Source organism: Ochotona princeps, chromosome X (genome assembly GCF_030435755.1).
Source record: "Ochotona princeps isolate mOchPri1 chromosome X, mOchPri1.hap1, whole genome shotgun sequence".
NCBI classification, from domain to species: Eukaryota; Metazoa; Chordata; class Mammalia; order Lagomorpha; family Ochotonidae; genus Ochotona; species Ochotona princeps.
The window spans coordinates 103,503,033-103,644,648 of record NC_080865.1 but is presented as its reverse complement, the minus strand read 5'-3'; the positions used below and the strand labels follow the sequence as shown (position 1 = coordinate 103,644,648).

Here is a 141,616-nt window from a genome sequence, read left to right as displayed (position 1 = left end):
TTATACAAAAGAATTCCAGAGTTGGACACAGTATACTGCTTCTGGAAGCCTCGGGAAAGGCATTCTAGAGAAGACACCAATATTGGATTTGGAACGTGGTCCACTAGGTAGATAGTCCAAGCAGAAGGAATATGTTAAACAGCATGGAAAAATATTGCTGGAGCCTGAGCTAGGGAGAGGATGACGGAGTGACAAACCTGCAGAAGTACACAGGAAGCAGACCATGATTCCAAACTAAGGGACTTTTAAAAAGATGATTGACTGTATTTAATTATTTTGAATGCCAGAGTGACAGGGACACGAGAAAGAGGATGGGTGGAGAGAGAAAATGATTATCTTCCATTCATTCTTCAAATATCTGTAAGAGTCAGAGGTGGGCCCGGCTGAAGCCAGGAGCCAGGAACTCCATCCAGGTCTTGATGTGGGTGGTAGGGACTCAAGTACTTGGGCCAACATGTGCTGCCTTCCTGATGCAGCTTCCAGCTAGAACCCACATTGGAATCAGAGCAGGTGGGACTAGAACAAGCACTCCAACATGGCATGCTGCCATCACAGGCAGTGGCTTTATCCATGTGCCACACACCTACCCTTTCTATTTGGTTTTGTATGTGCTAAATGTATAAATAACTTAATATCATTATTAGAATTATTCTTTTGGCATTTATAATTCTTAGCTATTGTTTCTTTGAATGTGAAACTTTAATCAAGTGGTTGAGATGTTACTATGCGATGTTGATAGTGTTAATTAAAAGAATCTCAACTGAACTTGAGCTGTGGTTATGCAACAAGGTGGAGGAATCCACCATGGTGGGAGGGTTTGGGGAGGGGTGGGAGAACCCAAGTATCTATGTAACTGTGTCACATAATACAATGTAATTAATGAAGTTAAATAATAAATAATTTTTAAAAAAAGAATATCTAAAAGCTTTATAAATGTTTGAAATATCACTCAAAGGCTGATTTCTAAAACAAACAAATAAATAATATTTATTTTGCCTAAAAAAGTAAAGAGTCACCAAGAATATACCAAAATTTTTCTTATTTTTTTCTTATTTTTTTTGTCCACTGGTTCACACAGGATGGGACTGGACCATAATGAAGCCAGGAACCAGGAGCTTCGCCCAGGTTTTCCACATGACAGCAGGGCCTCAAAGATTTAGGCCATCTTTTCTGCTCTCCCAGATGCATCTTTAGGGACTTGGATCAGAAGTCGAGCTGCCAGGGCTTGAACAGGCACCTATATGGGATGCCAGCTCTGCTGGCTGTGGTTTAACTTGCTATGTTACAGTGCCAGCCCCATAATTTTCTATTTTATTTGGTTGTTGGTGTTCTTGGTTTTGGTTTCTTTTTTCAGTAAAATAGTGTGACTAAATACTCAGTTTGGAATATCACTTTGTGTCAATGAACTGTATAAAGGGGACTGTGCAGACCTGGTTAGAGACACACCAGAAAATGAAAGATCTCTTGGTGAAAATGAAATATAATAAAAGATTAGACAAGAAAGTGACACAGGGTTAAAGGCAATGTATTAAAGAGGGTTGTCGGATAGAATGTATTTGGTATTGCTATTAGAGAACACAGTACGAGGAAGAATGACGGCCAGATTTTTCTTCTTAGAAACTGAGATGGGTGGTGTTGTAATTGACTGGAAACACAAGAGGAGTTGCAAGTTTGGGGTAGCTAGGGTAGAGAGTTGTGTTTGAACACAAAGAGTTTGAGAAGTATACATACAGTTGGATAAATGTGTCTGAAATTCTTAGGATATTTCAGGACTAGGAATATATAATTGGTAGTTATCAATGTGTGAGGAATATTAAAACCATGTGATCACATAAAAATAACCAAGGAGGAAAGTATATGTTGATTCTTTAACAAAAAATAAAGGATGATAACTAAGGGGCCAGTAAAAATAGCCTGAGCCTAAGATGAATGGCCGGAGAGAGAAGTAGGAGCAGGAGAGTAAGAGATTAAGGGAGACAGAAGGGAGGAGAGCAAGAATGAGAACAGGTGCAAAATACATAAAATTCATGCAAAACTTGGAAAAAAACAAATGAGGATCAGCTTTGTAGCACATAGAGGTAATCTGACTGTGATGCCAGCATCTCACAATCAGAACATTGATTCAAGCCCTGGCTGCTCCGCTTCTGATCCAGCCCCAGTCGTGGCAGCCAGCCAGAGAGTGAATCAGCAGATACTCAATCTCTGATTTTCTCACTGACCCTGTTAAATGAATAAATAAATAAAATGATCTTTTCAAAAACTCATCAAAAATGACTTCTTATTCTGGTTGTCTTATAACAATCTAGAATAGCAAATACAAACTTTGCATGATGAACAACAGTAGGAGCACAGAGGAATACATAGCTGGGGAGGGAACGTGATGAGTTCCATTTTGGACACATTGATTCCAACACATAACCAGGACATACTAGACATACCGGACATACAAGCCAGATGCAACACTGAAACAATCTCAAGATAAACGTCTGAGTTGGAAGTAAGTACCGGAAATCATCTGTACAAAGATAATAGTTGAACTGATATTTCTATTCATGATAATATCAGATGTGAACAGGCAAAGATACATAAATGGCCAGTACACACATGAAGAAAACCTCAATGTTATCAATCACTGGAGAAATGCAAATAAAAACAATGATACATTACTTATTACCCTCCTATGCAGATAGATGGAATATAAAATGGTAACAGCCATTTGGGAACAGTTGGACAATTTCTCAGTGTGAAACAGTTAAGTTACCATGACTCAGCAATTCCATTGCTAGATGCCTACACAAGAGAAACAACATATTTTCTAATAAAACCTTTTACATAAAATGATCATAACATAATTGTTTAAAATAACCAAAAGGAGACAGTTCAAGTGTCTATGAAGTAATGGGTGGATAAACAAATCGTGATGTATGTATAAATGGGTGTATAAGTTACAAAAAATTGGACTTGATTTTTTAAAAAAATTTTCATGAAAAGTACTATAAAAATCCTAGGTTTCCAAAAACATTTTTGAAATGCATATAGAAGAAAGGACTTGACTCTAAAACATACAAACAACATTTAAATGTCAATAGTAAAAACAAATACAATTTAAAATGGAAATAATCAGACCCGGCACGATAGCATAATGGTTAAAATCCTCACCTTGCACGTGCCAGGATCCCATATGGTCGCTGGTTCTAATCCCTGCGGCCCCACTTTTAATCCAACTCCCTGCTTGTGGCCTGGGAAGGAGGTCGAGGACAGCCCAAGGCCTTGGGACCCTGCATCCGTGTGGGAGACCTGGAGGAGCTCCTGGCTCCTGGCTTCGGTTTGGTGCATCTCAGGCCATTGCAGTAACTTGGGGAGTGAACCATCACACGGAAGATCTTCCTCTCTGTCTCTTCTCCTCTCTGTATATCCACCTTTCCAATAAAAATAAAATAAATCTTTAAAAAATGGAAAACATCTAAATACACAATGAACTGAAATATACAAATGGCAAATGAGCATATAAAAAGTTGATGAAAACCACAGTTCAATGAAACAAAAAGTTTTAGTGTTCTAGAACGCAGAAACAGTTCAAAATCATGCCTAAATACTAGAAGTGCTAGTAGGTAGGAGTTGGTAGCCTGAAACATAAGATAATGGAAAAGCTAACATGTTAATAAAAAAATTTTAATGAAAAAGCTTTAAGAAAAGTATTGGGGAGATTATGAGGACTAAACCTATTAGAATATACTGCTGAACAAATTAAAACATAAAATGTTAAAATATTTATTAACCTATTTAATGAACAATAAACCTATTCTCTGTAAACATGCATTTTTTCAAAAATAACTGGTTTCTGAAACAAAAAGTTAGCAAGAATGACATTTCCTTAGATTTTTGTAAATATTTTTATTCCTAGTTTAATAAGCTGAACAAATCCTATTATCTCATTCTACATTCACGCTTTTTCAGTATGTTGTTTTCTTTGAAATACAAGAAGAAAGTCAACCTCACATAGGTAAGTATTTCAAAAGGGAGAGTATTTTAATAGTCTTTACATATCATTGTGGATATTTTTTCTTAGCATGTCACCAAAACTTCAAGCTATTAAATATTATTATACTATTCAATCTGAAATAGTATCAAGAAAATTTGGAATTTTGTTACATAGACACTAAGCATATATCATAGGGGATTACAAATTAAAACAATGGACTACCACTACATACTGATTAGAATGGCAAAAAAAAAAAAGCTAACATAAAACACTGAAGAAAATGTGAAGTAACAAAAATATTTACTGGGCCTGGCGGCGTGGCCTAGCGGCTAAAATCCTCGCCTTGAACGCCCCGGGATCCCATATGGGCGCCGGTTCTAATCCCAGCAGCTCCACTTCCCATTCAGCTCCCTGCTTGTGGCCTGGGAAAGCAGTTGAGGACGGCCCAAAGCCTGCACCCGTGTGGGAGACCTGGAGGAGGTTCCAGGCTCCTGGCTTCAGATCAGCATAGCATCGGCCGTTGTGGCTCACTTGGGGAGTGAATCATCGGACAGAAGATCTTCCTCTCTGTCTTTCCTCCTCTGTGTATATCTGGCTGTAATAAAATAAATCTTTAAAAAAAATATTTACTGATGGTAACAACAAATATGACAGTTAATTTGGAAGACAATTTGGTCACTTCTTTCAAAATGCAACAGTTTAACTATATGATCCAGAATTATGGTAATTATTACTCATTGAAGTCAGCTGAAAACATGCATTTGTAGAAAAGTAGGCACACTTGGGTCTGGCATAATGGCTTAGCAGCTAAAGCCCTCGATCTTGAAGGTGCCAGGATCCCATATGGACGCCGGTTCTAATCCCAGCAGCCCCGCTTCCCATCCAGTTCCCTGCTTGTGGCCTGGGAGAGCGGTCGAAGATGGTCCAAAGCCTTGGGACCCTGCACCCAGGTGGGAGATCTGGGGGAAATTCCTGGCTCCTGGCTTCAAATCAGCGCAGCACCGGCCATTGCGGTCACTTGGGGAGTGAAACAACAGACAGAAGATCTTCTTTGTTTCTCTCCTCCTCTCTGTATATCTGACTATGCAGTAAAATAATAAATCTTTAAAAAAAAGCAGGCACACAAATTTGTATAGCAAAAGTGAATAGCAAATCAAGATGGTGGAATAGGGTAAGGACACGTTTAAATGGATGGAGAACCATTTAATCAGGCTAAAGCAGAGAGGACACATTCCAGGAAACAGGTGAGGAGAGGCCGACGGCAAAATGACACCTGGAGACTGACAGATACGGGAAAGCAGAGGACACAATGGTGTGGTGTTGCAGTGACCAGCAATCCCAGCGGCAGTCAATGAGTGGCAATCTGAGCTCCACCAGCAGCCAGGTGGGAAGGGGAGTTTCCTGGGAGCTCAGGAGGTGAACCCAGACAAAAAATTGCTTGTCCTGCTAGTTTGATTTGACCAAGAGCAGAGAGAACAGCTGACCCCAAGCAGGTGGTGCAGGAACAGAGTGGACTTCACAACCCAGACCCCCACCAGTGCCACATCGGATGCCAATTTGTGCAGGGAGACAGAGGTTGTGGGACAAAACTGCACATGCACTAAGCTTGGAGCGAACTCATTTCTGGCCCAGTGCATTGCAACGACATGGCATCCTACAGGTTCCACCCAAAATGAGTCCAGGTAGCCCCCAGACCTAATGGCCAGCAGATCCAGAACTCCACCAGCAGCACATCAGGTGATATTTTGCATAGTGTGGCAAAAGCTTTGTGCATGTGCTGAGCTCAGTGCAGTACACTGCTCCCACAAGGAAAATAATACTAACTTTGGCATCCTACGGGTCAAAATAGGTCCCAGTGGCTCTCAGAGCTAATGGCCAGCAGGTTCCAGCAAGGGCAACACAACTAAGAACCTGGTGTCTCCCTAATCTTGGGAACTGATAGAACCAGAATGGGAAAAAGGTTGTACAAACAGTGCAACCTCAGTATGGGATTACAGTGTTGAGCCAGGAGCTGGGGCTATGGAGACCATGGTGGAAGCCTAACACAAGAGCCCAGACCGGAAATTCACTGGAAAGAGTGGCACAAGTGACTGCAAAGAACCAGGTACCAAAAACAACCCATAAACTTGAACTGCAGACCTCGTGGGTGACACAGCTTAGAATCCTGCCCTAGGAGAAGAATCTGCTAACCAGAAGTACAATGACCAAGAGCAAGAGACAGAGACACATGAATATTACTGAAGACTCCCCTGCAAAAGAGCAAAAGCCTTTGCTAATATCAGAGTTAACTGAGGAAGACATTGAGAAAACAGGTGATACAGAATTCAAAACACTTGTTATAAAGCTTCTTATCAACAATGAGAAGCACATACAAGAGTACAAGGAATTGTTTTTAAAGATTTATTTTATTTTTATTGCAAAGTCAGAAACACAGACAGGAGGAGAGACAGAGAGGAATATCTTCCATCCACTGATTCATTCCCCCAGTGGCTGCAATGGCCAGAGCTGTGCAGATCTGAAGCCAGGAGCCAGGAGCTTCCTCCAGGTCTCCCACTTGGGTGCAGGGTCCCAAGGCTTTGGGCCATCCTCGACTGCTTTCCCAGGCCACAAGCAGGGAGCTGGATGGAAAGTGGGGCCACACGGATTAGAACCGGTGTCCATATAGGATCCCCGCGTGTTCAAGGCAAGGACTTTAACCACTAGGCCACTGTGCCGAGCCCAGGATTACAAGAAATTTAAGCAGTATGTCACACAGGAAATAGCAACACAGAAACAAAATCAAGCCGAATTATTGGAAATGAAGGATACAACAGAACAAAATAAAAATTCACTGGAAAGTCTCAATAATAGAATGAAAGAGGCAGAAAAAAGAATCTCAGAATTGGAAGATATTTCCTGTCACCATGAGGAAACAATCAAAAGGCTGAAAGCAGAGATGGGTCAAGTTAAAAAACAAAGTATTTATGAATTGAAAGACATTATGAAGAGACCAAATATAAGAGTTATGGGAGTTCAAGAAGGCACAGGAAGAGACACTGGGTTTACAAATGTATTTAATGAAATAATAAAGGGAAACTTCCCTAATCTAGAGAAAGAATTGGGAAACAAAATTCAGGAGGGGTACAGAACTCCCAACAGGGTTGACCAAAAGTAGTCTTCACCATGACACATGATTACCAAGCTCTCTTCAATCGAATATAAGGGAAAGATCCTTAAATGTGCATGTGAAAAAAAATCAATTCACATATAGAGGAACAGCAATTAAATTCACAGGAGACCTCTCACAGGAAACTACAGGCCAAAAGAGAATGGAGTGACTTATTCCAGATTCTAAAAGAAAAAAATTGTCAGCCCAGGATAACGCACCCAGCAAAGCTTTCTTTTGTCTTTGAAAATGAAATACAATTCTTCCACAGTAAAAAGTTAAAAGAATTTACCTCTTCCAAACCTGCCCTACAAATGATACTTCAAGATGTTCTCTTGACAGAGAAAAGGAATAGCACCCACCAAAACCAAAGGCAAATGTGAAGAACATCCCAGTAAAATAATAGCAGAAGACTAAATCAATGAACCAACCCATTGCTAAAATGACAGGACTGATCTACCACCTATTCATATTAAGCTTGAATGTAAATGGCTTAGACTCATCAACCAAAGAGCATAGATGAGTAGGCTGGGTCAAAAAACAAAACCCATGTATTTGTTGCCTACAGGAGACACATCTCACCAACAAAGATCAATGGAAACTGTATCTCACGGATTTTGATGTTTTTGTTTTTAGTTTCATTTCTTCAAAACACTTTTTTCTCATTGAATTCTTCACGGATTCATAGGTCATATAATAGCGTCATTGTCCTCAGGAAGGTTCTTGATTTTTTTTCTCATTTCCTTCAATGACACATTAGTCATTTAGTAGCATGTTATTTAACTTCACAGTGCTGTGAATTTCTATTTTTCTTCCTGTTGTTGATTTTGTTATGTGGCTCTTCATTTAAGGGGATGTATAGTAACTGTGTAATGGAGACTATCATATCCGATATGAGTAAGGATACAATACATTATGCATATCTACTTCCAGCTCAAACATGGACTCCCAATGAAACTGTCAAATATATCTTGATACTGTGATGCTGGACTCTCTGCCATTGCCCATACCCACAATGATGGACATATGACTGTTTATCAAGAACTATACTATTGTAACAATATAGGGGAATCAGTGAGGGAAGTTTGGGAAGGGGGATAAGGGAAATCCCAGAGGCTGTAGAACTATATCATAAAATAATAATGATAAAATGAAAACAAGTGAGTAAATAAATAAACTGTGGTACATCCATAGAATGAAGCAGCATTGTGTGCAAGGAAAGAAAGAAAGAAAGAAAGAAAGAAAGAAAGAAAGAAAGAAAGAAAGAAAGAAAGAAAGACTGCCAAGCCACATATCTGAAGGAAGCTTTTATGTATATTACTTAGAGAAAACACTATCTGAAAAAAAAATTAAAGACTGCATGATTCAAATTACAGAATAGTTTTTGGAAAGCAAAACTAGAGACGACAACAACAACAAAACTGAGTGCTTCTTAGACTGCAGAGAGAAAGAAGGGAAAGTCCTTGTGCAGCACCTAGTCACCAAAACTCCTTCATATTATATTGCAATGGTGGTCATACCAAATTAGCATGTTGAAACGGAAACATCCATATAACACACCAGTGAAATGTTGTGGAGTAGTGAATTAAGCCAATACTTGGGATGCATTCATTCCATACTGGAATGCCTCAGATTGAATGCCATCTCCATTTTTTTTAATTATTTATTATTTAACTTCAGTAATTACATTGTATTATGTGACACAGTTACATAGATACTTGGGTTCTCCCACCCCTCCCCAAACCCTCCCACCATGGTGGATTCCTCCACCTTGTTGCATAACCACAGTTCAAGTTCAGTTGAGATTCCCCCATTGCAAGCGTATACCAAACATAGAGTCCAGCATCTTATTGTCCAGTCAAGTTCAACGGCTTCTTAGGTATACCCTCTCTGGTCTGAAGACAGAGCCAGCAGAGTATCATCCCAGTCAATTGAAAGCTCCAACCATCTCCACTTTTTAATCTTCATTCTTGCTAATAAACACTCTAGGATACAGTAGATGATAACTCAAGCGCTTGACTCCTTGATACCCACCCGAAAGAGCACAGTTCCGAGCTCCTGATGTCACCCTTGCCCGCCAACCTGTCCAGGTTAGCATGTGGGAAGTGAAGGAGCAGATAGGAGCTCTCCTGCCTTCTTGCCCTTGCTCACACCCTACAAATAAATTTTAAAAATAAAGTTTAAAAACAGCAAATCATGACTCAATCTATGAAGTTTGAGTAATGTGTTAATATTAGTTATTTATTTGTAACAGATGTATCAAATCTGTAAAAATTATGGTCAGGAGTGACAGGGAGGGAAACGTGTTGGGGTGGAAACTTTCTACTACTTGCTCAAAAGTGTTCTAAAAACAAAGACATTTTAAAAAGAGGGAATGGGACCCAGCACAATAGCCTAGTGGCTAAATCCTCACCTTACATCCTCTGTGATCCTATGTGGGTGCCAGTTTGTGTCCCATCAGCTCCCTGCTTGTGGCCTGGGAAAGCAGTCCAGGATGGTCCAAAGCCTTGGGACCCTGCACCCATGTGGGAGACCTGGAAGAAGCTCCTGGCTCCTGGCTTCAAAGTTCAGCTCAGCTCTGGCCATTGCAGCCACCTGGGGGAATGAACCAAGCAGGTGGAAGATCTTTCTCTCTGTCACTCCTTCTCTTTGTATATTTGACTTCCCAATAAAAATACAATAAAATAAACCATTTAAACATGCTGCAACATGATGGCTGAACTCTGCAACTACTGTAAAATAAACCAAACACAAAAAAGCCCACACATTGTATGATTCCATTTACAGTAAAGGTGCAGAGCAGGCAAGTTTGCGGAGACAGGAAGTAGACTAATTTTTGTCTAGAATAAGGGGAAATGAGGAGCAGTGGAGAGTCATTGCTAATGAGTGAGAGGTTTCTTTTGAGGGTTTTGAAAGGTTCTAAAACGTATTAATTGTAGAGTCTGTGAATACACTGAAAGTCACTTTAAATGAATGACTTGTGTAACATTATATTTTAATAAAGCTATAAAATGCTAATGAATTTTAAAACCTCAATATAATGAACAATCACACAGAAAAAAATAGCAAACTGGAACCACAAAACAACAGAAAGTATGATGAAAATCAGCCTAATTAAAATTACCTTTCTCCAGTGATTGTTAAAGAACCTAGACAGTTGTTCCTATGTTTTAAAGAACAATTGATTTCCAGGATCTAAAGGTAGATTCCTGTATAAAGAAAAAAAACCCATTCATTTTGTAAAACTAAGATCATGCTGACCACAAAAACTGATGAACACACACACATGAATACACTGTGAAAGAAAACTGAAGGGGCCTGGCGCAGTAGCCTAGTGGCTAAAGTCCTGGCCTTGCATGCCCAGGATCCCATATGGGTGCCAATTCGTGTCCGGCTCATTTCACTTCCCATCCAGCTCCCTGCTTGTGGCCTGGGAAAGCAGTTGAGGACGGCCCACAGCCTTGGGACCCTGCACCCGCATGGGACACCCAGAAGAATCTCCTGGCTCCTGGCTTTGGATTGGCTCAGCTCCTGCCTTTGCGACCACTTGGTAAGTCTACCAGTAGATGGAAGATCTTTTTCTCTGTCTCTCCTTCACTTTGTAAATCTGACTTTCCAATAAAAATAAATAAATCTTTGAAAAAAAGGAAAGAAAACTGACTAATGTCACAAGCAAGGATTCAAAATCCTAAATGAAATGCTAGCAAACCAAATCTAGGAGCAAGAGGGTGCAGTTCAACACGAGGAACTCTAGCTGAAGAAGAAAATCTACACAGATGACAAGGGTAATGCTGTGACGCTTGTCAGTCAAAAATAAAAGCCAATACAAAACCATAAAATTTGGCAAAAGGAAAAATAAAAATGTTCAGTTTCACTAGTAATTAGATAAATGTATAAATGTACATTTAAATGAGACATCAATTCTATGTAATTAATTAAATTAGCAAAATGATCAATGGTATCAAGGACTCAGAGGACAAAAATTAATTCCTATATTCCACTCCAAAAAAAAAAAAAGAGAGAGTTGGGATAGGCCGTTTATGATAGCCATTAAAGTCTGAAGTTGCACATACAGAACCATTCATTACTCCACTAGAATTTTATTCAAAGTAAAGAATATAACAACTTTTGCAAAAACTTAGCCACAGAATACTCTCTTTTGCATTGCTTACAGCAGTTTAAAAAAATAGGCCAGAACCTAAAGAGCCCCAGTTCTCCAGGGGGAAACCAGCAATGCCCATGCGTCCTGGCGACGCCTGGCCTGAGCCCTTGAGGTCATTCAGGAAGTAAGGAAGATTTCCCTCTCTCAATATCTCTCTCTCTCTCTGACTCTCTGCTTTCATGTAACTATGCTTTTCAAATAAATAAATCTCCCCCCAACTCCCACCCCCCCACAGATTTTTCCCCACGTTGCTGCAGTAGTATAGTCCTTCATAAGGAGTCATGATTCCATCAGTCTGTTATTTACGTGTGCCCTGACATTGCTGGTACAAAATCTTTTTTTTAAAAAAGAAAAGAATAGAATCTAAATATCCAACAGTAAAGGATTGATGGAATAAATTGTGGTATGGTAATACAATGCAATGTCTGCAACCAGTGAAGGTGCAACAGTGGACTTTAAAAGGATGTTCAGAATACATTTAGTAAAAAAAAGAAAACTTACAAAAGAGCATGTAGAATGGAAAACTATATGGTTATACGAAAATGTTAATATTGGTAACCTCTGAATAAGAACATGGGTAACTTTCCAGCTCTCTTTGGTATAGCTTTCTTTTCTACATGTTGTATTAATTTGCTAAGGAGAATACAATACACAGTGTGTTTTAATGTTTATACTCTTCAACTAAGAAGCCTCACCACCAGAAATTCATCTAGAGATGAACACGGTGTCACAGCAAAAGAGAAGCCAACTTCTTGTCTAGCAACAGCAATTGTAAAGCACAATATAAATGTATTTCAAATAGTTTCTGGGACTATATGATTAACAGATAAGTTTGTTTTAGTGCATAAATACTGAGATCCAATATAATATTTTCCTTTTTATAATATTTTTTCATAACATTCATTTTCTATGAACTTTTTGAAGATTCCTCATTTATCTATAGGATGAAATTGTAGACCACTGTTAACATTCATGAGGTAGGACATAATCAAATAATAAAACCAGAAACTAATTTTTAAAGCTATGTAGAAATGGAGGGGAATATATAAAAATTAAATTAACTATGGTTCTAGTCAAAACTTAGGACTCTATGTGATTTATTTTCCCACTTTTGTCTTTTGCATATTTTCAACAAAATCCAGGAAAAAGCAAAGTGCATTTCAGGAGCAAGGATAGAAAAAAGGTAGGGAAACATAACGCTTTTTCTCTGTTGCTATTATGCTGTGAGACATTTATGAGAGAACACATTTATGAGAGCACACATTTGTAGCCCATAACTCAATTCAATAATCAGCCCTGTTAGAGTAGGACAGCCATAGATTAAAGCAAATGAGAAAAGGGAAAATGCAGTAACATGTTATCTGTGAAATTTTCAAAAGCATAAACATATAAATTTGTAAGAGTGATTCATTCTTGTTGGTAGGGACATAGGTGATGGTTATGCTCATGGATGTGATTTTCCAGTGTCTTTATTTTCAAAAAAATAACAAATACAAGCAAATGACAGAGATATAAACCTTCGCTCCTCAGTGTTTCAGCGGTGCAGGTACACTTGATCCTTTGTCCCTACCATCATGGGAGAACTAATCAGTTCCTAGGGTGGGAGGGAGTCTTCACGGCCACTGGTTTCCTTCCCCCAGGTACTGGTTATCAGGCACTGTCAGTGAAATAGCTCAACAATGCTGGTCTCACCATTCAGTATATGCCAGGTAGCCCCTCACCTTGTGCCAACAGGGCGGGGAGACAAAATCATGAATCCCCAAACTGTCAACACCTCCAATCACGCAGCATACCCAATCAGAAGCACGTCCTTACACATCATGGCCCTCTCTCCAAATTTTTATGCATTTGGCACTCTGATAGTAAGCTGTGAGTTTCTGGTTTAGCTCAGATCTTGCCTCTCGGTGCTTGCCAAAGTGCCTGGGCTAAAATAGGCATTCAGTGAACATTTATGAGGCTTTGGGGAGGTAGAAATGGGGAGGCTTTTGGGGAGGTGTGAAACAGCATTTGGGTACCTGCCTTGGAAGTGCAAGGTCATGCATAGTGGCAACCCAGACATGTTTCGTCGTGGCAAAACACAACCCACCCGTGCTTGGCTATTTCTTCATGTGCTCATTGCTAGGTGTGGTAGTTTTATGGGTAAGAGTGTCACCTAGTGGTCATTGGACTGCATGAGCAGTGAAGAAAGCAAGTCAAAGAAAAAAACTGAGTTCAAACAGCTCTTTGAAATTAGACATGCACGCACCCCCACCCCCCAACACACACATGCATGTTATCACAGTAATTAGAATGGTGAATATCAAATAAGCAGGCTATATGAGATGACATAAATAAAGTAAAAATGGAGTCATTATTCAAACTTACCTATACCGAAATAGGTTTTCTTTGTTCCAAGGAATGCATCCCATGTCATTGTTATGGAATCACAACTGAATTCGAGGATTAAGGTTCCAGGGAATTACTATTCTATGACAATCCCATAAATATAAAGTGACCTGCAACCTCACATCTATTACAACACAATTCACACTAGCAAAAGACATGAAAACAACCCCGAAGCTTGTCAAAGAGGAATGAATAAACTGTGGTACATCTACTCCATGAAATACTACTCTGACATTAAAAATGAAATTTCACTATTTGCAACTGGAGACCATTATACTCAGTGAAATAAGCCAATCCCAAAAGGATAAATATATGATCTCTCTGATATAACGCAACATTCATGCAAAATGCAGCTTAAATAGATATATAGGTAAACATGCATTATACACATATTTTCTTTTTTAAAAAATATTTATTTCATTGCAAAGCCAGATATACAGAGAGGAGAGACAGAGAGGAAGATCTTCCGTCCAATAATTCACTCCCAAAGTGACCGCAATGGCCAGTGCTGCGCCGATCCAAAGTCAGGAGCCGGGAGCTTCTCCCAGGTCTCCCACGTGGGTGCAGGGTCCCAAGGCTTTGGGCCGTCCTCGACTGCTCTCCCAGGCCACAAGCAGGGAGCTGGATGGGAAGTGGGGCTGCTGGGATTAGAACCGGTGTCCATATGAGATCCTGGCACGTGCGAGGGGAGGACTTAAACCACGACGCCATCACGCAGACTTACACACTTGGAAGTGAAGATACATTGCAATACGCATCTCTACTCCTGAACAAAAGGAGGACTGCCCCATGAAACTCTCAAACATACCTTCACAGTATGATACTAGATTTTACCATTGTTTATACCTACAATGCCATGATACACTTAAATAGCAGAATGTTAGACTTATAACTGTTGCAAAGGACTATACTAGTGTAATCATATGGGGGAAATAGTGGTGGTCGGAGGAATGAGGACGAAGAAAAAGGAGGTATAAGGAGGAATCCCTATACATGTAAAACTGCATAATGGAACATATTTTTTAAAAAATGGTTCCATTAAAGCAATTATGTGGTATTAATTTTTTTATTTGAAAGCAGATAACAGAGTGGATATGGAGAGTGAAGACAGCAGGTAACAAGAGAGGGAAAGTGACCAGTGTTGTGGCAAGTAAAGCTGTTGCTTTCAGCACTGACATCTCATATGGTTGCCAGTTCAAGACCCAGGTGCTCTACTTCCAATCCAGTTCCCTGTTAGTCTGCCTGGAAATTTTATATAATATGACCTAAGTACTTATACCCCTGAACCCACATGGGAGAACCAGAAAAAGCTCCTAGATCCTGATTTTGGATCATTCTGGTTTTGGCCGTTGTAGCTATTTGGAGAAGGAATCAGTAGATTGGAAGATCACTCTTTCTGTCTCCCTCTCTCTTTCTCTCTAGCTCTGCCTTTCAAATAAATAAATAGAATCTTTTAAAAATACACTCTATAAGAAGGGGAGGGAGGGTAGGAACAAAAGAGAGACAGAGAACCGGAATGAACGAGATTATCTCAAGATCTTCTCTCTACTGATTCACTCCCTACTAGACCTCAACATCCAGCACTGCAGCAGGCTCAGGTCATGAACTCTATCCTGACTTCCCTCGTGAGTGGCTGGGCCCCAGGTATTTAGGCCATCTTCCACTACTTTCTCAGACATGAACAGGAAGCTGGATTGGAAGTAGAGCAGCCGGACTCAAAGCAGCACTGCAATATGTCATGTCAATATCACAAGCAGTGTTAACAACTTATGTTTCTAAGCTCCAAAGACATAACAGGTGAGAATTTGCCAAAATTAAACAAACCAAAAAAAAAAAAAAAAACAACCACAAATACAAGAAAGTTCCAAGTCCCCAATAAACCACCTATAGATGTATTCAAATTGCTAGAAATATAGCCTAAAATCTTTAAAGCAACCAGAGAAAAAAATGAAGATTATATATAATAATACATTAGATTTATCATCATGAATCATGCAATTCATACTTCTACACTTGGAAAAAATATCTTAATAAGAAGCTCCTGGCTCCGAGCTTCAGACTGGTGCATATCTAGGCATGGTAGCCATTGAAGGGGCGAACGAGCACATGAAAGAACTTTCTCTCCATCTCTCTCTCTCTCTGTCTCTAATTCTGACTTTCAAGTAAAAACAAGTAATTCTTTAAAGATAAAATGTTTGCATTATATTCAAAATAAAAAGTATTTGCTAAACTTACACATGTATATCTGATATTATCAATTATGCCTCTAAACACAAAGAAATTTTACAATGGGACCATATGATATTCATGACATAAATACAATAATTTTTAAGAAGTTTTTATTTTTCCTGGAAAGTATTTTTATTGAAACGTTTGGACTTCTTCTTCTCTGTCTCACCTCCTATCTCTTTGTTTCTGAGACTGAATTTCCAAATAAACTATATGATCAAAACTGGGAAATACACAAGTTCTTGATGTTTCCTTCATATCCCAGGTCAGTTTCCACATTTGTATAACTGAAAACTTTTCTGTCCATAAACACATTCATCCTACACAATTTTTCTAACGTATGTTAAAATCTGAGTATCTGAAAGTAAACAACTCAAAATCAAAGGCTATAACAGGTAAGCCAAAGCTCTGATCAGACTTTTTTGGTTGTCAACATGCTGTCTCAGGCAAGCTACTTCACTGTTCCCTGGGATCTGCTTAGAAATGTAGACTCTCAGGCCCACTTCAAGATTTCTGATTCAGAAGCTGCATTTGGCAGGATCACTGAGAGATCAGAATGTGCACTGATTTTTTTAGGACCATGGACACTGGCCATCAGTTTCCAAACTTTAATTAGTGACAACGCACTATGGGCCTCTGCGAGAAATAGTCCGGTGAGGGGATGGGAAGCAGAGCGGGGTGGGAGCAAGCCTGCTCCGGCAGAGCAGCAGCCTGCCTGATACGTGTGGCAAGTGAAATTCTGAACCAAAGACATTCCACGGGCACAAAAAGTTTCACAATCATGTCCTAAGATCAACTTATTTTCTGGGTGACAAAACCAAGATCTTCCAAAAAGCACATGGGACTTTGCCAAGATCACATCACAGGCCTCGGGCAATGCTGGAAATACTTGAAATTTCCAAACCACGGGCTACAAGAAAAACCTTCAGCTAATATTACTAAAGCGTCTACAAATGGCAAAGTGGAAGCAAAGCTTAAGAATGTTAAGTGCTAGCAGAAGACAACACAAAGTCCACGCGTGTGCACTGGCAACAGAACTAGGAGATGAGCAGAACTTGTATCACTTGGTACAAAAGAGATGAGGACACAGAGAAATGAGAGAAATACAGATGAAAGCACACAGGAAGAGGAAGAACTGATCCTGAAACCGGGCCCACCAGAATCCAAATCCCAGACCTTGAACTTCACCCCATCCAACCTCATGCTAACAGCCATCTAGCCAGCCCTTCTCCATCTGGCCCACTGTATGAGCTATACAAATGTTCTTGAATGCAAATAAGCTCCCTACCAGTGCCAAGTTCGTTGGCATATTTTCATGGCAACACTTATTAGGAACCTGTATTTGTTTTACTATTCGTTGTGTGTGTGTGACATCTTCTGAAACATGCCTTGGAAAAATTAGAAATACGGAGAGTCTTGGACTTTAAACCTTGCCAGCAGGCCCGAGGTCACCGAAGGTGAGGTGATGATGTTCTTCCATGCAAGAACCACAAAAGACAAACTGGTAAGGAACGTCTGCTTTCTTATGCACAAGTTCCAAGTTGTAAAGGTGCAGCAGTCCCCCACCTCCCTACCCAATGCCACTGATTGGCTAAAGGGCATGTCTATTCCTCTTGACCTTCCAGTCATGTCAGAGGTCACGTTCCACACGTTTCCCAACCTCGTTGTGGGGCCTGTAGGGCTCTGATCCCAACGCCCTGCTTTCTCCTTCTTTCCTCCCCACAACAGTTCTCCAGACTCACAGACCTGACATCACAGCTCCAACATCAGCCTTCAGTCAGGAACAGGAAGTGGGAAGCTCCCCACAGGCCAGAAGAGCGAGGTCACCTTTGGGTTAGTCCCAAGGCAAAGAGCCAGAGTTCAGCGGGGGGGGGGGGGACGGGGGGGGGGGGTTCAAGAGCCCCTGGCAAACAGGGGCTACACAAGGCTGCATCTTGTCAGCTGCTGCCCTCGGGGTCCACACGCTCCCGCCCCAGCAGAGGGACACAAAGGCCTGCCAAGCCACAGGCCCCACTGCTCAGCCCTCAGGGCTGTTTGCTCAGGAAGAGGCCCAGGCAGCTCTCCCGGGGAGCCCCTGAGGTGCAGCAAGACAGTTGCCATGGGAGCCTTCAGGACTTGGACCCAAGGCACATTCTGGTCTCTTCTTCCTCCATCTGGCTCTACAAATAGCTGTGCTTCAGCCAGGAACTGTGTCTCAGCTCCCTCCTGGGCAGCTGGTCCACCATTCCTCAGCAAACGAAATCCCTTTGAATAGACACAGCTTGAAGGGCTCTCTCCTATGTGAAGCCTTCCCAGAGTTAGCAGTCTGCTGTTCATACTGACCCAACCACTCCTGCCTCACTTCAGGCCTCACAGCCCAAAGGCCTGCCCACAGGTGCTGTTGTACTGGATTTTGAGATCCCCAGAAAATCATCCAGTCTGATGTGGGTGCTAATGCACAAGGGCTTTTTATTCAAACTAACCTAGGTTGCCCAGCCAGCGCCCCCAGCCCAGCAGGGCTGAGGCAGGGAGGGACAGCTGCAGCAGGAACAGCAGGGCAGAAAAACAGCGAGGTTGAACAGCACAGGATTCTTATACACTTCAGGCCAATTCCACATAATTATACAGTCATGATTGGTCAGTTTCTCTGTTAACTTTTTAAAAGGGAACAAGTTGACAGGCTTCTATTGGTGGGTTTGAAGCAAGCAACTTTCAAAAAGTACAAACTGATGGGCTCTAGGGCGGTGGGCGGCTTATCTAACAAGCACACTGGGGTCCTTCCTGAGGAGCGCTCTGCCTGCCAGGCATCCTGCCGGGTGTCACATAGACTGTCAGGCCTGGACTTCGCATAGCCTCCACTTAGGTTCTCCGGTGCTCCCACTCCCAGTAAGCCCGCGAGACCCGGAGTAGGGACCGCATCCCTTCAACGGGCTCTTGCAGGAGCAGTCTGCCGACTTCAGTCCACTTTGCGCCATGAAGCCTCCAGATTCAGGTCTGCCCTGTCCCATCCCTCCACTGAGGGACCACGAGATATTGTTAGCAAACTCCCTGCAGGCTCATCCACTTCACAGCCTAGGCAGCTGTGCAACACCCCAAAACACGACTTGGGAACCAGCTGCCGGGCTGGGCACAGTTCTGCCCCTGTGAGGGAAGCAGCTAGGTCCTTCCCTGTGCTGTTGGGCACACACCCACTCCCCAGGAGCTCCCTTCCGGGTGTTAACTCACCTAGTCAGCCAGTGTGACCTGCGTGGCCTACTGCAGGCCAAGCACCAAAAGGACCAACAGATCTGTGCCCCACCGGGTCCCTCTAGTGGGCAATTCTCGCTCTACACCTCCTTGTCGGGTAAGTCCAGAGTACCAGGTCAGGCCCAACCTGCTTCGCAAGCCTAGAAGCTTTGCCAGCCAAGAAACATCCTTCCTGTGCCAACAAGGCTTGGCCTCTCCGGACTGCTTCCTGGAGGACGCAATCGGAGGCAGCTGGCTGCAGAGAGGGCCAGGGCAGCAGGCGGCAAGAAGGGCCCTAGCGTAGGAGCATCACACTGCATCTGCTTCTCCAGCAATGAGCATCCCTGCCAGGGCAAAGGCCTGTGCTCACAGCCCCAAGCACAGCTGGCAGCAGACCTGTGCTGTGGGCCCCGGTGAGGGATCCTGAGGGGCCTCCACGGCCAGGCAAGACGAGAATGGAAAGGGTTCAAAAGCTGAGCAAAGCGGGCCTGTGGGGCTCAGGGAGCCAAGGGGAGGCAAGATGAGCCCTGGAGCACTCTGCTCCCGACAGCACCCAGCACATCATCAAGAATGCAGTGGAGAGAGGGCGCTGGCACCATTTGGAAGCTCAGTGCAGGCTGGGAGGGCACTCCTCTGCACGTCAGGGCTGACCACAGGACAGCCTGTCACGGGACGGGACTAGGCCCGCCAAGAGCAAGGCCTGCTGGCTTGTGGCCTCCACCTCCCCCGTGGCAGCGGCAGCAGAGGTCAGGGGCAGCACCGAGCCCAGGCGGACTGAGCAGCCAGAAGCAGGGGGCTAGGAAGATTACCTGGCCCCCAGCGGGGAGTGATGGGCTCCCCTAGGTGCACGGCCACACCGCTACAGTCCCCTCGGACAAGCAGAGAGCAAGCGTGAGAGAGCGAGTCACGAGCCCTGGTCCAGTGTCTGTCGCTCTACCAGCCCCTAGAGCTGGGACACTTGACCAGAGCGCTGGCGGGGGCCCCAGGGGGAAGGGGGACGCCGTGCCTTGGGCAAGGAGACTGCCGCACCAACGGTCAGAGCACGGGAATAGGGTAGCTCTGGTCTCCTAACTACGGGCTGCCAGCCTGTCCTCTAGCCCTCAGCTAAGCCGGGTAAGCAGAAGCACTGCCGCGATGCTCATGTGGCCAGGGCACCGGGCTCAGAGTCCTTCCTCCAGCGGTATGGCCCCTGGCTCCTGGGGCACAAAGACTGCACAACACCTGAACGCTCTGGCTTAGGGAGGAAGAAAGAAAACCCCAGCCCATTAGAAATTACTACAAAGCACTGTACTCCAACAAATCAGAAGATCACCAAGAAATGGAAAAGTTCTTAGACTTCTACCACCTGCCAAAACTTAGCCCAGAGGCAACAAACGACCTGAACAAACCCATAACTGAAGTAGAGATTGAATCAGTGATTAAAGACCTCCCAACAAAGAAAAGCCCAGGCCCAGATGGCTTCACTCCAGAATTCTACAAAACATTCCGAACAGAACTGACCCCAATCCTCTACAAACTCTTCAAAACAATAGAAGAAGAGGCAACCCTTCCAAACTCATTCTATGAAGCCAACATTACCTTAATCCCAAAACCAGACAGAGAACTAACAGAGAAGGAAAACTACAGACCTATCTCTTTGATGAACATTGATGCTAAGATTCTCAACAAAATCCTAGCCAACAGAATTCAAAAACACATCAGACAGATCGTTCATCCAGATCAAGTAGGATTCATCCCTGGAATGCAGGGATGGTTCAACATTCGAAAATCCATAAATGTGATACACCACATCCAAAAACTGAAAAACAAGAATCACATGATAGTATCAATAGATGCAGAAAAAGCTTTCGACAAAATCCAACACCACTTCCTACTAAAAACCCTAACCAAGGTAGGCATAGATGGAAAAATCCACAACATAATTAAAGCCATATATGAAAAACCCAACGCCAGCATCATACTGAATGAAAAAAAACTGGAACCCTTCCCACTGAGATCTGGAACAAGACAGGGATGTCCACTTTCTCCACTACTATTCAACATAGTCCTAGAGGTACTCGCTGAGGCCATAAGACAAGAAAAAGAAATCAGAGGAATCCAAATGGGAAACGAAGAAGTCAAACTCTCACTATACGCAGATGATATGATTCTTTATGTAGAAGAGCCAAGAGACTCAATACAGAGACTGCTAGAACTTGTACGAGAGTTTGGTAGAGTGGCAGGGTACAAAATTAATGAACAAAAATCAACAGCCATAGTGTATGCGAACAGCCCCAAGATGGAAAAAGACTTAACCAGCAAGATACCATTCAAAATAACAGAGAAAAGTATGAAATATCTGGGAATAAATCTAACCAAAAATGTAGGAGACTTATTTGAAGAAAACTACAAACTACTTAAAAAAGAAATTGAACAAGACCTCAAAAGATGGAGTAACATCCCATGCTCCTGGATAGGTAAAATCAATATCATTAAAATGTCTATACTGCCAAAAGCAATATATACATTCAACGCAATCCCAATCAAATTGCCCAAAACATTCTTCATGGAACTGGAAACAATGATCCAAAGGTTCATCTGGAAGCACAAAAAACCACGGATAGCTAGAACCATCCTGAAGAACAGAAAGTTAGCAGGGGGAATCACAGTTCCGGACCTCTGGACATACTATAGGGCAGTGGTTATCAAAACAGCGTGGTACTGGCACAAAGATAGAGAGGAAGATCAATGGAGCAGAATAGAAACACCAGAAGGAAACCCACACAGATACAGCCAAATAATCTTTGACAAAAAGACAAACGACAATCCAGGCAAATGGGAAGGTCTGTTCAATAAATGCTGTTGGGACAACTGGTTGATAGCCTGCAGAAACAAAAAAATAGATCCACATCTCTCACCATACACTAAGATCAGATCTAAATGGATAACAGATCTAAACCTAAATCCAGATACCTTCAAACTTTTGGAAGAAAATGTTGGAAACACACTGGAACACTTAGGGGTAGGCCCTCACTTCCTAAAAAAGACTCCAAATGCAGTAGAAATCGAGACCAAAATAAACAATTGGGACCTCATCAAACTAAGAAGCTTCTGTACAGCTAGAGAAACAATCAACAAAGTAAAAAGGCAACCCACAGAATGGGAGAAGATCTTCGCACACGACATAGGTGATAGAGGGCTGATCTCCAGAATATACAAAGAGCTACAAAACAACCAAAATGTCAAAACAAACAAGCCACTCAAGAAATGGGCACGGGAAATGGGCAAACACTTCACAAAGGAACAAACCCAAATGGCAAATAAACATATGAAAAAATGCTCAAGTTCCCTGGCAATAAGGGAAATCCAAATTAAAACATCAATGAGGTACCACCTAACACCAGTAAGACTGGCCCACATGAATAAAAGCACCAACAACACTTGTTGGCGAGGTTGTGGGGAAAGGGAACCCTACTCCACTGCTGGTGGGGCTGCAGGCTGGTACAGCCTCTATGGAAATCAGTATGGAGAATATTCAAACAACTCAAATTCAACATACCGTATGATCCAGCAATAGCACTCCTAGGAATATATCCAGAACACTTGTTTTATGAGAAACCAACATGTACTCCTATGCTCATAGCAGCACAATCAGTAATTGCAAAAACATGGAAACAACCAAAATGCCCATCAACAGAGGATTGGATAAGAAAGCTATGGTTCATCTACTCCATGGAATACTACTCAGCTATTAAAAAAAACAAAATGCAGTTCTTTGTGGCCAAATGGGCCAAACTGGAAACCATAATGCTAAGGGAAATGAGCCAATCCCAAAAGGTTAAATACCACATGTTTGCCTTAATTTAAGATGATATGATGTTATGTATAACATGTTATGTTTTGAATGTTATATGTTGTGTATAAACTAAGATTGAAGTATAGGTGAGGTGGTCACAGAAGGTGACTGGGAACTCGCATTTACTTTTAACATGTTGGTTACTCATTACTATGTCAATTAATTCCATAATGATGTAAATTTTTGCTGATGGTATGTTGGAGCTTTCAATTGACTGGGATGATGCTCTGCTGGCTCTGTCTTCAGACCAGAGAGGGTATACCTAAGAAGCCGTTGGACTTGACTGGACAATAAGATGCTGGACTCTATGTTTGGTATACGCTTGCAATGGGGGAATCTCAACTGAACTTGAGCTGTGGTTATGCAACAAGGTGGAGGAATCCACCATGGTGGGAGGGTTTGGGGAGGGGTGGGGAGAACCCAAGTATCTATGTAATTGTGTCACATAATACAATGTAATTACTGAAGTTAAATAATAAATATATATAAAAAAAAAAAAAAAAGAAAACCCCAGCCCAGTCTACAGATTGCTCAAGGCTCCGCCGCACCCTGCCTTCACACAGCTCCACCAGCTCCTCTTCCCAAGGGCTACGAGCCGCTCAGCTTGCTCAAGACTTCCACAGCCCGGCCTTCAAGTCCTTCTACTCCACCCCGCTCCTCCTGTAGGACCAGCTTCCCTTGCCCCGCTCGTCCCACTCCCCCCGGGCTTCCTGCAGCTTGGCCCTTGCGCCTGCTTACACAGCTCTTGCGCACCCAGCTTCGCCCCAAAATCTTGGCCACAGCTCCACCTAAGCACCTCTTCTACCTCGCCGCTCCCATGGCCACCCTTCTCAGTGCCGTTCCGGCTACCCTCTGCCCCAGGGCAGCTTCTGCTGCTTTCCAATCTCTGCGCAGGTGCTACCGCGAAACCGCCCCTCCATCTCCACCCCCTTTCTCTCCATCACACCAGCTCTACCTCAGCTCCTCCGCCAGTGTAAAAGCCACAGCCAGCGAACAGCCCCTCTTCCCGCACTTTCTTAGAGCCCCTCCCCTCGTCCAGCCACAGCCTCAGGCTGCACTCCTACCCAGGCGGTTGTTACAGGTCGGGCTTACACCTCCCATCTTAACAGCTCCACCTCCGAAAGTGCTGCCCCCAATGCTCCCACAGGACATACCCTTATTAAGGCTCCCAGGCCTCTATGGCAGTCACAGGATCACCACCAGCGCCACCTCAGGCCCCGCCCCCACGCCCTCAAAGCCACGCCCCCTCTCAGTCCCCGCCTCAGTCCTCGCCCCACGTCCTCACAGCCACGCCTATCTCAGGCCCGGGTTCTGACCACTCACCCACAGAACACAGCCACACCCCTTATCAGGCCCCGCCTCAGACACAGCCCCACAGAACACAACCAGGACCCTTATCAGGCCCCGCCTCAGACCCCCCAACAGGTCTTCGGAGCCACGCCCCTTCCAGGCCCCGCCCCCACTTTTCCCATAGGACACACCCCCTAGTACAGCTCCCGAGCCCCTAAGGCAGCCACGGGCACACCACCAGCCCCGCCTCAGTCCCCGCCCCTCACGTCCGCAAAACAACGCCCCTTCCAGGCCCTGCCTCTGAACCCCGCCCCTCAGAACGCAGCTACGCCCCAGCCCTGCCACGCCCAGGCCTCAGACCCCGCCTGGCACGTCCTTTCAATCCCGCCTCACACCCTGCCCCTCACGTCCTCACAGTGACGCCCCCTCTCAGGCCCTTCATCTCACCCCACCCGACATAACAGTCACGCCCCGGCCATGCAACTATCAGGCCTGAGACACCGCCCAGCACGTTTATTCAGCTCGCCTCAGATCCCGCCCTTCACGTCCCTTCACTCCCGCCTCAGTCCTCGCCCCTCACGCCTTGACAGCCCCGCCCCTTCTCAGGCCTGCCTCTGACCCCGCCCTGTACGTCGCTTCAGCCGGGCCCCTTTCCCCAGCCTTCCCTAACACATCGCCCAACACGTCGTCTCAGTCCCGCCCCCAATCCAAGCCAGACCTCACACCTCGCCCAGTACGTCGCTTCAACCACGACCCCTCAGCTCCGCCTCAGGCCCCGCCATGCACGCGCTCTAAACACCGTCTCAGACCCCGCCCCTCACGTCCTTTCAGCCCGCTTTTGCACAGCCACGTAAAACACCCCGCCCCATATGCCACAGCAGGCCCGCCTCAGGCCACGCCCACAGGCCTTCTCACAAAAACCCCGCCCCGGATGCGCGCTCTCAGCCCCCGCCCCTCCCGAGCCCCGCCTCGGACCCCGCCCACTCCGGTCCTTCCCTGCCACCACGCCCCCGCGCCGGAGGCCGCTCACAGCCAACCAGGGCAGCTCCGCCTCCTCTCCCACATTCTCTCCCACGGCCCCGCCTGCACAACGCTGACTGGCTCCCCCTCTTCCCGCCCCTTCCGCTTCCGGCCCCGTTTCCTTCCCCTCCCCTCCGCGGGCCTCAGGGTTCCAACCCCCGTCCTACCCCGGCTGCTCCCCGGGAGCCCGCCTCGCCATCCCAGAGTCAGTGGTGCCCCATGCCAGCGTGCACCAGTGCGTGACCGCGTACGAGCGTCTCTACTGGATTACATGATTGTGACTGACCCGTCGAATACGTGCCTAGTGCGTACATAGGTGCGTGGGTGTGTGCACTGTGTGCCTTGTACGTAGGTGGGTGCCTGGTATGTAGGTACGTGCTGTGGGCACCGCGTGCCTAGTGTGTGCATAGGTGAGTGTGGGCACCGCGTGCCTAGTAAGTACGTAGGTGGGTGTGGGCACCATGTGCCATGTACATAGGTAACTGGGCGTGGGTACTGCATGCCTTGTACGTAGGTGGGTGCCTGGTACATAGGTACGTGCTGTGGGCACCGCGTGCCTAGTGTGTGCATAGGTGAGTGTGGGCACCGCGTGCCCAGTAAGTACGTAGGTGGGTGTGGACACCGCGTGCCTAGTGATTAGGTATGTGGGTGTGGGCACTACGTGACATCTGCGTGTGTGCTTACATAGTCTTCCTTCAAAGTGACCATTGAAAGCCGGATCGAAGCCATGGTTACAGTTCCCGCTGTAGCGGGCCATGGTGCCCGCAGCTCTGGCCGCGCCGTGGACAGGAATGGCCATGGAGCCCTGGCTCCGGCCGGCCACCCCCTTCCCTGGCTGTGGCCCGTCCCTCGTTGAACAGAAGCCGGTTGTCCAGGGCCTGGCTGGCAGCCTTGCTGAGAACTGCCCTTGCATGTCCGCAGATGTGCCCGCTAGTGCTTCCACTCCGGGGACCATTAGGTCAGTGTGCCCAGACACAGCCAAAGGCAGCCTGACATGTCATGCCAGCACTTGTGTGTCTGCCTTCTGCAGACCGCCCCTCTGGGCTGGGGTGCTCTGGAAGCCATCTTGCCTGTGCCCTCCTGCCAGCCAGCCTCCCCTCCCTGGCAGCTTCAAAGCATGTCCCTGGGGTGTGGCAAGCGAGTAGACTGCTGCACACGCCCCAGCCCGAACTTGGCCCCGAGGCCATGAGGGGCCACACTTGGTGGCCTGTGTGCTGTGGGACCCGCGGCTGCTGGGCCCTGCCTACACTTACACGCAGGGGCCTGGGCTCCCTGACCTCTGCCCTGCAGCGCTGTGGGCGAGGGGGGCGGGGACAGGAGCATCTTCCTCCTCTTAGATCCGGCTTCCTCTTGCTGCCTGGCGCTGTACGTGGTCCTTGCCTCAGACAGGCTCCCGCCGCCGTGATAGCAGGAGCCGCGTGTGCCCCATATGCTGGCCGCCCACTGTTGTTGGCCTGCGGCCTGTGCTGGGACAAGCCCTTCCCGTGCCATTAGGCCACGGTGCTGTCTTGTGCGCGGAGACCTTTTCCCTCGTCCGTTGTGTTGGTGCAGGGCTCCCGAGGCAGGCAGAAGGATGCCCCCTGCTCAGGCCAAAAGCGGGTGCTGCGTGCAGTGCCAGGCAGCAGGAGCTGGAGCGCCCTGTTGCCTCCAAGGGTGCCTCGGTTCTGGGCGCCTGCACCACACCTGTGCAGGTCACGTGGGATTGTGGTGACGTGCCTGGGAAGCTGAGGGGCTGGGCAGACCCACGTCCTTGTTGCATCTCTGAGTACAAGTAGAAATGGCTGGACCACGGTTTCTGTACTCAGGCCCCCTCAGAAGTAACTCCGAGTCCAGGGCTGGGGTGACTCTGTCACCCAGCAGCAGCAGCAGCACCCTGGTCAGGGCTGACAGGTGTGTGAGAGCCTCCCTTGGTGAGTGCAGTATACCCTGGTGAGGCTTTGTGCGAGGCCGTGGGTGGCGCAGGGCAGCGTCTTCGATGCGCTCGCTCTGAGAGGCAGCCTCTGCACCACGGCCTCAGGGAATGTCAGGGCCGATGCCATTGCTCGTGGCAGAAAACGGAAAGCAGCGTGCGAGTCTCCCCGTGTCTGTGGAGCAGTGGCTCGCCCGGCTCTGAGATGAACAGCGGTGCTACAGCACAGAGGCAGTGAGGATGGAGGCAGGGGAAGGTGTTCCGATCCAGAGTGCTCACGGTGCGGGTCGTGGGAGGAGGGCGCTCTGCCCCGTGACGTGCTCAGGCAGTGTCCCATAGCTGAGGGTGGGTGTGCAACGCCGCGCTGGGTCAACGGCAGCACGCTGCTGTGCCACACAGCTCGGGGGGCCCTGAAGTCGGAGAACACGGTGTTACTGGCGGGGTCCTTGTCTCCCGAGGGCCGTGAGGATGTGTCCTATTGCTGCTGCCGCCTGCTGCTGCCTGCTGCTGCCTGCCTGGGACTCGATGGTGCTCCTTGCCGTGAGGAAGCCTCTCTGGTCTGCCTTCCTCTTCTCACGCTGTCCTCCCTGGGAATGTGGCTAGCTGTCTCTGCATGTCCCGGTTGCATTGGGTGTTGACCCGTGTCCTTCCGACATGGTGACCTCTGAGAAGGCCCCGTCTTTCCACGCATTCTCAGTGCTCAGGTTAGCCCTTCAAAGTGGGCATTTTCTGAGTATGCAGTGGGACTTACCACGGCCCACGAAGGCCTTGGGCTGGGGGTGGAGTTGGCGTGTGCCCTGGGTGGATGTGAGGCATGTGGCTGCAGAGCGGTGGGGTGCGGGCGACAGGAATGCAGGAAGCGGCCCGGGCAGCAGACCCTGAAGGATTGCCCCAGGGAGAAATGGCAGGCTCTTGCGCTCCGTGCAGGAGGGCCTTAGTGGCGGGCCCCAGTTGTCCCCGTTCCAAGGCCATCCACCACGGCATGGACAGGCGAGGCAGAGGGCACCAGCCAAGGCCCTGAGAACGCTGCCCAGGTGATGGGGGCAGGCAGCGAATGGTGACCATGGAGGCTTGTGGAAAGGGGTGAGGTCCAGAGAAGGTTTGAGGCAGCGCCATGTGCCGTGGGGACTGGAAGGAAGGGGAGGGTGGGTGGCCTATAGGTGTGGAGCAGCAGCCCCAGGTAGATGGTGACGCCACTTAGGTGGAGGCAGGTCATCTCGGGGTAGCCCCAGATAGGGTCCCAAGTCTGGGCTGTGACCTGGCCTGGTAAGGCTGGGACTGAGAAGGAGCGGCCTGTGTCTGGGGAGGCAGAGCAGGTCAGCAGGAAGCCTGGCCGGGAGCTGGTCAGGAGAGTGGAGCGCCACGTCGGGACTGCAGAACTGATGGTGGTCGGTCGTGGGTGCCTGTTGGGAACTGTTGGTTGGTGAGGAGCAAGAGGAGTTAGCGGGAGCCCATGACCGCCCCGTGCGCGGCTGCCTGCTGTGCCGCGGCTCAGAGAAAGGCGCCTGGGCTCAGAGAAGCATGTGTCCTCCTGCAACGAGGAGTGTGCAGGCTTCGTTCTCTGGAAGCAGAGTTTCCTGGCAGGAGTCAGAAGCAGCAATACAGAGTGCGCACAGCAGCGGGACTGGGCCTGGAGTGAGCTGCACGGGCAGGGGCAGGGTTTGGGCATCCCGGCTGGGCCTGAGGAGCCCGGGGAAGGGGGATGGGGGTCAGCGGGGCCTGCAGGCCTGCCTGCAGGAAAGCGGTGAAGCCCGGGTAGCTTCCCTCCCGACCGCGCCTGGTCTTCTGAGGGCGGGCCCATTTGCTCAAAGCTCCAGGACACGAACACTGGTAAGCTCCTGTCCTCGCTGAGACGACAGGGAGGCTCAAGCCGGAGTGGAGGAAGATGGCTCCCGGGTGGGGTGGAGCGCTGGGGAGGGGGCTGCTGGCCCAGTGAAGAAGATGGTGATGATGAGAGTTGCCACCTTGGGTGAGTGTCTGATCAGAGGCCAGGTCCTGCCTGGGGGCTCTCAGTGCCTGGTCTCCGTCCTCCCAGCCACGTGCAAACCGAGGCTGCCAGCGATCTGGTGCTCGGGCTGAGGTTTGGGCTTCCAGCTCGTGGTTCCCTGTCCCTGAGGACTGCTGCTGCCTTTGCTGCACGGTACTGCCTGCTGCTCAGAGCGAGCTGATGCCGTGCCAAGGGACGCGCGGAAGCAGCAAGGACCAAGGTGTGGCAGTGTGAAAGCAGGGCCCAGGTGGCTGTGCTGTCACTCCTCAGCCCCGAGGGGCCTGGGAGCAGATCCTGCTGTGCAAGGCAAGGGTTGAACTGCAGGATCACAGGCCCGGGGCTGGCTCTAGCAGAGGCACACTCACTGGGGGCCCCTCCTCTCGCTCACTATTCCTTTCTCAGCTGCACCCGTGGGGCAGGTCCTTGAGGGCTGGTGGGATCAGGAGGCCCACCTGGTGGCAGCCATCGGAGATGTGTGCTGAGCTGGGCTCCCAAGGCTTTGTCCTCAGCAGCCCTGGGGGTGGGGGGGAGCCGAGCAGAACCAGGCCGACCTTGTGGTGGGGCAGCGGTGCCTGGGAGCTGAGCGCATTGGCAAGGGTGGGGGGCGGGAAGAGAAGCAGAACCCAGCATGGCGCCTCTGCGGGGAGAGGCGGTGGCTGCAGTGCCTGCCCCCGTTGGCTGTGCAGCCCCAACCCTCACGCAACCAAGGGGGCCTGCCTTCCTCTGCGGTCCCTTGAGCTTGGTGACCCCAGTTGTAGCATTCACCACGCGCCATCATTGCTGGACCTTTCCTGTGCTGCCCTGTTCCCCAAGCTCCCCAGAGGCCCCGTCTGGTGGAGCTGCGTGAGCCCAGGCTCTTGTTCCGTGCCTGCACGATGCGGGCCCTCCGTGAGTAAGTGATGGCCAGTGGAAGGCGGCAAGCCGTGAGGTCAGTGCGGCTTGGTGACCACGTCTCAGGGGAGGCGTGGAGGAACGGTCAGGCTCCCTGGCTGCGAAAATGGAGGGCTGGCATGTGATTCTGTGTTTCCGCAGGCCCCCCACCCCCAGGGCCCTGGGAGCTGGCGAGAGATGAAGTTTGGCTGCCTCTCCTTCCGACAGCCTTATGCGGGCTTTGTGTTAAACGGAGTCAAGACTGTGGAGACGCGGTGGCGTCCTCTGCTTAGCGGCCACCGGAACCGTACCATCGCCGTCCACATCGCCCACCGGGACTGGGAAGACGTGGCCTGGCAGGAACTGCTGGTGGAAAGACTCGGGATGACTCCCGCCCAGATCCAGGCCTTGCTTCAGGAAGGAGAGAGGTTCGGCCGGGGAGTGGTAGCCGGTGAGTGAACAGGTACCTGAGCTTGGCAGTGGCTTTCCTGGGAACCAGTGGGTGTGTTTGTGCGGTGTGCTGAAGCAGCATGCCTTGGGACAGGTAGCCGGGGGCCTCATTTTCCCATCGGAGTCTGACGGGCTGCCTTAGGTTCGTGTCCGCATGTGGCATCTTTGTGTGCGTGTGCACGCAGGTGTGCGTGGGAGCAAGTGCAGTGCAGTCCAGAGCATGTCTGGTGCCCTCCCGGGGCAGGCTTCCTGCCTGGCCTCACGGGCCTGCCCCACCTCCAGGGCCATCAGTGTCCCGGGCGCGTCCCCTCGCCTCTCAGTGCGAGAGGCCTCCTCTCTTGCAACGCCTGTCTCCTATCACCTGCCACCTGCTTGGGCTTCCTGTTGCCTGTTGGCACCCTATCAGCAGTGGCGCTGGGACCCATGCTTCGCTTTTGCAGCCCCAACGAGGGCCGCCTTTTTTTCGGGAGCCTTCTGTCTGCCTCGCCCAGGGCTCCCCGAGCCCTTGTGAGAATGTCATGCGTGCTCAGTGACAAGGAGCCTGCTCACGCATGCCCCTCGCTGACGTCAGCTTGGTCAGCAGCACTGCACAGCTCCCACAGCCCCGTGGTTACACAGTAGGCCCTGTGCAGGGAAGGCAGCGTCAGCGGTGCGTCTCTCTCTCTGCACAGGGCTCGTTGACATTGGGGAGACATGGCAGTGCCCCGAGGACTTGGCTCCTCAGGAGGTTGTGGAACTGGAAAGCCAGGCTCTCCTGACCAACCTCCAGCAGAAGTACCTGACAGCCATCTCCAACCCCAGGTGGCTGCTGCGGCCCGTCCCTTGGCCAGGAGGGAAGGATGTGTTCCAGGTGGACCTCCCGGAGCACCTGATCCCTCCGGGACACAAGGCGTGATGAGCGTGCAGCCCTCAGGGGAGCGTCACTGACGGGGCAGCTCAGCAGCCTGGTACGGGTTCCTAGCAGTAAGATCAAGTCAGAGTTGCCACTGCGGAAGACTGCTACACGAGGTGCAGTTCGTATCCATGGACTGCTTTACTCCCGTGCAGCAGAGGGGCTGGGCTTGTCTGAGCTCACTGGCCTTGTGTCAACGGTAAGGAAAGGCTTCTAGGAAATGTCTTGGCTCGATGCTGATTGCGGTCCTGCTGATGCGCCACTCAAATAAACGCGCTGAAGATGACTGTGCAGTGTTTGCAGCTGCTCCGTGTGTTTCCCCTCTCTTTGTTCAGCACGTGTCTGAACAGCATCCAGGGCATGTTGTCGGGTGTCTGGGAGCGGGCACTGAACGTGTGCCTGAGACTGCCCAGCCATTAGTGATTACGTGTGCGGGGTAAAGCTAAGTCAGACACAGAGCTGCTGTCCCTCTGGGGCGCCCTCGCTCTGCTCGGAACGTGATCTGCAATCGGGAAGCTCGTGTGTCACACGTGTCACATGACCAGCTGCTGGCTGCTCAAGCGAAGGCTCCTAAATACACATGTGCTAGAGGGAGGTTCACGCTCTGTCTTTTGAAAGATTTATTCATTTTTATTGGAAAGGTAGATTTGCAGAGAGGAGGAGAGAGGAGAGACAAGAGATCTGTTCACTGGTTCACGCCCCGAGTGGCTGCAGTGGCCGAGCAGAGCTGAGCCAGTCCGAATCCAGAAGCCAGGAGCCTCCCCTGGGTCTCCCACGCGGGTGCAGGGTCTCAAGGCTTTGGGCCACCCTCAACTGCCTTCCCAGGCCACAAGCAGGGAACTGGATGGGAATTGGAGCAGGCAGGACATGAACTGGCGCCCAAATGGAATTCCGGCACATGCAAGGAGAGGCTTTAGCCACGAGTCTACCACGTTGGGCCGCGAGATTCACTTTCAGAAGTGATGGGGTGGTATTCATTTGATAGCAAGCCTCTCTTTCCCCAGTGTTTCCTTAGCAGTGTTTCTAAGGGGTTGTTCTCTGTGAGAGCTCTGCCCCCTTCCCTGGGCACTGAATGGACTGGCAGACAGTGGGGGCATTCCTCTTTGCAGGGCCCCTGGGTGCTGGATAGCGACGCTCAGAGATCTGAAACTTGCTGGCAACACTGAGGGCCCCGAGCAGAACATCTCGTTGCGAGATCCGTGAATAGTGTCAGCTGATACCCCCGATGCCAGAAGGCAGGCCCTTCTGTCTCCTGACCAACAGCAAGTCCCAGCACACTGGATCTCTTTGGGCTTCTCTCAGCACTTCCTAGCAAGATCACTTGCCAAGTATGTGGAAAGCCTGTTGCTTTAAGAGAGAGAGAGAGAGAGAGAGAGAGAGAGAACAACAGGGACCACAGCACCATGTTAGAATTTTCTGCTTCCTCGGGCCCCTGCCAGTGAGTTGGTATACTCTAGTCCGTGGTTTGCAGTGACTTGACATAAAGGTTCATGTGTTGGAAGTGGGGTTCCCTAGGGTGGCAGTACTAGGCAGTGGTGTCCCTTCTTCTGTCTGCTGGTCCACTCCCCAAATGGCTGTTAACAGCAGGCACATGGCTTTTAATTGATTGGGATGATACCCTGCCGGCTCTAGCTTCAGACCAGAGATGGTCTCACCAAGAAACCATTGAACTTACCAGGACAGTAAGATGCTGGACTTTATGCTTGGTAAATACCTCATGAAAGAATGTCAACTGAATTTGAACTATGGAAATGCAACAAGGTGGAGCAATCCGCCTCGGGGGGAGGGTTTGGGGAGGGGCGGGGGGAATCCCAGTGTGTAAAAAAAAATGTATCACATAATGCAATGTAATTAATTTTAAAAAAAAGGAAATGCAATAAAAACGTATGTTTAAAAAAAAAAAAAACAGGCACACACCAGGCTGAAGCCAGGAGCTTCTTCCAGGTCTCCAACATGGGAGCAGAGGCCTAAGGTGGTAGCCTAACCTGCTGTGCCACAATGCCAGGCCCAATGGTGGAGCTTTCATAGGTGGAACCTAGGAGGAGGTCCTTAGATCCTGGGCATGTGTCTCCCCACGCCCACCTGTCCTCGAAGGGAGCGGTGGAACCCAGTCTCTGGCTTCCTGCTTTGCGGTGTGACCTCATACTCCTGCAGGAGTCCCCACCGTGACAGCACAGCAGCTGCCGTCAGCCCTGCCCCCAGCCCGCCAAGGCCCAGTGGGCAGGGGCCCTCGCTCCTGAGCTTCCAGCCTGCAAAGCTGAGTACACTAAGCCTCTGTATGAAGTCAGCTTGCGGCGGGTATCTCAGTGTAGTAAGGAAAAACGATTCCGTACCGTGTGAGCAGTTAGCAAGAACACGGACCGGGATTCTCATTTATATTGTTTTTTCGAATCTCATGAGTATTTATATTTTATTAGGACTGCAGACAGGTGGTTGTTGGGAAATGATCTCTATTAATCACTCCTAAATTGATCGCCATTAAGCACTGCTGTGCGAGTTCACAGAGGTGGATCGTCCCTGACCCGCTCGCAGATGACACGCCTATCATCAGCGGAAGCCTCCTGCTCTGGGGGCTCATTGGAAGTCATGGTGTTGAGGGCAGCTACGAGGGTGGAGTAACAGGTGTTGTACAACGAAATCATGGAGTCGTAATCGGGATAGGCTGCGGGGCTGCTGGCTGCTTCCCCAGCGCCGTGCGTTGCGGTGGGACTCAGAGGTGTGTGCACGACATTGGAAGCAGTGGCCTCGCCACTAGGGCCACGTGGCTCCTGAGCGGTGTAGATTCTCAGGGGTCGCACTGTGAGATTACTCATGGACCAGATGCCACAGAACATGAGTGAATGGCTGGCACTGGGTCTCTGGACACTGGTCGCTTCCTCCTGGGCCCTCCTTTCCGCTTCTTCGTCCTCTCTGTTGGGGTGCATGTGGGGGGAGCGCCTGGTAGCTAGCTCCTTACTCTTCGCACTTGATCCGCACAAGGCTTGCCGGCTGAAGCGCCGCTGGTCTCCTTTGCTTTGGATATTCATGAGAAGGGCAGGCTTGTCTCTCTGGAAATTCTTATTGCGATATGTCTGAAACAAAATGGAAGATGTTAGTCCTGCTGGGATAAAATTTGTTTCTGGGAAGTGTTGGGATGCCAGGCAGCACCAGCGCACGGAAGACAAACAGTTGCTAGGTTAAGGCGGTGGTGCATCTACTGGACATTTGCTGGCCTCTGGGAGCTTCCCCGCCTGCGGAGCCTCTCCCAGCGGACTGTGAGTTCCCGTCAGAATCGGCCTACTTTCACGTTTAGACTTTGACCTTTCAGTAAATAAGGTCTCGCATCTGAAGAGGCAGTGCTAGGGAATTGAACACATACAGTGTAGCGCTGACCTGGTGCGCTACAAAGATGTCTGAGTGACAGGACGTGGGAAAGAGCAATGCTTTCTACCTTACCAGCATGCCCCTGTTCTCTGGACCATGAGCAGTGTTCCTTGGGCGTATTTTGCTGAAGCCATAGAGGCTCAGCTGACGAATGAAGGCCTTCAGGCTGTCCGTTTCAAAAATCCTGTCTTCCTCTTCCTGAAGAAGGACTTCCCTCTGGAAAAGGTCATCCTCGATGACCACGGCGTCCCCGTCTTTGTTCCAGCACACAGACTCAAATGCTGGATCCTCTACCACAATCCAGAGCTTCCTGGGGAAGGACAGCCCCAAAGGGATCCCGCTGCCTTCCATGCTGATTGCCAGTTGTTCTTGGGAGCCTGAAGCCTGCAGGCTGGGAGCGGGAGCCTGGCTCATGGCCTCCTCGCCAACCTGGACCAGAGGCTACCTTGAATCCGCGCTTGGAACGGGTGAAGAATCAGACAGCACCTCGATAAGTGGCCCTTCGTTGGCAGAGGGTGTCAGGTTGTCCTCAGACTCTTCTAGATTGCCACCCCTAGCCGTGGAGCTAAACCAGCCTTGGGGACATTGTGCACCCAAAGCTGTTGTCACTCCGCTGGCGAGTCGAAAATGGCTTTGGTCTCAAGTGTGCTGCCCGGAATATTCTGTGCACGAGGTTCTAAAGTATGAGTGGTCGGCCAAGCAGCCGCTGAAGCCTCATCTTTGTCTTGTGATGTCACAGGGAGGTGCACAGCCAGCTGCTGAGGGTGGGTGGAGGAAGGGGATAGGAGGACGGCTGCTTGACTTCCCTCTTTTCTCAAAATGTGCAGGCTTACACTTTCAGTTCCCAGAAAAGCCTCCTGTCTACCGACAGGTACATCCTTCTGCCAGTTCTGGCCCTGGACGAGTGCAGAGACTGTGATCCACCCCTGTGGCGCTCGCACTCTTGAAGATGGCGGAGGCTGTCACTGACCTCTCTGATTTGCTCAGCAGCCGGTGCTCAGTTCACTCTCATTTTGGCATCACCAAGACTGAGTCGGGTGACTGTGGCTGCCCACAGTGGTCCCTGCCAGGCGGGTTGGTCGAGACCTTCTTGACACCTCCCCCCACCACGTTCTATTTGGTACTTTCAGGCTACTGATGGATGGATCTGCTCAAGTTGCCAACTCCCTACACCTACCCTGCTTTCTCTTGGGTATCCTCCAACTCACCAGCGTTCTGTTGGTGGCTTGCAAGTACTGATGGATAGACCTGCTCAGACTGGCAAGCTCTCTCGCTCTGCCAATTTCTGCCAGGTAGCCTTTTCCCTCATGCCCCCCACCCACCAGATTTCTGCTTTGCTGTCTTCCAACTACTGATGGGCTAGATCTGCTCAGATTGGGCCTCTGCATGCACCCCCTCCAGCCACGCCCAGCTTTTCTGCGTTGGTATCTTCCAGCTATTGATGGATCTGTTCAAATTACCAACTCCCTACTCCTACCCTGCTTTCTCCTGGGTATCTCTCCCCACCTTTTGGCTGCGCTATCTTCCAGCTGCTGAGGAATGGGTCTGCTCAGAATGCCAAATTGCTGCTCTGCTCCCACATTTCTGCTTTGCTGTCTTCCAACTGCTGATGGCTAGGTCTGCTCAGATGGGCCCGTGTACAGATATGTGTCTTGTTGCCGCTCATGCAAGTTGTCGCAGAGGAAGACTGCGCCCGGCCACATTGGGAACACTCTTGGTGCGCCTCAGAGGTGCTCATGATGTCACTCACAGCTATGTTGTGTGGCTCAGTGACCACATCCTCAGCTGTGCCTGGGCGTGTGACAGTAAGCTCGTCTGGCCCTCAGATGTCTGTTTGCAGATCACAGAAAGATAACCTTTAGTTCCCGTTTCTTCCCCGTGGATGCTATTTTCACTGCCAAGACATGCCCATCTTTGAGGCCTGCTCTGCACAGACACTGTCTGGGGGCAAGTTCCTGCTTGTTTAGGCATGATGATAGTATTCCATGTAGCAAATGTATTTGCGTTTGGAAATCACACTCCGTGTGTGAGGGGAGGTGTGGAAGCAAGTCATTTTCCACCATGGATGATATGATACAACGGGTTTCGGTGGCAGGTAACATTTAGCGATTGTACACAGCTGTGTCCTGGGGCTGGTGCACGCTAATCCTCTGCTGGGGTCCGTGCAGTACGTGTGAATAACATGAAGGTGTGAAGAGAACAGCTCCCCTGCTTGGCAGGGCCGGGGGGAGCTTCCAGCTGTTTGGCAGGGCCTGGCGGATTTCTCTCTGATCAGCTTGACACAGTTTCACCCCCTTTCCCATGGACACTCAATCACCCCACTAAGAATTTTGTAGGGCCCGGCGGTGTGGCCTAGCGGCTAAAGTCCTCGCCTTGAATGCCCCGGGATCCCATATGGGCGCTGGTTCTAATCCCGGCAGCTCCACTTCCCATCCAGCTCCCTGCTTGTGGCCTGGGAAAGCAGTCGAGGACGGCCCAATGCACTGGGACCCTGCACCCGTGTGGGAGACCTGGAAGAGGTTCCTGGTTCCCGGCTTCGGATTGGCTCAGCACCAGCCCATTGCGGCTCACTTGGGGAGTGAAACATCGGATGGAAGATCTTCCCCTCTGTCTCTCCTCCTCTTTGTATATCCGGCTTTCCAATAATAATAAAAATCTTAAAAAAAAAAAAAAGAATTTTGTAATCTATTGAGTCATTGTTTGCCCCTGTGTGATGGCTTTTGCAACCAACGTGAGCTTGAGAGTTAATGTTATTGGTACTGTCTTGGTGAGTGGGCCTTTAACTGCGTGCGCACAGAAGTAGAATTAAACCCGTGCCATTTCTGGACACCTTATTGTGTGCCTACCCATTGCCCTGAAATCTGGCCCAGACATACAACATGCCTTCTGGGAGATGGCTTCATAAGAATTTTACAAAATAATGGAAATGATGAGAGTATGGGCTAAAACTGCTATGACAAAAAAATACAGCTACTGGGACCCTAAAAGCTATCCTGTTACTGGGACCCTAAAGGCTATCCTGTTATTGCTACTGTGACCCTAAAGGCCGTCCTGCTGTGACAAAGAACATAGCTACTATGACCCTAAAGGCTATCCTGCTATGGCAAAAAATATAGTTACTGTGACCTTAAAGGTTAGCCCGTCCTTGCAACTCTTTAAAACATAGAAAATGTAGTTGTTTTAGCTGCTTTCATCATTTTTTTTAACTAGAGGAAATATAGGGCGATTTTACTAACATCATAAAAATATACTTTTGATTGTTGTTTGATCGTTTATAAGATTATAGAGCCTGCAGTTGTAGAGGGATTTAATGTTTGAAACTTTCTGTCTTAGATATTTATGTTTTTTCTCTTTTGATGTATTTCTCCCATTAAGTGATGGATAAGTTGTAGAATAAGAATTGCAGTAGGAGTGTATTACTGAATAAGATGTGTTGTCTACTGAAAAATTCTTGGCTGCAACGTCAGAATGGATAATGCCCTGTCTTAAGGTGAAACAATTTGTAGAATTATCTTTGGAAACATTCACTTGTCCATTGTAGAGTTGAAACTTAAATGGAGTAAACATGGCTCATTGCTAATTGCAATTCTTTCCTCCCGTATAACTCTTGCTTTACTTGTTTAGTTAACAAACTGTGAGCTTGCAGGCCTAATGGCCTTTAGTGCCAATGGCCCCTAATCCCCATAAACCAAGACCCCAGACTTACTGACCCATACATAATTCAAGGTAAGGGTCTGGTTGTCACAGGTGTGCCAAGGATAGAACCCAGACTTGAGGAGAGCAGGTGGGGGCTGGCAAGCCGAGATAAGCAAGGAATGTGGAATCCTGCCTCACTCACCTCTCCAGCTGTTGTAAATTGTGCCCCCGTTGAAGCTGTGTCAAACTGTCCCTAAAGAAAACTCTGTAATTGTACTGCTTGGGGCCGCACTCTGCGGTCGAGTGGATGCAACACCATGACGTCAAAAGTCTGTGCCAGAGCTTGTGACTTCTTCTGTATAAATAAAGCGGATAGCTTTCTCGCGTTGTCCACAATGATCTTGGAATTGTAGTGGTCCGTTTCTCTTCTTTCTACGCCTATTTCACACACCCTTCTCGAGCTCCGAACTCAGCTGGCGCTGGACTCCAGCAATCCTCCACCTGTGATGCTGACATCTCACATGGGCACTGGTTCTACTTCTGGCTGATCCACTTCCGATCCAGCTCCCTGCCGATGGCCTGGGAAAGCAGCAGAAGGTGGCTCAAGGCCTTGGCACCTGCACCCCCGTGGAGATCTGGAAGAAGCTCCTAGCTGCCAGCTTAGGACCAGCCCAGCTCTGGCCATGGCGGCCATTTGGGGAGTGAACCAACAGCTGGTGTATCTCTCGGTTACTCACTCACTCGCTCGCTCTCAGCAATTCAAGTAAAATAAATACATCATTTAAAACAAAAGACAAAGAAAAAGATAACTATGTGCCCAGCTCGGTAGTCAAGTGGCTAAAGCGCTTGCTCTCAGCCTTTCATTCAGTCCCTCAGATGCCTACAGCTCTCAGGGCTGGGCCAGACCAAAGCTAGAAAGTGGGGCGCTCAACTGAAGTCTCCTCCACATGTGACAGGGACCCAAGCACTTGAAGCATGACGTGCTGCCTGCCAGGGAACACGTGACCTGCATCCTCTTGGGATGCCCAAAGTATGGTTCACTCTGGTTTCCAGGGGAACCACAAGTGCCCTTGGGGGACGTGCATCCTGTGAGTGCCCTGGCATCACACTCCTGCCTCTGGAAACCCTGGAAGGTTTTCAGGTCAGCTGTCACTGGCCAGAGTTATGTGCTGTCTGGAATCATGCCCCTGCCCAAGTCGGAAGACATTCACACCTCACCTCGGCACACTAGCCTAGTGGCTAAAGTCCTAACCTTACATACATCCAGAACCCATATGGGTGCCAGTTCGTGTCCCGCCCATTTCACTTCCCATCCAGCTCCCTGCTTGTGGCCTGGGAAAGCAGTCAAGGACAGCCCAAAGCCTTGGGACCCTGTACCCACGTAGCAGACCCGGAAGAAGCTCCTGGCTCCTGGCTTCGTATTGGCTCAGCTCCGGCTGTTGCAGCCACGTGGGGAGTGAACCAGCGGGCAGAACATCTTTCTCTCTGTCTATCTGCCTTGCCAGTAAAAGTGAATAAACCTTAAAAGGAGAAGGAAGTCACTTGGTTTTCTATGATAGACATTAATGCTTAGCGAGGTTTGTGGTAATGACTGGAGTCGAGGGCCCATGATAACAGACCCGGGCTGCAGCTTAGCCAGGTCCTGCGGGCATCATTTTGCTGTACAGACTCCTTGACCAAATGAGCTGCACCCTCAGAAGCACATTTGCACAGCAGGCTCATTCCTGGCCTTAGGCGAATCTGCCATCAGTTGGGCCTTGGCCTGTGTCTGAGGACATGTGTTTGAGAATAGATGCCAGCATTCTTAGAGCTGACAAGGGTGATGTATTACGGCTCAAGTGTGTTTTCTTTAATTCATTTATTTTTTTAAATGATCTTACTTAGTTGTTTAGAGTACAAAGGGTCAAGGGCCACAGGAAAGTGGGTAATACCATTGTTTCCACACTAATATCATTGTTTTCCCTGTATCTGGGGCCAGGGGAGAAACAAAGGGAAAAGCCCCACCCAGCCTCCCACCCATCCCAGGTCCCCAATGGGGCACGCTCCGAGGGTCCTACTCAAGCAGTTTGGATAGTTCAACAGGTCTGAATTGCTGCCAATCTCGCCGTTCCAATCGTGATGAAACCTATTCAGAATCCACTGGCTGACATAGTCTGTATTATGTCTCAAGTGTTGTACAAACAATACCCGATGCTGGCTTTCCTCCTGGGAGTCTGGATTTTGGGTCCCTGCCATGCAGAGCTGCCTACATGACCCGCCACTAGTGACAGTCCTGGGCCCCTCCATGCCTGGCAGTTGTCCAGACGTTGTGGGGGAATTGGGCGTATGCTGTGTGCTCCTCCTGGACGTGTGTCTCGTTTCCCCGGCCTTCCCCCCATGCGTCTCTCCCCTTGGCTGAGGGCACACAGTGTCCTGCTGCTGCAGTGAGCCCACCATGAGTGTGGCTGCGTGCACTGTGAGCCCGGTGAGTTCTCCTGGGAACTAGCAGCAGTGATTCAGTGGTTTGCAGGTCTCTTACTCCGTCTTGGTGAGGCTGACACACCCGTCCAGGCCATCTGTCTTCCACTGCACGTTGTTGCATGTCAGGATGCTGCTGAGACGGATCCCGATGGGTGAGCTCTCACGAGAGCTTCCTGAGTCCTGGAGACTGCTCTGGGGCAGCCACCTCAACCCTCACCTCTTCCCTTTGAGACGGGTCATGCTAGCCCCCTCCCTGGCCATTTTCTGAAGGAGTCTGAGCTGTCTCTTCAGCTCTTCTCTAAACCTCTCACTGTCCTCACATGCACAGTTTGTTTTTCTCACAAAAGCAAACGGTGGAGGCCTGGGGAAGGAAACTCAAGGTTGGAGTAAGATGAGCACGGGGGTGCCCTTGCTGCAGCCTTGTGCCCTCCCCTGTCTTCCTGCTGTCTGAGACGACCAAGTTGAAAGTAACACGTGAGGTGTGGGCAGAAAGTTCTGTGATGAAGAGCCAAGAGATAGGAGGGGGTACAGGCTGCAGGCTACAGGGGGTGGGGAAAGAAACTTTTTATCCTGGCTGTGCCTCCAGGCCGGCTCCAGTCCTTACTCTAACCCGTGCTTGTAGCAGCGGCCACAGCTACACGGGCATCTCAAATCCCCAGGGAGGGGAATTTACTCTCTGACAAGAACGCTGGTCCAAAAAGCGCCAGGGCACTGGCAGGGGGGCGTGCAAAGAGAGCACCTGTCTGTGCAGGTCACGGCCAGGGGCCCACGCAAACAGGAAGACTTCTTTGTACGACTGTAGAACACTTGCTGCCATGCCGTTAGCACGGCCCCTGCGAAGCAGCCTGGGGGTGCGCCGGGAAGGACTGTGCGTCTCAGACCTGGCGGAAGAAGTCTACGGAAACGCAGGACAGCAGGGGAGAGCAAGCAGAGGGACATCTCAGCTCTGACACCTGTAGCTCCTGCGAAGAGTAATCACCGCCTGACTCCCGGGCAGGTAAAAAGAAAATCCCATATTAAAGGCCTGTACTCCTCAAGTCCAGTCTCAATATACAATCTCTGGCTGGTAAGTACAATACGATACGTACCTACAATAGAATGGTGTTCAGCCTCAAAAGGGAAGGAAATTGTGACACAGGCTGCAACAGTTACCAGTGATTAGAACATTTTGCTGGTATAATCAATCAACCACAAACGGACTGCACAATTCCTCTTAAAAAAATGAAATGCTTGGGTTGACAAATGCACAGATAGAAAATCGAGTGATAGCACTAGTTACCTGGGCATTGGGGGGAGAGAGAAGGGCAGGTTACTGTTGGATTTAGTGGAGGTTTTTAATATTGTTTCCTATGATACAGTGTTCAGGCATAAGGGTTCATCTCTCCCTCTTCCCTTCCTCTCTCCCCATCTCTCCCTCACAGCATTCGTCCTTGTGTTTCCACGGCAATATAGTCCCTCAGCACACGAGCTTCACTTTCTGATATTTGCGTGTCATGAAAATGGTAAGCATAGGAGAAAGTAGAAAATCTGCTATTGTAACATAAAGGCGTATCTGTAAGTTTCATTGAGAGTCCTACTTTTATTCATGAGTGGAGAATGCACACCATCTGGCACCTTCCTTCCCTAATCTCCCTTGTACCGTCCTTTGTGGACCTGCCGTGTTGTGTGAGAGAGAACATCAGTGCCTAGTGAAGTAAGCCAGTCCCAGAGCAACCTAGTGTCTTGGTTTTGGCAGAGGGAAAGAGCTCCTGATATGAATGGTGGTTATAATTGCATACAAGTGTGAACGTCCTTAATACCACGAAGCTGTACTCTTCCGCTCTCCCAAAACCAAAGCATGCAGAAGATGGAATATTCCAGAAGCAAGGGGCAGTTAGAAAAGTTCTAACTGTGGAGTTTGGCGTTGTGTCACAGTGTATTATGCCCACGATTGTGATGCTGACATCCCATTGTGGGAGTGCCTGGCTCAAGTCCCAGCTGTTCTGCTTCTACTGTAGCTCCTGCTGAAGTGCCTGGGGGAAAGGAGCCAAAGATGGCCCAAGGATTTGGACCCCTGCCACCCACAGGAGAGACCAGGATGCAGTTCTCAGCTCCAGACGTCAGCCTCAAATGCTGCATGTATTTGGGAAGTGAGCCAGAGGATGGAAGACTTGTCTGTGTGTGGCTCTCCCACATACGCGCGCAGACACGCCACTCTTTCTCATACTTATTCATGTGAAAGGAGTGACAGACAGGGAGGCATCTTCCATCCTGTTTTGCTCCCCAAATTATCACACCGGCGTGGTCTGGGTCAGGCAGAACCCAGAACCCAGGAACTCCATCCTAGTCTCCCACACGGGTGCTAGGGTCCCTGGTGCTCGGGCCATTTTCTGTTGCCTTTCCAGGCACAGTAGCAGGGACCTGGAGGGAAGTCAAGTAGCCATGATTAGAATGCTGACACTCCAATATGGAATGCTGGCTTCACAAGCAGCAGATTAACCTGCAGCACAGCACTATCCCCCCATACACACACACACACACACACACACACTGCAGCACAGCACTATCCCCCAATACACACACACACACACACACACTGATGCAGCACAGCACTATCCCCCCAATACACACACACACACACACACTGATGCAGCACAGCACTATCCCCCCAACACACACACACACACACACACACACACACTGCAGCACAGCACTATCCCCCAATACACACACACACACACACACACTGCAGCACAGCACTATCCCCCAACACACACACACACACACACTGCAGCACAGCACTATCCCCCAATACACACACACACACACACTGCAGCACAGCACTATCCCCCAATACACACACTGCAGCACAGCACTATCCCCCAATACACACACACACACACACACACACACTGCAGCACAGCACTATCCCCCAATACACACACTGCAGCACAGCACTATCCCCCAATACACACACACACACACACACACACTGCAGCACAGCACTATCCCCCAACACACACACACACACACACTGCAGCACAGCACTATCCCACCATCACACACACACTGCAGCACAGCACAGCACTATCCCACCAACACACACACACTGCAGCACAGCACTATCCCCCAATACACACACACACACACACACTGCAGCACAGCACTATCCCCCCAATACACACACACACACACACACACACACACTGCAGCACAGCACTATCCCCCAACACACACACACACACACACACACTGCAGCACAGCACTATCCCCCAATACACACACACACACACACACACACACACACACTGCAGCACAGCACTATCCCCCAACACACACACACACACACTGCAGCACAGCACTATCCCCCCAACACACACACACACACACACACACACACACACACACTGATGCAGCACAGCACTATCCCACCAACACACCCCCAGCAGCACAGCACTACCCCCCAACACACACACTGCAGCACACACACTGCAGCACAGCACTATCCCCCAATACACACACACACACACACACACTGCAGCACAACACTATCCCCCAATACACACACACACACACTGCAGCACAGCACTATCCCCCAATACACACACACACACACACACACACACACACACTGCAGCACAGCACTATCCCCCAACACACACACACACACACACACAGTGCAGCACAGCATTGTCCCCCAACACACACACTTTTCCTTTTTTGTCTCATTTTCATGTCTGGAGAGACCAGGCAGCTCGAGGTTTTGGGGAGTTGAATATTCTACTTCTGTCAGATGAATCAGTGTCTGCCGCACACCGAGCAGGGATCCCACGCGGTCATGTTCGCAGGCAGTGTCCTTGACTTCCCAGCTGGCTGGGACAGAAGTGGATGAGGCCTGGTAGGCAGATGCGAGGGCAGGGCTCCTTCCTGGGTATTGGTGCATGTGCCATATCCGCAAGAGGGCCATATCCGCAAGCCCCACATCTGAAGCCCTTCTGTAGCTTTACACGCGCTCTCCTACAGCCCAGTGTCCTGCTGGGCCCTGGCCTGTGCTGCAGAGGAAAAGATGAGCAGACCGCGCTGGGAGAGGCTGAGAGCGCTGCGTCCAGAATGAGTCTCTCCATGGCTTCCCCACAGTTCTCAGCCGCGCAACCTGAGGCAGTCAGTAACTGGTTGAGAGCTGCCCCCTCTCAGGCGCCTGAGGGCCACAGCTCAGGTCAGCATGGGGACAAGGCTTTGGAACCAGAGGCGGTTTGGTTTAAATTCCACTCCTGCGGCTTTAAGGACATTCCTGCACTTCACTTCCCTGCACCTCAGTTTCTTCATCTGCATATCAGGCATAAAATGACACAAGTGCAGAGCTTTGGGGTGACCTGAGACCAGCTGTCAACTGCACGTAAGATGTGTGACCTGAATCTGCACGTGTGTAGTGTCGTGACACACGTTTGCACTGATGGTTGCAGGATTTCTTCCCCGACAACCGGATCTCGTGGAAGGTTCCGCTCAGATCGAAAGACTGTGCCAACCTGGTGGAACGGGTTCACACTGCACTGCCAACCATGCAGCACAGAGTGGGAGAGGGAGGTGCATGGGATCAGAATAACAAAGGAGAGAGACACAGAAGTGGGCAGGCAGAGGGAAGCCTCCTCTGACTTGACAGGAGGACCAAGCCTACAAGCCCTGCACCAGCTTTTATTACACCACGTAGGGCGTCAAGGTACAGAAACTGATGGGGCACGAACATTAATGGCCATGCCCTTTTTGCACGTAAACCAGCTAATACTCCATCAGAAAGCAACAGTGTGAGCCCAGGAGCAGTACGATTGTCTCCAGGATTTCTCTGCAGCATCCAGCTCTGTGCCGTTCCCAATGCTAGCTCTGTGAGACTTGTACACGTGCCAAGGCTGTGGGTAACCTCAACATTGTGAGGAGTGTCTCCTATCAGAAGAAGCAGTCATGAACTGCTGTTCCCCTGAATCTCTAACCTGATGTACGCCTGGTCTGCCTGGGCACCTGTGTCAGTGCCGTCACTCACACCAAAAGCAAGTACTTTTCTGTCATTCTGAGGTAGTGCAAGTGGGGTTCAAGACTTTCTCCTCGAATTGGAGCTGCAAGAAACGGTTTTTCATGTCGGGGTGTGTCCCAGTGACCAAGCCCCAATGATGGCCGCCTCCACCATCATCATGACTGGGATGAGGGTCTGACCCTGAAAATGACCTCTGACCACTGGGTAGGTATTCACTAATCAGAAGCTCATGTAAATGCCACTGTGAAAATTGTCGTTCCTCATCATCTATAACTACCCTCACTACTATCCTCAGAGCCACTTGATTCTGGACACAGCACGCACACCTTCTCGTTGGCAAAGCTAAAGGACGTCGGCAACTCCCAGGGAAGCACGACCAGGTGTCTGAGATGGTAGTTCACGCTGAGCTCTGGCCGTGTTAGGGTGAGGCTCTCAGAAAGGACAGAGTGTGAGCCTTGGGAGATGAGGGACTTGTGCTGGCAGCAGGGCTGCTCTGCTCTGCTCTGCGTCACAAGGAAGACATGCGACCCTGCAGCCTCCACAGGGGCCAGGCAGCAGAGCAGGACTCGGCAGCAGGCCAGGTTCCAGGGTTGGATGGAGGCATTTGGAGACATAATGGAACGGGCTCTGCACTACTGCAAGGTGCTGCAGTCCAACAGAACTAGCACTCAGCCAACCTCCGAAGTGCATTTCACTCTCACAGTCACCTTCTAGTGGCCACTTGAGTGTGCTGCCCCGTCGCCCAACCTCAGGATGCTGTTTCCTTTCTTCATCAGAGACACGCTGGGCCATGCTGACAGTAGACATGGAAAGTCAGAGTCGGCCATGGCCTGAGGGTGAAGAGGGTGAAGCCCAGATAATTCAAGAACCAGGGCTCCTCTCAGCTCGCTCACACCCCAGCCAGGAGTCCTGAGCTGTTCCCAGGCCCTGCGTGGTGGGTCACATCTGTTCTGGGTAGTCAGTCGCTCCAAGGAGGGTTACCCTGTGCCTAAAGCACCAGTCACAGTGCCTGGGGAGTACCGGCACACTTGCATGACAGGCAGGTGGCTGTTACTGTGTTATCCTGGAGCCCCAGGCCTGGCCCCTCTGAGCTGCTGCTGTTGCTCTCCTGTTCTCCAGGAGATAGCAGAGAACACTCTGCCAAGTGTGCATGGAAAGCTCAGCCAAACAAAGACTCCTCATGACTTACACCAGGTACAGATTCCCCTAGAGGACACCCTGCAGTTTCCGCACGCGGAGGAGCATGGTGGGACTAAAGCAGCGAGATGTGGAGGCCAGGACCAGCTCCGTCCCACCCTCCCAACTGCTCCTCCACCAACATCACTATTTCATGGGATGATCAGCACAATGTGGTTCTGGCTAACATTGGCCAATGATCCCGAAGATGAGCTACCCACCATGTCTTTCTAATAGTTAGCACCTGCCTTTGCAGCCTGGCACAGTAGCACTGCCACTGTCCTCTGACCTCACTCTCCGGGAGATCCTCCCCTCTCTCTCAGGAGTGCCCTGCACCTGAGGGCCTTTGGTCATCTGATTCTGGCTCTGTGTTCCACTGCACTGGGACAAGCGTCCAAGACACATTCTGCAAGACGCATGCTGCAGGTGGATGTTCCTCTGCCGTAGCCAACACGCAGAAACACCTGCACAGACAAGTATTCGACTCACAGCTTTTCTCAAGCCAAACCCACACTGCCTGAGGCTCTGACCTCCTGCCCCCACCCAGCTGCACCGTGGCGAGCTCCCGCAGAAGGGGTGCGGAGGCACAGACCCCACAAAGGGTCCACTCCGCGTCCTCATGCTCCCCTGGTGGCCCACCTGCTCGGCCTCCCTTCCCTGGCTCTGTGGGTCTCCCAACAACTCAGCGTCTTCCTCCTACCATGGCTGGCGCTGGACTCTACCCTTGTCTGGGAGGGTGTGTGTGGCTGTCCCACAACTCCACTCCCGGTACAAGGCCTTCTGCAGAGCACTTGTCCGATGCGTGTCTCAACTTCAGAACGTTTTCAATACGCATCTCTAGCCTACTTTATTTGTTTAGATTTCATCAGTTGTCTAAGATAACACTTTCTAATTCTGGAGGCAGAAGAAAGAGGATAAGGGAAATCAGCAGCCAACCTCTTTTTCATCTATTTTATTAGCTGCATCGCTGCTAACTTTCTTTGCCTTTTCCCAAGAAAGAGCTCTTGCACTGCTGTCATTTGCTCCTCCGACTTCAACATAAGATACACTCCCCAGTTTGTGGCTAACGTGACAAAACTCTTCCCACTGAAAGTGCATAGCAGCAATAGATGTGTGACAACTGGGACTTCCCCAACCCCCAAGATGTGATGAACATATTTACAAGCTGATCGTCAGGAGCCATGTTTTTAAAACTACAAAGATCCTCTTGTTGTACATCAATGAAACAAAACAAGACCACACAAACGCTACAGTGCATGCCCTCAACCCACCCTGGCCTTGTCGCACTCTGACCGCTGACCAGAGTCCTTAAGGAAGAATGGAACCGGATTTCCAAAGGGTGGGAAAAGTGGCTGGCAGTGAGCCTGGCTCAGGCTGCATCTCCTAGTCGGGCCCTCTGGTTCTCCTCTCTCAAAGCCTCTAGATACAGAGATGCATAGGATTCGGGCTCCACAGAATAATACGTGGCCAGGTACTGCAGGACTCTCATCTTGGTGGTTTCAGCATGGGTCCTGGGACCCCACAGGAACTCATAGCGAGCAGGATCACTGCAGGGCACCTGTCGGTACTCAATGTACCTTTCCCGCACCCACTCTTCAGTGAGGAGCCGCCGGGGCTCCCCGTAGATGTAGTGCTCCCTACCATCATATACTTCTAACGCACTCAGTGCTTCCCACAGCTCCTCCTCAGAGACACGGTTGCCGTTCGAGAAGATCAGGCCCAGGACCATGATCAGGAAGCTAGTCTTGGGCATGCTCCTGTCATGATCCTGCATCCCATTGTAGGTGAGGCCCAGGGCGGTTTCGAGCACATAGCAGTGACGAATGGGGTCGACTTGCTTTACATGTATGCCCAGGGCCACCTGGATGCACTCAGACACCTTCCTGAACATGAAAGGGAAGTACGCTTCGTACTGTTGGGTCACATGAGACAGCATCTCTGCCTTGGTGATCGGCTCCTTCAACCGATATTTCAGGAGGAGGAGCTGCAGCAACTCAGCCATCTTTATATCTAGTGCGTTCTCATGCTGGGCCCTAAGGTCTGCTGCATCCTGGCAGGCCTCTGCACCACCCCGGGATTCACGCCTTGCAGTGGCGGCACTGCCAGTGCCAGAGGAGGTGCTTGGATGGCTCTGAGCACGAATCGGGGGCCCAGCAGCAGACACTTCCCTTTGGGTAGGCAAGGCCAGGGTAGAGGAGGCGGCGGCAGTGGACTCGGGTTCCTGAGACACAGGAAGCCTCACCCACGCCCTGCCAGGCACCCCTCCTGGAGCCTGCAGTTCTCCCTCCATCCTGCAGAGCCGACTCTTCTGACGGTGAGGCATCATGGCTATCTTGGGGACAGCTGGCAGACAGGTGAGTGACAGCTGGGCGATGCGACCACCAGCCTGGGGAAGAGAGGGAGGGTGTGAGTGGCTCAGCTGGATACCACAGCCTCCCTCGATGGGAGAGATGAAGGCCCGCTTGCACGCCTTCTCTTTGGGTGGCGGGCAAGTGAGCACCACACGGGGCTGCTGTGCTGCTGCTGGGACTGTGCCCTGAGGACAGGAAGGAGGAAGGGAGCCGCTTGGCTTCCCACGGGAGCAGCCATGCACACAGTGGAGGCCAACTTTCCCCTTACTGACGGCCGGCGGGGAGGGGTGCGATTGCATGCTGTGGGGTCACCTGTGTTCCGTGTCCGCTTTCAAGGGACGCTCACCTTGACTCCTGGCACTGCCTGGCCCTCTTTCTTCTCCGTGACCCGAAGACGTCACCAGGAGTGCGAGCTCCTGCAAAAGAAATTGTGGGACATTCAAGCTACACAGACTGCAAGCAGCCGCATTGGAAGCCCGGGTCTGACCAGAGGATGGGCCAGACACTGCGAAGTCCCCACTGTGCTGGGGTGGACCCATGCGTCCCCTCTCTGCTCGGGCAGGATCCTCACTCCCGATGTGGTCTGGACTCCACCCCCTCTGCTGGCTTGAGGCAATGCGTCTCCTCTTCCAGAGGACACAAAAGGCCCTGCGAGCCTCTCATGCGGCCATCCCTGCCCCTGGGCCACAGCAGCACATGGCCAAATTCACAGGCCCAAGCATCCCGGAGGGACCCTCCCGCTCAGTCCCCACCACGCCAAATGGCAGAGCCTGAATCCCCGGGTCTGTTTCCTGAAGCCACTCTCTTAAACCAGAGCCCTGTCCCTGTGAGCTGCCCCAAGTGCAAGCAGCTGGAAGGCAATGCACTCCTTCCCTCTGTCTTCCCAGGGCTGAGATAAGGGGCAGGGGGAAACTAGAACATTCCGTGTTCCAGGGAGGAGGTCCCCTCTGGCATCTCCTTGACAACCAGCACGCCCGCACCCTCTCTCTTCTGACCTAAGCCTAAGTCCCACCTAGCAAGGCCTGAGAATGCCCATGAGCAAGTATGCGGAGTCTCAGCCTGCCTGGAGATCCCTGCGGGCCCCGTTCTCTCTTCTGGGCTGCCTGTACCCCATCACTTGCTGTTGACCCTGGCACTGGCACACGAGAGAGCATGGGATCTGTGTGTCAGGTCTCCAGTTGGTTTCCCTGTGTGCGCCAGATATCACCCACCCAGAACAAGTTCCTCACTTCCCTGGTTGCACCCATGGGGGTTGAGGGGGTGCCTATGTTGTCACCATGTGTGTGGGGTCCCCAGGGATGCCAACAGAATGCCATCTTTTGGCCTGCAGGCTCCTTAAGTTCCCCCCAGGCCTTATTTCATCTGGAAGACTCCTGGCAGCGCGTGCCCCTCCTCATCCCACTGCAGCTCAGTTGAGCTGACCTCTCCCTGTCGACCAAGACCTCCACTGCCTTAGGACTCAGCACCTGCTTACCCCCGGGAGAAGCCAGTATGCCACGCAGGGCTACTCTTGAGTCAGTCCCCTAGGGGTAGACAAGAGGAGACATTCAGACTCCGTGGGGCTCCCCACTTCCTTGGCTGTGGGCATCTTCAGACCTCACCAATATCCGCCGATGCGCACCTTGGGTCCTGGCAGATCCGGGCACTCCTGCCTCTGCTGGTCCACTGTGCTGTTCTGGGCTACAGCGCCTGCCTCCTGGTGCAGATCCAAGACCTGGGAGGCCCAGGTGAGTGTGCACCACACCTGGTCAGCCTGCATGAGGTTTCCAAAGAGAAATGAGATTTCATGGGGCTCTGCCCTGCCCAGGTTCCTCAAGGGATGCATACATGCATACATGGGTCTCTCAGGGCCCCATGGAGCGACCAACTGCCTGTCCTCACGTGGGGGACTGTGCTGGGTTCCCGGACCGAGAGCAGGGCAGAATTTCGCCCTCCTTCTAGAACGGGAAGGTCGCGTCAGTCCACCACGGGGCCCTGTTTCTGGAGCCTTCACTCCCCCCTTGTCTGAGAGGGAGGCCCTCCCGTCTCTCAGGCCCCGCGGAGGGACTGTGTGGGATTCCCAGCACCGAGAGCAGGGGCAGAATTTCGCCGTCTTTCTAGAACAGGAAGGCCGCGGCCCTCTCAGTCCGCACGGGTCCTCCCCCCCTTGTCTGAGAGGAAGGCCCTCCCGTCTGTCAGGGCCCTGGGAGACGGACTATGTGGGGTTCCCAGGACCCAAAAAAGGGGCAGAATTTCGCCTCCTTCTAGAACGGGGAGGCCGCGGCCCTCTCAGTCCGCCATGGGCCTGTTTCTGGAGTCTGAGAGGAAGGCCCTCCCGTCTCTCTCTCGGGGCCCGCGGAGGGACCACAGAGCTCGGCCCCACGTGAAGCACCTCCCGGGGCTGACTGCAGGGCACGGTGGCCTCGGGCCCCAGTCTTGGGGTGACGGGGACCCCCTCACTGCGGTGTCTCTCAGTCCCGAACCTCGGCACCCTAGTCCTTCCTCCCCGTTTCCCTCCAGGAGGGCCCTGCAAAGTCCCAGGATGTGCCGTGGAGACTGGGTCCAGCGCCCCACGCCGGCCCTGCGGGGCACGGCCACGAGAAGAGCAGTGGGCCTGGGGCTTCCTGGGTTCCCCCCACCACGTCTCCGTTCCCTCAGCAGAGCCAACGCACGTACCTCAGCCAGTCACCTTGGACCAGGAGGCGGAAGTCGGGGCAGCACTCCCCATCCGGGTCACCGGGGGCGTCAATAACCCGTATGGGGGCGTTGCATTTCTCGGGGCCCCGGGTCTTCATGAGGCGCCTCCCCTTGCTGCCTGGTGCAGGCCGGAGCTCATGTGCTCTGCCGACATGGGTCGCCTCCTGTCTGACCAAGGCTCTGACCCTAGGGTCCTCTGACGTGCCACTGGCCAGAGGGCAGTGGTGCGGCTCCCAGTGCTGCGTGGGGTCCTTCAGGGCCTGGCCCAATGTGGGTGGGGTACATCGTCTGTCCTGGGGGGCGGGGAGGGAGAGGGACGGTCCCCTGCAGGCTTCTGGCTTAATTGCTCCTGCAAGCCTGATGTCCCTGCCACGCGGGAGTCCCTCTTCCCAGGCAACTGTAGCGCCAAGGGTCTGCACGTGGCAGGCCAAGTGCTCTGTGGCACGTGCAGGGCTCCTGAGTGTGACCCTTGGACAGGAGGCGTGTCCCACCCCCCCATGCCTGCAGCAGCCAAACGCATCACCTACTTGAAAGGTTCCTGGAATATTTGCTTTAAAAATGAATTAATAAAAAGAGCACAGAGGGCATGCGTTTCCAAGATCTACTTCTAAGAACGACTGGGCCTGGCTCCACAGCTTAATCAGCTCATCCTCCCCTTGCAAGCGCCAGCCTCCCACATGTGTGCCGGTTCTAATCCCGGCAGCTCCACTCCCCATCCAGCTCCCTGCTTGTGGCCTGCAAAAGCAGAGGAGGATGCCCAAAGTCTTGGGACCCTGCACCCACTGAGAGACCCAGAGGATTGTCCTGACTCCTGGATCCCATGGGCTCGGTTCTAGCCATTGTGTCCATTGGGGAGTGAACAGAAAGGAAGATCTTTCTTGCTCTCCTCTCTGTAAATCTGCCTTTCCAATACAAATAAATCAATCTCTCTTTTTTTGTAAGGAAGTATTTCTGTGCTTTCCTCCCTCCTTCATTAATTTCTGTTAATAATTAGGATACCATACTTCCAGTTGATTTTATAATCATACGCTTAAGAGTCCACTGGATATCGTATTCATTTAGTTGTGAAAAACATGAACCACATTCGGAGTTTGCAACCAAAGTGCCTGGACAACGCACATTATGAGACAAATGTGTGTACATTCCTGAGTTGTTTTTAATCAAATTAAACTCATTTTTCATTTTTCATTTTTTTTTGTATTTGTTGGACAGCGTGAGGGACAGACATGCAGGTTTCATTCATCAGAAGTAGATTTGAAAATAGATGAAAGCATCATCTATTTTACGTAAAGTCTAAGTACGTAAAGTTGTAATCCCCTTCAAACAAGTCAGTCTGTACACTTATTGGAAACAAAAAAAGCACTGAATTTGGTCAGACCAAAGGGTACAGAAACGCCTGGGAATATTCATCAGGAATTCATCTGAGAAGGTCGCACTAGTAATTAGCTGGTAATCATTCAGTATCCAATCTATGCCAGCCAGTCGTTGCGGCCAGGACATTGGTCACTCTTCCACATGCAACCACCTACAAGGAAGTGGTCTGTGAAACCATTTCACGAGTGAAGGGCCTGCGGATACTAGGCTTGTCCTGGCATTTTTCCAGGAGAGTGCGGCTAGTAAGAGCTCCCCCATAGCCCACACCACTCCTCCTCCCCCCAGCCTGAGGCACACCCTGTGTCTCCTAATGCATGTCTCTTCTCCAGTTCCTACAGTGTCTCTCAGATAACCAAAGGAACCTAATATCCACGGCACAGTGGGCACGGCTGAAAGAGGAGGTGACTATGACAATGAAACTCTGTCCCAGAGCTCTCCAACACAGGCCCTCCAGCCTGGGTCCCAGGGTTCCTTGCGTGTGGACCCTCCCCAGGAGCTGGCAATTCCATCTGGTCTGTACAAGTGTGTTCTTCCCCTTGGCACCCTCTTTGTGCACGTCTCTGCCATCACGGGATCCTGGCTTGCTCCCTGGCTCATCAGTGGTGCCATGGAGCTGCCTGGGATCCCCACCTGTCTCCCAGACCTAGGACCCTCCTAATCATTGCAGGAGTGCCCTGGTTCCCCACAGCTCACCTTGGAGCTTCTGTAATGGGCAAGCCACTTCCAAGAAAAGGTTCGCTTTGGACAATTACTTACGGGTCTGCTCCTCCTCTCAAAGTGCCTAAATGCTCTGTCCTTTCCACATAGGTGCGGAGTGGAATGTCCTGCAGCCCATGGTCTACCAGCACTCTGGTTTTAACTTAAAATGCTTTCCTTTGACATGTTTGCTATAGAGGTGAGGGATTGGAGACCCTTGTGGGTCTCTGGGCAAGATGGGAAGGGATGGGGTAAGAGTTGGGCATGAGGCCGACCCACTCTCCTGTGACAGGGTGAAGCAGGAGATGTTGCACAGCTCCCTGCTTCCGGATCACTCAGCGCCAGGGGGAATAGATGGTACCGTGGTTTTGTCCCAGGGGCCCTGATGGGGGAAGAAAGTCCTGAGGCTGGTGCTTGAGTAGTCTGCACTGTTCTGATAGAGTACGGGCTTCTTTGCGCCAGATGCGAGATGCCACTTCCCAGACTTGCCAGCTGCCTATGACTGTTTCAGTACGCCCATAGCCTCAGATGCTTGGCGGAGAATTTGGCCTGTAGCGTTGCTCAGCCTGCTCTGCCTTCCACCTTCCCGAGAGGCACGCAAGGTCCTCTGTTGCAACAGAGAGACTGGCTGACTCACCTTCCATGAGCAGCCCAGTATGTTGCCTCTCCTTCCAGAGAGTCAGCAACGGGGGCACCCCTTTCCCCACAACATGTACCCCAAGGCCAGACCAGACATCCTTCCGGTGTTCCCTCAGGTAGGGGATCAGGTGGAGTGGACCCATCGGGCCCACTCCTAACAGCCACGACAGGGTTGGTCCCCAGATCTGATTCTTGCATGTGCCAGCAGGTGCTTCAACCCAGCCCAGCTCTGCCCATCGCCAGACCTAGCCTTGCCTGCACCAGTGGGCGCTCAAACCTGGCCAGGACCACCCCCAGACGTAACTCTCAGGCACACCAGCAGGTGCCACAGCCCGTCCCAGCTGGGCCCTAGTCCAGGCACTGATTTGTACCAGTGAGTGCCGTAGTCTTGCTGAGAAGACCCCTGTGGACCCCTTCCGCGCCTGCCCAAGACCCAGTCTTTCCTGTGCCTTTCCAGGTGACAGTGATTCCCCAAGAACCCCAACCTGCAGCCTGAGACCCAGCTCTTTCTTATACTTGGGGGGGGGGTGCTATAGCCTCACAGGAGAGAGCTCTGAAGCCCCTTGCAGCCATCCTCACAGCCCAGGCTCTCACGCTCAGCCGTGGGTGCTGAGGCCCAGCCCCGGGCAGCCCAGCCCCAAACCAGCCATGGCTTTTACGTGTGCCAGCAGGTACTGGGGCCTAATCCAGCCCAGCCTGCTCACAACTCACGCCAGTGACACTCCCTTGCACTGCTCTGCCTGGAGTCCCACCGGCTCACCCCAACTTCTTATACTCCCCCGCTTTTGTTTTGTTTGTTTGTTCCCAAATGTGAGAACATCTCTCCATCTTCCTCCTCCCAGGACGGTTACTGCCGCTGGACTCCACGTTTCTCTGGTAGGTGAGTGTGCCTGTCTCAGCATCTACAGTCCTAGCACGGGGCTTTCCAAAGTACAGATGCTCGGTGGATGCACAATGATTCAGTGAGGCTGTGAGTAAGCTAACTTGTTTATTAAGCCTTAATTCTTTTTACACTTCCATATAAAGCATTCTACAGTGCAGAGCAAAGCAGTGAGTGACCACGGAACTGCACATACACACATGCAGACACTGTTTCGACCTCTGGGTGACAGAAACACATTGTATGTATCAAATGGGTTGGGGAGAAAAGTAACTTCCAAGTAAGCTACACAGAAGGGTCACAAAAGCCACAGCCTGTGTTTCTAAGGGTGTTTCTAAAGCCCCTCTGTCCCTCTGCTAGTCAGAACTCTCACTGCCATCTTCCCTTGGAGAGCAACGACCAGGACGCCTTTCACAGGGCGCAGCACAAGATGCTGGCTCTGTCCCTACCCTGCCCCCCTCACTCCAAGTGGCCCTGCCTGCATCTGCTGCCTCAGCGCCCACTTCCTCATCTCTCACACCCCCTTCATTTACGCTTGGGCAGAATCTGGGGTCATTCCTATTGAACCTGGCCAAATACTGCAGGACTCTCATCTCGCTGGTTTCAGCGTGAGCCCTTGGACCCCACAGGAACTCGTAGCGAGCAGGCTCACTGTGGGGCACCTGCCGGTATTCCAGGTACCCATCCTGAACCCAGTCTTTGGTGAGGAGGTTCCTGGGCTCCCCAAAAATGCAGTTGTTTCTCCCAATAAGCAACCCCATCATGCTCAGAGCTTCCCAGAGGTGCAGCTCAGGGACATGCCCACCCCCAATGATCACCAAGCCCAGGACGGTGATCAGAAGGCCGGTCTTGGGCACGCTCTGGTCACCCCCCCGCACATCATGGCAGGTGAGGCCCAGCGCAGGGACCAGCACATACGCATTGTCAGTGGTGTCTGCTTGCTTCATCTCAATGCCAAAGATCAGATGGATGCAATCAAAGGCTTTGCAGAAGATCTCGGGGAAGTGGTCTTCGTAATATACGGTGACACAACTCAGCATTTCTTCCACGGAGATCGGCTCCTGCCTGCGATACTTGAGGAACAGCAGCGCTACCAAGTCAGCCATCTTCTCCTCCAGTGCCCCTTGGAACAAGGACTCTGGGTCTTGCAGGCACTGCCAGGAGCTTAGGCCAGCCTCGTCTTGGCTGCTGGAGCTCTCCTCCGACTGGGTGAGTGCAGGTGAGCTGGCAGCGGGGGAGGAGGCTCTGCGGGGACTCCCGGGAGGACTCCTGGACCCAGCAGCAAGCTCCTCCTCGTGGGCTGCTGCTACCAGAGCGGAGCAAGAGGAGGAAGCTGCAGCAGGGGCCTCCCCTTCTCCAAGCGTGGGAAACCCAGCAGCCTCTTCTTGGGCCTGACTGTCTCCCTCAAGCTTGCCAGGGACACTCTTCTGACCAAAAGGCATCATGATGACTTTCTGGGGGACAGCCGGATGAGGGTAGGCAGCAGCTGGGGATGGGGGCCCTCAGGCCTGGGGGAGAGACAGACGGTGTGAGTGACACCTGCTGAGAATTGCACCCCTGAGGCCGTGACAAATGCCTCCAACCAGGCTTCCTCTCAGGGTAGGGAAAGAGGCCCTCAGAGGCCTCTCTGCTGCCGTTCTGATTCCCCTGAGATGTGAAGAGGTGCTCCCGTGAGAGACAAGGCTTCCCAGGAGCAGCCAGCTGGCCAGCCAGCAGTGTGCTAGGCCACAATGATGGCACCAGTGTTGGTCGGGCCAGCCGCCCTGTGGTCCCCCCACTTTGGGATGGGTAGGGCCCTGAGCCCACGTTCACAGGCTGCACCTCACCTTGGTTCCTGTCACTGCCTGGGCCAGTGTGTTCTGTGGGCCGAGGGCACCGCTCAGGAACAGCCCTCCAGCAGCGCCTTGCCGCAGCTCCTGTATGGGAATTGAGAGGATCCTGGGGCATCAGACCGCTAGCACAGCTCTAGTCCGTGAGGCTCACTGCAGGGTGCCCCACGGGTCTGAGCGTCCCCCTCTGCTCATGTGTGGGCTCCCCTCCTGTGCTCACTCACACCCCTCACCTTTGATGTACTTACTTAGGCTTCCACACATGGAAAGGGAAGAGCGCGTGCGTATCCCACATCCACGGTATTTAGAACAAAATGGTAGTTCCCGCCCTGCCTCTCCTCTTTCCTTCCCGCCCTCACTCCCACCTACGCCATTGCTCATTTAGCTTTTAATGTTTACAGTAACGTGCTTTCAACATCATTACAACCGGGACTTACATGAAGAATTCCACAAGCTGTAAGAAGCAAAGCTACCGGGCCTGGTATGGGAGCCTAGTGGCTAAAGTCCTCTCCCTGAACACGCCAGGATCCCATATGGGCGCCGGTTCTAATCCCAGCAGCCCCACTTCCCATCCAGCTCCCTGCCTGTGGCCTGGGAAAGCAGTAGGGGATGGCCCAAAGCCTTGGGACCCTGCACCCGCGTGGGAGACCCGGAAGAAGCATCTGGCTCCTGGCTTCAGCTCAGCGCAGTTCCGGCCGTTTGGGGAATGAATCAATGGACCGAAGATCTTCCTCTCTGTCTCTTCCTCTCTGTATATTTGACTCTCCAATAAAAACAAAAATAAATCTTTTTTTTTTCTAAAGGAAGAGAAACTACTCTTGTTCAGTGCTACAGACAAGGGCTGTGCAAACAGTCAAAGCTAAAAATGCCAATTGCATTCACACCCATTACATTCTTCGTAATCTCTAAATTAATTACCACAGATCTTGGAAAACCCTTTGACGCTTTTGGGAGGCGCTGATTTCACTGAACACAACGATCTCCTACTGCGTCCATGTTGCTGGGAAACACCTGGTAGCCATCCTGTCCGGGCTGGGCAGAATTCCATGCCGGGTACACACCACGGCTTCTCTATCAAGCCGACCAGTCCTTTACATGAAAAACGTCATCTCCCTGACCCGTCCCGGACTGCCAAGCCCCGCTAGAAGCGCATTCTTGTGGTAGCTCTTTCAGACCTGAGAACCAGGCTATCAAAGCCGCGGGTCCTTCCTGGTGGCCTGGGGGTACTTCGAGTTTACCCCTGGCGTCCTAGTGGCCACCGAGACATCTCCCCTGCCCTTCAAGCGTGGCTTCCGAGCACAAGACCCAGACACACTGAAACGCCCCTCCCATCTTCTTCCGGACTCTTCTCACCAGACCCTGGCAGAGCTGGTCTAGTGAGAAGACCCCTTCTTTGCAGCATTTAGGAGACTTGTTTTTAGTCTCTCTGATAGGCACAGGTGCAAGACGAAGAAACACAGAGAGAGAGAGAGAGAGAGAGAATCTCCCTTCCAGTCCCCCGCCCCGCCAAACCCCGCAACACACGCAGACACACAGACCAAGGCTACAAGGGCAAGGCCCGGCCAGGAGAGCCCAGGAGCCAGCATGGGTCTCCCCTGCGGTGTCGGCGGCCCCAGTCCTCAGGCTGTCCGCAGCCGCCTTCTCAGGCACACTGACGGGGCACTGGATCCCAAGAGGAGCCCGAGGACTCCCATGCTGGCTTGGCCAGCAGTGCCTTAGTCCAGGGCCCTCGCTCCGAGGCAGCCACCACGCGGGTCACCGCTCACCTCTCCCGGGGCGCAGGGGTCCAGGGGTCCAGGGTGGGGCAGCCACACGTGGAGGCCTCCGTGGGGCAGACAAGCAGGGGCTGGAGGCCGACACTGCGGGCCCTGCCGCGGGGCACAGGCGGGACCCTCAGGGCCTCCCACCGCCTCCTCCCTCAGGCGAGGTCCGGCCACCCCCACCTTCGGCCGACCGAGTTCACCGCGTGCCCTCGAGGCTCGGACTGCCCAGGGCCCCGCGTGCCCTCGAGGCTCGGACTGCCCAGGGCCCCGGATGCAGACAGGAGTGGGACAACACTGGAGAGCACTGGGCTCTTTGGGGACCCTCCACGTGCGACCGGGCGGGGATGCCTTTGGGCGCCGCTCAGTTTCTCACCAGAGCCCCGACCACAGAGCGCGGGCCGCCGAGCCTCTCTGCCCAAGAGAAGGGCAGCTCTCTGAGAGAACGCCTCTCACGAAAGCGGAAGTCAGGGGGCGTCCGCTCACGCCGGGCCCGGATCTTCCGAGGGCCGACGCAGCGGGTGCGGAATTCCCCCAGGACACCCTGTCTGCTTTCGGGGTCCTCACCTGTTGGCAGGCACACCTGCATTCCTGCCGCCTGTAGACTTGGGGCTCACCCCAGCGACCCAGGGTCTGCTCCCAGAATCCCCTGACAGTGCTGGTCGGCATATTCGGCAGAGGCTGACCACCCTACCTACGTCTTGGTGCCCCCTCCTTCCCCTGGGCTTCTCATCTTGGTGCCCGGCAAAGCTTGGGTCCCCGACTCGGGCCAGCATGTCCGTTCCCCTCAGAGCGAGGCTCTGGCACTCCGGTGTCTGGTCGTCCACAGAGAGGAGTGGGCCGGACTCAGTGCCGGCTGGGCTGTGGGCGTGCTCAGAGCAGGAAATGGGCCGAATCTCCTGGGGTGTGAGGGTCCCGCCTTTGGGGGTCCCCTCACTGCTTTGTCCCCTCACCCACGTCTTCTATCTGCCCCCCACTTCCCCTGCAGTGATTGGCCTGCTCGCGGCTGCCTCTGGGTACCTGTCGGGGGTCATTGTGTGCACTGAATGGCTGTGTTCTCAGGCTGGTGCTTGTGTGAGGTGGAGCAGCACCTGTGACTGTGGGACACTGCCAGGGAAGAATGGCATCTCCCGTGCAGTTTGTTCAGCACCAGATGTTAGCTTTGGACACGTCTTGTTCTCCAAGATTGAGTTCTGTGACGAGACTTGAGCTGTAGCATTGGACTGTGTAAGTTTTGCTGTTTTCACGTTATCTAACCTCATAGCACAGAGCAGGAATGTTCACATCTTCCCGCTCATTCACACTAAGAAAGGCATTTGACTTCTCTGCCAATTTATGCTAAATTACCTACTGTGTATACCTCAATACGTGGATGTGTTTTTTTATATATATATGACTTTTAATGTGTATATTTTATGTGTATATATATGCACATAGATGTATTTTATGTGTTCACACATTCATTTTTATTAAGCAAAGTTTACTGTTACTAGTCACGATTCACTATTCTACTCACTATTCTTTTCTCTGGTGCGTTCATTATATCCCATTAAAACAATACTTAGGATAAAAGAGCTACTTTATTTGAAAGGCACAGCTAGAGAGAGAGAGAGAGAGAGAGAGAGAGAAGCTCAGGAGAGAGACTTCTTGCACCTGCTTGTTGACTGCTCAGATGGCTGCAATTGTCAGGCCAAGTCTAGGACCCGGAGTTCCCCATGTTGGTGGCCTGGACCCAAACACTGGGGCCATCGTCTGCTGCTGTTTCCCAGCCCTTAGCGTATAGCTACATGGGAATTACAACAGCTGGGGCAAAAACTGGTACCCAGTGTAATGTTGGTGTTACAGCGGGCTGCTTTATCTGCTGTGCCACAATGCTGCCCACCAAATGATACTTTTTTAACACACTAGTATGTGGTCTCAAATTTGGTTAGCACCATCTCTAGACAATGGGTATCAAATCTGATTTAGAAATGAAGCACGTTTCTAATGTTACATAATGTAGTGTGGACATGATAATTCATTAGAATCTGGTGTGTAATGCTTTTTAAACTTTATTTTAATGTTTATTATGTAGCAGAGGGAGTTGCGGACCCCCACCCCTTTTAAATGTTTTTATTTTTTCAGGCCGGGCGTGATGTCTCAATCGCCGAAGTGCCGGGATGGCATTCGTGTCCTGGCTATTCCACTTCCCGTTCATCTCCCCGCTTATGGCCTGGGAAAGCAGTAGAGGATGGCCCATGGTCTTGGGGCCCTGTAACTGCCTGGAAGATCTGAAGCAGCTTCTAGCTCCTGGCTTCGGGTCAGCTCAGCTTCGGCCATTGTGGGCATTTTGGGAGGGAACAAGCAGATGGAAGATCTTTTTCCCTGTCTCTCCATAAAGCTGATCCGCCTTGCCAGTAACAAGTAAGTTTTTAAAATCAAATAATGAATAAATATTCTTATATTTTCTAGCTCTCATGATCACCAGCGGGTGCTGGAGCCTTGCCCAGTCTTGCCCACCGCCTGATCCAGCCACACACATGACAGTGGGTTCTGCAGTCTTGCCCAGCCTGACCTGCCCACAGCCCCAGCTCTCGCATTCACCAGTGGGAGCTGCAGCCCATCAGGGGTGTCCCGTAAGTTCCCCCACCAGGCATGTACCAGCCCCAGGTCTTATGCCTGCTGGCAGGTTCTTTGATCCAGTCTGGCATGGCCCTTCCACACTCAGCTTTCACTGGTGGGAGTTGCAGCCTAACCAACCATGATGCAACCCACACCCTTTTCTGATTGTTGTGCATGGCAGCAGGTGTTGAGGACTTACCCAGTCTGACCCATCCCTAGGCCCAACCCAGACAAATGCTAAATAGTGTTGCAGATTTGCCTGGCCCATAGTCAGCCTTGGCTCTGATGCTCCCCAAATGGGAGCTATGGCTAAGTAGGGGAATTCCCCTACTAGATCTGATCCCAGCCCCAGATCTCATGCATACCAGCAGAAGGAGCAACCATACTTGGCATGATGTGTCCCCAGTCCTGGCCTTTGTATGTGCCAGCAGGTGCTGCAGCCTGGCTTCTCCCAGCCTCAGATCCCTGCACCCAGTACCCTGACTTCTCCCAGCTCCAGATCCCAGGAATGTCAAATTGGTTCCTGTCGGGTGAATTCTAGGTTCAACCTGGGTCTGATCATCACCATCCCTGCTCTCTGATTAAATCAGTGGTGCCGCAGTCCCATAGAAGCCAGCCCACAACTTCCCTACAGAATCTGCTCCCAGATCTGGTTGTCTCATGTTCTGGTAGGTGCCATAGCCCAGCCTGGCTTGGGCCACCCCCTGCTCTAACACTTGTGGATGGATACTGTGGCCTAGCCCAGTCAGATTGTCCTCTAGCCCCAGCACTGCAAGCACCAGCGGATTGCTGGTGATGCTGTTTAATCCCACCCAGGTCCCATGTAGGAAGGTGGCCTTGGCCAGAACCCAGACATGCCCTCTAGTTTCCAACATGTAAATCCCACCTCCCGTCTCAGCTTCCTCACCTAACTGCCAGTGTGGTGGCCCATTCTATGGAAAGCCTAGAAGTCACTTCTTCCTAGTCAAACATGCCCTCAGCCATTGCATTCACCAGACCCATTCCCCAGCAAATCTGGAGTCCCTCAACCTGGGGGCCAGGTGGCCTGTCCCAGTGATTACAGGGTCCCAACGCTTTGGGCCATTCTCAGCTGCTTTCTCAGGTCATGGCAGAGAGCTGAATGGTAAGTGGAGCAGCTGGAACATGGAACCGGTGCCCAAATGGGATCCTGGCACTTACAAAGTGAAGATTGAGCCACTAGGCCATTGTGTCAGGCCTGAAACTGCTGACAGCATACTCAATAGTCTCAGGATACAGTATTTGGTAGGCTGGTGCTACAAGTCTGTCAGGGAAAACTCATTTCTACCTTAAGCAAACTCTCCAAAAACCTATCAAATTTAAGCAATGTTTCAATTAATTTTCCAGGCTATCTGTCTTCACTTAGATACCAGGGGAATATTCTACCAGTGAATGAACATTTTGAGCCAAAAACACACAGAGGCAAGTATCTTTTAAAATATTTTATTTAATTTTTATATGAAGAGCCAAGAGATGGAGGGATACTGCTGCCAAATCTCTACATCATGATGAGTACTCAGCAAACTAAGCCATTACCCATTGCCTTCATGGGTCTGCATTTGCATGAAGTTGGTACCAGGAGTCAGATGAAACAAATCAAAGTATAAAAATAAATGCCCTCTTCCCAGAGTTAGTAATGAATTTGTTACACTGGCTTGAGCAAGACAAACATTTTCAATATATATTAGTGTAGCTTAAACATTTGACAACTGCCTTGGAATAAATGCATACCTGTTTATTCTTGGAAACTGTTGTAACACCAGGGTCTGCTGAGTTGCTTTCCCTTGTGGATTTTTTTTAAATCCCCTAAGCTGTATAAAAGTTGTCCTGCATCTTATTTTACTAGATAAAGTTAAAACACAATATTGTAGAAAGCTAATATAAAGCTACCCTATGTTTCTAATTAGAATGAAAATGAAAAAAATATACAAGTAAATTCTATTGACAAAAAAGATGGCTCAAAATGGGTGGTCTATAAAAAGGAGCTGTTACTACTGCACACTTAAGGTACATTCTCTTCTCTGAATTTTTAATGTTTTTGAAACAATACATATCCTATGATTAATATGTACATGAACTGATGAATATTTTTTTTCCTTGAAAATATGTTACTAAATGGATGGTTCATTTCATATCTTAGAACTGAGCAAACATGGTATAAGATGTTCTGTGACAAGACAAGGAAAAAGCTTAGTCAATGACCTCAAAAATCAGATAAGATAATGGAAATTGGGTGCTCACAGATAATGCCTGTAGCTTCTAGAAATTTCGGAAGTAAAAATCACTGCTCCAGTAGACATGAAGTATCCAGTTTGAGGCAGGGAGAAAAAAATTGCTTATATATGGGACCCTTATAAATGTCCAGCAGTGACATTTACTGCAGGGGCAAGTACTCCCTGAGCATGGACTGTTTATTAGATTGCAAGGACACAGGGAAGTGGCTGGCAGCATCAAGATATCCCAAGCTGAGCCTTCCATGCAACCTTGGGAAAGCTCTCCAATTCAGTTCCCTGCTAACGTATCTGGAAAAGCACCAGCGGATGGTCCAAGAACTGGGCCGCTGCCATTCATGAGGAGCCTTGGATGAAGTCTCATGTTCCTGGTTTCAACATGGACCAGACCTAGCCCTGGAGATTGTGGCCATCTGGGGGTGAATCGCCAAATGGAAGAGACTCTCTCCGCAACCCCACCCCACTTCTCTCTCTTTTAGATAAATAAACCTCTTTAAAAAGTGTGTTTGTACACAGTTGAGTCCTGACTTAATCCAGAAGTAAGCTCATGGAAAACAATTTTACAGGGAGATTTCAGAGCCCAAATCAAAGGACCTATCTAAAAGGAGCATGCCTTGGAGCTCCCATGGAAAGTTTCCTCAAGGTTGGATGGGAGCTACTCAATCCCATGGTTGGAGTTTGGAGTTCAGTCAATTTATCCTCGCCACATGGCTATTTGAAGACAATGTGAACCAGTCTGGATGAAAAACTGGCCTGCAAATAAAGGAAATCTAAGAGTAGCTGTAGTTAATATTTTTCTCTTTTTTATTTAGATGTATTTTTTATTTGAAAGGCAGATTTTATAGAGAGAAGGAAAGAGAGAAAGATATTCCATCTGCTGGCTTATTCTCTCTTTTTTTTTTAAAGATTTATTTATTTTATTACAGTCAGATATACAGAGAGGAGGAGAGACAGAGAGGAAGATCTTCCGTCCGATGATTCACTCCCCAAGTGAGCCGCAACGGCTGGTACTGCACCGATCCAAAGCCAGGAACCAGGAACCTCTTCCAGGTCTCCCACGCGGGTACAGAGTCCCAAGGCTTTGGGCTGTCCTCGACTGCTTTCCCAGGCCAGAAGCAGGGAGCTGGATGGGAAGTGGAGCTGCTGGGATTAGAACTGGCGCCCATATGGGATCCCGGCACGTTCAAGGTGAGGACTTTAGCCGCTAGGCCACGCCGCCGGGCCCTGGCTTATTCTCAAATGACCAAAATGGCCAGAGCTGAGCTGACCTGAAGCCAGGAGTTTCTCCTTGGTCTCCCATGTAGGTGCAGAGTCCCAAGGTTTTGAGCCATCCTCTGCTTCCCAACACAAAAGCAGGGAGCTGAAAGTGGAACATCCGGAGCACAAACCGACACCCATATGGGATCCTGGCACTTGCAAAGTGAGAATTTAGCCAGTTGAGCCAGCATGCTACGCCCTGTGTTCAGAAATTCCACTGACTTATGTGCCTTTAACATGTTTTCTTTGCCTTAAATCTTACTTCTCTTCCTTTGAGATTCAGTGAAAATCATATAACCATATTGTGTACAATGTTGCATTTTTTTTAATTTATTTTTCCATGCTGCATTTTTTAAAGATTTATTTTACTTGTGTTATAGAGAGAGATAAAGGGAAGGAAAAGAAGAGAAAGAGAAAGAGAAAGAGAGATCTTCCATCCACTGGTTCACTCCCCATATGGTTGCTAAGGTCAGAGCTGGGCTGACCTGAAGCTTGAAGCAGGAGCTCAAGTACTTGAGCCATCCTTTGCTGCTTTTTTCAGGCCGGTAGCAGGGAGCTGGATTGGAAGTTGAGTAGCCAGAACTTGAATTACTTTTCCATACAGGATGCTGGCATTGTAGGTGGAAGATTAGCTGGTTACACCATTGTGCTGGCACCCAATGTTGCATTTCGATTATTCATATCTATATGTTCTCAGTGCTTCCTACAGTGTCTGGCACAAAGCAAATGACTCAGACAACATGTGTTTTATGAAGGCCACTGAAGTACTGAAGGTTACAGGCTCTGCCTGGTACAAAGGTAGATTAGAAGAAGGTTAAAGACTGAAGAAGATATCTCATTTGTTAGGGCAGAGAATCCCAGAAGAATGTGACAGAATTCTGTGAAAGCACACAAAGAGAAAACAGCAGTAAGTGGAGACTCAGGAATAAGAGCAGAATGGTGACGAGAATAAAACAGTAGCTTGTTGGTGAGCTCTGGGCAGGTATATTCCTTGTCGTCTGCTCTACATTCTTGGCCACATACATTTGACTTAGGCTGTGCAGGCTTAGCTCAGAAGTACCAGGATCCTCCCTTGCACCTGGTGGCAGCAGAAGCACACAGGGAGAGTGCAGGGACACAGTGGGATCTCTACAGATCCAGGTACAGCATCCTTGGTCTGCTTTCCAAGAGCAAATGGCCCCTGCCCGTCACAGAGGGAAGCTGGCTTCCTAAGGGAGGATGTCTCACTTCCTCCCTGTCACATGGAAGAACTCGGCAGGAAGATTAGGTAGGAATAAGTTACCTGGGAGATATTGCTAATAATTTCTGCCAGTCCTTCATTGTTACTCTTCCATCCTGTCAATCTAGTATGCCTACTTTCCTATGAGGCACTTGTGTCTCATCTGGAATCAGAAAGGAGGGGATTATGGTCACGTGGAAGTTAAGCTCTAAGTAGAGGTGTTATGGAACTCCCCAGAAACCTTACACATGCTAAATCCTTTCAACATTCCATCTCATTTCTTTTTTTTTCTTTTTAAATCTTTATTTATTTATTTATTTATTTATTTATTTATTTATTTATTATTTTTGATACAGTTCCATAGGCTCCTGGGATTTCCCTTATCTCCTCCCCATTTCCCTCCCCCCACAGCAAGCTCCCTATATCATTACTAACATATAGTTCTTCATACACAGTCATATGTTCATCATTGCAGGCATGGACAATGGCAGAGAGTCCAGCATCCTATTGTCAAGATATAGTAAACAGTTTCATTGTAAGTCCATCTTTGTCTGAAAGTGGAGATGCATACTATATTGTATCCTCACATCTGGATATGTTAGTCTCCATTTCACAGTTACTGCACATACCCTTAAATGAAAAGCCACAATACAAAATAAACAACAGGAAGAAAAAAGAAATTAACAATGTAATGAAGTTAAATAACATGCTACTGAATGATTAATGTGTCGCTGCAGAAATGAAAAAAAAGTCAAGAACCTTCTTGAAGAAAATTATGCAATTGTATGATCTATGAGTCATTAAATAATTTAATCAAAAGAAACTGTTTTGAAGAGATGAAACTAACAAAAACAAAAACATCAAAATCCATGAGAAATAGTTTCTGCTGATTTTTTTTTTTTTTGGTGAAATGTCTCTTCTAGGCCACAAATAGATGGGTTCTGTTTTTTAATCCAGTCTACTTATCTACGAGGTTTGATGGAGCTTAAGCCATTTACATTCAGGGTTTAATATGAATGGGTGGTGATTTGGTCCTGTCATTTTAGCAATGGGTTGTTCTTTGGTTTAGTCTTCCATTGTCATTTTACTGGATGTTCTTCACATTTGCCTTTGGTTTGTTGGGTGCTATTCCTCTCCAGAAGATGAGAACATCTTGAAGTATCATTTGTAGGGCAGATTTGGAAGAGGCAAATTCTTGTAACTTCTCTTTACTGTGGAAGAATTTTATTTCATTTTCAAAGACAAAAAAAAGCTTTGCTGGATATGTTATCCTAGGCCGACAATTTTTTTCTTTTAGAATCTGGAATATGTCACTCCATTCTCTTCTTGCCTGTAGAGTTTCCTGTGAGAGATCTCCTGTGAGTTTAATTGGCATTCCTTTATATGTCAATTGATTTTTTTTCACGTGCACATTTAAGGATCTTTTCCTTATGTTCAATTGAAGAGAGCTTGGTGATTACGTGTCTTGGTGAAGATCGCTTTTGATCAAGCCTGTTGAGAGTTCTGTGCCCCTCCTGGATGTTGTTTCCCAATTCTTTCTCTAGCTTAGGGAAAATTTCCCTTATTATTTCATTAAATATATTTGTAAAACCAGTTTCTCTTTCTGTACCTTCTGGGACTCCCATAACTCTTATATTAGGCCTCTTAAAAGTGTTTTTTAATTCTTGAATGCTTTTTTGGCCTGATCCAGCTCTGCTTCCAGCTTTTTGTTTGCTTCTCCCTGGTGACAGGAAATATCTTCCAATTCTGAGATTCTTTCTTCTGCTTGCTTCATTCCATTTTGGAGACTCCCCATTGTACTTTTAATTTGCTCTGTGTTCTTAATTTCTGATATATCAGCCTTGATTTGCTTTATTGCGGCTATTTCTTGTGTAACATATTCTTTAAATTCTTTGAACTCGTGTATGTGCTTCACATTGTTCACCAGAAGCTTTCTAATAAATTTTCTGAATCCTGTGTCCCCCATTTTCTTGATGTCTTCCTGTTAACTCTGAGGTTGGTATAGGCTTTTGCTCCTTTGCAGGGGAGTCTTCAGTAATATTCATTTTGCCTTTGTGTCTTCTTTTGCTCTTGGTCATTGTACTGCTAATTATTAGAGTCTTCTCCTTGGGGCAGGTTTCTAAGCTGTGTCACCCACAGGTCTACATTTCGATTTTACTTATTGCAGTTGGTACACAACTCTTTGCTTGCAGCCGATTGTGCCACTCCCTCCAGCAAGTTCCAGGTCTGGGTTCTTTTTTTTTTTTCTTTTTAAAGATTTATTTATTTTTATTTCAAAGTCAGATATACAGAGAGGAGGAGAGACAGAGAGGAAGATCTTCCGTCTTATGGTTCACTCCCCAAGTGAGCCGCAACGGTCGGTGCATGCCGATCTGAAGCCAGGAACCAGGAACCTCTTCCAGGTCTCCCACACGGGTGCAGGATCCCAAAGCTTTGGGCCTTCGTCAACTGCTTTCCCAGGCCAGAAGCAGGGAGCTGGATGGGAAGTGGAGCTGCTGGGATTAGAACCGGCGCCCATATGGGATCCCGGCACGTTCAAGGCGAGGACTTTAGCCACTAGGCCACGGCCACGGCCCCAGGTCTGGGTTCTTATGTTAGATTCCCACCATGGTCTCCGTAGCCCCAGCTTCTGGCTCACCACTCTTCACCTCCTGTGAAATCATGCTGAGGTTGCACTGTTGTCTGTACAACCTTTCTCCCACTTCCAGTTGGAGCAAGTCCCCGGATTAGGGAGATACCAGGTGTCCTATATAGCTAGATTGTTGGTGGTGCAGATCTTGCTGGAACCTTTTGGCCGTTAGGTCTGGGTGCCACACAGACCTCTTTTGACCCATTTGATGTCACAGTTGGTATTATTTTCCTGCGGGACCAGTGCAATCAACTGAACTCAGTGAGTTCTCGTGAGTTCAGCAAATGTGCAGTTCACTGTTGTCCCTGCAGTCCTAAAATTTTTGCCACACTGTACAAAATGGTGCCTGACGTGTCACTACTAGAGTTCCTGATATGCTGGCCACCAGGTCTGAGGGCTACCAGCACCTGACTTGGGTAGAACCTGTAGAATGCCACGATGCTGCAGTTCACTGAGTCAGAAATGATTTCACTCACAGCTCAGTGTATGCTCAGTTCTTTCCCTTGCCTTTGCCTCCTTCCGCAAAATGGCGCCCAATTCGGCTCTACGGGGCTGACTAGGCTGTGAATTCCACCCTGTTCTTGCACTGCCTGTCTGGGATGTGCTGCGCTGTCTCTGCTCCTGGTCAAATCAAACAGACCAGCAGGACGGACAGTTCTGTGTCTGGGTTCACCTCCCAAGCTCCCAATGAAAGTCCCTTCCTACCTGGTTGCTGGTGGAGTTCTGGCTGCTGGTGGAGTTCAGATCACTGTTAGCTGAATACCACTAGATTATCAGTCACTGCAGCACTGCACCATTGTTTTCGCTGCTTTCCTGTGTCTGTCAGTCTCCAGGTACCTCTCTGCTGTTGTTCTGTCCTCTCCTATTTCCTGGAATGTGTCCTTTCTGCTTCATCCTGATTAAATGTTTCTCCGTCTATTTAAACATGTCTTTACCTCTTCTGCCATCTTGATTCCACCTCATTTCTATATTAATTTAGGGTACTACTCCTTACCATTTGAAAATGACTGTTAAACATAAGAATGCATTTTTTTTTTTTTGCATTTTGGCTTCTGAACCTTGCTTATGAGTCCATCTCTGGCCTCCTCACATGCCCTTTCCTGGTAAACAATCATCTGGCCTTTTCATGACAGCTATCTCTCTGTGTGAGGTTGCTCACACTCTTCTGTGTATATTCTTTCCCACACTTTAAAAAATAAATCCTGCTGTCATGGATGCTAAGTATGTCTCTGCTTCAAATTCTTATCTGTGTGGGCACAAGAACCTAGAAGACAAGTTGAGGCACTTATGCCCAGAACATCTGAGCCATGCTGCTCTAGCAGGAGGGCCACTGGAGTCTTGAGACTCTTGTCATTTCCTCTTATGTCTCAGAAACTGTAATTTGCAAGTTCAAAGGGAAGCCTCCCTGAGATGAGTGAATCCTTATGGACCCTGGGAGAAGACTATAGGCCAGCTGCAAATCCAAGCAGAATGATAATTATTGCATCCTTGGTCTATTCTTCTGCCCCTCTCAAATTCTTCCCTAGTTCTTCAATTTTCAAATTCAGGCTTGAATTCTACCAAACCCATGTCTCAATTTCAGGTTCAACTACCTCCTAGGGAGATCTCAGGAAAATAATTCCCAAATGTTTATCAAAGTCAAACTAAAGTTATTAGAAGAAAAAGCCTTCTTTGAAGGGTAGCAGTGAATGGGGTGGGAAAGGAGTTTGAACCTTGTCTCAGGTCTCCAGCAGTCTTCTAATTGGTGGCATTCAAGATGTGAACTTCAGTAATTGTAGGGTGGGAAATTTTATGCTAAGAGAGGGTCAGCCTTGGAGGCTGGCACGTTCATGTTTTCTGAATAAATAATTTATCAATATGACCTCCCTGGAGCTCCTTAGAAAACCTACTAGCATTTCCCAGGATTGAATGCCAGCTGCCTCTCCCCAAACTAGAGTGTTGGTGAAGTTGCCAAACAAGGAAGAAGATCCTGGTGATGGCGTTTTGGGTCACAACCGCTTACTTTTCCTAACCCAGGATCCCAATAAAAGTATTAGATTGCACAACAATTCTCTCTTCCAACACTCTTATCTTCAGAAATCTGCCCCCCCTCAATTTATCAGAAGGGAAACATGAATCCAACATAGTCTTTAAAGCCATGGTCCAGATACATACCTATGCTTTTAGACTAATATAACATGTGTTCATCCCTAAATCACATGCATTTGCCCTCTGGCTTACTTAAGGTCATGGTTTTTCAATCCAGAGTTATTTCTTATTCTTGGGTGGAGAATATAGTCAACCTTCTAATCACACAGCCATGGAATCTGGTGACAAGTCAAGGGAAAGTTGAAATAAAGTCAAAATCAAACTGCTGGGGCACAGAAGATGAAGGCATATTCCTGGCATAGTGACATTCCTAAATGTCACAGTTTTCTGAAGGGTCTATCCACATAGCGTATGAAAGTTTCGGTCTTCCATCCAGTTTGGAATGCTGAGTAAGGGGTATAAAGTGGGCAGAATCTTAGAAGCAAGGTCTTTTGTACTTGCTGGAGAGAGAATACCTCCAGTGTCTTGTTTCTATGACAGAACCAGTAGAGTACAGTGCTATGCCGCTAGTGGAGTGGAGGCACTTGTGGTAATACAGTTCTTAAATACTGGGAACATGACTCCTTAAGAGAGTCCAATTCTCCTTGCATTTCCTCACAGATAGGTTTATACTCTCTGACAGCTTGGCTTGCTAGAGCAAAAGAATACAGATAGCAAATGATCTGTGTGTCAATGTCCTGTTCTCTAGGCTAGATAGACCCAGTGGCCTGGCCTTCTCTAGGAGAAGTGATAAAATACAATTTGTGAGCCTGCAGAGCAGGGTTCTGTTCCAGGACTTCTTGGGATTTCATGAAAGTAGTTTCTATCCATGAGGCCAAGGACTCTGAGCAATCTACCTGGCCAGGGTGTGAAGTTATTGAAAGGGTTACAGTGCCTGCTGTTCAAGTATCTGAAGTGACAACTCTCTTCCCTCCTGGTGCCTGTTTATTAAGCTGTTGGTTAATCTGGTCATGGGCAGGATTCTCTAAATAGCACGGTGTAGACTTGTGAGTTCAGTCAGATCCTGATCTGTATCTTCACTCCTCTACTGTCACTAGTTGCATGGCTCAGGGCATGTTATACAGGCTTCTCTGCATCTTGCTTTCTGTTCTGTATTTGAATGTTCCTTGGAAACCAACTCAGAACCAGATGTCAGTGTTTACCTAGAGGTTGCCAGGGGAGGTGGACCAAATACTTTTCTATTGGATCCTGGTGCTTCAGCAGCTGGAAACTTGATTCAGGTTACTCATCCTTGAAAGCAGCTCATACAATAATGTCTACTCCCCAGTGGGTGTTGGGAAGCCTAATCACCACTTGTGAAATGTTTTCAAGTTCTCAGAAGAAGGATGATACATCATAGCAAAGTGTACTTCTCCCAACTGTGAACCTCTGAAGTGGCCTCTGGAGGTAGTCAGTACAACATTGCCATGAACACCTGCTATTGTTACAAACTATGACTATTATCCATAATGATACTAGACTAGTATTTAAGGTATTGCTCTGCTCATGAAAATTCTTAAATCATCAGGAAGTGGAGACAATAGACTAAGTCACCTAATATGAGTTTATTCTGCTCTTGCACTTCAAAGCAAATGAAATTCTTAAGGAGGCTGGTATCCAACAATACCAGATAACAGCATTTGTTGAGCATGTAGAATGCATCAGGAAGTGTGTTATGTAGGCTATCTCATTGGACTTTTCCTACAAACTTGGGAAATTGATTTTACCTTTTCTATTTTGAAGAGCAGAAAAATCAAACTCAGAGATGTGTACATTTTCAAAACAAAACAAAACAAAAAATCCTGACCCCTATATGTAGGATGACCTGAAGAGGAGAAAGAGGGCACTGTGAGGTGACCACAAAGTCTAGGCGACAGCCAAGAAATCCTTCAGCACTTTAGAAAACTGAGGATGGATTCAACATCTCCAGTTCAGGAATCGTTCAGGAATCTGTCCTGCCTAAGTGCCAACAGAGACAGGGGACCAATTAGGGAAATAAGACTAGGAGGAGAGAGACCATAGTGTGGTTTGGATGACTATCATAATTTGATGCTCTGGCTTGAGGTTTGGAGGAGAAGTTGTACCACAAAGTTTCTAGTCACTGACAGATCTAACTTGAAGCCTGGGATAAGATCGCAAAGATGCAGTGTCTCATGCTTTGCCACTAATCTCGCCCTGCCCCACTCCACCCCTACCTTGGGCTCAGTAGTCTTTGGAAGAAATCCACAGAAGTCAGAGCAGGCCAAGGTGACAGATGTCTGTGAACACGTCACTGTGGGACTGCCAGGCAACAAACTCCCCACTCTAGGCCTTAGCGTAGGCAAGTTAGCGTACGAAGAGGTCTTCTGCCTTCTCCTTCGGGCCTCTGGCAGTCACCCCTCTGTTCCCTAGGTTCCATCTCCCAGTTGTTTCCTCTGGAGGTGGAGTGGGCATCCTCGGCAGGGTGAGCTCGGAGAGGGGATAAGGGGGAAGGGGAGGGGGCCCGGGGCGCATGCGCAGGAAGCGCAGCTCTGTACGGAAGCCCGGAAGGAGGAGCGGGAGGTGGCCGAGGCTCAGGTTTCTCTGGGCGGCGGCAGTTGGGACGCGACTGACGCTGGCATCTTGAACCCGCTGTAACGCGCAAGCTGCGCGGCACGAGAGGAGGGAGGAAGAGGAGGACGCCGCGTTGAAGTTCACCGCCATGAACCTGAGGGGCCTCTTCCAGGACTTCAACCCGAGGTGAGGCGGCGGCGTTGGCAGCGCTGCCAGGAGTCCGCCCCGCGGGCTTGGGCGCGCACTGGGACGCACGCTCCGGGAAGGCTTGGCGGTCGAGATGCTGCCGCCCGAGAACGCGATCCCCGCCGAGCCTCGCTGCGTGTGTGAGCCCCTCTTCGGTAAACAGTCGGCCTTGGTTTGTGCTGCTTCCCTTCTGCTGCACAGCCAACCCTCTGTGCCATCTGTGACTGCCCCGCCACGGCCTGAGCCGCCTGGCCTGGAGCCTTGTCCTGCCTCCACGGGAGCCCATTCCTCTCTGCTCACCCTCCCTCATTGATTTTCCGATTTCCGATTGCGTCTTCTTTCACTCTGCTGCCTGCCCTCCGTTCTCCGCACCAGGGCCATCTCACTCGACCTGACAGCCTTACCCTTCACGCTAGAGCTTTCCTCCAGTTTTTCTCAGCCCTTGAGCTTTTCCTGGATTTATACCCACCCATCACTTGTTTGCTTCTTTGTTGAATTGATATTTAAAACATTGTTGAATTCTTGGATTGAATATGACAATCCTTACATAATGCCTTTGGAGGTGATCATTTTTTCATACGCATTTTCTCTTCACTGTAAGTTTATTTGCAAGAAATAGATATTGTCGTCCTTATTTCCCGGACAGGGAACATTCAATGGACAGTGTGGAGAAAATGCTGGCTAAGGAATCGAGTAGTTTTCACTTACTTGCTGGAGTGTTTCCTAGCTCTGTTCCCTCTCCTAGGGTGTGCACTCCCTGAAAAACAGACCACTTCCTCCTCTTGCTATCCCTGCTAGTCCCAACTACTGTGTATAATACATCGGAGACACTTCTAAATTTTTGTGGCACTAAACTCAGCCACAAGCCCTACATTGGAGACCAGGCTACATGTAACTGGTTGCTTCTCTGGCCTCGTTTGGCCCACCTGAGAACTAAAAGGTCCACCTAAATCAAGCGTGAGTAGCTTTTCTGTGTCAGGGGCCATTTGTATGTGTATAATATCATTCACAGGCTTCATGGAATTAGCACGTTACAAATGAGCCTGCTATGTAGAGCTATTGGATGGTGGGTCCTGCCTGGGGTTGCCTTGGAAGGACCAGAGTAATGATTTCCCACGGCTCGTAATGAGCTGCAAGCTGGACATGTCCTATCCCTGCGCTGACTGATCTCTGAAGTCTACCGCTCTATGAAGGCAGTATTTAGTGCATCTACTTGCTAGTGGGAAGTCACACACTTAAACCATTTATTTGCATGGTAGGTGCTATGCCAGGTGTTTCAGGTTTTGCAGATGTAGAAGGGTATTTTAATAGATGGTTTATGGTACTGAGCAAGATTTGGGTTTTGAGAGCCCAGTGGAAACTACTATCTTGATTGCTTGGTTTGGGAATAAAAGGAACACTTGGGGGAATGCATGTACTGGGGCGCTGTCTCCTTCGCGATGGTGACATGTTAAGCTATGAGCCATGGTGCCTGCAAATGTGCTAGCCTTTCTCTGTGGGCTAATATCCTGAACCTCAGTGCCAGTGGCCGTTATCACAGGGTCTTGACAGTCTCCACGGTGGAGCTTGTTTAGCATAGGGATCAGACAGCTGGTGGCAGTGTCTTCCTCTGCTGTTCCTGGGGATTAGGATTGCCTCTCCTGCTGGGAAGGTTTGTGCTGGAGCTAGACATGCTTTCCATGTTTTGACTGGGGAGAATGATAAGAGAGATAAGTGAAAGTAGAATTGTTTAGTGTCCTTGGGCAAGCCACCTATCTGTGTTGTATCTGTAGCATGACTATACTATCCAAGTAGGATGGGGAGGTTGAATTAATGATTGATTGTAAAGTACTTTACAAATATAAAGCCTCGTGAGTTATTTGTATTATGACAGCTAATTTGGAAACACAGGAGCTGCCTGAAGTGATCTGACAGGCTAGCAGGCAAACAGTTGCCAAAGCAAAATAGCACTGCACTGTTAAACACCCTTTAACATTTTACCTTTAATTAATTTATTTTATGATAAGCTACTAATTGTAAAAATAGATTTTAATGATCACTAGTATATTTATTCTTAATTATACAAAGATTAAAATGCATCTGCCTGAAAAGTTTGAAGGTATTTTTTACTGTTCTCTTTTGCTGAATTCAATTTTGTCAGTTGGGAGTGAGCAGTGATATGTTACACATATTGCAGAAAGAAATTAGTAAGGTGATATTCGCAAGTTACATTTTTAAAAAAAGACTATTTTTTTAAAATTGGGAAGTCATATATATACAGAGAGGAAGAGCTTCCATCCCTGATTTCACTCCCCAAGCAGCCACAATGGCTGGAGCTGAGCCAATCCGAAGCCAGGAGCTTCTTCCAGGTCTCCCACACGGGTGCAGGGTCCCAAGGCTTTGGGCCATCCTCGACTGCTTTCCCAGGCCACAAGCAGGGAGCTGGATGGGATGCGGGGCTGCTGGAATTAGAACCAGTACCCATATAGGATCCTAGCGTGTGCAAGGCGAGGACTTTAGTCGCTAGACTATCATGCTGGGCCCGCAAGCTAGATATTTTAAAAACTGATAGTTACATGTCTTCTGGGCATGCTCTTTTTTTTGACATTGGACTTTAATCTAGTACTATGCTAAGGAGAGTCTTCAAGATAGCTAGGGAGAAAACTGAGTGTTGTGGACAAGAAAATGCTTTCTGCTGCAGTCACAAACCTTAGTGCCAACATTAGTGTAGGGTCCAGACCTGGAATTGTAGCTGGGCTCAGTAAATATTTGCTGAGTGAATACGTGAATAACTCTCCAGATCTTGTGTGAGAAATCCAAAGCTACTGCCTTTAATCACAGCTTTCTTCATGGCGTTTCATCTAGTTTTCTTTCCATTCACTGTCTTCTTTTGGTAAAGTTCAGCCATTCTGTTTTGGCAGCATATATCTATGTCATATGGTTTGGTGGATATGAAAGTATGGATTCTGGTTCTACATCTCCTTCCCTACCTTTTGGACCTTAATAAGTCTGAACCTGCTGACATGTTGCCAGAGTTCTGGACATAACAATGAAACAAGTGATTCACAGGTGTGCGAGGCCACCGGGTGAGCCTCTGCCTGTTTCCATCGAGCACAGAGGTGATTGATCATAAACTTCATTTTCTTCTTATTTTTTTAAGGATTTTTTTTTTTACCTTGAAAGAGTTACAGGTAAGAAGAGACAGATCCTTCAGCCACTGGTTCATTTACCACATGGCTCCAGAGACCACAGATGAGTCAGGCTGAAGGCATTCATCTGTGGCTCCCCCAAGGGTAGAGTGGCTCAAACATTTGAACCATCTTCTGCTTTATCCGGGCTATTATCAGGGAGCTGGATCATGAGTACAGCAGCCAGAACAGTTCCTGTTCTCCTATGTTGCTATTGTTGCAGACAGCAGCTTTACCTACTGTGCCACAGTGTTGGCCCTAAACTTCTTTTGTTTTCTTTCCTTCCTTCTTTCCTTCCTTCTTTCCTTTCCTTTCCTTTCCTTTCTTTTTTTAGAGATTTATTTATTTTGTTGGAAAGGCAGATTTACAGAGAGAAGAGACAGAAAGATCTTCTTTTTGCCGGTTCACTTCCCCAAGTGGCTACAATGGCCATAACTGAGCCAATTCGAAGCCGGGAGCCAGGAACTTATTCTGTGTCTCCCACGTGGGTGCAGGAGCCCAAAGCTTTGGGCCGTCCTCTACTGCTTTCCCTAGGCATAAACAGGGAGCTGGATGAGATATAGATCAGCTGGGATGTAAACCAGTGCCCATATGGGATCCTGGTGCTTGAAGGAGGAGGATTAACCAATTGAACATTATTCTGGGCCCCATAAACTTGTTTTCCTTAGTCACATTTTTAGTTGTACAGGATAAGATTTGCTGAAGTAGACATACAGACCCCTCTAAGAAGTGCTTCCTTGAAATCCTGAAGCTTTCCAACACCCATGGAGCCCCTCGTTGAAGAATAGGTACATTATTAGAATTAGACCAAACTGGCAAACTCTGATTAGAAGGCATTCCTTGGAGATAGAGACCTAGGAGCATTTGCCATTAAGTGGGTACCCTCCCCACAACACACAGTCTTGAGACTTTTTTGCTACCTTGGTGGAGTTGCTGGTTCAAAGAATGCCCTTTAGCCTGGTATCCAGGCAGCACTGGCACTGAAAACTGTAAGAACTGCCTGTCCATGCACTGAACTGGAACAAAAGGCAGACATGTGCCTCTCGGGGGTCTGCCATGTGGCCATGGAGGACTGATGAGTTCTGTGTCATTCAGAAATTTGTATGTGCTGCACTGCATTTCCAAAAACCCTTCCATGTAAATGGCCTTTTTAAAATTTTTATTGTTTTTTGATACAATTTAGTTGGCGCTGGGCTCTCCCTTCCCCATCACCCAAGTTCCCTCCCTTCCCCCCCGTTCTCCCCTCCAGGTTCACAATGTGTGTCTTTTCGTGAATTTTCCCAAGTCCATCATGCTGCCGATGGAGTGTCTCCCAACCATGTAGGAGACTGTCATTTCATTGTGAGTTCATTCTTGTATCCCAGGGCTCTAGTGTAGATACAATGAGGACTAGATCTTCATTATTTATGGGCAGTATCAATAACAGTGATAAAAGGGACATTGACCATCTCAGGTGATTATAAACAATCAGCCTCTTATGGATGGTTGATTAATAAATTACATCACAAGATCTTATTACAGAACGTACAGGTAAGTATGAAGTGACACAGAGTCAGATTCACATATGATATTCCTAGATTTGATATCATATTATATTAGAGCAAACATATGATATCGAATCTTTTGGGATTGGCTCATTTCCCTAAGCATAATGGTCCCTAGTTTGGTCCATTGGCCGCAAAGTATTGTATTTCATTTTTTTTAATAGCCGAGTAGTATTCCATAGTGTAGATGAACCACAATTTTTTTTTCAATAGCTAATCTTTTATTATCATTCTTTTAAATTGTTTAAGCATAGACTTGTAATGTCTTTTGTTTTGTTTTTTAATTTTACTTCTTTTTATTATTATCATTTTATGATACAGTTCCATAAACCCTGGGATTTCCCTTATCCCCTCCCCAATTCCCTCCCCCCTCAATGAATTCCCCTATACCGCTACAATAGTATATAGTTCTTCATACACAGTCATATGTCCATCATTGTGGCCATGGACAATGGCAGAGAGTCCAGCATCCTATTGTCAAGATACAGTAAACAGTTTCATTGGGAGTTCATCTTAGTCTGGAAGTAGAGAACCCCAGTTTCTTTATCCAGTCCTCTGTTATAGGGGTTGCTTCCATGTTGTTTTAATTGTTGATTGTGCTGCAATGAACATTCGGGCGCATTTTGCTTTCTCATAACAAGCCTTTTGGATGTATTCCTAGAGTGGTATTGCTGGGTAAATGGCCTTTTTTTTTTTTTTTTAAGATTTTATTATTGTTGGAAAGCCGGATATACAGAGAGGAGGAGAGACAGACAGGAAGATCTTCCATCCGATGTTTCACTCCCCAAGTGAGCCGCAACGGGCCGGTGCTGCGCCGATCCGAAGCCGGGAACCAGGAACCTCTTCCGGGTCTCCCACGCGGGTGCAGGGTCCCAAAGCTTTGGGCCGTCCTCGACTGCCCCCCCAGGCCACAAGCAGGGAGCTGGATGGGAAGTGGAGCTGCCGGGACCAGAACCGGCGCCCACATGGGATCCCAGGGCCCTCAAGGCGAGGACTTTAGCCGCTAGGCCATGCCGCCGGGCCCGTAAATGGCCTTTTAAAACAGATTTATTCACTTACTTAAAAGAGTAAGGGAGAGAGAGAGAGAGAGCTCTTCTACCTGCTGGTTCACTCCCCATACGGTCTCAACGGCCAGGGGTGGACCAAGATGCAACCAGGAAGGAAGCATTTTATCCGTGTCTTCCACATAGGTGGCAGGGGCCTAGGTGTTTGCACCATCTTCCTCTGCTTTTCCTGGGCCCACTACCAGGTTATTGGATCAAAATTGGAGCAGTGGACCCACCGCAGTGGCTCAGTGGCTAAAAGCCCGGCCTTGTAGCACTGGGTGGGATTACATATGGGTGCCGGTTCATGTCCTGGCTGCTCCACTTCCCATCCAGTTCTCTGCTTGTGGCCATTGTAGCCACTTGGGGAGTGGACCAGCAGATGGAAGATCTTTCTGTTTGTCTCTCCTTCTCTTTGTAGATTCGCCTTTCTCATAAAAAATAATAAATCTTAAAAAAAAAGTGATGGAGCTGGGACATGAACTGGTGCCCATATGGGTTGTCAGCATTACAGGCAATGAGTTTACCCACTATTTCACAATGTTAGTGCTATAAGTTGTCTTTTATTTGAAGTCAAGAAAAATGAATGTGATTGCTGGTAAAAGTTCACCAAAGGCAGCCAACTGGCATTTTTCACTCATTTGCAAAAATATTTTTAAAGCATTAATTCACCAAATGTCTCTTGAATTTCTGTCATGTGCCAAGAGATGTGCTAGTTACAATAAATACAAAAATAAATGAGTCTCTCTCTCTCTCTCTTTCTCTCTTTCTCTCTTTTTCTTAGTGCCCAAAGCTAGTGAAAAGAATCAGAAATGGAAAGAGAAATTAAAACTCAACAGAGTTTGAGGTATTTCAGAGCCAGGAACCAAATGCTGTGGGTGTACAGTAGGGGAGAGCCTCCGATTCTATTTAAAACGGGCAGCACAGATTCCATAGTAAAAGTAACTTACGCTAGATTTTGAAAGATACCTTTAGGATTTTTGTCAGGCCAGAAGATAAGAATGGCATCTTAAAAGGGATATAGAAGTACACACAGGTCTGGAGGCATGAGTCTTGGATGCTGTGAGAGGAGTGAACAGAAGTGTCAGAGCGCTGCAGTTGGCATGTAACTTGACAATATGTAGTGCTAGCAGGTATTCTGTATACGTTATTGCTTGTTACAAAAACAGCTCATCAGTATGAGAACATTGTTGATACTGATCATCAGGAAGCTAATCACTGGAGTGACTCTTTGCCCTATTAAGATACCCACAGTGGGAAAATTGTCATGATATAACTGAGATTATTATTATTATTATTATTATTATTATTATTAATCATGTCTGTGTCTTAGGGAATACTTTTCACATGGTAGGCATTATGTAACTGCTTTGTATCCATTATCCTTAATCTTTTAAAAATATTTATGTTTACTTGGAAGCCAGAGTGATAGGAGAGAGAGAGAATTTGTATTTGTGTGAAAGTGAGAGCTCTTCCATCCACTTTATTATCCTCAAATGATTGTAATGGTCAAAACAGGGCTGATCCAAATCCAGGATCCAGGAGCCTCTTCCAGGTCTCCCATGAGTCCCGGAGCTCAAGTATTCCACTGCCGGAATCCAGCTATTCCACTGTAGTGTAGGAAGTAGTATAGTGCTAGAATATCCAATGAAATCCTCATTTTCTGGTTTATGGAAGCTTAGAGTTTGTTTTTACACTTGGACCCTGTTCTGTTCTGAATGTTTCAGGGCAGATGTGTCACAGCAAATTAAACTGACACCGGCAGTATCAGTATCCCATATGAGAGCACCAGTTCAAATTCTAGCTACTTCGCTTCTGATCAGTTCCCTGCTAATGCAGCTGGGCAAACAGCCAAAGAGGCTTAAGTGCTTGAGGGTCTCTATACCCGTGTTGAGGATCTGGGTGGAGTTCCAGGTTCCTGGCTTCTGCCTGGCGCTGCCCAGGCTATTGTGACTATTTGGGGAATGAATAGCAGATGAAAACTTGATATCTGTGTGTGTTGGTGTGTGTGTGTAACTCTGTCTTTCGACTAAATAAATCTTTAAAAAAAAAATAGTATCTCGGGCCCGGCGCTGTGGCCTAGCGGCTGAAGTCCTCGCCTTGAACGCCCCGGGATCCCATATGGGCGCCGGTTCTAATTCCGGCAGCTCCACTTCCCATCCAGCTCCCTGCTTGTGGCTTGGGAAAGCAGTCGAGGATGGCCCAATGCATTGGGACCCTGCACCCGTGTGGGAGACCCGGAAGAGGTTCCTGGTTCCCGGCTTCAGATCGGCGCAGCACCGGCTGTTGCGGCTCACTTGGGGAGTGAAACATCGGATGGAAGATTTTCCTCTCTGTCTCTCCTCCTCTCTATATATCTGACTTTGTAATAAAATAAATAAAAGTTTTAAAAAAATAGTATCTCAAAGTGGTTTACAATTTGTGACTTTTTAAAAACATAAGCTTTATGCAGCCTAGCACCTTCAGTCCGTGTGCAGTATGACGCTGAGGCAGAACTGACCAGGCAGCTGCATCCACCACTATGTGCATTAGCTGGTGCAGGTGACAGACCATACCTGACCCTGTCCTGGCTGGCACACAAAGAATCAAGTCTGAAGTCCCTCAGGCAAAGTTTCTTGGGGAACTCCTGAACTGAACTGCTGGACTCAAACTCCGGCCACAGGAAAAATCACAGGATTTGGGCCTCCTCAGTGGCTGATGCCTTTGCAATGGACAGCGCATGCAGATGTACACAGGGGACATGATGGCCAACTCATGTAGGACAGTAGGGATGTCAACTGCCTCATCCGAGGTTGGAAAACAGAACAGGTTGGACAATTCTCCTCTAAGTAAGCTTTGCACCGTGTTCCTGGATCTGTGGATGTGCTAAGGTGAACTTCATCAATCAAGAGACCTTTGAAATATATTCTCAACCTTGGAGCAGCAAAACCCACAATGTCTCAAGCTTATTGAAACCACTCAAGTAACACCCTGAAACCATTCTTCCCCACATCTGGGTCTCTAATGTGTCATCAAATAATCATCCCCCATCCCTGGGCGCTGATGTAGTTTGCGGGCAAAGAGCAACCACCTCCTCCTACTGCCCTCAGACACAGAAGAATAAAGAAAATGGAAATGTGTCCCACCTACCTTCCTCCCCACCTGAATCTCCCCACCCTAGTCAGAGGCCCTCATGGGTGTGCATCCCTCTCAGCTATGTAAACAGTAAGGACATGGACCAGTGCCCATATGGTGTGCGCCAGAGACAGCTTTACTCACTACACCACTATACCAGCCCCATCGTAAATTTATAATTTCTGAGTTGGCATTTTCACATCCCGCAATGGATTGCCAGTTCACATCCTGGCTGCTGTGCTTCTGATTTCCGTTGCTGCTGATGCATGTTGGGAGGCAGCAGGTGGTGGCTCAGTAATTGGGTTCTTGCCATCCGTTTGAGAGGCTCACATGTACCCCTGGGCCTCTGGCTTCATTCTGGCCCAAGCCTAACTGTTGTAAACATTTGGGGAGTGAACTAGCAGATGGAAGATATCTCTCTCTCTGTCTCTCTGCCTTTCAAGTAGATTTTTTAAAAAAAACTGTGTGGAGGAAAAAAAACTCATTTCCCTTTAAATTATGTTTAAAAAAATCATTTTCCAACACTTACATTTTAGCGCTTTATTACCACTTTAGACTTGCAGTTTAAAAAAAAAAAAACCTGCTTTACTTAGGAACGTCCTTCATAAAGCAGAGGAAGTATTAATCTCGCTTAATCCTGACCCCTGAGTACACATTTGTTTTAACATTCCATGTAAAGAAATGGGATGCGTGCCTAAAGGCCTTCTCTGGAGACTGAAGTACAACAGCTAACTCAAGGAACTGTGTGTATCGAAGTTGCAAGCTGCTGTTTTCATGGAGCACCATTTTTATCCGGAAGGACAACCAACAAACGAGGCTGGGGTTGTTTGCTTCAGGTTATTTGGCAGCTCTTGTCTCAAGAATGTAATGTGAACTGGATACTTTAAAGAAAATAATTCATGGTATTCTTTTTTTTCTTTATTGTTATTGGAAAGCCGGATATACAGAGAGGAGGAGAGACAGAGAGGAAGATCTTCCATCCGATGTTTCACTGCCCAAGTGAGCTGCAACGGGCCGGTGCTGCGCCGATCCGAAGCCGGGAACCAGGAACCTCTTCCGGGTCTCCCACGCGGGTGCAGGGTCCCAAAGCTTTGGGCCGTCCTCGACTGCTTTCCCAGGCCACAAGCAGGGAGCTGGATGGGAAGTGGAGCTGCCAGGATTAGAACCGGCGCCCATATGGGATCCCGGGGCTTTCAAGGCGAGGACATTAGCCGCTAGGCCACAGCGCCGGGCCCGCAACTAGCTTTTTTTACTACTATTATTATTATTAGAAAGTCAGATATACAGAAAGGAGGAGAGACAAAGAGGAAGATCTTCGTCCATTGATTCACTCCCCAAGCAGCCTCAGTGGGTAGAGATACGCCAGTCCAAAGCCAGGAGCCCGGAGCTGCTTCAGGGTCTCCCATGTGGGTGCAGGAACCTAAGGCTTTGGACCGTCCTCAACTACTTTCCCAGGCAACAGGCAGGGAGCTGAATGGGAAGCAGGGTGGCCAGGATTAGAACCGACGCCCATATGGGGTCCCGGCGTGTTCAAGGTGAGGACTTCAGCCACTAGGCTACTGTGCTGGGCCCGCAACTAGCTTTGTCTCCACATTGGCAAGGATTCCCAATGTCCTCTCTTTACTCAGTTGTTTTCCTACAAATCTGACCAATCATCCTCCTAAAACGGACAATCTCTTTTCTTTCCTCTTGCCTTCTTCCTTTCCTCTTTCTTAATCCCCTCTGTGCACCTCTCCATATCTTTCAAGTAAATAAATACACCTTTAAAAAAGTGTTGAATTTTGGAGTTTTGTTGAAGGAAATATGAACTCTTACTTCAAAGAACTATTAAAATAGTTTTTTGGGGGGTCTGGCACAGTGGCCTAGCGGCTGGGGTCCTCGCCTTGCACATGCCAAGATCCCATGTGGGCACAGGTTCTAATCCCTATGGCTCTACTTCCCATCCAGCTCCCTGCTTGTGGCGTGAAAAAGCAGTTAAGCACAGCTTGGGGCCTTGGGACCCTGCACCCGCGTGAAGACCTGGGGAAGGTTCCTGGCTCCTGGTTTCAGATCGGCTCAGCTCTGGCCTTTGTGGCCGCTTGGCGAGTGAATCAGCGGACAGAGGATCTTCCTCTCTGTCTCTCCTCCTCTGTGTATCTGACTTTCCAATAAAAAAAAATCTTTAAAAATATGTTTTTTCTAATTACATATTTTTGTAAGGGCAGATTTTCTTTACATATTTGAATCAAAGCAACACATTACAATAGAATGAATGCAAATACAGATATTAAAATCTAGATATCTTCTGTGAAACCAGAATTTAAAACTTTGTAAAACTGTAGACACAATGCCATTCTTCTCACTAGATTTATATTGGTGTTGCAGATTAGATTTTTCAAAAAAACTATGGTTAATATGTAATGTGTTTATTATTTTAAATATTAAATGTCTTAAAATAACCATTTTGTATATGGTACAGCAAATATTGATAGAGAAAATCAATTTCAGCTGAAGTTCCTGGTAGCATCTAAGTGATTAAAAAAAATTAGGTCTGGGCTAGCACTGTGGCATTGTGGATAAAGCTGCCACTTATGATGCCAGCATCCCATATGGGCACAGATTTGAGTTCTGGATGCTCCACTTTGAATAGGTCTCCCTGCTAATGTGCCTGGGAAAGCAAGAGAAGATAGCTCAAATCCTTGGCACTTACACCTACCTCGGAGGCCTGGAAGAAGCGCTTGGATCCTGCCTTCAAACAGGCCCAACCCCAGCTAATTGGGGAGTAAGCCAATAATGGAAGATATCTTTCTATCTCTCTCTCTCTCTTTCTCTCTCTCTCTCTTTCTCTCTCTCCAATTCTACCTTTCATATAAAGAAATAGGTCTTTTAGAACAATTTGTTGGCATATAATATTTGTATAAATTCATGGAGCAGAAATTGGTGCTTTGTTGTATATATGCATTTGTGATTAACAAATCAGAGTAATTAGCAGACCTATTGGCTTAAATATTTGTCATTTCTTTGTTATGACATTCAAAAATTCTAAAATTTGGAGTGCCAGGGCACAACATTGTGGCATAGTTGGTAATGTTGCCTGCTGCCTGTGACTATGACATCCATAAGGATGCAGGTTCAATACTGGCTTGCTCCAATTCTATCTACTTCCTTCTAGTGATCTGGAAAAAAAAAAAACAGTCGAGGATGGCCCAGGGTCTTTAGACCCTGCCACTTAGAAGGGACACTCAGGGAAAACACCTGGCTCCTGGCTTCAGCCTGGCCCAGCCTTAGCTGTCGTGGCCATTTGGAGAGTGAACCAGTAGATGCACAACCTCTGTCTCTTGTCACCTCTCTCTCTCTCTTTCTTTGTAGCTTTGGCTTTCAAGTAAATTTTAAATATTTTTGAAGAGTGTAAAAGTGTCCCAGTGCTAAAAGTATTGTTAACAACTAATTCGGTGCTCTATAAGAGTTCTTTGCATGTTTATTGCTTTTGATTTTCAACCACTTTATAAGGTACAAATTGTTACCCTAATTATAGGGATAAGAATATTAGGAAACAAAGAAGCTACTCCTCTAGATCTGATGGTCGGTCCCACTATAGTTTACCCTCTTGGACATTTGCTACTGAGTTTAATTTTGTGGGTCCCATGTCCTTAAAACTCTGCCTTCTCTTTTCCTAACTGCATGTATTATTTTAAAGATTTATTTATTTGTATTTCAAATGCAGATTTACAGACACAGAGAGAGAATTTCATCCGCTGCTTCACGCTCAAATGCCAATCTAAAGCCTGAAGCTAGGAGCCAGGAGCCAGGGGCCTCCTCCAGGTCTTGCATGTGGGGACAGAGGCCAAGGGACTTGGCCCATCCTCATTGCTTTCCAGGATTACCAGCACAGAGCTGAATCAGATGTGGAACAGCTGGGACATGAACTGACATCCCTATGGGATGCTGGCACCACAGGCTGTGACCCCCAGACTGATCCCCACAACTAGATGTATTATTTTGTGAAGTGCAAAAGCAGTAAGTGTACCCTGTAGAAAATTCGGATATCAAAAACAGAAGAGTGTATAAATTGTCTTGTATTCTTGCCAGTGGAGAGAACTTTAACTTCTCTATGTGTTTATTCAAATATTTTTCTAAACATACCTAGTCATCAGTGCAAAATCAATATAGTGAACTCAGAAGTATGTTAGAGTCAAGTGTAGGTTTTACACTTTTTAAAAACATAAAAGCCTGCATACTTCATATGTAAGATGAAAATAATGAAAAAGGTCCACTTAAATAAGGTTTTAAATGAGGCTTAAATAAGATAATGCATAAACAGCAGATCAGTAGCTGACATTGCTTATACATTCAATGAATGTTGTGGTGTTATGTGTGTATATGCGCAGATCACTATAGGCACCAAGCTTGTTGAAGTATATTTTTCTTTAGTTATTCATTCATTTTTTATTGGAAAGTCAGATTTACAGAGAGAAGAAGAGACAAAGATCTTCCATCTGCTGGTTCACTCCACAAATGACTGCAACAGCCAGAGTTGAGCTGATCTGAAGCCAGGAACCAGGAGCTTCTTCTGGGTCTCCCTGTGGGTGCAGGGTCCCAACGCTTTGGGCTGTTCTATATTGCTTTCCCAGGCCACAAGCCTGGAAGGGGAGCAGAGCAGCTGGAACTTGAACTGGCACCCATATGGGATCTGGACACATGCAATGCAAGGACTTTAGCCACTAGGCTACTGCACTGGGCCCTGAAGTGTATTTTATGTGTGGGAAAATTTAACTCTATTAAAGAAATTTTTTTGTTGTTTTTGAAGAGTATGTTAAAATCACATATTTATGGGACATTCTGTGCTTTTTTGATGTATGAATACATTTTGTAATGTTCAAATCAAAATAAAAATGTCTTTAAATATTTACCATTGTACTGTTTTAAACACCCAAAAGCTTTTTTCCTAACCTTTTATTTTGCTCAAATAGTATACAATATACCATTGTTATTTAGCATCACCCTCCTGTGTAATAGAGCACTGGGACTTCTGTCTCTTACGTAACTAGAAGATGGTATCAGTTAAATAACTTTCCCCCAAGCTTCTCTCACCCACACTTGCTGAATCATCTGGAAACTACCATTCTGCCCTCAGCTTCTTGTTAAATGAACATTTCCAGATTTTCCGTAGAAGGGTACTTGGAAAATGGGCTAGAGAGATACATTTATTTTGGTTCAAGAAAAATATGAAATGCAGGCAGTTTTTTCACACTAGGCATTTTCCATGAGCTTTTTGAATATTCATCCTATGTATAGATTTTAAAATATTTTTGCATGGAAATAAACTAATCTTTTAATTCCATTTTCCACAAAAATGTTTATGTCTCCTCTTATCAGTGAGATTCTTTGATACTTCATTAAAATAGTGACTCTGGCTCTGCCCATGCTACACAAATGACAGTTTTCATCTTTTTAATGGTCACATAATATTTCATTGTATATAAAATCATGTGCCACACTTTGTCATTTCATCAGTTGATGGACACTTGTGTTGCAGTATAAATGGGATTACAGATACCTCTTGACAAACTGATTTGATTTCCTTTATATATATGCCCAGTAGTGACATTGCTGGGTCATATGTAGTCCTAGTTTTAGGGTTTTTGTAGTTTAATTTCTTATTTTTATAAAGTGAACAAATTGTGTATGTGCAGATTGAAGAGTATGACGATACTTCCCGCTATACCTTCTGTTATGCCCGTGTTCCCATCCCCCTTCCTCCTGCCTTTCTTTTCCTTTTCATATTACAATTGCATATGTTCACTTTATTTTATAATAAATTCCACTAAAGAATTCAATAAGTGGCAAGTAGGGCCTGGCGGCGTGGCCTAGCGGCTAAAGTCCTCGCCTTGAATGCCCCGGGATCCCATATGGGCGCTGGTTCTAATCCTGGCAGCTCCACTTCCCATCCGGCTCCCTGCTTGTGGCCTGGGAAAGCAGTCGAGGACGGCCCAATGCACTGGGTTCCTGCACCCGTGTGGGAGACCTGGAAGAGGTTCCTGGTTCCCGGCTTCAGATAGGTGCAGCACCGGCCGTCACGGTCACTTGGGGAGTGAATCATCAGATGGAAGATCTTCCTCTCTGTCTCTCCTCCTCCTCTGTATATCTGCCTTTTCAATAAAAATAAATAAATCTTTAAAAAAATAAGTGAAGTGTAATTTAAAAAAAAGAATAAGTAGTAAGTAGAAAAAAAACAGTGTTTCTCAAGAGTATAGACAATGGCTATAAACAGTAATCAAAATGAAATATTAGCCCTAGTTTTAGTTTTTTGAGGATCCTCCATACTTTTTTCTGCAGTTATTGTACTCGTTTAAATTTCTACCGATGATGTACAAGGGTTCGCCTTACTGTACATTCTTAGAACTATATATATATAGCCTTTTTTTCAGTTTTATTTTTTTTTTAAGATTTATTTTATTTTTATTACAAAGTCAGATATACTAAGAGGAGGAGAGACAGAGAGGAAGTGGAGCTGCCGGGATTAAAACCAGCGGCCATATGGGATCAAGGCAAGGACCTTAGCCACTAGGCCAAACTGCCGAGCCCCAAGATTTATTTATTTTTATTGGAAAGGCGGATATACATAGAGGAGGAGAGACAGAGAGGAAGATCTTCCATCCGATGATTCACTCCCCAAGTGAGCACAATGGCCGGTGCTGCGCCGATCCGAAGTCAGGAACCTGGAACCTCCTCCAGGTCTCCCACACGGGTGCAGGAGCCCAAAGCTTTGGGCCGTCCTCAACTGCTTTCCCAGGCCACAAGCAGGGAGCTGGATGGGAAGTGGAGCTGCTGGGATTAGAACCGGTGACCATATGGGATCCCGGGGCATTCAAGGCGAGGACTTTAGCCGGCCCTATATATAGCCTTTTTAAAAGATACTTTTCAGCTTAATATTTTATTATTTTATTGCAGTAACTTTTTCAATTTGTGTTATAGTCAAAGACTAAAAGAGTTCAAAGCAAAGCAACCATAGTCCTTCAGGAAACCAAATGAGAGTTATAAACAACAAATGAAAGAATTTACTCATATAGATGTTAAAGTGGTCATTAAGACTACAATAGTATATAATTCCTGTCAGTTTCTTTGGCAGATATGAAGTTGGACAAAACACCATATTTGCAGCAAAAGTGATGATATACATGGGCTTTTAAAAAATTCTGACTCCCACATATAAGGGAAAACACACAGTATTTATCTTTCTATTTGGCTTATTTCACTGAACATGAACCATTTTTTCTACTAATAATAGGGTTTCATTAAAAAAAATTTTTTTTCATGATACAGTTCCTTCGACTCAGGGATTTCCTCTTCCTTATTTTGTTTTATAGTTGAATAATATTCCATTATATGTATATACCATGTTTGCTTTATCCGATAATCTGATATTTTGGCTGTTGTGACTGGTCCTGCTGTGGACATGGCGCCACTGGTATCTCTTTGGTGCAGGGAGTTCCTGTCTTTTGGGCACATGCCAGTAGTGGGGTTGCTAGATCATCAGGCAGGTCTATTTCTAGTTTCTCTTTCTTTTTTATTGAAAAGTCAGATTTACAGAGAGAGGGAGGGAGAGAGAAAGATCCCCTGTCCACTGGTCCCAAGTGGCTGTAATGACTGAGGCTGAGCTGATCTGAAACCAGGGGCCAGGAGCCTCCTCTGGGTCCCTAATGCAGGTATAGAATCCCAAGGCCTTGGGCCATGCTCCACCGACTTCCTAGGCCACAAGCAGAGAGCTGGACAGAAAATAGAGCAGCTGGGTCACAAACTGGGGCCCACATGGGATCCCAGTGCATTCATTGTTCTTTTTCTTGAATCATTTATTTATTTTACATGAAATCAGACAAAAGACCGAGAGAAAAACAGACATAAAGAGAAACTGGTGTCTTATTGGTTCAGTACCCTAATGCCCGCAACAACTGGTACCTGGTAGGCCAAAGCTAGGAGCCAGGTCTCTCAGTTGAGCTGGTCTCAAACCTGCTGCCTCCCAGGCTGTGTGTCAGCAGAAAGCTAGAATCCAAAGCAGGGGTGGGAGCTGAATCCAGGGACTCCAACATGGGAAGTGGGCTTCCCAGATGCTGTTTTGGTGCCAGATGCTGATCCCCTTTTGCCTTTGATAGTAGTCGGTGTAAATGGTAGAAAATGATATTTCAATGTAGTTTGATTTGCATCTTCATGATGACTAGTGATATTGAACATTTTTAATGTACTGGAAAGGACTTTTATGTCTTCCTTTGTTTTTTGTTATCATGTCCCCTGTATATGCCAGTTAGTAAATGCTTGTTAAACGTATAGTTACAAGTTAAATGTTTAGTTTATAAATTAAAATTTATAATTTTAGTGGAAAGTTGTTTTAAGTTTTGACAAATTTGTATAATTGCATTATCTACCACCCAGAGATATAAAGACCAGTCTCATCACTACAGAAGATTCCTTCATAGCCCTGTGTAGTTAGCACAGCCACTAGCAAGTGTGCTGCTTTACTTTCTGTCTATAGTTTTACCTATAGACAGAATACCAAATAATTTAACATTTACAGTGTATTGTATTAGCACAGTGCATTTCAATTTTATGCACGTATTTGTATACATCTATAGCTTGTTCCTTGTCACTGCTAATTTGTATTCCATAGAATGAATGTATCACAGTTGGCTGAACAATTCATACATTTATGGACATTTGGGTTGTTTCAAGTCACTCCTTTTTCTTGGATAAGTATCTAGTTGTGGGGTTACTGGGTCATAAAATAACTGTATACTTAAAATACTGCCAATGTTTTTTCCAAAGCAGCTTAATTGTTTGGCATTCCCACCAACATACATGAGAGTTCTAGTTGTAGCACCTCCTTGGCAACACCTGTTATGGTTAATCATTACCTTTTTTGTAATTGTAGTGAGTAGTGTTCTCTTATTGTGGTTTAATTTGCATCTTAATGATTGAAAATATTGAGCATCTTTCATGTGCTTGTTTACTTTTTGTGTAGCTTATTTGATGGGTGTCTCTGTATTTTTGGCCATGTTTAATCAGGTTGCTTTCTTGTTTTAAAGTTGTAAAACTACCAATTTACTGGACATAGGTAGGGAATCAAATACATGTTTTCAAAATATGCTTTCCCAATTTGTGGGAAATTTGTTTTTCATTTTCTTAGTGTGTCTTTTGTAGAGTTAAAAAATTTATTTTTGGAGAAGTCTAATTTTTTTTAACTCATTTAGGAAATGTTTGCCAAAATCTGTGTGGCAAGTATCTTTTTTCCTACATGTTTTGGATATTTCATAGTTTGGGATATTACATTTATATCTGTGATCCATTTTACATAAATATTTTGTGAGTTTTGAAGTCAGGATTGAAGGTGCACTTCCTTAATCTATGTAGTTATTCTAGAACCATTTCTTGAAATCAAACCTTTCTCCATTAAATTGGTTTGGCACTTAAAAATTTACTGAGCATATGAATGTGTGGACCTGTTTTTGAACTTTCTTATGTTCTGTATGTTTTCCTTATGCCCGAACCACACTGTCTTGCTTATTATAGCCGACTTTATAGTGAGCGTTTAAAGTACGTAGCGTATATTGTCCAACATTACTCTTTTTCACAATTTTTTTGTGCATTCTGGAGCCTTTGCATTTTCATATAACTTTCAGAGACAGAATGTCAGTTTCTTCAAAATATTCTGCTGGGACTTTCATTGAGAGTTTCTTGAATATTTAGAATAACTTGGTTAATATGGTGAGTGTAGCCTTCAAAGAGAACCACTTCCATTGAACCTTTGAATATCATCTTCCATGGCAAATGACGTGGTTACTCGGAAGATCTTTATATGACTGTATTTGCCTGTAATATCCAGAAGATCCATAAATGCAACCACAAGTATTCTTATGAAAGAGAGATAGAGGCAGATATTATTAAGAGGAGAAGGCCATTTGATGGAAGCAGAAAAAAAGGAATTTGAAGATCCTGAATGATGTTATGATAAAGGAGGAAAGATCTGTAAGTCAAGGAGTATCATTTCAGAAACTAGCAAAGGCCAGTAGCGGATTCATCCTTAGAGTTCTCAGAGGAAGTGGGGTCCTGCTTTTCTCTTCATTTTGACCTGCCTATGCGGTGGGTGCCGGGTCCATGAGTCCCGGGGGAGGAGGTGTCTGGTGGGACTTTGGTCACCTGGCCTGGGTTCTTTGGCCCACCTGCACGGTGGGTGCCGGATCCCTGAGTCCTGTGGAGAGGGAGTCCAGTGGGATTCGAGTCACCTTTCCTGGATTCTTAGTCTGCCTATGTGGTGGGTGCCAGGTATGTGAGCCCCAGGGGTGGGAGATCTGGTGGGACCTGGGTCATCTGGCTCGAGTCCTTGGCCCACCAGCACAGTGGGTTCATGAACCCAGTGGGAGGGACTGGGACTTCTGGCCTGGATCCTTGGACCCACCTGCACAGTAGGTGCTGGGTCTTCTGGCCTGGGTCCTTTGGCACACTTGTGTGGTAGGTGCCGGATCAGTGAGCCCTGGGGGTGGGGGTGCAGCGGGCATGGGTCGCAAGAACTGGTCCTCCTCAGTGGAAAGGACAGAGTTGTAGACAGGTGGCCCAGATCCACGTGGAGGATATGGCAGCCCACTGAGCCCTGCAAGGGACATCTGTACCATCCCAGAGAGAGGAGAACAACACAAATTGGACAACTGTCCCAGCCAGATGATGACAGCAAATATCTGGGCGAATGGAAACTTCGAGGTCAACTATGTTAGCCAATGGATATTTGAAAGGCTCCCTCATCCTTGGATTGGCGAGATCAACAACATTTCAGAACTATCAAAACCACCTGGGCAGAACCCTCAGAATGTGTGCCACATTGGGACCCTGAGTTGATGTCGGGTTGGTATTCCCTGTCCCTGGGTACTAGGGTGGTTGGGAGGCTGGGCATGGCTTCTCTCCTTATCCCCCCCAACCCCCCAAAAAAAACAGGAAGTAGTGATAGAAAATTGGGAAAACATTGATCATATACTTCTCTATAACCCTTGATCTATCCCACCCCAATCAACTATGTTAACACCATCTAAAATAATATACATATATATATAATAAAAAATGTTCAACCACATATAGTTTTTGTTCAAGAGTTTGTAAAGAATCGGTGCTGTATCATTCTTATATGTAAACTGAATTTTGTCAGGGCCTGGTATTTGCTGTTGAAAGAATTTTAACTAGATTTTAGTTTCCTTAATAGATACATTGATATGAGAGTATCTATTTGTTCTTCTGCTAACTTTGATATTGCCTTTCTTTCCAGAAAGTTACTGTTAGTTTTTAGATGCAGTTAAGTTCTTACACACAGCTAATTCCTGAAGCGAAGTCCTTTTTTCAGCATAAGTTTGCCGCCATAAGCCGCAACACCAGAAACGGTGAGATACTTAGGAGGTCCTTTATTCCAGCAGGGTAGGAATGGGAGCAGAGGCTTTGGCTAGAGAGAGAAAGAAAATGTCTCCTGCAAAATTGGCAGGATGAGGCTACAAGGGGAATGGGGAAGCTGGGGATGAAAGAGGACGGGGGAGCCAGGCCAGGAAGCTGCAGTATATTCAGGAGAAGAGAAAGAAGAAACCGAAGTGGGTGGGAGGACGGCCATGAGCCATTGGTAGATAGGGTTGTCAAAACTGCAGGAGATTGGTAGGTGGGCCAGGAATAGGGGAGGGGCTGTGAGGGATTGGTGGGCAACCAGAATGGTGTGAAATGTGCAAGCCGTGGGAAAGGGAGGCAGATTTCTAAAATAGTACAGAGTCCAAAAGGGCGGAGGCCTCCAGTGCCAAGGTTCTAGTCATTCCTCACTGTTACTGGCATAAAGTTGTTCATAATATATATTTTATCTTATCCCTCAAATATTTGCAGGACTTGGAGTGATATCCCCACTTTTATTTTAAAAAAAAGTTTTCTTTTTGCTTAAAAGGCAGAGTTAGAAGGAGAGGGAAAAGACATCTTCCAATCTGCTGGTTTACTCCCTAAGTGCCCACAAAAATGATGGCTGGGCCAGGCTGAAGGCAGGAGCTCGGAACTTCATCTGGTCTCCCACCCGAGAGACAGGTCCCAAGCACTTGAACCATCGTGTGCTGCCTCCCTGGATGCATTAGCAAGAAGTTGGATTACATGCAGAGGTAACCAGGACTTGAAGCAGCACTCTGATAAGACCTGCAAGTGGAATTTAGCCTGTTTTGCCACAATGACTGCCCTATCATTCTGATTGGATAATTTGTCTGCTCTTTTTTTTCTGATCACTCTTGCTATTGATTTCTCATTTTTAAATGTTTTCAAAGAACCAGCTTTTGCTATCATAACTTTTTCTCTTATCTTTCTCATGTTATTTCATTAATTTTTGTTTGCATGTATTTCCTTTGTTTTGTTTACTTTTAAAAAATACCCTTCTCTTCAGAGTTTGTATTTAAGCATTTGATGATATTCCTTTAGTAAGTACTGCTTTAGCTGTATCTCACAAATTTTAGTAGGTTACATTTTTACTTTCAGTTCAAAATATTTTTAAATTTTTCATATTTTTATCCTATGAATTATTTTAATGTGTATTTAATTTTTAAATATCTTCTTGTTATTGGTTTTTGATTTCATTCCTGTGTGTTTAGAGATTTACTTCACATGGTTGCAATTCTTTTAAATTTGGTCATACTTATTTTAAAACACAGAACACAGTCTGTATCGGTGAATATTCTAAATGAACTTTAAAAAGATTGCTATTCGGCTGGTGTTGGGAGAACTTTATCAATTAGGTCAACCTGGTTGATAGTGTTGCTTCAATCATGTATAAATATCATGTATGTAAGCCTCCAGTAACTTTATTTGTGTGTTCTGTCAGTTACTGAGCAAAGGGTATTAATTTCTATTTATAATTCTAGGTTTTTGCATTCTTTTGCTTAATAATTTTACATGTATTTGAAAGCTTTACATGTATTTACAATTATTCAGTCTTCTGACAGATTAACCCTTTTATCATTATGAATTGCCTGTTTTGTTCCTAATAATATTCCTTGTTCAAACTGTATTTTGATGTTTATTATGGTAATCATAATGACCCAAAACATATCCAGATTCTGCACTCTTGAACTTGTGAATATGTCATGACATAGAAAAGGGTACTTTATATGTGCATTTAAGTTACAGTTTCTATTGTTATTGTGACATGTTTGCAAAACTCACTGGCTTAAAACTGTATAAGCTGGCCCGGTGTGATAGCCTAGTGGCTAAAATCCTTATCTTGCATGTGTTAGGATCGTGTATGGGCGCTGCTTCAAGTCCCAGCTACTCTACTTCCCTTCTAGCTCTTTGCTTGTGGCCTGCAGAAATAGTAGAGGATGGCCCAAAGCGTTAAGATCCTATACTCACGTGGGAGACCAGTAAGAAGCTCCTGGCTCCTGGCTTCAGATAGGCTCAGCTCTGGCCATTGCAGCCACTTGGAGAGTAAATCAGCGAACAGAAGATCTTTCTCTTTGTAACTCCTTCTCTGTGTAACTCTTTATCTCAGTAGGTCTTCCTTTCCAATTAAAAAAAAAAAACCCTTTTGTTTTAAAGGAAAAAAGCTATATAAACTATAGTTCACGGGTTGATTTTGTTTCTTTTACATAAGAAATATAGGTATCCCTTCATTGCGTCTTATGCTTAGAGTATCACAGGATTGAAATGAAGATGTTAATGGTGTTTCCTTTCTGGAGGCTCTGGGGATTAATCATTAATCTACTTGCAGACTCAGGTGGGCTGTTGTCAGAATGTAGTGTTTTGCTGTGGCAGGGATAGAAGATACACATTTTCCTGTTGGCTTTCAGCCGCAAGTCATTCTCAGCTTTTTTTTTTTTTATTGATTACATTGCATTATGTGACACAGTTTTATAGACACTGGAATTCCCCCCACCCCTCCCCAAACCCTCCCCCCATGGTGGATTCCTCCACCTTGTTGCATTACCACAGTTCAAATTCAGTTGAGATTCTTTCATTGAAAGCATCTACCAAGCATAAAGTCCAGCATCTTTTTGTCCAGATAAGTTCAACGGTTTCTTGGGGAGACCATCTCTGGTCTGAAGGCAGAGCCGGCAGAGCGTCATCCCGATCAATTAAAAGCCCCAACATAACATTAGCAACAATTTATAATGTTATGGAATTAATTGACATGGTATTGAGTAACCAATATATTAAAAGAAAAAAAAAAGAATGCAAGTTCTTGACCACATCCTGTGACTTCTTCATTGATATTTCAATTATTAGTTTATATTCAACAGGGTTCTATGCACCTTAAAATGGCTATAGATTACTATGCAGCTGTCTCATGTCTATTTTAATTTTAGTATTTAGCAGTTTATAGCGTTGAAGCATGATTTTGCTGAACCTGGCTGTTTTTCGGGTAGTCTAGACTGGCTTATAACTCCAACAAGACATATGTCAACAGTTTAGGTGAACAGTTTTAGGAGGGGTGTGCAGAGAAATCTTCAATACCCCAGTGAGGAGTGACTAATCTTTGTGTCCCACCCAGTGAGTTACAAGTGCATCCCCGCTGACCGTTTCCTGTCTGGTTCTAAGCTTTCCTTGTTGTTCTCTATCATCCTCAGCTTCTTGAGGCCGCTTGCCTCCTTGGATTCATGGTTTCATTGTCTTACAAGCCAGCAATGGCATTTCAAATCCTTGTGTTTGGAATCTGATTTCTTCTACCTCATCTCTCTTCTTTCGCAACATTTTTTTTTATATTATTCTTTTGCCTTCCTTTTCTTTTAAAGCCTTGTGCCCACCAGCATAATCCAGGATGATCTGCATATTTTAAGATTAGTTGATAATATTCTATCTGGAAAACTCATTCACATTAGTACCTATATTATCATTTAATTGGACCTAAATCCAATTAATTGGGTACATGTTTAGAATTTTCATTAACATAGCAATGGACTTCCGGTTATGGTAAGTAGCATGATTTATCTGGATAGATTTGATTTAATCACATGAACTCTTGAAATCACAGAACTTTTCCTGACTGGAAGCAAAAGAGATATAGTAGAAGACTTCAGAAAAAAATTGAAGCATGAAATATAGGACCTCTAGTATCTAAAGATGGCTCCCAGCTGACAGCCAGCAGAGAAACAGAAACCTCAATCCTGGAATTCCCAAAAAACCCTAGATTCAGCAAATGAACTTAAATGAGTTTGGAAGTAGGTTCTGCTCATTCTCCTGTTAAGAGTACCACCAGTAGACATCTGGATTTTTTGGCTTTGTGAGACTCTGAGTATGAAAACAAACCCAGTGACCATTTTCCATGCAGCACTGTAAGTTTTATTTTTACTTGCTAAATTTGTGGCGAGTTGTTAAAAGACTTATTTATTTTTATTACAAAGTCAGATATGCAGAGAGGAGAGACAGAGAGGAAGATTTTCTGTCCAATGATTCACTCCCTAAGTGAGCGCAACGGCCGGTGCTGCGCCGATCCAAAGCCCGGAACCAGGAACCTCTTCCGGGTCTCCCATGCAGGTGCAGGGTCCCAAGGCTTTGGACCATCCTCGTCTGCTTTCCCAGGCCACAAGCAGGGAGCTGGATGGGAAGTAGAGCTGCTGGGATTAGAACCGGTGCCCATATGGGATCCCGGTGCATTGAAGGCAAGGACTTTAGCCGCTTGGCCATGCTGCTGGGCCCTCTCCTTTTTCTTTTAATCTGTTACTTTACAGATAGGTGAAGTTTCTTCTAGACAGCATATAAAAGCGGCCTTATTTAACCCATCCAATCATCGTTGACTTTAAATTGTCAGATAATTTGCATCTAAAGTAATTAATGACAGGGCTGTTTTATTTTTTTAAGATTGGTTTACTTATTTGAATGTCAAAGTTACAGAGTCAGAAAGAGAGGTTCGGGATGGGTTTGTGGTTCCCTCCTCAAACGTCTGCAGTAGTCAAGGTGGAACGAGACTCAAGCCAAGACTAGAGCCTCGTCTGGGTTTCCCATATGCATGGCAGGGGCCCAGGCACTTTGGCCGTCCTCTGCTGCTTTTCCTAAGTCACCAGCAGGGAGCCAGATGACAAGTGGAACATCTGGAACACAAACCAGAGTCCATCTGGAAAGTCAGCATCACAGGCAGCTGACCAGATGCTGGCCTCAAAGGCTGTTTTTTATCCACGTTTGTTGCAGCCTGGAAAGTGCCTCCTGTGTGTAAACTACCACAGTGGTGGGCTTAGCTCCTTTGCTTCCTGCCTCCCCGTTCTTCACTGTCCGCCATCCAGTGTCTGCAACATGCGCTTTCACATATTTTGTCCATTTTGTTTAAGGTAGGGGGACAAACCCTGCTGGTATATCAATGATGGAAGTACAAGTCCTCAGTAATGTAATTTTTAGTTAATATTTCAAGTATATCTTCTACAGAAATTCCCTCTAGTGTGAGACATGGAAGTGTGTGTGTGTGTCAAGTCAATCAGTCATGGAAAATATAATGTATTAAAATGTGCATGCCTTATTAATATGACAAATGGCTGCCTTTAAAAAAATAAACTTTCACGTAGTGATCAGTGATACAACTTGAACATTTCCTGAATATCTTCAAGCTTTTGCTGTTCTCCATGGCGCAGTGTAACTAGTTTCTATTTCCTTCTGCCTGGATGCTTCATCATCTCACTAGAGCTGTCCCCTCTGCTTCCCGGTGCCTCAGACCGATTTTGTGTTGCTTTTTCCTGGCTGTTAGACCTTGTTCTGCCCTGGAAAGCAAGGAATTTACTTCAAGCATCTTTGTGTTTCTTTTATCACTGACACAGTAGGAATATGTCTAATATATGCAGCTATTCAGTTATTGATAGTTAAATTACTGCTTTATGTACTGAAAAATATTGCTGTTACTCCTACCCATTTCAGTATCAGATATTTGTCAAAATGAATCCTATTTAATCATTTTACTTTTCTCCTAGTAAATTCCTCATCTATGCCTGTCTGCTGCTGTTTTCTGTGCTGCTGGCCCTTCGTCTGGATGGCATTATTCAGTGGAGTTACTGGGCTGTCTTTGCTCCAATATGGCTGTGGAAGTTAATGGTCATTGTTGGAGCATCAGTTGGAACTGGAGTCTGGGCACGAAATCCTCAATACCGGTAATCCTGCCTTACAGAATTGGTCCGTTTGTCCTGAGGGAACAAGTTCTTGTGGGTTTTTTTTTTCCACTTGTGATAAAGACCATTTCCTTTTCTACTTATCTGGGGTTCTGTAAAAACTGTAATATAGATAAAATGAGCTTCTGTCTATGTGTTTTTAAAACACATAGCCTACAAATCTCTTTGTAATGAAAAGGTACTCAAAATACAGAACTCTTCTGCCATACTAGACTTGGAAGCATCAAACCAGCTTGTGTTCAGAAGGCATTTATAGTTCTCACTTTGATCAACAGGGAGCTGTATTTCCCAGTTCAGATTTGAAACTGGGCCATCCTCTTCCCCATCTCCTAGTCCTGCAAGGGTTATAGCAGGTAGCTTGGCCAGAAGGCTCTGAGTATCTGAGATAGGGAAATGCAGACAGTTGAGAACCAGATGCTAAAAAGGAAGGCAGAGCCTTTAAGTGCAGGGAAGATGCTCTGTAGCCTTATGTCATTAGACCCTGTTTATGAGTCTAAAACTGCATACAGGAAAAAGGCATGCTGGGGAGTATGGGCTATGATAAACTTCACCAGGATTGTGGGGCTAGAAGGAACACCCAGAAGGAAGGGAAGAGGGAGCTGTGAGATGTAGGAAAACAATTGAACTTTGATCCATCTCAACTTTTAAAATTCTTGGTTACTAAAGACTTTAAAAATAACTTCAAATTTATATCATGCAAATTACAAATCACATACATGTTGAAGAACTTTAGAAGAGCTACTTATAAGTAGCCTTCATTTGCCAAGGCTCTTCATGTAACTATTTTAAAGTTCTTACATTTTTTTAAACCTTGATCACCAGTATAACTATACATCTTTTCTCTTTTATGAGATATTTTCAGATATCTGATGTTTGTTCTGAAAGAATGAAAAGTGAAATACATAAACATTTTTGGTGTCAGTGGTTATATTTGCCCTGTTCTTTGCTGGTTTAAGAGCAGGCAAGGGAAAGAATTGTGTAAATGTGATTGAATATATAGATGTGGTTTTTCCAGTGTTAAAATTAACCAGCGTAACAGGCCCATAGGGATAACATGTGATCTAATCTCATTAGGTGTATTTATCCCAGCAAGATAATAGGTATCAGTGTTATCCATCTGCATTTTTAATAAACAGCGTAGGCCTTTCAAGGCATCATAACATTTTCCTGATAAGCAGCCATGTCAGTTTTCAGTTGTTAGTTAAGTTCATGCATGATGCTTAAGCAGCTAATTAAATTTTTTCCTGAGAACAATTTAAATTATTTTGTTTTTATTTCTGTTTCAACTGCAGGTGTTAATTCAATTCATCCTAACGAAGTAGCAGGGGGAAACATTTTCACATTTTGAAATTGCACCTACAATAATTATTGTATCTTGTTGAAATGTAGCCTGTATTTTTCATAAAGCTAGTGTTGCATGAAATATGTCTTATACAAGATGGTTTTTCCAATGTAATTAGGGCCCTGAGTCTCAAGGAATATTTATCAGATTTTTAAAATCAGCTGAAGTGTTTATGTGCATTGCCAGAGAAATAATAACTATGAGCATTAATTCTGAGAATATATGTAAACTGTTAAAATATTAAAGTCTGTTTTGGTTGTCAAGTTAATTCCTTGTCCTACAGTAGTTCTTTGATAATTAACGGATTCCCTATTAGTTGGGTTTGAGCCAGGCATTTGGTCTGGCCTTTGAGATGCTCATGTCCCATATTGAGTGCCCTGGTTTTCTAGTTGGCTCCAGCAGCTAACTCCAGCTTCCTCCTAATGCAGGCCCTGGAGGCACAGCACAGCTCAAGTGATTGAGTCCCTATTGCTTACATGGGAAATGATCGCATTCTTGGCTCCTGGCTTTGGCCCCACCCCACCCCACCCCAGCTATTGTGGATTTAATCAGTGGATATAACGCCTCAGGCTTTCCTTTTATCTCCTTCTCTCTCCCTCCCTCTCTTGTTCCCTCTCTCTCTTTTTCTCTCTCCCTCTCAGAAACGAAATTAAGAAATTTTAAACAGATTAGATTTAAGTTAGCTTTCTACCTCATGTTTGTTCATTTTTAAAAATCAGATTTACAAAGAAAATTAAACGTATCAGCCAATGTAAGGTGATGCTCACCTTGGACTGTTTGTTTCTAATGGAGATTTTCAACTGAGGTGATGTTCTTGTTCATCTGTTCCCTTATAGAGCAGAAGGAGAAACATGTGTGGAGTTCAAAGCCATGTTAATTGCAGTGGGCATCCACTTGCTCCTGCTGATGTTTGAAGTTCTGGTCTGTGACAGAATCGAGAGAGGAAGCCACTTCTGGCTTCTGGTCTTCATGCCGCTGTTCTTCGTTTCCCCCGTGTCTGTTGCAGCCTGTGTTTGGGGCTTTCGACATGACAGGTCACTGGAGGTGAGATTTCATTATTTAAAAGAAATGTTGGGACCAGTTGTTCTAATGTCAATTTCTTTTTGATAGGAGGAGATTGATTCTTAACTTTAGAACATGGTGTATAAGAGAATTAAAAACTATGTAAATATTAGTTTCCCTTTATTGGCTTGCCCCTTAGACCTTCAGCTTTCTCCCTGCTTCCCATCTATTCCAACCTGCCCATACTTGTGCAGAGAAACACAGTTTATCAATTTATCAAGATGGGTACAGATACAAACATGGAGAGATATATTTTAGTGACTGGCTCTCGTGATTCTGGGAGCCGGAAAGTCTAAATTCTCTAAGGCAAGCAGCCAGACTGGAGACTTGGCAGGAATTGATGCTGTAGTCCTAAGGCTGATTTTCTTCCTCTCCAGGAAACTGGCCTTTGATCTTTTGCCTTTCAATGGACGGGATGAGGCCCACCGCTTTGTTGAGAGTATTTTCCTTTATTAAAGTAAATACCTTTACTACAACCCCTAGCTTAGTGTTTGAAGAAATTGCAGCCCCACCAAATTGACACATAAAATCAACGATCTTACTGCCCGAGACCTCGTGATCTAGCACTTCTGCTGCTTTCTGCTTGGCACATGCTGATTTGTCCACATGTATATTTCTTTGTTCAGATAAAACTGATTAAAAATTTACTATATGCCAGGTCCTTTTGCCTTTGACTAGGGGATACTAGTACTAATAGCACTAATACTAGTAGTGAAAATAATTGTGGAAATACATTTTTTAAGAACTTACTGTATGCCAGGCACTATGTTAGACACTTCACATGTAGTACCAACTTACTAATTAGTCACGACATCTCTGTGAAGTAGGGGCAGTTGTTTTTCAGAGAGAGTAAATAAAGGACAGGGCTAAGATTTCATTTCTGTTGTCCTGTATACAGATCCCAGGCATGTGCTAATGGAATGTGGAGGAGAACTAAAGGCTCTCAGTGGCCTTCTACCTTTCCCATAATTTTTCTTTTAAAAGTTTCAGTTGTCCTTGGTCAACCATGGTCTGAAAATACAAAACGGTATAATAAGATTTTGAAAGCAAAAGATACGACATAGATTGTTGTAATTGTTCCACTTTGCTTTTAATTGTTGCTCATCTCTTACTGTGCTTGATTTAGAAATGAACTTTACCATACCATGGGTGTGTGTGTGTGTGTATGAAAAAACATAGTGTAATAGGGTTTAGCACTATCCATGTTTTCAGGCACATTGAGTCTTAGAACTTAGCTCTTCAGAATAAGAGAAGGACAACTGTAGATTCCTAAGTTTGTTTTGAGCCATGAAGGTCAGGACTGGAGGAAAAAAGATTGTGGTTTGGTTAGAAAGGAATATGGGGGGCCCGGCGGCGTGGCCTAGCGGCTAAAGTCCTCGCCTTGAAAGCCCCGGGATCCCATATGGGCGCCGGTTCTAATCCCGGCAGCTCCACTTCCCATCCAGCTCTCTGCTTGTGGCCTGGGAAAGCAGTTGAGGATGGCCCAATGCTTTGGGACACTGCACCCGCGTGGGAGACCCGGAAGAGGTTCCAGGTTCCCGGCTTCGGATCGGCGCGCACCGGCCCGTTGCGGCTCACTTGGGGAGTGAATCATCGGACGGAAGATCTTCCTCTCTGTCTCTCCTCTGTATATATCTGGCTGTAATAAAAAATGAATAAATCTTTAAAAAAAAAAAAAAGAAAGGAATATGGGAGCCAGAAGATGGATCTGGCATGTGCTCCTTAACACTAGATGTAGGTTTAAGGAAAAGACATCAGTAGAAGAGGGACAGTGAAGCAACAAGGCCCCGGACGTATAGCACTAGGGAGGGATTGATCTTGAACAGTGGGAGTGATCCCTGACTTGTACTGGTAACAAGACCACGGCCCGGGTTTGGTTGTCAGGAAGAGTGCTGCTGGTGGTATAAGGCCCAACCAGAGCTCACATTTCTGTATCAGCTCCAGACTCCTTAATCAGCTTCATCCCAATCACTTTTCTCTTTTGTTGACTAAAGACACCATTCCCTCTAGACATATATTTATGTTTTATGCCTCTTACATGTGTGCTTTTTCTCTATTACACAAGCAAATGAAGTAGAGTCAGCTTTCAAAATATTTTTTTAGATCTTGTGCTAAACAGAACCAAAGAAATCAAAGCATTCTAGGTAGTTTTTTTTTTTTTTTTTAATTTCTCCAAACAGAAGAGTGGTGTACTACTGGCATTTTGGAAGGGAAACTTTTTGTTGAGTGGGATTGTCTCATGTGTTGTAAGCCATTTATCCTGATTCTTACCTGCCAAATATTAGTAAAGATACTGTCCTTCCAAGCCTATATGATTTGAAAGCACTTATGCCCATATTCCAGGTCCCTTTAAGCCATGAGGGGCAGTATGAATAGTTATGGAATAGTTATGTCTTGGGCAGTAGATGATAAGAAAGTTTCAGAGACCCATTAAAATATGGAACTTTATGTTTTGGAAGCAAAAGCATAGCCCAGGGATAGGACTGCATGAGGCATGATTTGTGAGAAACAAGCCTTTCGTATATTTGAACTCTTAGGTATACTACCCTGAGAAGAAAATAGGATACTAGGAGGTAAGTTCTTGGATCTGATTCTGCAGGCAAGGTCAGGTGGGCTAGACTCCTGTGGAGATGCAGAGAAGAAGTTGGGGTCCTCTGGGGGGCCCCAGAGCTAGAGAGAAGCAAGAGTGGTTTTCAGGCACACTAAGACACAGAGGAAGGAAAACTCTGGAAGCCAGATAGACTATATGTACCTCACACATGTGGCAGGAACAAAGGAGGAAAGGGTGGGAGTTGAGGGAAGGCACACCTAGTGAACTCCCGCGGCACCAGAGGATGGCGCACATTTTGAGGAACACAGTCATACCTAACATCTGTTGACATCATACCGACCACTACATGATTTATTGTTGAGTCACACATTACTTTTGATGACATTGTATCTTTAGGAAGCCATATTTGTAGCAGTTGCTGTGAATAAAACTAGCACTGGTGCCAAAGTCCAAATGAAGAGCAGGCAGTGGGGGTAAAAGTACCTTTTTTTAATGCTCCTGAAACTGTGTGCTGACAGGCACATGTATCCCAGTAAGAGAGAATTGTGGGTTTAAAAAAAAATAAAACTTTAAAAATAATAGTTTTATTATGAAGTATGTGAATTTTTTTTTTCCAATGACTACTTAGGACAGAAATACTAAGGTTAGGCCTACTTAATTAAGCCAGTTATATTGTTATTTGTTTCTTTTAGCCTAGAGGGATGTGAAATAATTGCTGTCGCTAAATGCCCTGTGAACTGAAAACTTTCAGTAGACTTGAGGCCCAAACACAAATTCCATTCTGCAGGTGAGGTGAGGACTGTCACCTTAGTGAGGAGGAGCCTAGAGGGCCTTTGTGAGCAGGGCCTGGCAAGGCTGGAGGCAGGGAAACAGTAGGGGCTGTGGACTGGTGTAAGAGTTGATGATGCAGGGCCCGGCGCCATGGCCAAGCGGCTAAAGTCCTCACCTTGAACGCCCCGGGATCCCATATGGGCGCCGGTTCTAATCCCGGCAGCTCCACTTCCCATCCAGCTCCCTGCTTGTGGCCTGGGAAAGCAGTCGAGGACGGCCCAAAGCTTTGGGACCCTGCACCTGCGTGGGAGACCCAGAAGAGGTTCCTGGTTCCTGGCTTTGGATTGGCGTAGCAGCGGCCGTTGCACTCACTTGGGGAGTGAATTATCGGACGGAAGATCTTCCTGTCTATCTCTTTTCCACTCTGTATATCTGACTTTGTAATAAAAATAAATAAATCTTTAAAACAAAGAGTTGATGATGCAGAAGGTCTGTTAAGTTAGTCACAGTTGGGATTCAGGGCAAGTTTAGCCAATAGAGTGGGTGGGATTTGGTGACTAAACATGATAATGTGGGCAAATAGTAGAGGTACTTCCCAGGTTCATGGTTTGGATATTTAGGCTTCTGCTGTGCCTTTCACTGAGGTAAGAAGATGTAGGTAGGAGACAGTTCAAGATGCGGCGTACAATGAACCCCTTTGGAGCTTGGCTTAATTTGAGGTGTCTCTAGGAGAGGCAAGAATGACGTGTGCACAACAGAGCAACCTCTAGCAAGTAAAACAAGCCAGGAATGTGGCTGAAATTTCCACTCCTGCAACCCATGGTGGAATATTTGAGTGACAGGGTGCCTGTTTGGGTGTAGGGTTTCCTGAAGGCAGGCTAAGTTCATGGCTCTGGGAAGTATCCCCATTTAAAGAGAGGAGAGGACCTGGAGAACCTACCACACATGTAAGACATGAAGACCACATGATGGGTTCCTAGAAGTATAGAAACTGAGGTTTCAGAAAGAAGGAGTAGTCAATAAAATGACATATTATAAAGGCATTCGGGAAGATACAAACTGAAATGTTCTGCTACATCCTGATTATCAGTCACCCGTGCAAAAGTTACCTACTGTCAGCTTAAGTGACCACGATTGTCTGCAAAGCTTGGCTGCAGCACAGAAAGCCAAGACTAAGAGGTGCTAGATCAGGGGAGGGGTGGATTTCTTTGATTTTGATGATTTTCCTGTGTTTAATCAGTTGTTGACTCGTTTCTGTGCTGCTAGGAGGAATCAGTGGAGTAGGTTAAGTGAAAGATGCAATGAAGAATCCATAATGATGACGATGTGGGAAGGGTCTCAAGGAACCTGAAAGGAAAGGGTGGGATGCTTGGCCAAACCCTGGGTACAAGAAGGAAGCACACAGATGCTTACAAAGAGAGGTGAGTATTGGTAGAGCAAAAAGGAAGCTTGTGGGTCCCAATGCAGACAGACTTTGTTCCTGGTGCTCCTGAAAATGAGGTCATGCTCTGAGCCAACAGTGATCTAGCCTTAGGTCACAGAGTGGTAAGGCCACCACTGAGCAGACACGTAAGGCAGAAAGCCATGTATTTCTCCTGGATGTGGCACAGCTATGCTCTGGTGCTGCAACTTAGAAGTTTCCTCTGTTACATAGTAAAGCTTTCGGTGCATTACAGTTTGCATTGACTTTCAGTGTGCTACCAAAGAACTGCAACATTGAATATAACTTTCACTGATTCTTTCCTTAATTTTCAGTTAGAAATCCTGTGTTCTGTCAACATTCTTCAGTTCATATTCATTGCATTACGACTGGACAAGATCATCCACTGGCCTTGGCTTGTATGTAACGTCTTAAATCCTTACAAATTTCTTGTTTTATTATAAAAGTAATTTGTGCTCATTGTAGAAAACTTGGAAAAACACAAGTAACAGATGAATAATGACCCAGGCAATGACATGTTAGTATTTTTATGTCTTTGTTTTATAAAAATAGTTGGGATCCTACTGTGTATATAATTTCTTATTCTGTTTTCTACCTTAATGTTGTCCCACAAGCATTTTTCCATGTTAATAAAAGTTCTTTATGAACACAGGTCTTAAAAGTTTAATTTGTGCAAAATACTCTTAAAAATGTGTTTGTGAAATCATCTCCTTATTTCTGAATATTGTTATTTCTAGTGTTCTACAATTTTATATCATGCTGTAGTGTATGTTTTTGTACATAAAATAGGTGATTATTTTTTAAGAAAATACTGCGGAAACAGTATTGCTAGGCTATAGGGTAAGAACTTTATTGAAACTTGTAAACAGCTCACAGAAAAATATAATTTAAAGTATGAGTGTATTCTGATGCTAAAAAGTTTAATTGTCAAAGATGTGTATTATAAAAAATTATACATGAATTTCAAAAACTTTTGAAGTATCATTCTAATAGTACACTTGCTCTTCTAAAAAGCTGTACCAATTTAAATTCTTGCCAAGGATGAGCTCTAAGTCATGATTCTAAACTGTGGCTGACTTAATAAATGTTTGGTGGAAACTGACTAGATAGATAGAAACCTTGATAGATAAATGATGACAAGCTACAAAGTAAAGAAAGAATCATGATTTCAGCTTGCAAATTCATAGATATCAGATGGAAAGAAAGGCAGAAGACTTACGACTTCATTCTAGCATTTTTATTTTCTGTGCTGCTTGATGTGTGCTTTACGTACAAACCAATTTCTGTATTAAGCATAATTTACCTTTCAAAAACCAATAAACATTATAGAGAAGAAGAAGAAGAGAAGAAAATTAGGAAGCATAAGTGCCCCAGAATTAAAGTATAGGTGAAACTAATCACTTCTGCTAAAATTCTTTCTTGACGTATTCATAATGAAAAATACTGTTCAGGCATCCATCCTTATATCTCCAGAGTACTGTACCTGTTTCTGTTTTCATGTGGAAGAAACAAAGTCAGAGAAGACCACATTTTTAGGAAGAGGAATATTTAGGGATTCCTATGCAGATAGGCATAGGAATTTTTTTTCATTCTTGATCCCGTGAAGATCTCAATGGATGAAGCAGTGTTATTATGCAAGGGAGAGCAAGTAAGCCTGTTAAGGTCATTAATAGCCCACCAGCTCTGATGGGGAAAACAAGCTTGCGTAAATTCTTCAGCAAAACCCACAATCAAAGCCTAGAAACTAGTCGAGAGAAACTTCCTGAGTATATGAATGTGTATGTTTTTGAGTGAATATGTAAGGAAGTATATGAGTTCTGTGTGTAAGCAAATGTATGAGTTACTGGGTTGACTGTGAGGGTGACTGAGTAAATGCATGCATGTGTAAGTGAGCTATGCATGTAAGTGCATAAATGTTTGGATGAATGTGTAATTGAGTGAGACTGTATGGGGTACTTCTTTAATGAATGTGTAAGTGAGTGATTATGTGAGTGGGTGAGTGAATGTGTGTAAATGAATTCTGAGTGTGTGAGTAGATGAATTGAGTCAGTGGTTGAATAATAATAACTTCCCGACTGTGTGTGATGAAATTGGGTGTGAGTCAGTATGTGAGTGAATATGTAAATGAGTTTGTGTAAGTTTAGTGACTGTAAGTGAAGGAGAGACTGTTTCAGTAAATGAGGATATGAGTGAGGATATGAATGATTATGTGTAAGTCAGCAAGTGACTTGCAAGAGTGCTTGATGTGTGAATGACTACATGAATAGGTGATTGTATGACTCAGTGAATGACTGGGAGAATATGTTTGAGTCCCTGAGTGCCTGAGAAAGTGTATGAGTGATTGTGCGTGAATGAATGCACCAGTGAGTGAATGACAGAATGAGATCTGAGTTACTGAGTGTGGGGCAGTTTTGTATGAATGAGTGAATGAATGTATATGAAAGTGAGGTATGAGTCAGTGAAGATGTGAGGATTTGACCATGAGTGACCAAGTGAGACGTGAATGTGTAAGATAATGAGAGAGTGAGATCTGACTGAGTAAAAAGTGTGAATGACAGAATCAGGTATGAGAGACACTGACATATGACTGAATGAGTAATAGGTGTGAGTGTGATAGTGTCAGTGACATGTCACAGAGTAAGGGTGAGGTTTATGAGTGACAGTGAAGTGAGAGTGGATTGAGTGAGTGGTGTGACTGAATGACAAAGTGAGGTGTAAGCAAATGAGGAAGTCAAAGGTATGAGTGCCACAATGAGGTGTGTGTTTGTAAGTGACATGGTGAGATATGAGTGAATGAGTTCATAGGTGTGAGGGAATGAGTCACAGTGAGGTGTGGGTAAAGAAAAATGTGTGTGAGTGAGTCGGTGGCCCTTTTAAGGTGTGAGAATCAGGTAAGTGTGAGTGGTAGAGTGAGTCAGAGTGAAGCTTGTGAGTGGAAGACAAAGATGTGAGTGACATAGCAAGGTGTGTGTGTTTGTGAGTGAGTGTGTGCTGGCAGACAGTGTTACTGAAGTGTGAGGGATTCACTGAAGTGCAGATGAGAGTACGGTGAGTGAGTGAGAAAGGAATGAGAGGGAGTCATGGAGTAAAGTCTTTGTGAGTGACAGAGTGAGGTGAGTGCAGTCTCTAACAGGAAACAGGGTCACTGAGGTTGGATGTGCAACTTCCATAGAAGGGCAGAGGGATAAGAGACTCAGGTGTCCCTGTGGCAGGCCCCATGCTGAACAGCTCCAAGTTGTTCAGTCCTGGGAGGTGAGACTGTCTTGAAAGGCCTGGCAGGGTGGCTGCATCAAAAGCTCTAAATCCCATGGCCTTTGTTCTCCTTCCCTCAGGTGGTGTGTGTCCCCCTATGGATTCTCATGTCCTTTCTGTGCCTAGTGGTCCTCTATTACATTGTGTGGTCTGTCTTGTTCTTGCGCTCTATGGATGTGATTGCAGAACAGCGAAGGACTCATATAACCATGGCATTGAGCTGGATGACCATTGTCGTGCCTCTCCTGACTTTTGAGGTGAGCTGCTACAGGAACCTTAAATGCCCAGCCCTCCCTATCACAGCACACTGCATGCCTGGAAAATCTGTCTGCTATCCTGGAAGTGGTGATGATCCCCTCTGGGAGAGAAGGCAGAGAGCACACATCAGCGAAGTGAGAAGTCCTTTATCTTTTATGGGAGAAGGGTAGATCTGGCAGTGGGGTGCAAGCCTCTTATGTAGGATGCATCTCTGTGTTTTGCTTCTACTGTTAAGATTTTTTTTTTGAAAGGCAGAGTTAGAGAGAGACATCATTCATCTGCTGGTTCACTGCCCCAAATGGCTGTAACAGCCATGACTGGGCCAGGCTGAAACCAGGAGCCAGGAGCTTCTCCCACTCTCCCATGTGGGGACAGGGGTTCAAGCCATTGGGCCATGCTCAGTTGCTTTCCCAGGCACATTAGCAGAACTAGGTCAGAAGTAGAGCAGCCAGGACACAAATGAATACGCAAATGTGGTACCAGTGCTGCGGGTGATGGCTTAACTCATTATGCCATAGTGTCACCTCCTGATTTCTACTTTCCAGAAAAGAAAATTGGGTCTCAGGTTTTCAGCTTTGCATCTTTGGAGAATTCTAGAATGGGGACTGATAACTCCTTAGAACAAACACAGGAGTGATTTCCCCCTAAAAGTCTGGTGCTGGCCCATTTTGAATAGATGACTTTTGCTTGATCCTCAGGAGACATATGAAGGCTTGCTCCACCCAGTCCCCAAAAGACAGACAACTTTCTGTAGACCCTTGGGTGGAGACATTCCCCTGTGAGACCTGATGGACTGGGACATCCTACTGAGGTTGTTTTCAGATGTTGTATCAACAGGACCTGAACTGTCGTTTTGTAGATTCTGCTGGTGCACAAGCTGGACGGCCACAACGCATTCTCATGTATTCCAATATTTGTCCCACTGTGGCTCTCGCTGATAACTCTGATGGCAACCACATTTGGACAGAAAGGAGGAAACCACTGTATGTACTCAGTGCTCTAGAGTCCTTGACTTTGTGTGTGTGTTTGTGTGTGTGTGTGCTGGAGAAGGGACGCAATTTAGGCATGTGTGGGAAAAGCAGGGCTGAGGAAAGTCAGGGACCTTCCATGCACTTCTTGTTATTCATGATATCACTGAGTCTTGCCAAGTATTCCTTACTGGCTCTCTTCCCCTCCACCTGCATGCTATGCACATATTTTATAGCTTATTTTAGAAAGAGTTACGGAGAGAGAAGGGAGAGGGGCACATTTTCTATCCACTGATTTACTCCTCAGATGACCACAACAGCCTGTAATGGGCAAGCCTGAAGGTAGGAGTCAGGAGCTTCATCCCAGTCTCCATGTAGGAAGAGCAACCCAAACACTTGGAATATCTTTGTGTACTTTCCTAGGCCATTATCAGGGAGCTGGGTTGGAAGTGGAGCAGCCAGGACGTTAACTGGCACCTATATAGGATTCTGTTGCCACAGGAAGCATCTTTACCAGCTATACCACAATCCTGGCCCTAAAGCATGCTGTTTTGAACTTATCTTAGACGAAGGTTCCTTTCTCATGAAACTGAGTTCCACTGCATGTAACCTCAGAATGTTGTTCTTCTGAGAGCCAGTAGGGATGGGGTTAGTACCTAGCCTCCAGCCCAAGCCATGCTTACTGCCTGCGCTGTAGGAGAGATGGCACTGAGTGCACTGTCCTGTGGTACTCAGGGAAGGCATTGGGCACTGGTAGTCCTGGGCTCCCAGGAAGGGGAACAGGTCTCAGAGAGTCCCCATGTTATCCAGAGAGAGTAGGGCCTCAGGAATATAACTGTGAGGTGACTTCATGAGCTCAGACTGCCTCTTGAGCTTGGTACAGCATACATGATAGGGCAGTGAAATAATCTAGGCCCCAAGGGCATTGGCCCCTCAACTAGAGTAATAGTTCTCAAGTGCGAGCACACCCAGAATCCCTGCTGGGCCAGGCTAAGGATTCTTCTGGCCCCATCTCATCCCACGATTTCTGATTAGGAAGTGGTGGACCTACAGAATGCTATCACTACAGAACCAGGATCTCCGTTTAGGAACTCTGGAGCAATATGCTACACTTGTCCATATTGGGCACTCAAGTTTGGGACTGCCTTCATTTCTATAGAATCTGGGTGAAGTAAAACATATATATATATTCTTCATTGGGAAGAGAGAATTGCTCCCAAAAAAGCAGTGGATCTTAGCATGTGAAAAAGAGCATTTTTGTTTTTCAGGGTGGTTTGGAATTCGCAAAGACTTCTGCCAATTTCTATTGGAAATCTTCCCATTTCTGAGAGAATATGGAAACATTTCATATGACCTCCATCATGAAGACAATGAAGAAACAGAAGAAACTCCAGTTCCAGAACCCCCTAAAATTGCTCCTATGTTTCGAAAGAAGGCCAGAGTAGTTATTACCCAGAGCCCTGGAAAATATGTCCTCCCACCTCCCAAACTGAATATCGAAATGCCAGACTAAATGCCACTTACAGAGACAGAGTATCAGTGAACTGGGACACACTCTGTCTGCACTTCTCTCTGCCTTTTGTTCACCCTCCAGCTCAGATCCAGAACTGGAGCTGGGCCTCCAGGGAAGTCCATCTCATGCCTTGTTTGCATTCAGTGCCAATTAGCCACTTACAGTTATGGGACGCAGACATGGCAGGGGACTGGGTCAGGTGTCCATGGGATGTGGATGCCAGAGAGAGCATTAGAGGTGAGGCCAGCCTCCCCCTGGTGGGTGCCGGAGGTGCTTGCTTGGCTCCATAATCACCAGGGAATGGCTGTGTTAGTGGGCTCACAGAAGGAGAAATCAATCTACATGGGAGTTTCCAAAGTGCTAAAATTTCTATACCAAGTGTTTAAAAATGTTTTCCATTGGGCTTGCCTGCACATATAACACTGAGTGTCCGGTTGTGGGCGGTTGGTGGGATCTATAAGATATTTTGGATGCACCTGTGATGTGTATAGACACAGCATAGTCATCTTTTTTCCTGTTCCCACTGTGAAGTAGTTCGCTTTGGGAGTACCCATAGCAGCTTTTAGTGGCCGCATTAATGAGCCCATTCCAGTGGAGTGACTCCATGCCTGTACAGTATTTATACAAATATTTTAGCCTTGTAATATACAATGTCAAATCCTAGTTCTGTACAGTATACCCTGTTAAAGTATTTTTTTACAAGCTTATGCTAAAGATGGTGTGTTCTGCTGAAGAAGGAGAAGGTGATGGCATCGTAGTGGTGCCCCAGGGGATGCCACACCTGCAACGGACATGCCGTGGACACCCTGACATTCCCCTGTGCACATAGTACCTGCCTCTGCCAGAGCAGCTGTGAGGAGCAGCATGTGGTCTGCTGGATACCAGCTAGCAAAAATCCACAAAGTGTTCCCTGAGGCAGGACTTTGTGGAGCAGTGTGGAAAGAGCAGAAATGTGTGGAGCAGAGTCTGTTCAAGTCCAGAGCTTTCTGTATGCCTGCAACAAAAGCACTTTAGCCCAGGCTTGAGGCAGTCACACATGAGCACAACTTCTCTGGGTACTTCTGGTTCCGCCCTGGATTCAAATATTCAGTGAACTATCCTGTGTAAGAAAGTAAATAGATCACTTTTAAGGGAAGATGAAAAGAAATGTGGACATTTCCATCCAGGAGGATGTACAGGATGTTAATCTGGACAGCTGGGAAATGGCATATATCAGGTGTAATTCAAGTCCCACGGATTCTTCAATCCACCCCGGGCACTGGCCTGTTCTGAATGAAGGGAAAGGGGGAAACAGAATTGTGTAGGCTTTTCTGTTCTGTGTGTAAAAAAGAAAATAGCTAAGCCCACTATTTTTGCTCCCCTTCGCTGTCAATAAACAGGTTCTTCATTTTACAGGTGCACTGCATCTTGTCGCACCAAAGGCCAGGGAAACCAGTGATTCTCGGCCAGTGTGAATGGTAGCCCCTAGCTACTCTGGACAGCTGAGGCTTGTGGGGCTGGCTCTACATCCAGAAGGCTATATGGAGGGTAAAAGGGAATGCGATTGGGAGGGAGGGCAGGCTTCTTTCCATTGGCTTGGTAATGCCAGACCACCATGGTTACACCTCAAGATACTTTCCAGAGCATTTCTTGGGTTCCAAGATGGTCTGCATTGGAAATTACCCTGGCACTGATCTTCAAGCATTTGGACAAGGCAACCACTAAAGATTTCACGGGTCAACCAAGTGCTCTACAGTTGTCGTCTAACTTACCCTTGCTATCGCTACATTTTAGTAAGATGTTAATTCAGTTAACAGTTCACAAAGATTGAAACAAAATCCACTTGCTGTTGTCTGAAAGATCTTATGGAGATAGCCAAAGTCCCCCAATGGGGCCTTTCTGCAGTCATTAGCTATGACCCTGGCCCTTGCAAAAATCATCTCAAGTAACAGCAGTAGTTATGACTGTACGAGGGAACTTGCTGCTACCTATAAATTCAATTGAGTCCTCCAACCCCAGAAAGCAGGTTGAACTTTGTACTTTTTCCCATAAAGAAATGGGGGTTGGGCCTTGCACAATAGTGTAGTGGTTAAAGTCCTCCCCTCACACGTGCCGGGATCCCATATGGGCCCCGGTTCTAATCCCGGTGGCCCCGCTTCCCATCCAGCTCCCTGCTTTTGGCCTGGGAAAGCAGTCAAAGACAGCCCAAAGCCTTGGGACCCTGCACCCACGTGGGAGACCCGGAAGAGCTCCTGGCTCCTGGCTTCGGATTGGCTCAGCTCCAACCATTGCAGTCCCTTGGGGAGTGAACCATGGGATGGAAGATCTTCCTATCTGTCTCTCCTCCTCTCTGTATATCCGCCTTTCCAATAAAAATAAACAAATCTTGAAAAAAAAAAAAAGGCGGGGTAAGAGAGGTAAGTAATCTCCCTAAAGCTAAGAAATGGCAGAGCCAAGGCACCAGTATGCCTTACCTGTGATGACAAGAGGGTTGTGGGGTACTGGGGCCATGTTATCTCAAGAATAGAGGCTTTATTGATCCATGGAAATGTCTGGAAGATAACTGAGCTCAGGCCCAGTGTGGTAGCCTAGCAGCTACAGTCCTCAGGTTGCATGCCCAGGATTCCATATGGGCACCAGTTCTAACCCTGGCAGCCCCGCTTCCCATCCAGCTCCCTGTTTATGGCCTGGGAAAGCAGTCAAGGATGGCCCAAAGCCTTGGGACCCTGCACCCACATGGGAGACCCAGAAGAGGCTCCGGGCTCCTGCCTTCAGATCAGCACAGCTCTGGCCATTGCAGCCACTTGGGGAGTAAATCAGTGGATAAAAGATCTTCCTCTTTCTCTCCTCCTCTCTATATCTCAGTTTCCAATTTAAAAAAATCTTAAGATAACTGAGCTCTGTACCCGGAATCCAGTAGGTAGAGTCTTTGGAGGGCAGCTCCTTTCCAAATTCTGCCATGGTCTTGACTGAACAATGTCCTGATGCTGCTCTTCCATCATTTGCTACAACCTTCAGTCTGCTCAGCTTCATGTGTGGGACATCAAGGTATCAGGTATCTCTGTCTTTGGCAGACAGTACACCGGCACCAGCTTCTCTGAATCAAGCTTTGAATACAAAATCTCAGCTAGATACAAGATGGATGGAATGGTGCCTGCATGTTGGTATTGAGGTACTCTGGAAAGGCCACCTTCTGGAGCCGTGGTGTGAGTATGAGCCCCAACTTCACCTCTACTAAGCTTGAAGAAGCCAGAGCAGTTGTTGCCCTAACCCTTATTTGTGGTCATGGTTTCCATAAACAGAGGGGGGAATGAGGGGACTTAGATCTCAAAGTAGGCCAGACTAATACCCTTGCACAGCTCCTTGCCAGCAGATATGCTGCTGCTCTTCCCTAACATACACACTAAGCAGAACAAGATGGAAGCCCCATGTAAGAAATACTTATCACCAATGACAAGATCTCAGTTTTGATGGCAGCAGCTAGATTTTGATTTAAAAAAAAAAAAAAAACAACCAGAAAGGGCTCCATAAGACTGCACCCAGCATTTACATTAACTAATGTATAACCACTACCTTAGTTTTTTGGAGGTCACATATGATAAAGACATATAAACATAGGCTGACTAGAGTTGGTATTTTGCACAATGCAATGGCAGGGAGGTGTAAAGCTCATCCTGAGACATCTGAATGAGGTCTAGCAGAAGAGAATTGCAGGAGCAATACAACATTAACAATGAATTCAGGAAGGCCTGAGACCATGGAAAACTTGCCACCTCTCTACACTGTTTTTCAAGGAGAGGTTGCCTTGGTGACAGATTATGGAGCCTTTATCAAAATCTCAGGCTATTGGAAGCAAGGTCTGGTCCATCAATCTCAGATGTTATCCTGTTGGGTGGATAAGCCCTCTGAGGTTGTAGATTTCTGAGACGAAGTGTGGGTAAAGGTAATGGTCAGGAGATGAAAATGATAGAATGAAAGTGTCCGTCTCCATGACAGTTGTTAACCAAGGAACTGGGAAAGACCTGAATCCCAATAGTGCTATCCTTGAGCAAGAAGAGAGACAGTTTTTCCAGGATTACACTGGGCAGAAGATCACCCTTGAGGCCGGTCCGAACACCACCTGCAAGAAGTGTGGCTGTAAAACTCATTTTGCAAGAGACTGTTTCATGCATCCAGGTGGGACCAGATATTCACTGATTGTTGAGGAAGAGGAGAAGGGAGAGAAAAACTCAGCAGAATTTAAGAAGTCTGGCCCCACAAAAAAATCTAGGAAAAAAGAAACAGAGAAAGGAAAACATCTGACTGACAGCTTCGACTCTGAAAGCTACACAGGCAAGAGAGTCAGACACACATGCAGTGACAGCAAGGCAGCAAAGGGGGAAGAGATACAAGAAGCAGCAGAAGGAGTGAGGAGGAAGAGCAGAGGGGATGGCTGAGAATAAGGAACCAGGAATCTTGTACCATGCAGCACAGTCTCCTGGAAAACTTCATATGGCATCCCATCCCGCTGACTTTACTAACATGGGAGATGCCTTTTCTCAGTGCCCAGGCAGGTTTGGGAGTTAAAAGCGCAAAAACAGCTGCCTAGAAGAGTTACTGTCTCCATATCAATCCTGGTTACTTTGCAGTGACCACTGCAGTTCACCTATTCATTTACCCAATTTCCTTCATTCACTGGGAGGTTCTGTTACTCTCCCCAGCTGCCACTGTCAGAGCTGGATTCTTGCACAGGAATCTAAACTAAGTCCACAGGCCCTGATGTGAAAGAGGATCCAGCTACAGTTAGAGTGATCGGCCCCTTCCTTTTTTTTTATTTTTTTATTTTATTGTATTGTTGTTGACAATCTTTACATAGTTAATTGCAGTTAAAAAAAAAAAAAGGTTCAGGGGGTATAGGGAAGTGGGTAATACTATTATGTCCATATTGTTTCCATCATGTATCTGAGGTAAAGGGGGATATTGAGGGAGAAGCCCCACCCGGTTTCCCGCCCACCCCGAGTCCCGGATGTGGGGCATGCTCTGAGATATTTGCTCAAGTGGTTTTAATAGTTCTCCAGTTATGAATCGCTGCCAGTTTCGCTCGACGAGGTCATCCACTGATTGATATGGGCCAGCATAAAGTCTCCGTTTGCCCCATATTTCACTGCCAACATATAGCTGAGATGAATGATTGACCTGTTCTGTCTTCTGTCTTTTCTTGGTTAGAGTTCCGAGTCCAGCAGTTCGATTGAGGAGATCTCCAAAGAAACCTTGAGGCATTCCCAGACCAGATTCTTGTATGTTCTAGCAAGCACAGGGCCTGGCACAGTCCATCACCCCGATCAGCTGGTGGTTTCAATTGCTGGGTTATTTCTGTTTTCAGTCCCAAGTAGCACTGGAATCAATGGGTGTTGCAGTCCAGTCTGGTTCTGCCCAGCACATACTCGGCCCTCACATCAACCAGTGGGAGCTGCAGCCTAGTCAGGGCGACCCACAATAACCCCCACCAGGCCCGTCCCCCTACCCCGATTTGCCAGTATGTGTAGCAGTAGACCAGTCTGTCCCCCATCCCATTTGGCTCTTGTACTTGTCAATTAAAGCTTAGTTCCATCTAACCAACTCAACCAATCCAGCCTTCACGGATGTTGTTGAGTGCCTCTCTGTCTAGCCACCCCAGCCCCGTCCTAGTTTTCATGCCCTCCCGCGGGACTAGTGACCCAAGAAGGGGGAACCCACTTTTTCCCTCCCAGGTCTCTCTCAGTCCCGGTTTATACACTCTTTAGGTGGTTCTGTGATTTGACTTGACAGAATTAGTCCCCAGTGCCAGCTTCTGCCAGCTGGTGCTGCGGCTAAGCCCAAACATCCCTCACCCATTCTAATTTATGCTTGCACCAGCAGGAATAATCAGCCCAGCCTGGCTTTTCCCTGATCCAGTCCACATGCAGCGCACAGGTGTTGCAGCCTTGCTTAGTCTGGTCTGTCCCCATCCCAGCCCACGCTGTCCAGTGGGAGTAGCTGTCCGGCGAGGGGACCAGCCCCTTAATCCCCCTGCCAGCTCTGCCCCTCCCTTCCTGGATCTCACATGTGCTGGATGGGTGTTGCATTCATATCCAGTACAGGCAACCTCACCCTGGCATTCCATAATGTGTACTGGTTTTGTCGCAACCAAACCCGGCTCAACCCACACTCTGTTCTGGTGTTCGGATTTGCCAGTGGATGACATGAACTGATTCAGCCTGGTCTGCCCCTGACCCGTGCCGAATGTGTGCCAGTGGGAAACTTTCCATGGCCTATTCTGGGCTGTTTCCTATCATGCTTCTTGCGCTTACCTGCAGGGACTGTGTCCTGCCAGAGGAGTTGCCCAGGCTCCTCCATCAGAACCCCTCCCAATGCCAGATTTTGCGCATACCAGGGGGTCCTTGAGCCAACCCTACTCAGTTCACCTCCTGTCCTAGCAGGAAGAGTGGCTTTTCCTGGCTGGCTTTCACCCCATTCTGGTTCTTTTTGTTGGATGTTTCAGCCCAGCCATGGCTCGTCCATACCCACATACAGCTCACACATGGATCGGCCCCTTCCTATTGGTCTGTCTGGGACCAACTGTTGGGTGGTCCCTGCCACATCCAGCACAGCAGCAGGAGGAAATGAGGCAGCAAGGAGAACATGGTAGGAGTGGTGCTCATGTTTTCCATTCCCCAACACCATTCTGCTATGCTAGAGATGACAGACAGTGACCACAGTTAGAAGACTGAGCTTATATTCGGCATTCCAACAGACTACTGAATCAGACATATGAAGCAAGATCATTGATCTACCTTGCATTTGCTACCGTGTGAGTCAGTTGGCTCAACTTCAGATCTCTCGTTAAATTCCTGGCACACACAGACGAATAAATATCTCCAAATTGTAAGATATCGTGGCTCACTGTTCGCTATATCAGCCCCTCTTGATTGATTCTATCATTTGAATTTTCTGTTTTTCCTACTTAGCTTCTCTCAGACAAAGAAAAAGAAAGCAAAGATGGATGAATCAGGAGAAACTGTAGTGACATCAGGTACCAGGAAAAGAAAGGAAAGTCAATATTTTTAAAGGACTGATTGAGAAAAAATTTCAGTAGAAAATCACTGAACACAGTAGGAAATTCAGAGCCATGAGGAGAGAGGGCAGGCATGAAGCTGAGGGCCGTGCACAGTAAGCAACTCCTGTTTATACACAGTCGGTGACTTGCTGAAAATCACCATCTTCAGGCAGGTGAGAGCAGGTCCCACAACTTAAATGACCAGTGACCTTGGGCCTGGCCTGGCAGAGAACTGCAGGCAGCTGATACACTTCGCTCTGTGAAAGGAGGTCACATTGCTTTCTTCTCTCCCTCCATCAAAGAATCAGACTAAATCAGCTCAGGTGAAGCTGATCTCTGTGATGATTCAGGGAATGGTGCCAGGCAGCTCACAGCAGGGAAAAGGAGCTCAGATTGTGGAAGATGGACTCTGCACCCTAGGAGTTCTGCGCAAAGGTCACAAGGCAGGGAGGGACACAGGTTGTGGCTAGTTTTCTGTGCACCTGTGCGGTCTGACTGCTGATCCTTGCAGCTCCCTGTGCACTGGGGGCAGATCTCACAGAGGATCAAAGGGACATATTATGAAGTGAGTCAGTGTTCTGTGTTCTGTATGCTGTGTGTGCCTGGATTGATAAGGTGCCCAGCACTGTATGCTTACTCTGTGTTGTAAATCTGTGTTACATCTAGGCATAGAGAAAGGCTGGGGTTGTGAACACACTAGCTGATTTCAATATCTCCCCTTACTGACTGAGGCCAAAGTGCTATATCACATCCCACTTGAACTTCTGCCTTTTGACTCTGGATTCTCATGCCACAATAAACAGTACACCATGGCCCTACCCAGCATACAGTGTAGGAGCCAGAAGAAAGCCTCAAGTACTATCCACACGTGAGAGGCACATTTCAGAATAATGCCCTCAATCAAATTATATATATTTTATACACACACACATATATCCCCCAAAGGAGATAACATGTTATCCTGCAAATACATAAAAACCAACACAGAAATACAGGAAATATAGACATGAAAGGGGATATGACTCCCCCGAATGGAATACAACAATGTATTAATATTGAGCAATGAAAAAAGCAAAGATTAATGAAATGCCTGAAAATGAGTTCAAAAGAATGATTCTAAGATTACTTGTAAACACAGAGAAATAGTTGCATGAAAGCAGGAAATCTGTACACAACATGGATGAGACATTCTGAAATGGGGTAGAAATACAGAAGAAATACAGAAGAAAAAGAAATGAAGTCTTAATAAATCTAATAAAAGTGGAAAGCTTTTATAACAAATTATGTGAGGCAGAAGAAACAATACCTTATCTACAGGAAAAGTCTTTGGAAATATCTGAGAAATAATTATAAAACCGACAGCCAAAAATAACAACAGTGTGTGGGATGTATGAGACACCATCAAATGACCAATATATGTGACTTAAAGTTTCCTCAAGTTACAGAGAAAGAAATACTTAGGAACCTTATTCTGTAAAATAGTGCGGAATTACCCAGTTACAGTGATATGAACATCCAAATACAGGAAAATACAGAATTTGAAACAGGTATAATCAGAAAAGATAGTCATAACATACATCATACTCAGATGTTTGAAAGAAAATATTCTGGGCTCAGCGCCATGGCCTAATGACTAAAGTCCTTGCCCTGAGCCTGCCAGGATCCCATATGGGTGCCAGTTCTAATCCCAGCAGTGCCCTTCCCATCCAGTTCCCTGCTTGTGACCTGGGAAAGCAGTAGGGGACAGCCCAAGGCCTTGAGACCCTGCACCCATATGGGAGACCCGGAAGAGGCTCCGGGCTCCTGGCTTTGGATTGGCTCAGCTCCAGCCATTGCGGCCACGTGGGGAGTGAATCATCAGATGCAAGATCTTCCTCTCTGTCTCTCCTCCTCTATGTATATCTGACTTTGCAATAAAATAAAATAAATCTTTAAAAAAAAAGAGAGTATTCTAAAATGTGCAAGTCAGAAGCAACAAATAGCTTTTAAAGGATGTCCCATGGGATCATCACTACCCAAGCAATTTTGCAAATGATACTTAAGGATGCACTACACAGAGAAATTAAGATATTAATCATCATGATGAAACATGAAGACAGAAAACACAATGGGACATTTCAAAACAAATAGGAATATTTATGGGAAAATGGTAAAACTGAGTCACTACCTAGCAATAATAAACATGTATGTACATGGATTAAATATTCTATTAATTAAAGGTACAGACTGGATGGATGAATAAAAGATGCAGCTATATGCAGCCTATGTGAAACACACTTCAACAATAAAGATATACATTTCACTGAAAGTGAAAACAGGAAATTAGAATAAAAAATGAATAGAAGTAGCTATTTTACATCAGATAAAATAAACTATGTGAAAAACTTAAAACAGACCAAGAAGAAAGGGCCCAGCACGATAGCATAGTGGTTAAAGTCCTCACGTTGCACGTGTCGGGATCCCATATGGGCACCGGTTCTAATCCCGGCAGCTCCACTTCCCATCCAGCTCCCTGCTTGTGGCCTGGGAAAGCAGTCAAGGACGGCCCAAGGCTTTGGGCTCCTGCACCTGCATGGGAGACCCAGAAGAGTCTCCTGGCTTCGGATTGGCTCAGCTCCAGCCATTGCAGTCACTTGGGGAGTGAATCATCGGACAGAAGATCTTCCTCTCTTTCTCCTTCTCTATGCATATCCGCCTTTCTAATAAAAATAAACAAATCTTGGGAAAAAAAAACCAAGAAGGTCACTAATGATGGACAGATCAAATAAAAATATGTCACTATACTATACAATTTTACACACAGTGCTAGGCCACACAATTTTATAAAACAAATACTAATATATCAAAGAAACAGATAAAATATAGAATTCCAAGAGTATGCATTCCTGAATGGACAGATCAAAATTAATCATACTGTCCAAAACAATCAATAAATGAACCATAGAATTCATCTTATACAATATATCAAATGGACTTAATAGGTATTCATGGAACATTTCATCTCAGAGGTATAGAAACAGATACTCATTTCATCAGTGTATAGAACATTTTTGAAGATAGACCATATACATGGCCATAAAACAAGTCCCAACAAAATTTTTTGAAAATGGAAATCACCTATCTTCTGACTACAATGGAGTGAAGCTAGAAATTATCTAAGACATACCCTGTAAAAAAAATCACACTGAGGGCTTAGCATGGGAGCCTTGTGGCTGAAGTCCTCGCCTTGCACGTGCCAGGATCCCATATGAGAACAGGTTCTAATCCTGGCGGTGCCGTTTCCCATCCAACTCCCTGATTGTGGACTGGGAAAGCAATAGAAGATGGCCCAATGCCTTGGGCCCCTGCACCCACGTGGAAGGCCCGGAAGAGGCTTCCAGTTGCTGCTTCAGATTGGCTCATCTCCAGCCGTTGTGGCCACTTGGGGGTGACTCAGCAGATGGAAGATCTTCCTCTCTGTCTTCCTTCTCTGTGTATATCTGACTTTCCAATAAAAATCAAATAAATCTTTAAAAAAAAAAAAACACTGTAAAATACACACAAGTACATGGAGACAGAACTGCATGTGGGTCAATGAAAAGTAGGCAATGCAAGAAATCAAATGAAATAAAAACACAACAGTCTAATGAAATACAGCAAGAGGAGTATTAAGAGGAAAGTTTATAGAAATGAGCACCTATGTCAAAACATTGGTAGAATGTCAAATAAATGATTTTAAAATTTATAGGACCTAGAAAAACAAGAAAAAAATCAAGCATACAATTAGTAGTAGAAATGAAAAAAATACAAAAACCACAATGTCACATGAAGATCCACTCCCTATGGGAAGCACATATGGGCCATGTTTACCTGGAGACGAGCAAATACATTCAAGAAATTAATAGCATATTTAAATAAGACTGTATTCAAGAAATTAAAGTTTTTGTTTTTTAACCTTGGAATAATTCTTAGGTTTTTTTTAAAGATTTATTTGTTTTGTATTGGAAAGGCAGATACACAGAGAGAAGGAGACACAGAGAGGAAGATTCTCTGTCTGCTGAGTCATTCCCCAAGTGGCAACAACGGAGCAGATCTGAAGCCAGGAGCCCGGAGCCTCCTGTGGGTCTCCCACGTAGGTGCAGGGTGCCAAAGAATTGGGCCATCCTTGACTGCTTTCCCTGGCTACAAGCAGGGAGCTGGAAGGGAAGCGGGGCCCCCAGGACTTGAACCATCACCCATATGGGATCCTGGCACATGCAAGGCGAAGACTTTAGCCACCAGGCTACCACGCCAAGCCCAGAATAATTAATTTTTTTTAAAGATTTATTCATTTTATTACAGCCAGATATACACAGAGGAGGAGAGACAGAGAGGAAGATCTTCCGTCCGATGATTCACTCCCCAAGTGAGCCGCAACGGGCCGATGCACGCCGATCCAATGCCGGGAACCTGGAACCTCTTCTGGGTCTCCCATGCGGGTGCAGTGTCTCAGTGCATTGGGCCGTCCTCGACTGCTTTCCCAGGCCACAGGCAGGGAGCTGGATGGGAAGTGGAGCTGCCGGGATTAGAACCGGCGCCCATATGGGATCCCGGGGCTTTCAAGGCGAGTACTTTAGCCGCTAGGCCACGCCGCCGGGCCCAGAATAATTAATTTTAAAGCTGTATCTAACACATAACAACAACAAAAAAACACGTTTGGCCATGTCTATGAGTGCAGAAAAGGCCTCTGAAAGAAAATTCATCTAATTATTTCAGCAAACTAAGGTGAAATGGGAATTTACAGAGACAGGAGGCATTTAGAATACCAGTTAGCATGCCTGTGCCTGTTCAGGGCTGGCTCATCCTATTTCATACTGCTCGAGTTTAAAATAGTTGTAGCGCCTGCCTAAAACTGCGCCTGCTCACGGCTGCTCTTCCTTTCTGGGCTCGGACCTCGGAGGCTTCGACATGACTAAACGCACCAAGAAGGTTGGGATCGTGGGTAAATATAGGGCCCATTACGGCGCCTACCTCCGGAAGATGGTGAAGAAGATTGAAATCAGCCAGCATGCCAAATACACCTGCTCCTTCTGCGGCAAAATCAAGATGAAGAGGCGTGCCATGGGCATTTGGCACTGTGGCTCCGGCATGAAGACGGTGGCCAGGGCCGCCTGGACGTACAACACCACTTCTGCCGTCACAGTCAAGTCTGCGATCAAAAGACTGAAGGAATGGAAAGACCAGTAGAGGTGCCATCGAGGACAGCCCAAAACCTTGGGACCCTGCACCCACATGGGGGATCCAGAAGAGGCTCCTGGCGCCTGGCTTTGGATTGGTGCAACTCCAGCCATTGCAGCTGCTTGGAGAGTGAATCAAGACATGAAAGATGTTCCACTCTGTATATCTGACTTTGCAATAAAATAAAATAAATCTTAAAAAAAATGAAACAGTTGTAAGGCCCTCACTGAATCATAGTCCTAATGTATACCATGGGAGTCAGAAGTGATGGCTCAAGTGACAGGATTTCTGCCGTTCATATGATACAACAGGAATGTGTTTCCAAAATCTGGAACACCACACGTCAGGCATCGGGGAAGCGAATCAGAAGATGGAAACTGTCTATCTAAGCCAGAGGATGAACACTGGAAATTCCTTCCCTTAAAATAGAAGCAAAAGGCAAAAAATGCAAAATATTAAAGCAAACATGCTTTTATATGAAATGTCAGATGTACTCATTCAAGTGAGCTACAATGTATTGTATGCAAGCGCCTCTATGCTTCTGTATTGAAATGTAGCCCAGATTCAGAACTACAGACTGCAGAGTAAAAAGAAAACATTCAAAAAAAAGTTGTGTAGATATTGGGTGTATCATTTAGTCTCTTGAGAATCCTGCTGTATCAGAGACCTTGGTCCGAAAATGTTTTCTTCCGTTCCAATGCCAAGTTCCAAGTTCCCTTGACCCTTGTAGGAGGCATAAATTAAAATTAAGCTTCCAATATTGGACCTGGAGCTTTTCCTCCTATTGGATATGTTTGCACAGTAAATGAGATGCTACAAGACACTTCTGTTTTTCTCACTCTATCCCCTCTCTCTACCCTACCCCAACAGATACCCAGAGGCAGCCACTAGCAGGCAACGCGAGCAGGCCAATCACTGCAGGGGAAGTGGGGGGCAGATAGAAGACGTGGGTGAGGGGACAAAGCAGTGAGGGGACCCCCAAAGGCGGGACCCTCACACCCCAGGAGATTCGGCCCATTTCCTGCTCTGAGCACGCCCACAGCCCAGCCGGCACTGAGTCCGGCCCACTCCTCTCTGTGGACGACCAGACACCGGAGTGCCAGAGCCTCGCTCTGAGGGGAACGGACATGCTGGCCCGAGTCGGGGACCCAAGCTTTGCCGGGCACCAAGATGAGAAGCCCAGGGGAAGGAGGGGGCACCAAGACGTAGGTAGGGTGGTCAGCCTCTGCCGAATATGCCGACCAGCACTGTCAGGGGATTCTGGGAGCAGACCCTGGGTCGCTGGGGTGAGCCCCAAGTCTACAGGCGGCAGGAATGCAGGTGTGCCTGCCAACAGGTGAGGACCCCGAAAGCAGACAGGGTGTCCTGGGGGAATTCCGCACCCGCTGCGTCGGCCCTCGGAAGATCCGGGCCCGGCGTGAGCGGACGCCCCCTGACTTCCGCTTTCGTGAGAGGCGTTCTCTCAGAGAGCTGCCCTTCTCTTGGGCAGAGAGGCTCGGCGGCCTGCGCTCTGTGGTCGGGGCTCTGGTGAGAAACTGAGCGGCGCCCAAAGGCATCCCCGCCCGGTCGCACGTGGAGGGTCCCCAAAGAGCCCAGTGCTCTCCAGTGTTGTCCCACTCCTGTCTGCATCCGGGGCCCTGGGCAGTCCGAGCCTCGAGGGCACGCGGTGAACTCGGTCGGCCGAAGGTGGGGGTGGCCGGACCTCGCCTGAGGGAGGAGGCGGTGGGAGGCCCTGAGGGTCCCGCCTGTGCCCCGCGGCAGGGCCCGCAGTGTCGGCCTCCAGCCCCTGCTTGTCTGCCCCACGGAGGCCTCCACGTGTGGCTGCCCCACCCTGGACCCCTGCGCCCCGGGAGAGGTGAGCGGTGACCCGCGTGGTGGCTGCCTCGGAGCGAGGGCCCTGGACTAAGGCACTGCTGGCCAAGCCAGCATGGGAGTCCTCGGGCTCCTCTTGGGATCCAGTGCCCCGTCAGTGTGCCTGAGAAGGCGGCTGCGGACAGCCTGAGGACTGGGGCCGCCGACACCGCAGGGGAGACCCATGCTGGCTCCTGGGCTCTCCTGGCCGGGCCTTGCCCTTGTAGCCTTGGTCTGTGTGTCTGCGTGTGTTGCGGGGTTTGGCGGGGCGGGGGACTGGAAGGGAGATTCTCTCTCTCTCTCTCTCTCTCTGTGTTTCTTCGTCTTGCACCTGTGCCTATCAGAGAGACTAAAAACAAGTCTCCTAAATGCTCCAAAGAAGGGGTCTTCTCACTAGACCAGCTCTGCCAGGGTCTGGTGAGAAGAGTCCGGAAGAAGATGGGAGGGGCGTTTCAGTGTGTCTGGGTCTTGTGCTCGGAAGCCACGCTTGAAGGGCAGGGGAGATGTCTCGGTGGCCACTAGGACGCCAGGGGTAAACTCGAAGTACCCCCAGGCCACCAGGAAGGACCCGCGGCTTTGATAGCCTGGTTCTCAGGTCTGAAAGAGCTACCACAAGAATGCGCTTCTAGCGGGGCTTGGCAGTCCGGGACGGGTCAGGGAGATGACGTTTTTCATGTAAAGGACTGGTCGGCTTGATAGAGAAGCCGTGGTGTGTACCCGGCATGGAATTCTGCCCAGCCCGGACAGGATGGCTACCAGGTGTTTCCCAGCAACATGGACGCAGTAGGAGATCGTTGTGTTCAGTGAAATCAGCGCCTCCCAAAAGCGTCAAAGGGTTTTCCAAGATCTGTGGTAATTAATTTAGAGATTACGAAGAATGTAATGGGTGTGAATGCGATTGGCATTTTTAGCTTTGACTGTTTGCACAGCCCTTGTCTGTAGCACTGAACAAGAGTAGTTTCTCTTCCTTTAGAAAAAAAAAAGATTTATTTTTGTTTTTATTGGAGAGTCAAATATACAGAGAGGAAGAGACAGAGAGGAAGATCTTCGGTCCATTGATTCATTCCCCAAACGGCCGGAACTGCGCTGAGCTGAAGCCAGGAGCCAGATGCTTCTTCCGGGTCTCCCACGCGGGTGCAGGGTCCCAAGGCTTTGGGCCATCCCCTACTGCTTTCCCAGGCCACAGGCAGGGAGCTGGATGGGAAGCGGGGCTGCTGGGATTAGAACCGGCGCCCATATGGGATCCTGGCGTGTTCAGGGAGAGGACTTTAGCCACTAGGCTCCCATACCAGGCCCGGTAGCTTTGCTTCTTACAGCTTGTGGAATTCTTTATGTAAGTCCCGGTTGTAATGATGTTGAAAGCACGTTACTGTAAACATTAAAAGCTAAATGAGCAATGGCGTAGGTGGGAGTGAGGGCGGGAAGGAAAGAGGAGAGGCAGGGCGGGAACTACCATTTTGTTCTAAATACCGTGGATGTGGGATACGCACGCGCTCTTCCCTTTCCATGTGTGGAAGCCTAAGTAAGTACATCAAAGGTGAGGGGTGTGAGTGAGCACAGGAGGGGAGCCCACACATGAGCAGAGGGGGACGCTCAGACCCGTGGGGCACCCTGCAGTGAGCCTCACGGACTAGAGCTGTGCTAGCGGTCTGATGCCCCAGGATCCTCTCAATTCCCATACAGGAGCTGCGGCAAGGCGCTGCTGGAGGGCTGTTCCTGAGCGGTGCCCTCGGCCCACAGAACACACTGGCCCAGGCAGTGACAGGAACCAAGGTGAGGTGCAGCCTGTGAACGTGGGCTCAGGGCCCTACCCATCCCAAAGTGGGGGGACCACAGGGCGGCTGGCCCGACCAACACTGGTGCCATCATTGTGGCCTAGCACACTGCTGGCTGGCCAGCTGGCTGCTCCTGGGAAGCCTTGTCTCTCACGGGAGCACCTCTTCACATCTCAGGGGAATCAGAACGGCAGCAGAGAGGCCTCTGAGGGCCTCTTTCCCTACCCTGAGAGGAAGCGTGGTTGGAGGCATTTGTCACGGCCTCAGGGGTGCAATTCTCAGCAGGTGTCACTCACACCGTCTGTCTCTCCCCCAGGCCTGAGGGCCCCCATCCCCAGCTGCTGCCTACCCTCATCCGGCTGTCCCCCAGAAAGTCATCATGATGCCTTTTGGTCAGAAGAGTGTCCCTGGCAAGCTTGAGGGAGACAGTCAGGCCCAAGAAGAGGCTGCTGGGTTTCCCACGCTTGGAGAAGGGGAGGCCCCTGCTGCAGCTTCCTCCTCTTGCTCCGCTCTGGTAGCAGCAGCCCACGAGGAGGAGCTTGCTGCTGGGTCCAGGAGTCCTCCCGGGAGTCCCCGCAGAGCCTCCTCCCCCGCTGCCAGCTCACCTGCACTCACCCAGTCGGAGGAGAGCTCCAGCAGCCAAGACGAGGCTGGCCCAAGCTCCTGGCAGTGCCTGCAAGACCCAGAGTCCTTGTTCCAAGGGGCACTGGAGGAGAAGATGGCTGACTTGGTAGCGCTGCTGTTCCTCAAGTATCGCAGGCAGGAGCCGATCTCCGTGGAAGAAATGCTGAGTTGTGTCACCGTATATTACGAAGACCACTTCCCCGAGATCTTCTGCAAAGCCTTTGATTGCATCCATCTGATCTTTGGCATTGAGATGAAGCAAGCAGACACCACTGACAATGCGTATGTGCTGGTCCCTGCGCTGGGCCTCACCTGCCATGATGTGCGGGGGGGTGACCAGAGCGTGCCCAAGACCGGCCTTCTGATCACCGTCCTGGGCTTGGTGATCATTGGGGGTGGGCATGTCCCTGAGCTGCACCTCTGGGAAGCTCTGAGCATGATGGGGTTGCTTATTGGGAGAAACAACTGCATTTTTGGGGAGCCCAGGAACCTCCTCACCAAAGACTGGGTTCAGGATGGGTACCTGGAATACCGGCAGGTGCCCCACAGTGAGCCTGCTCGCTACGAGTTCCTGTGGGGTCCAAGGGCTCACGCTGAAACCAGCGAGATGAGAGTCCTGCAGTATTTGGCCAGGTTCAATAGGAATGACCCCAGATTCTGCCCAAGCGTAAATGAAGGGGGTGTGAGAGATGAGGAAGTGGGCGCTGAGGCAGCAGATGCAGGCAGGGCCACTTGGAGTGAGGGGGCAGGGTAGGGACAGAGCCAGCATCTTGTGCTGCGCCCTGTGAAAGGTGTCCTGGTCGTTGCTCTCCAAGGGAAGATGGCAGTGAGAGTTCTGACTAGCAGAGGGACAGAGGGGCTTTAGAAACACACTTAGAAACACAGGCTGTGGCTTTTGTGACCCTTCTGTGTAGCTTACTTGGAAGTTACTTTTCTCCCCAACCCATTTGATACATACAATGTGTTTCTGTCACCCAGAGGTCGAAACAGTGTCTGCATGTGTGTATGTGCAGTTCCGTGGTCACTCACTGCTTTGCTCTGCACTGTAGAATGCTTTATATGGAAGTGTAAAAAGAATTAAGGCTTAATAAACAAGTTAGCTTACTCACAGCCTCACTGAATCATTGTGCATCCACCGAGCATCTGTACTTTGGAAAGCCCCGTGCTAGGACTGTAGATGCTGAGACAGGCACACTCACCTACCAGAGAAACGTGGAGTCCAGCGGCAGTAACCGTCCTGGGAGGAGGAAGATGGAGAGATGTTCTCACATTTGGGAACAAACAAACAAAACAAAAGCGGGGGAGTATAAGAAGTTGGGGTGAGCCGGTGGGACTCCAGGCAGAGCAGTGCAAGGGAGTGTCACTGGCGTGAGTTGTGAGCAGGCTGGGCTGGATTAGGCCCCAGTACCTGCTGGCACACATAAAAGCCATGGCTGGTTTGGGGCTGGGCTGCCCGGGGCTGGGCCTCAGCACCCACGGCTGAGCGTGAGAGCCTGGGCTGTGAGGATGGCTGCAAGGGGCTTCAGAGCTCTCTCCTGTGAGGCTATAGCACCCCCCCCCCAAGTATAAGAAAGAGCTGGGTCTCAGGCTGCAGGTTGGGGTTCTTGGGGAATCACTGTCACCTGGAAAGGCACAGGAAAGACTGGGTCTTGGGCAGGCGCGGAAGGGGTCCACAGGGGTCTTCTCAGCAAGACTACGGCACTCACTGGTACAAATCAGTGCCTGGACTAGGGCCCAGCTGGGACGGGCTGTGGCACCTGCTGGTGTGCCTGAGAGTTACGTCTGGGGGTGGTCCTGGCCAGGTTTGAGCGCCCACTGGTGCAGGCAAGGCTAGGTCTGGCGATGGGCAGAGCTGGGCTGGGTTGAAGCACCTGCTGGCACATGCAAGAATCAGATCTGGGGACCAACCCTGTCGTGGCTGTTAGGAGTGGGCCCGATGGGTCCACTCCACCTGATCCCCTACCTGAGGGAACACCGGAAGGATGTCTGGTCTGGCCTTGGGGTACATGTTGTGGGGAAAGGGGTGCCCCCGTTGCTGACTCTCTGGAAGGAGAGGCAACATACTGGGCTGCTCATGGAAGGTGAGTCAGCCAGTCTCTCTGTTGCAACAGAGGACCTTGCGTGCCTCTCGGGAAGGTGGAAGGCAGAGCAGGCTGAGCAACGCCACAGGCCAAATTCTCCGCCAAGCATCTGAGGCTATGGGCGTACTGAAACAGTCATAGGCAGCTGGCAAGTCTGGGAAGTGGCATCTCGCATCTGGCGCAAAGAAGCCCGTACTCTATCAGAACAGTGCAGACTACTCAAGCACCAGCCTCAGGACTTTCTTCCCCCATCAGGGCCCCTGGGACAAAACCACGGTACCATCTATTCCCCCTGGCACTGAGTGATCCGGAAGCAGGGAGCTGTGCAACATCTCCTGCTTCACCCTGTCACAGGAGAGTGGGTCGGCCTCATGCCCAACTCTTACCCCATCCCTTCCCATCTTGCCCAGAGACCCACAAGGGTCTCCAATCCCTCACCTCTATAGCAAACATGTCAAAGGAAAGCATTTTAAGTTAAAACCAGAGTGCTGGTAGACCATGGGCTGCAGGACATTCCACTCCGCACCTATGTGGAAAGGACAGAGCATTTAGGCACTTTGAGAGGAGGAGCAGACCCGTAAGTAATTGTCCAAAGCGAACCTTTTCTTGGAAGTGGCTTGCCCATTACAGAAGCTCCAAGGTGAGCTGTGGGGAACCAGGGCACTCCTGCAATGATTAGGAGGGTCCTAGGTCTGGGAGACAGGTGGGGATCCCAGGCAGCTCCATGGCACCACTGATGAGCCAGGGAGCAAGCCAGGATCCCGTGATGGCAGAGACGTGCACAAAGAGGGTGCCAAGGGGAAGAACACACTTGTACAGACCAGATGGAATTGCCAGCTCCTGGGGAGGGTCCACACGCAAGGAACCCTGGGACCCAGGCTGGAGGGCCTGTGTTGGAGAGCTCTGGGACCGAGTTTCATTGTCATAGTCACCTCCTCTTTCAGCCGTGCCCACTGTGCCGTGGATATTAGGTTCCTTTGGTTATCTGAGAGACACTGTAGGAACTGGAGAAGAGACATGCATTAGGAGACACAGGGTGTGCCTCAGGCTGGGGGGAGGAGGAGTGGTGTGGGCTATGGGGGAGCTCTTACTAGCCGCACTCTCCTGGAAAAATGCCAGGACAAGCCTAGTATCCGCAGGCCCTTCACTCGTGAAATGGTTTCACAGACCACTTCCTTGTAGGTGGTTGCATGTGGAAGAGTGACCAATGTCCTGGCCGCAACGACTGGCTGGCATAGATTGGATACTGAATGATTACCAGCTAATTACTAGTGCGACCTTCTCAGATGAATTCCTGATGAATATTCCCAGGCGTTTCTGTACCCTTTGGTCTGACCAAATTCAGTGCTTTTTTTGTTTCCAATAAGTGTACAGACTGACTTGTTTGAAGGGGATTACAACTTTACGTACTTAGACTTTACGTAAAATAGATGATGCTTTCATCTATTTTCAAATCTACTTCTGATGAATGAAACCTGCATGTCTGTCCCTCACGCTGTCCAACAAATACAAAAAAAAATGAAAAATGAAAAATGAGTTTAATTTGATTAAAAACAACTCAGGAATGTACACACATTTGTCTCATAATGTGCGTTGTCCAGGCACTTTGGTTGCAAACTCCGAATGTGGTTCATGTTTTTCACAACTAAATGAATACGATATCCAGTGGACTCTTAAGCGTATGATTATAAAATCAACTGGAAGTATGGTATCCTAATTATTAACAGAAATTAATGAAGGAGGGAGGAAAGCACAGAAATACTTCCTTACAAAAAAAGAGAGATTGATTTATTTGTATTGGAAAGGCAGATTTACAGAGAGGAGAGCAAGAAAGATCTTCCTTTCTGTTCACTCCCCAATGGACACAATGGCTAGAACCGAGCCCATGGGATCCAGGAGTCAGGACAATCCTCTGGGTCTCTCAGTGGGTGCAGGGTCCCAAGACTTTGGGCATCCTCCTCTGCTTTTGCAGGCCACAAGCAGGGAGCTGGATGGGGAGTGGAGCTGCCGGGATTAGAACCGGCACACATGTGGGAGGCTGGCGCTTGCAAGGGGAGGATGAGCTGATCAAGCTGTGGAGCCAGGCCCAGTCGTTCTTAGAAGTAGATCTTGGAAACGCATGCCCTCTGTGCTCTTTTTATTAATTCATTTTTAAAGCAAATATTCCAGGAACCTTTCAAGTAGGTGATGCGTTTGGCTGCTGCAGGCATGGGGGGGTGGGACACGCCTCCTGTCCAAGGGTCACACTCAGGAGCCCTGCACGTGCCACAGAGCACTTGGCCTGCCACGTGCAGACCCTTGGCGCTACAGTTGCCTGGGAAGAGGGACTCCCGCGTGGCAGGGACATCAGGCTTGCAGGAGCAATTAAGCCAGAAGCCTGCAGGGGACCGTCCCTCTCCCTCCCCGCCCCCCAGGACAGACGATGTACCCCACCCACATTGGGCCAGGCCCTGAAGGACCCCACGCAGCACTGGGAGCCGCACCACTGCCCTCTGGCCAGTGGCACGTCAGAGGACCCTAGGGTCAGAGCCTTGGTCAGACAGGAGGCGACCCACGTCGGCAGAGCACATGAGCTCCGGCCTGCACCAGGCAGCAAGGGGAGGCGCCTCATGAAGACCCGGGGCCCCGAGAAATGCAACGCCCCCATACGGGTTATTGACGCCCCCGGTGACCCGGATGGGGAGTGCTGCCCCGACTTCCGCCTCCTGGTCCAAGGTGACTGGCTGAGGTACGTGCGTTGGCTCTGCTGAGGGAACGGAGACGTGGTGGAGGGAACCCAGGAAGCCCCAGGCCCACTGCTCTTCTCGTGGCCGTGCCCCGCAGGGCCGGCGTGGGGCGCTGGACCCAGTCTCCACGGCACATCCTGGGACTTTGCAGGGCCCTCCTGGAGGGAAACGGGGAGGAAGGACTAGGGTGCCGAGGTTCGGGACTGAGAGACACCGCAGTGAGGGGGTCCCCGTCACCCCAAGACTGGGGCCCGAGGCCACCGTGCCCTGCAGTCAGCCCCGGGAGGTGCTTCACGTGGGGCCGAGCTCTGTGGTCCCTCCGCGGGCCCCGAGAGAGAGACGGGAGGGCCTTCCTCTCAGACTCCAGAAACAGGCCCATGGCGGACTGAGAGGGCCGCGGCCTCCCCGTTCTAGAAGGAGGCGAAATTCTGCCCCTTTTTTGGGTCCTGGGAACCCCACATAGTCCGTCTCCCAGGGCCCTGACAGACGGGAGGGCCTTCCTCTCAGACAAGGGGGGGAGGACCCGTGCGGACTGAGAGGGCCGCGGCCTTCCTGTTCTAGAAAGACGGCGAAATTCTGCCCCTGCTCTCGGTGCTGGGAATCCCACACAGTCCCTCCGCGGGGCCTGAGAGACGGGAGGGCCTCCCTCTCAGACAAGGGGGGAGTGAAGGCTCCAGAAACAGGGCCCCGTGGTGGACTGACGCGACCTTCCCGTTCTAGAAGGAGGGCGAAATTCTGCCCTGCTCTCGGTCCGGGAACCCAGCACAGTCCCCCACGTGAGGACAGGCAGTTGGTCGCTCCATGGGGCCCTGAGAGACCCATGTATGCATGTATGCATCCCTTGAGGAACCTGGGCAGGGCAGAGCCCCATGAAATCTCATTTCTCTTTGGAAACCTCATGCAGGCTGACCAGGTGTGGTGCACACTCACCTGGGCCTCCCAGGTCTTGGATCTGCACCAGGAGGCAGGCGCTGTAGCCCAGAACAGCACAGTGGACCAGCAGAGGCAGGAGTGCCCGGATCTGCCAGGACCCAAGGTGCGCATCGGCGGATATTGGTGAGGTCTGAAGATGCCCACAGCCAAGGAAGTGGGGAGCCCCACGGAGTCTGAATGTCTCCTCTTGTCTACCCCTAGGGGACTGACTCAAGAGTAGCCCTGCGTGGCATACTGGCTTCTCCCGGGGGTAAGCAGGTGCTGAGTCCTAAGGCAGTGGAGGTCTTGGTCGACAGGGAGAGGTCAGCTCAACTGAGCTGCAGTGGGATGAGGAGGGGCACGCGCTGCCAGGAGTCTTCCAGATGAAATAAGGCCTGGGGGGAACTTAAGGAGCCTGCAGGCCAAAAGATGGCATTCTGTTGCCATCCCTGGGGACCCCACACACATGGTGACAACATAGGCACCCCCTCAACCCCCATGGGTGCAACCAGGGAAGTGAGGAACTTGTTCTGGGTGGGTGATATCTGGCGCACACAGGGAAACCAACTGGAGACCTGACACACAGATCCCATGCTCTCTCGTGTGCCAGTGCCAGGGTCAACAGCAAGTGATGGGGTACAGGCAGCCCAGAAGAGAGAACGGGGCCCGCAGGGATCTCCAGGCAGGCTGAGACTCCGCATACTTGCTCATGGGCATTCTCAGGCCTTGCTAGGTGGGACTTAGGCTTAGGTCAGAAGAGAGAGGGTGCGGGCGTGCTGGTTGTCAAGGAGATGCCAGAGGGGACCTCCTCCCTGGAACACGGAATGTTCTAGTTTCCCCCTGCCCCTTATCTCAGCCCTGGGAAGACAGAGGGAAGGAGTGCATTGCCTTCCAGCTGCTTGCACTTGGGGCAGCTCACAGGGACAGGGCTCTGGTTTAAGAGAGTGGCTTCAGGAAACAGACCCGGGGATTCAGGCTCTGCCATTTGGCGTGGTGGGGACTGAGCGGGAGGGTCCCTCCGGGATGCTTGGGCCTGTGAATTTGGCCATGTGCTGCTGTGGCCCAGGGGCAGGGATGGCCGCATGAGAGGCTCGCAGGGCCTTTTGTGTCCTCTGGAAGAGGAGACGCATTGCCTCAAGCCAGCAGAGGGGGTGGAGTCCAGACCACATCGGGAGTGAGGATCCTGCCCGAGCAGAGAGGGGACGCATGGGTCCACCCCAGCACAGTGGGGACTTCGCAGTGTCTGGCCCATCCTCTGGTCAGACCCGGGCTTCCAATGCGGCTGCTTGCAGTCTGTGTAGCTTGAATGTCCCACAATTTCTTTTGCAGGAGCTCGCACTCCTGGTGACGTCTTCGGGTCACGGAGAAGAAAGAGGGCCAGGCAGTGCCAGGAGTCAAGGTGAGCGTCCCTTGAAAGCGGACACGGAACACAGGTGACCCCACAGCATGCAATCGCACCCCTCCCCGCCGGCCGTCAGTAAGGGGAAAGTTGGCCTCCACTGTGTGCATGGCTGCTCCCGTGGGAAGCCAAGCGGCTCCCTTCCTCCTTCCTGTCCTCAGGGCACAGTCCCAGCAGCAGCAGCACAGCAGCCCCGTGTGGTGCTCACTTGCCCGCCACCCAAAGAGAAGGCGTGCAAGCGGGCCTTCATCTCTCCCATCGAGGGAGGCTGTGGTATCCAGCTGAGCCACTCACACCCTCCCTCTCTTCCCCAGGCTGGTGGTCGCATCGCCCAGCTGTCACTCACCTGTCTGCCAGCTGTCCCCAAGATAGCCATGATGCCTCACCGTCAGAAGAGTCGGCTCTGCAGGATGGAGGGAGACCTGCAGGCTCCAGGAGGGGTGCCTGGCAGGGCGTGGGTGAGGCTTCCTGTGTCTCAGGAACCCGAGTCCACTGCCGCCGCCTCCTCTACCCTGGCCTTGCCTACCCAAAGGGAAGTGTCTGCTGCTGGGCCCCCGATTCGTGCTCAGAGCCGTCCAAGCACCTCCTCTGGCACTGGCAGTGCCGCCACTGCAAGGCGTGAATCCCGGGGTGGTGCAGAGGCCTGCCAGGATGCAGCAGACCTTAGGGCCCAGCATGAGAACGCACTAGATATAAAGATGGCTGAGTTGCTGCAGCTCCTCCTCCTGAAATATCGGTTGAAGGAGCCGATCACCAAGGCAGAGATGCTGTCTCATGTGACCAAACAGTACGAAGCGTACTTCCCTTTCATGTTCAGGAAGGTGTCTGAGTGCATCCAGGTGGCCCTGGGCATACATGTAAAGCAAGTCGACCCCATTCGTCACTGCTATGTGCTCGAAACCGCCCTGGGCCTCACCTACAATGGGATGCAGGATCATGACAGGAGCATGCCCAAGACTAGCTTCCTGATCATGGTCCTGGGCCTGATCTTCTCGAACGGCAACCGTGTCTCTGAGGAGGAGCTGTGGGAAGCACTGAGTGCGTTAGAAGTATATGATGGTAGGGAGCACTACATCTACGGGGAGCCCCGGCGGCTCCTCACTGAAGAGTGGGTGCGGGAAAGGTACATTGAGTACCGACAGGTGCCCTGCAGTGATCCTGCTCGCTATGAGTTCCTGTGGGGTCCCAGGACCCATGCTGAAACCACCAAGATGAGAGTCCTGCAGTACCTGGCCACGTATTATTCTGTGGAGCCCGAATCCTATGCATCTCTGTATCTAGAGGCTTTGAGAGAGGAGAACCAGAGGGCCCGACTAGGAGATGCAGCCTGAGCCAGGCTCACTGCCAGCCACTTTTCCCACCCTTTGGAAATCCGGTTCCATTCTTCCTTAAGGACTCTGGTCAGCGGTCAGAGTGCGACAAGGCCAGGGTGGGTTGAGGGCATGCACTGTAGCGTTTGTGTGGTCTTGTTTTGTTTCATTGATGTACAACAAGAGGATCTTTGTAGTTTTAAAAACATGGCTCCTGACTATCAGCTTGTAAATATGTTCATCACATCTTGGGGGTTGGGGAGTCCCAGTTGTCACACATCTATTGCTGCTATGCACTTTCAGTGGGAAGAGTTTTGTCACGTTAGCCACAAACTGGGGAGTGTATCTTATGTTGAAGTCAGAGGAGCAAATGACAGCAGTGCAAGAGCTCTTTCTTGGGAAAAGGCAAAGAAAGTTAGCAGCGATGCAGCTAATAAAATAGATGAAAAAGAGGTTGGCTGCTGATTTCCCTTATCCTCTTTCTTCTGCCTCCAAAATTAGAAAGTGTTATCTTAGACAACTGATGAAATCTAAACAAAGTAGGCTAGAGATGCGTATTGAAAACGTTCTGAAGTTGAGACACGCATCGGACAAGTGCTCTGCAGAAGGCCTTGTACCGGGAGTGGAGTTGTGGGACAGCCACACACACCCTCCCAGACAAGGGTAGAGTCCAGCGCCAGCCATGGTAGGAGGAAGACGCTGAGTTGTTGGGAGACCCACAGAGCCAGGGAAGGGAGGCCAAGCAGGTGGGCCACCAGGGGAGCATGAGGACGCGGAGTGGACCCTTTGTGGGGTCTGTGCCTTCGCACCCCTTCTGCGGGAGCTCGCCACGGTGCAGCTGGGTGGGGGCAGGAGGTCAGAGCCTCAGGCAGTGTGGGTTTGGCTTGAGAAAAGCCGTGAGTCGAATACTTGTCTGTGCAGGTGTTTCTGCGTGTTGGCTACGGCAGAGGAACATCCACCTGCAGCATGCGTCTTGCAGAATGTGTCTTGGACGCTTGTCCCAGTGCAGTGGAACACAGAGCCAGAATCAGATGACCAAAGGCCCTCAGGTGCAGGGCACTCCTGAGAGAGAGGGGAGGATCTCCCGGAGAGTGAGGTCAGAGGACAGTGGCAGTGCTACTGTGCCAGGCTGCAAAGGCAGGTGCTAACTATTAGAAAGACATGGTGGGTAGCTCATCTTCGGGATCATTGGCCAATGTTAGCCAGAACCACATTGTGCTGATCATCCCATGAAATAGTGATGTTGGTGGAGGAGCAGTTGGGAGGGTGGGACGGAGCTGGTCCTGGCCTCCACATCTCGCTGCTTTAGTCCCACCATGCTCCTCCGCGTGCGGAAACTGCAGGGTGTCCTCTAGGGGAATCTGTACCTGGTGTAAATCATGAGGAGTCTTTGTTTGGCTGAGCTTTCCATGCACGCTTGGCAGAGTGTTCTCTGCTATCTCCTGGAGAACAGGAGAGCAACAGCAGCAGCTCAGAGGGGCCAGGCCTGGGGCTCCAGGATAACACAGTAACAGCCACCTGCCTGTCATGCAAGTGTGCCGGTACTCCCCAGGCACTGTGACTGGTGCTTTAGGCACAGGGTAACCCTCCTTGGAGCGACTGACTACCCAGAACAGATGTGACCCACCACGCAGGGCCTGGGAACAGCTCAGGACTCCTGGCTGGGGTGTGAGCGAGCTGAGAGGAGCCCTGGTTCTTGAATTATCTGGGCTTCACCCTCTTCACCCTCAGGCCATGGCCGACTCTGACTTTCCATGTCTACTGTCAGCATGGCCCAGCGTGTCTCTGATGAAGAAAGGAAACAGTATCCTGAGGTTGGGCGACGGGGCAGCACACTCAAGTGGCCACTAGAAGGTGACTGTGAGAGTGAAATGCACTTCGGAGGTTGGCTGAGTGCTAGTTCTGTTGGACTGCAGCACCTTGCAGTAGTGCAGAGCCCATTCCATTATGTCTCCAAATGCCTCCATCCAACCCTGGAACCTGGCCTGCTGCCGAGTCCTGCTCTGCTGCCTGCCCCTGTGGAGGCTGCAGGGTCGCACGTCTTCCCTGTGACGCAGAGCAGAGCAGAGCAGAGCAGCCCTGCTGCCAGCACAAGTCCCTCATCTCCCAAGGCTCACACTCTGTCCTTTCTGAGAGCCTCACCCTAACACGGCCAGAGCTCAGCGTGAACTACCATCTCAGACACCTGGTCGTGCTTCCCTGGGAGTTGCCGACGTCCTTTAGCTTTGCCAACGAGAAGGTGTGCGTGCTGTGTCCAGAATCAAGTGGCTCTGAGGATAGTAGTGAGGGTAGTTATAGATGATGAGGAACGACAATTTTCGCAGTGGCATTTACATGAGCTTCTGATTAGTGAATACCTACCCAGTGGTCAGAGGTCATTTTCAGGGTCAGACCCTCATCCCAGTCATGATGATGGTGGAGGCGGCCATCATTGGGGCTTGGTCACTGGGACACACCCCGACATGAAAAACCGTTTCTTGCAGCTCCAATTCGAGGAGAAAGTCTTGAACCCCACTTGCACTACCTCAGAATGACAGAAAAGTACTTGCTTTTGGTGTGAGTGACGGCACTGACACAGGTGCCCAGGCAGACCAGGCGTACATCAGGTTAGAGATTCAGGGGAACAGCAGTTCATGACTGCTTCTTCTGATAGGAGACACTCCTCACAATGTTGAGGTTACCCACAGCCTTGGCACGTGTACAAGTCTCACAGAGCTAGCATTGGGAACGGCACAGAGCTGGATGCTGCAGAGAAATCCTGGAGACAATCGTACTGCTCCTGGGCTCACACTGTTGCTTTCTGATGGAGTATTAGCTGGTTTACGTGCAAAAAGGGCATGGCCATTAATGTTCGTGCCCCATCAGTTTCTGTACCTTGACGCCCTACGTGGTGTAATAAAAGCTGGTGCAGGGCTTGTAGGCTTGGTCCTCCTGTCAAGTCAGAGGAGGCTTCCCTCTGCCTGCCCACTTCTGTGTCTCTCTCCTTTGTTATTCTGATCCCATGCACCTCCCTCTCCCACTCTGTGCTGCATGGTTGGCAGTGCAGTGTGAACCCGTTCCACCAGGTTGGCACAGTCTTTCGATCTGAGCGGAACCTTCCACGAGATCCGGTTGTCGGGGAAGAAATCCTGCAACCATCAGTGCAAACGTGTGTCACGACACTACACACGTGCAGATTCAGGTCACACATCTTACGTGCAGTTGACAGCTGGTCTCAGGTCACCCCAAAGCTCTGCACTTGTGTCATTTTATGCCTGATATGCAGATGAAGAAACTGAGGTGCAGGGAAGTGAAGTGCAGGAATGTCCTTAAAGCCGCAGGAGTGGAATTTAAACCAAACCGCCTCTGGTTCCAAAGCCTTGTCCCCATGCTGACCTGAGCTGTGGCCCTCAGGCGCCTGAGAGGGGGCAGCTCTCAACCAGTTACTGACTGCCTCAGGTTGCGCGGCTGAGAACTGTGGGGAAGCCATGGAGAGACTCATTGTGGACGCAGCGCTCTCAGCCTCTCCCAGCGCGGTCTGCTCATCTTTTCCTCTGCAGCACAGGCCAGGGCCCAGCAGGACACTGGGCTGTAGGAGAGCGCGTGTAAAGCTACAGAAGGGCTTCAGATGTGGGGCTTGCGGATATGGCC

The 141,616-nt window shown here is 48.0% G+C and overlaps 7 protein-coding genes, 2 long non-coding RNA genes and 1 pseudogene across 10 annotated transcripts; 6 read left to right on the top strand and 4 right to left on the bottom strand.

The window, feature by feature from the left end:
• Positions 1-29,046: 29,046 nt before the first annotated feature.
• Positions 29,047-31,562, top strand: EOLA2 (endothelium and lymphocyte associated ASCH domain 2). Its single transcript, XM_004599948.2, has 2 exons — positions 29,047-30,469; positions 31,140-31,562. Exons 1-2 carry the CDS (start codon positions 30,217-30,219, stop codon positions 31,361-31,363), a joined length of 477 nt encoding a protein of 158 aa, XP_004600005.1. The 5' UTR covers positions 29,047-30,216; the 3' UTR covers positions 31,364-31,562.
• Positions 31,563-33,858: 2,296 nt separating this feature from the next.
• Positions 33,859-35,074, bottom strand: HSFX4 (heat shock transcription factor family, X-linked member 4). The gene is made up of 2 exons (XM_058659180.1): positions 34,796-35,074; positions 33,859-34,431 (listed from the first exon to the last, which is right to left on the bottom strand). The coding sequence occupies exons 1-2, from the start codon at positions 35,072-35,074 to the stop codon at positions 33,859-33,861; spliced, it is 852 nt and encodes a 283-aa protein (XP_058515163.1).
• Positions 35,075-48,264: 13,190 nt separating this feature from the next.
• Positions 48,265-49,741, bottom strand: LOC101534356 (melanoma-associated antigen 8-like). Its single transcript, XM_004599845.3, has 2 exons — positions 49,698-49,741; positions 48,265-49,386 (listed from the first exon to the last, which is right to left on the bottom strand). The coding sequence occupies exon 2, from the start codon at positions 49,324-49,326 to the stop codon at positions 48,370-48,372; it is 957 nt and encodes a 318-aa protein (XP_004599902.3). The 5' UTR covers positions 49,327-49,386; positions 49,698-49,741; the 3' UTR covers positions 48,265-48,369.
• A 7,086-nt stretch (positions 49,742-56,827) lies between these two features.
• LOC131478626 (uncharacterized) lies at positions 56,828-59,677 on the bottom strand. Its single transcript, XR_009244595.1, has 3 exons — positions 59,582-59,677; positions 57,443-57,532; positions 56,828-57,124 (listed from the first exon to the last, which is right to left on the bottom strand). It is a non-coding gene; the product is annotated as an uncharacterized LOC131478626 (long non-coding RNA).
• Positions 59,678-64,574: 4,897 nt separating this feature from the next.
• Positions 64,575-73,673, bottom strand: LOC131478625 (uncharacterized). Its single transcript, XR_009244594.1, has 3 exons — positions 73,423-73,673; positions 66,595-66,694; positions 64,575-64,808 (listed from the first exon to the last, which is right to left on the bottom strand). It is a non-coding gene; the product is annotated as an uncharacterized LOC131478625 (long non-coding RNA).
• A 79-nt stretch (positions 73,674-73,752) lies between these two features.
• TMEM185A (transmembrane protein 185A) lies at positions 73,753-114,471 on the top strand. Of its 2 annotated transcripts, XM_058659123.1 has the most exons (8): positions 73,753-73,945; positions 98,503-98,598; positions 99,727-99,903; positions 102,100-102,307; positions 107,403-107,486; positions 110,421-110,597; positions 111,458-111,581; positions 112,835-114,471. In XM_058659123.1, exons 3-8 carry the CDS (start codon positions 99,845-99,847, stop codon positions 113,077-113,079), a joined length of 897 nt encoding a protein of 298 aa, XP_058515106.1. In that variant the 5' UTR covers positions 73,753-73,945; positions 98,503-98,598; positions 99,727-99,844; the 3' UTR covers positions 113,080-114,471. The 2 variants fall into 2 exon arrangements, with proteins under 2 accessions (XP_058515106.1, XP_004598607.1); XM_004598550.3 differs by lacking the exon at positions 98,503-98,598 and having other exon boundaries at positions 73,755-73,945.
• Positions 114,472-116,723: 2,252 nt separating this feature from the next.
• Positions 116,724-117,494, top strand: LOC101526370 (zinc finger CCHC domain-containing protein 17-like; annotated as a pseudogene).
• Positions 117,495-124,995: 7,501 nt separating this feature from the next.
• LOC101523003 (large ribosomal subunit protein eL43-like) lies at positions 124,996-125,326 on the top strand. Its single transcript, XM_004598552.3, has one exon. It carries the CDS (start codon positions 125,039-125,041, stop codon positions 125,315-125,317), a length of 279 nt encoding a protein of 92 aa, XP_004598609.2. The 5' UTR covers positions 124,996-125,038; the 3' UTR covers positions 125,318-125,326.
• A 3,531-nt stretch (positions 125,327-128,857) lies between these two features.
• Positions 128,858-130,312, top strand: LOC101524070 (melanoma-associated antigen 1-like). The gene is made up of 2 exons (XM_004599876.4): positions 128,858-128,932; positions 129,251-130,312. The coding sequence occupies exon 2, from the start codon at positions 129,314-129,316 to the stop codon at positions 130,310-130,312; it is 999 nt and encodes a 332-aa protein (XP_004599933.4). The 5' UTR covers positions 128,858-128,932; positions 129,251-129,313.
• Positions 130,313-136,632: 6,320 nt separating this feature from the next.
• On the top strand, positions 136,633-138,112 carry LOC131478623 (melanoma-associated antigen 8-like). The gene is made up of 2 exons (XM_058659124.1): positions 136,633-136,676; positions 136,991-138,112. Exon 2 carries the CDS (start codon positions 137,051-137,053, stop codon positions 138,005-138,007), a length of 957 nt encoding a protein of 318 aa, XP_058515107.1. The 5' UTR covers positions 136,633-136,676; positions 136,991-137,050; the 3' UTR covers positions 138,008-138,112.
• The last annotated feature ends 3,504 nt before the right edge of the window (positions 138,113-141,616 follow it).

Coding starts and splice junctions, on each gene's coding strand:
- TMEM185A (XM_004598550.3), top strand. CDS start 73,908: ATGAACCTGAGGGGCCTCTTCCAGGACTTCAACCCGAG. Junction 99,904..102,099: donor GCACGAAATCCTCAATACCG/GTAATCCTGCCT, acceptor GTTCCCTTATAG/AGCAGAAGGAGAAACATGTG. Junction 111,582..112,834: donor ACAGAAAGGAGGAAACCACT/GTATGTACTCAG, acceptor TTTGTTTTTCAG/GGTGGTTTGGAATTCGCAAA.
- EOLA2 (XM_004599948.2), top strand. CDS start 30,217: ATGAAGTTTGGCTGCCTCTCCTTCCGACAGCCTTATGCGGGCTTTGTG. Junction 30,470..31,139: donor CGGCCGGGGAGTGGTAGCCG/GTGAGTGAACAG, acceptor CTCTCTGCACAG/GGCTCGTTGACATTGGGGAG.
- LOC101523003 (XM_004598552.3), top strand. CDS start 125,039: ATGACTAAACGCACCAAGAAGGTTGGGATCGTGGGTAAATATAGGGCC.
- LOC101524070 (XM_004599876.4), top strand. CDS start 129,314: ATGATGCCTTTTGGTCAGAAGAGTGTCCCTGGCAAGCTTGAGGGAGAC.
- LOC131478623 (XM_058659124.1), top strand. CDS start 137,051: ATGATGCCTCACCGTCAGAAGAGTCGGCTCTGCAGGATGGAGGGAGAC.
- HSFX4 (XM_058659180.1), bottom strand. CDS start 35,074: ATGGAAGGCAGCGGGATCCCTTTGGGGCTGTCCTTCCCCAGGAAGCTC. Junction 34,432..34,795: donor CAGAGAACAGGGGCATGCTG/GTAAGGTAGAAA, acceptor ATTTTGTTTCAG/ACATATCGCAATAAGAATTT.
- LOC101534356 (XM_004599845.3), bottom strand. CDS start 49,326: ATGATGCCTCACCGTCAGAAGAGTCGGCTCTGCAGGATGGAGGGAGAA.